The 144179-nt window shown below is 37.1% G+C and overlaps 5 protein-coding genes across 7 annotated transcripts; 2 read left to right on the top strand and 3 right to left on the bottom strand.

Moving 5' to 3' along the window:
- The first annotated feature begins 7427 nt into the window (after positions 1-7427).
- Positions 7428-14788, top strand: LOC132557454 (uncharacterized). Of its 2 annotated transcripts, XM_060221941.1 has the most exons (8): positions 7428-7459; positions 7944-8045; positions 9482-9575; positions 10377-10453; positions 11268-11393; positions 12437-12527; positions 13199-13377; positions 14096-14788. In XM_060221941.1, the coding sequence occupies exons 2-8, from the start codon at positions 7992-7994 to the stop codon at positions 14279-14281; spliced, it is 807 nt and encodes a 268-aa protein (XP_060077924.1). In that variant the 5' UTR covers positions 7428-7459; positions 7944-7991; the 3' UTR covers positions 14282-14788. The 2 variants fall into 2 exon arrangements, with proteins under 2 accessions (XP_060077924.1, XP_060077923.1); XM_060221940.1 differs by lacking the exon at positions 7428-7459 and having other exon boundaries at positions 7909-8045.
- A 40539-nt stretch (positions 14789-55327) lies between these two features.
- LOC132557450 (dolichyl-diphosphooligosaccharide--protein glycosyltransferase 48 kDa subunit-like) lies at positions 55328-62125 on the top strand. Its single transcript, XM_060221935.1, has 11 exons — positions 55328-55469; positions 56554-56664; positions 56816-56902; positions 57340-57443; positions 57731-57825; positions 58464-58557; positions 59320-59465; positions 59738-59885; positions 60343-60463; positions 60910-61016; positions 61677-62125. The coding sequence occupies exons 1-11, from the start codon at positions 55328-55330 to the stop codon at positions 61830-61832; spliced, it is 1311 nt and encodes a 436-aa protein (XP_060077918.1). The 3' UTR covers positions 61833-62125.
- An 817-nt stretch (positions 62126-62942) lies between these two features.
- Positions 62943-77454, bottom strand: LOC132557458 (uncharacterized). Of its 2 annotated transcripts, none has more exons than XM_060221946.1 (5): positions 77273-77454; positions 71487-71573; positions 69680-69933; positions 66572-66773; positions 62943-65256 (listed from the first exon to the last, which is right to left on the bottom strand). In XM_060221946.1, the coding sequence occupies exons 2-5, from the start codon at positions 71542-71544 to the stop codon at positions 65105-65107; spliced, it is 666 nt and encodes a 221-aa protein (XP_060077929.1). In that variant the 5' UTR covers positions 71545-71573; positions 77273-77454; the 3' UTR covers positions 62943-65104. The 2 variants fall into 2 exon arrangements, with proteins under 2 accessions (XP_060077929.1, XP_060077930.1); XM_060221947.1 differs by lacking the exon at positions 77273-77454 and adding an exon at positions 77100-77175.
- A 6152-nt stretch (positions 77455-83606) lies between these two features.
- On the bottom strand, positions 83607-93775 carry LOC132557452 (uncharacterized). The gene is made up of 5 exons (XM_060221939.1): positions 93706-93775; positions 88290-88373; positions 87691-87944; positions 85904-86075; positions 83607-85348 (listed from the first exon to the last, which is right to left on the bottom strand). The coding sequence occupies exons 2-5, from the start codon at positions 88363-88365 to the stop codon at positions 85191-85193; spliced, it is 660 nt and encodes a 219-aa protein (XP_060077922.1). The 5' UTR covers positions 88366-88373; positions 93706-93775; the 3' UTR covers positions 83607-85190.
- A 12031-nt stretch (positions 93776-105806) lies between these two features.
- On the bottom strand, positions 105807-106994 carry LOC132557459 (orexin/Hypocretin receptor type 1-like). Its single transcript, XM_060221948.1, has one exon. The coding sequence runs from the start codon at positions 106992-106994 to the stop codon at positions 105807-105809; it is 1188 nt and encodes a 395-aa protein (XP_060077931.1).
- Between the last annotated feature and the right edge of the window lie 37185 nt (positions 106995-144179).

The following is a 144179-nucleotide window of genomic DNA, read 5'->3' on the forward strand; positions in this document are numbered from 1 at the left end:
ACAGTATCAGAATGAGTGAAACTGCTTGTTGTTTACGAACGCACAATGAGCACATGGTGATAGCATGGTGTACTTCTTAACCTCAGGTTAAAATCCACATCATCACATTGTCCTAATGTAATATTTCATCTAATATCACGAAAATCATAATCTTGCTTTAAGTAGCACTTAAATCTTTTTCCAATTTTTTGTCCAAAAATGTAATAATCAATATATCTTGGATGTACAAGTTTTTTAGTTTTGCAAGGCATTCAATTCCGTACTACATCACTCACAGAGTGTTATTTGTGAACCATTTCCTCACCAAAGTCGTACATTTGTATAGCATTTCTTGTTCCAATGGCAAAAGTATTGTTATCGAATGCTGTGATGGATACGCCTTCACACTTAATCTTACATGTGTACCCTTTTGAGTGAGGGTCTTCTATGTCAACCGCAAATAATTTCTTATTATTGCACAGACAAACAACAAATTTATTCATATAACAAATATCGATCGGATTTTCTTGTTCTCTTAAGGTTACACCGGTAACTGGCTTCAATCTCTCAGTAAAGATGATAATTTCTTTTCTGTCTGCCATTCTTGGCACTTGTTTGATGCGTAGCACTGCAAGATGATTCGAAGAACTCTGTAGGATCTTGATCGGGCTAACCGTGGGCATCGTGGGTAAGAATAATGAATCCTCATTGAATTTGTACATTTGCTTTCCATCAGTAGTATACATGATAATCCCGTAAGCTGTACCAACAACAATGGTTTCTTGTCTGGTGTGGCACAGTGCCATTGGTTTATGTTGTACAAAGAATCGTATGACTACTGTTTGTGGCAGAATCACTTCCCGAATACTTTTGTCTCCACCAGAAATCCAAACATTGTTTGTAACAGGGCAAACACACAATCCTGTTATGTGAACAAAACAATTAAGGCTGTGAATGACCTTTCCGGTTTTATCAAGTCTAAGAATGGACACTTCGTCTTTGCAAATTATCCAGAATGTACCATTTCTACCAGCACATAAGCCTATCGATTCAGCCTCGTGTGGTATATGGGACTTAAATGCGAACATCCTTTTTTCTTTGTTTTTCCGCCTAGGTGGAATTTTCTGGGTAGTTGCCGTGTTTTCAAATGTATCCTCGTTGGTTTCTACAGATAATTCACCACATAATTTTTTAAGCTTGTCTGTTGTATTAGTACATTTTTGAAATGATAGGGAAATCAGTTTGGACGGCGCTGGAATAACAGGCATGTTGATATCATCTTCCATCCAGAATACTCTAATATCAGTTCCATGCGTAATTGTTTGTTTACATTTTGACAGATAATCCTGAAATGTCGCAACTTGAGACTGCAATTTAGACTTGCACTGAAGAAGTGCATCTTTGTTCTGTTTTCCAGCAGAAACACAACGAGCAACTTTCTCCCGGGTGATCTCGTCAATAAGTTTTATGTTGAAACCTGCGTTATGTCGAATTTCCTCCGACATTGACTGCGTTTCTTTTGCATTCTGAAGAAGTTTGCTGTTAATCTCATCATCAGAAGTCAGATCTTCACACATTAGTTCAAGTGATTCTATGTGGTTCAACAGTTTCTGTTTTCTCTCTATGACTCGTGAGGCAAGTAGATCGAGACTGTGCCCTTTGTGGATCGAAGTGACACATTCAGTACATGCGAACGGTCGCTTCTCCGATTTACATTCTTCACATACGTATAAAATAGGTTTCCCGCCATGATGCCTACACCCGGTGGATGTTTTGTCTCCATCAATGTGTCCTGAAGCCTCGGCCATATTACAGAATATGAACTACTGAAACATTCTAATCTGATCGTTAGTCAAATAGATATATTTAACGTGTAGACTTTGATATTTATTTAGCACGAGTATCTTTATCACACCCTACAGGCCATCTACAAATGTATAACTATATACATTTCTTGATAAGAGCGATATTACTACAAACTATTGGAGTAGTTATTTATTCTTAGCTCGTGTAACTTTTTAAGTGAAACACATCGCAACAAAATAGCCTCATTCAACTATCCAACTCGGGAAACGTGTATATCAGCAGTTTAGTTTTTTCTTGTGTGATTTTAAAATTGAGAAAGGAGATTTCTCTTTTATATCCATGACGTCATATCAATAACACCAAGTATTCAGATAACAACATCAGATACATAAAAAGACCAAACAGGTTGCATGTTGCAATATTTAGCATGCTTCGTGTTAAAAACTGCACTTCCATGGGATGGAAGTTATTTTTTTCCCTGTCAGACATGAAAAATGTGTCGGGATTGTGTAGAATTTTACATATGTAATATTAATGGTTGTTGAGACACTAACGTTTTTATGAAATATTGACCTTCATGTCCTCACAGTAACAAAGTTCATGAAAACCAAATCCATGGGTGATATGAACACAAAGAGCCACCTACAAAATGATAGATACTGAAGAAAACAAAAGCAGATTCGATCGCTCAGAAACGGAATTCAATGTTTGTTTGATACATACCCAATATTCCTGACTGCGCACTTTGTAATTGTAATGTAACTATAAACTAGATAACAAACAAATGCATTAGAAAAAAGAAACGTGTAAACAGAAATTCCTAAAAAGTGCTAGAAGACAAAGTGTCCCGGAAGGGTAAACGTTTTATACTTCATTGATGATAATAAAAAAATGTTAATCTTTGTCAATCTAAGTTATGCAAGGTTCTGAATTTTTTTCCTGAAATCATTGGTCATGTTTGAGATCAACAGGTATAGCAGATTGGTTATGAAAAATACATCATTACCCGTATATATATTTATGAACTACATAACAATTACATTAATAGTAGAGAGATGAAATTTGTGTAAATAAAAAATTTCCTCTGATTTCTGACATCTGATTGTCATGGTTACCTACTGAAAAAATGCTAAAAATGCAAAATTACTGCTAATTCCAACCTGACATTATTACTTCCTGCAAAGCTAGTTTTTGGTGCGCTGACACAGATTCGAGACTGCCCAAATAGTAATCTTCAACACAAATCTTAGATATTATTCTGAAAAAAAATGAAACCCCAAAATGTCCACTTTAACATGACAAGACCAATTTTAGCAAGGATTTATTTTTTCAATTTTAATTTAAACCTTTATAATAGGGTAATCTAATGAACAAAAGAAACCAATGACCACACCGAGGAACTGTGAACTGCTTCCTAGGAAGTTAGCTTTAGCATGTGGGAATTCAGGATATATGATGAACCCAACAGCACCGAATACGTTCATCATCATACAAGTTTAAGGAAAGAATAAACTCTAACAAATTCTTTAGATAGATCACTATCAAAGTTGTAGTAACGTTAATTCATGCCAAAATACTCCCTGACGTGTCAATAACGGGCTCTTATTGACAAAAAAAATGTTATGAAAAGCGTTTTAGTTGTATATCAAACTAAGAATATTCAGTGTATTTAAACAACAATTATCCCATTTATCTCATTACAAGAACGACTTCTGCAGGATTTTATACGTCAAGATGATTAAAAACCATACTTATTGATGTTAAAATATAATTTTGCTACGTTATTCAAACTATGGAAGCCCCCTACACTCAGACTGTTTACTTTAAATTGTCGTTTGTGGTTATGGGACCGCGGCACGTTGTCTACACTGTATCATTTAAGGTGATTCTTCTTCAGGTGTCAGGGTTATTGGTTGATTTTCAAACCTGTGTTATTCTATCACACATCTGCAAAAAGACTTATATATCTACATCGTAGTCATGAAAACACCATTTGCCATAATCCACATCAACTGCATCACTCTAATCCATTTGCGGACGATCTAAACTACAGTTTACCACAGCCATAAAAACATTACATATACAGTAAATAACCACTCCAAGAAATTAATATGTGTGTATTTGTTCATGGCTATTGTAAAATCACAAAAGTTCTCCCTACAAACGAAGATATGTTCAATATTTAATACTGAAACCTCCCATGGACAGAATTTATCAATGTAAATACAAACAGCAAACAAAAGTTTTCCTTACATCGTGCAGCAATGTCTTCATCAATCGATAATTTCTTTTAACTGTCTCTCGCAGAACACCCCACCTGGTAACATCATACTGACAACAGGGGACCCAGTCATTACATGACCAAAATGCTGAATGTCAACCAGGTAATAGTAACGACCATCTTTAATGACCCCGGTATGCTTGTCCCGGTCTTGAGTCACGGAACAAAGTTTCATTAACACTTAACTAAAGGTCAAAAGTGTTGCACTTTTAGGAGAGACAGTAGGAAGAGGAAAGGTCTTTACAAAGAGAGAAAAATATAAAGATTCCAAGTTATTTTTTTACAATCATGCATTGGGGACAGTAGGTACTTTTCCTACGTATGCACGTATGTATGTGGATATGAAAACACCTTATCTAACTGTAAAAGGAATTCCTGGATTGAAGCAAATTTAATACTATCTGAACACATGGCTCATATTGTGTAAGCTAAAATAGTTCGAAAAAACAACGTGAAAATGAAGCGGGAGTACAAAACAACAGGAAAAAAAGACTGACTGCAGAATATCAATTGAAATTCAAAACTGTAACTGTGGCAAAACATAAACAGATGAAAAAAGGTCACTCCTGAAAAGGAATAAGAGAAAAAGATCAGGTGTTCTGGATAGGTAAGCATTGACAGAGAACATAGCAACAATTCCGTATAATAAAAAAATAAAAAAAATAAAATGAAATTATATTTAGCCACAGAAATAGTGTCATTTTGCATGTCATTCACAACATCATTCAGGTGGAATCACTTACATATGAATAAAGTTCATCCTCGAATTTAACATCATAACACATAAATGTGAGTCGAAGATAATAAATTACACCCGCTATTTCACTGCGTAAATTTCAAGAACCGGCTCAAGTATAAATGCATTTTTTTTCTCGGTTGGCATCACTTTGCCTCTTTTCTTTAGTGTTCTACAGAATTACCTTCTGATTTCCGTAAATATTTCAATTAAAAATATTTCGCTGAAAATATTTAACTTAAATATCGATAGATCCTTAAAGAAACGGTTTTGTTTCTTGTAATAAACAAGTTTAGTGTATTAATATGCATGCCTTATTTTGACTCAAATACAATGTGAGTTTTCTGAAGTGAAATATACCTATTGATAATCTGATTCAACATACTGTTATAGCTACATCATTCTGATTGCTTTTCGAATTTTGAATTGAGTTATACAGTTACAAATCACGTACAAATGATACCCGGTCGACGCATACATTTTCTGTCCTTTCGATGCAATTAAGATAATTACTTCTCTACTCCGTATTGTATGTGTCAGCATAGTGTTATCAGCAGATAGCATAGTAGGAAACTGTGAGTTACGGAGAGGGACGTTAACTACTTTTCATTTCATAAAGAAATTAATAGCACAAGTCTGGAATCGTTATTAATTTCACATTTCCTCTAGCGTGATTAAAAGAAAAATTGAAGACGGGATTATGTAATGGTTGTCATGCAACTAATAAGGTGTAGTTACGTGATTAAAGAGGAATGATGAAAAAAAGTATTAATCAACAAGGAACCGGAAAGCGTGGGTGGTATGTCTCCTGTTGTTGGTATCAACGTCCAAACACTGTTTTTGTCACGATTAAACCCTAAACTTCTACCTGGTGTTCCCGAGATTGTCTCCTGTTGTAGTGAAATATCTGATGTGACCGTGGCTGCATTTAAGCGGAATATGGTAATACCCATCATACTGAACATTTGAAACAAGATAAACAAATATACTCACAATCGCCATCTTCCTCCAGAGCGAATTCAAAATACCTAGTAGAATTTCTTATACTGCTTCAACTATGATCACTTGATGTATAAGTTTGTTGATTTTTCTTCTGTAAAATCTAAACGGATATTTTCTGATGGTGGAAACTTTGATAAAAGAAGCAGTTCATTTATACAAAATTAATGGAAGAATTGAAATTCTGATATAGCTAATATTTTTTTTTATATATATTTTTTATTTAATCATTTAAAAAATATACCTTTAAGATAAGAAGCATTGGTCAATTATATTTGTTTTTGTTAGTTAGCGTATAAAAGCTATTTCATAAAATGTCGCCAAACTCTTGTTTCTACAACCTGACTGAGTTGAAATGTGCTGTACGAAATCATGTCCCCTAGCTTTCTCGCGACAACCTGAGTTGAAATGTGCTGTACGATAAATGTCCTACCATTGTGTCAACAACCTGAGTTCAAATATGCTGTGCTAAACAATGTCGTCCTAACTTTTTGTTAACAATCAATTTACTGAAGTGTTAGAATCTGTTCTTTATCTGTAGAAACAATACCCGATAGAACATTTTACCTATTCATGTCTTCAATTAACACCCCTTACATATCCTAACCCATTTCATATCATATCATATCATATTCATATATATCAGCTGCTCTTTTAAATAAAGATTTTTCCATCACGTCCATGTGTCGTTGTTTGTGCTGACACATGTCGGTATGTCAAAAAGAATGATCTACAATGAAAATTCCGAATGAAGCGAACACTTGATTTGGTGCATTTTTCATTGTGTACAATTGTCAAGTTGAAGGTAGGCTAATTTTACTGACGAATTGCTCATCCGAGTTAGATTTTGACATTTCTTTCAATCACGTTCGTTTTTCCTCTGTCGTCTCCTAGGTTTAAACATTAAGGCCCTTGGCATCACTGATGAAGCACTCATATGGTGCTGTTTTACTGACTATTTGGTTGTACTTTGTCTTGTATGTGTATTAAAAGGTGTTTAATTCACTTGTGTTATTTAACAAGTACTTGGCACTTTTCTCAAATTATCTTCGCTTTGTAGCCCTCAAAATTTAGGCCCACAACATCACTGATGAGTCCTAGAAGGACAAAACAGCTGCATGATGCATTATAATTATTTGGTTCTGCCTATCTAACTAACCGCTTGTGTATCTTTACATGTACTTGACGCTGTTCTAAAATTATCCGAAATATGAAAATTATGGGTATGCCTTGTAATTTGTTTAATTAATGTCGTGTACATCCGTTATGATAACCATTACCTCTTTTGTCTGATAACAATGTCGGACTCTACAGAAATGTATATGTGATATATATTTCAAAATGATTAAGATATTATTTATGTTATTCATTTATAGATTTATTGGTGAGTTGTCATTTTATCTCTTTGCAAACGTGAACAATTGAAAAATCGCAATGAAAACTGATTAAGTCTGATACAATTACATACTGAATATAGCTAGCTATAGAACACCGTGTATATGGTGTGATTAGCGATTATTTTCATTTGGAACCTCTCTGTCTTATTCACCTGTTGTATTGTAAACATCCTACAACGTTAGCCTGGAGAACATAATATGGCAGCCCCCACTCCCGGACTGTTGACCAAAATTCGCGTCATCTACACAGCATGCTTTAAGGTGACTCTTCGTTGATATTATACTTTAGGTGTTCAGATCATTGTTTGATTTTCGGACCAGTGTTATTCTATCACACATCTGAAAAAGCCATGTTGATATAGCTATATGTATCAATCTAACCAGTCCACTTGCAGCACAGGGAAGCACATACATATTTGAGTCAACATCCCAATGAGAACATATGTGTGTCATATGTACCGGTAGGACTAAAAATCAATAATATGTTAAAGCTATCGTCAGCATTACTTCGAGTTATAGTTCATTTAATGAAACATTCAAGCTAACTAAACTTTCAGAACTACATTATAATAAGTATATGTGTGGCGCATTTCTCTGTATATCTATCAGATGCATTTAACAGCTGACATACAGTGTTAAGTTATGTTGTATACTTAGAAAGCAATCATCAAGGTGACTAAACTTATTAGAAGCTCATTGTTATCAGGTACCTAATATGATGAAATGCGCGTCCTTTATCTCCAAGCCTTACAGCAAGTTGATAAGACGTCTTACATTTCATCAGTCGAGAAACATGGCGGAGAAGAGTAACATGACAAGACAAATCGTGAAGGAAGGATACACTGATGTAAGTACCTGGATACTAATTTGAACACACAGTTAACTGTTGTCTTTAGTCAGTACTTTAATACATCAGAAGTCAAATAGTTTTATAAAATGTGTAGAGTAATATTCTAAGCTGTGTGACTTTATCCTTTGAGGAGATTTTGTTTACTTTCTTTTATTTAATTTATCAGTTTGAGACGTTGAACGATAAATTGTTTCCAGTTGATGTGGAAGCATTGGTGATTACCACAAACGTCTCTTCAGGGTGTCATTGTGGAATGATTCAGATCATGATTCAATTTATGACTGATTTCACTAAACACCAGGCGCAATACCCAAAGTTGATCGTATCAGAATTAATTTCACTAAATGCAAACGTTATACCCAGAGTTGATAATATCAGAATTTATTTCATTAAATACCAAACACTATACCAAGAGTTGATCATACCATAACTGATTTCATTAAATATCAAACGCCAGAGTTGATCATATCGTTATATAGGGAAGAGGATTAAGATTATTGGCAGAGAAACATGCCTATTCTTTGTGTACTTACGATATTTCAGATCATAATGATCATCTATCAGATGAAATTTGCAAAAGTGTCTACATATGAACACATCTCTGTAAGTGTTACTTTACAATAAAATTTAATGAAGATCGCATTAATAGCAATAACACCAAAAAGATGATACCAACATGTCAACATAATTCAAACTCAAAAGGTAATTTAAAACTAGGGCAAAATATGGACAAGATTTGCTAGGAGAATAAGACAAGGTGTTCTGGAGGAGTAAGCGTCTTATGTTTCATCGAGGACATCTAGATACTATTAGTGTTGAGTAAACGGTATTACAATAAGACTAACCCAGATTTGCTAGTTATATGAATGGTAGTAAGTACTTTTGACAAAGGTTTGGTTGAACCGCTAGACGAGCCAGAAATAAAACGTTGTTTATATGGATTCTTGTGAAGTTTAGAATTCCAATATAAACAAGCAGGATTCATTTCCTTATCAATAATAGGCAATCTAAATAATTTATTACTTTTTAGCTTGTACTTCTTCATTGGAAAGTTTGCATGATGTATAAGCGGGGTTTCCTATGTTATTTAGTAAGTTCTTTTTGTATGCAAGAAATGTAATTTGTTTGCAGACAAGAATCCAGCTATTGGACGCCTTACCTGCAGGCACAACAATATATCTATCATGTTAAGTGGATTCAACATCAGGATCGAGGAAAGCTGACCTGTGTTCTTTTTAACTAGCTGTCGGTTTGTTAAGATATGTACATCAATCCATTGTATTTTAATAAAACTTGTACTTTCTTTTTGAAGCGTATGAAGTGCAACATGTGAAGAAACAAAAACTTTTGAAACATAAACCCAAATGAGGAAAAAATGATTCAATATGTCGGCTGGAAAATGGATGTTTTTTTATATACGATTCTGACTACAGGGGGCCCATTACGACAAATTTAGACCTGACTACACACCGGAAACAACGTCAGAAATTGTGCGCATGCTCACTGTTGATTATGAGGCTAATTCAGGTGAGTTTAAACGACATTCAATTTGCTTCAATACTAAATCCATCTATTGTCGAAGGATATGGAAATCAGGTACTAAAAGTTTTTGTTGTATAGGTAAATATGTCAATGATAATCCACCATCAATTTCATGTCAAACTCCATCTGTTCTTTGGAGAAGATTGGTGATTCGCTTCCCAACTAAAGAAGGAATCAGTCACAAATTTCAATAAGGCAAAATAAGAGCAACAGAAAAAATACACTAGCATCTTGAAAAATCGTCAGAATAAGACCAGGCATTCCTGAAGGGTAGGACTGTTCTGCTTCATCGCCGGCATCCGCCACGGAAACATAATGTCAAGTTCTCAAATGAGTAAAGGGTAGACAACAATAAACAACAGCCAGACAAACTATAGTGCATTCAACACGTCCAATGTCACTGATTGTAGAATTTTTTTCTGGTTATCCGTCAGTGGACAGATCCTGTATGGTTATAATAAACCCAGTTTGAAATATATGTATATTGTCAATGCCATTCGGATGTTTTGGTGTTATATTTGATATTTGGTAGCTATGAAACGAAGTACTGTAAGTTGATACATGTAAGTCGTAATTCTTCTTTTGGTTTGTAGTTTGCGGAAACACCGGGCTCAGAAGAAAAGTAGGAACTATATTTATGTTTACAAATATATACATTGATATGAAATAGGAAAAGAACTAAACAATATAGCCATTTAAGATATTTTTGAAATATACAAATATTTCATATTCTTTTTAATAAATCACTCAATGTTTTTTACTTCTTTGTCAAACTTTTAATTTTAGGTGAAAGATGTGATATTCTTGAACTAGGAGCAGGAACGGGGAAGCTTACATCGCACTTGCACAAACAACTGCCATCTGTAAGAATAGCATAAATATATAGTGTTACAATTCGGACGTATCTATTATATTTCTTTTAAGCGAAACAAACGAGATGGAGACCCCTGATACAGAATTGAATTCGAACATAGATGAATAGATATTTATAACACTACATCTGAGGTTTGTTTAAATATTTGATTCAATTTTCGTTGTTTGTAAGCAAAATGCAGCTATCTGATTTGTCGATTTTCCTTTTCATTTTTCAGTGATAAAAGGAAAAAAGCATCAGTTTGAAAAAGGTTTTTCTTTCATACCACCACGATACTAAAACATATCCCGATCAAACCTTAGATATATGCTGATATGATTTTGTATTAAAACAAAATAATACCAACATGTCAACAAAATCATAATCCAAATTAAGATTCAATAAAACTAAGGCAAATCATGAATAAATGGAAGATTAATACGGAGAATTTTGAAAAAACATACAAGGCGAATAAGACCAGGTTTTATCAACGACTCCCGCCATGTTAATTATGGTCAATCAAAGTAAGTGATGCACTTCATTAAATGAGAACTTGGTGTATAACAACTGAATCAACATACAAACTGACAAAATTCCTAGTTTCATATCAAACAAATAAATAAATAGGAAATTTCTCATTCAGATCGCTTTGACGATAGTGAAACGTCCATATATTATCACCAACCTGCATCTTTTGTGACCTGTGTAATGAATTTGTCGGTTGATATCTTGCACCAAAATATATTGGAGCAATCAAATTCATATCTAAAATTCCTCGTATTATAACTTATACCACGACTAATATATAAATTCTTTTGTTAAAGGACTTGAAATTTGTAGCCACTGAACCGATGGAAGGATTTTTGAAAACCCTGAGAGAGCAATGCCCGGATGTGACCTCGACCCAGTGCGCCGCCACATCTTTGCCATTTCCTGATAACTCGATTCAGGTGAGTTAAATACCTATATATATTTTATTATTCCTAGATTAATCAAACAGGCTAGTTAATTAAAGACGGAGTCTACCATTTCCTGATATCTCAATACAGGCCAGTTAATTAAAGACGAAGTCCACCATTTTCTGGTAGCTCAATACAGGCCAGTTAATTAAAGACGAAGTCTACCATTTTCTGGTAGCTCAATACAGGCCAGTTAATTAAAGACGGAGTCTACCATTTCCTGGTAGGTCAATACAAGCCAGTTAATTAAAGACGGGGTCTACCATTTCCTGGTAGGTCAATACAGGCCAGTTAATTAAAGACGAAGTCTACCATTTCCTGGTAGCTCAATACAGGCCAGTTAATTAAAGACGAAGTCTACCATTTCCTGGTAGCTTAATACAGGCCAGTTAATTAAAGACGAAGTCTACCATTTCCTGATAACTCAATAAAGGTCAATGTTTCCGAACAACGTAGCAACTCAGTGTTTTCATGTAATGATATTTCAGAGCGTTGTGGCAGCTCAGTGTTTTCATTGGTTTATATTTCAGAGCATTGTGTCGGCTCAGTGTTTTCATTGGTTTATATTTCAGAGCGTTGTGGCAGCTCAGTGTTTTCATTGGTTTATATTTCAGAGCATTGTGTCGGCTCAGTGTTCTCATTGGTTTATATTTCAGAGCGTTGTGGCAGCTCAGTGTTTTCATTGGTTTATATTTCAGAGCATTGTGGTGGCTCAGTGTTTTCATTGGTTTATATTTCAGAGCATTGTGGTGGCTCAGTGTTCTCATTGGTTTATATTTCAGAGCATTGTGGTGGCTCAGTGTTCTCATTGGTTTATATTTCAGAGCGTTGTGGCAGCTCAGTGTTTTCATTGGTTTATATTTCAGAGCATTGTGGTGGCTCAGTGTTTTCATTGGTTTATATTTCAGAGCGTAGTGGCAGCTCAGTGTTTTCATTGGTTTATATTTCAGAGCATTGTGTCAGCTCGGTGTTTTCATTTGTTTATATTGTAGTGCGTTTAGGCAGCTCACTGTTTTCATTGGTTTATATTTCAGAGCGTTGTGGCAGCTCAGTGTTTTCATTGGTTCGCTAACGAGACTTCAATGAGAGAAATAACCAGGGTCCTGAAGCCCAATGGCAATTTCAGTATGTTAGTAGATATATCTGGAAACCTATGTCAATTAATCAGGAGCTATTGCTTTCGCTAAAGATTTGTTAAGTTACCCATAAAAGGTATATAATGATTTTCGTAAAAGATGTCGACAGCTTTCAGTTGAACAACCCCGCAAAGGGATTAGAGAGGTTCATGAGGAATATGGTAAAATTAGATTATCAACACCATTATCTAATATGAAATTCTTCCGTTCGATTGCGCGCATTTGGGAATGTGATATTTCGTTATTGTATTGACCAAGATTTACTTAACACATCTTCTCGATGAAGTAGAAGACACTTACTCTTCCGGAACACATTGCCTTGTTATGCTTCTACTACTTCAAAACTCTTTGTGTTAAAATTTCTTTTATTCGTGTATTGGCCTTATCGCATCAATTTCAATAATGAATGTACTTTTTTTTGTTGTTAATAAGCCCGTTCATTATTACGACCGCTCGAGACAGAAGAATATAAATAATCGTTTTTACCTCTACTACTATTAAGTTGATAACACTGACATTTAAAAACGCTTCTGCCATGTCTTTGCTACATGTAACTGAGATCTGGTTTATGCAATTGTTAGAACAAATACATCTGAATGCGTAATGTAGGGTCTACCACTGTGTATTACCTAATCAAGCTCAATGTTTCCTTCTTCACAGTTCTAGTGTGGAACATACAAGACGTAAGTGTTGACTGGGTTGACGCAGTCACCAAAAAAGCACTGACCTTCTTCGGTGATGAACCACAGTATCTCAAGTTTTGGTGGAAAGACGCAATAGATGCCTTTCCTGGGCTTAGACTTAAAATCAGGAAGAAGCTGAACTATCCTACTGCGGAGGTATGAACACATTAACTATTACGAGATCAAAAACCAAATAATTTATTGACATTAAGTGATATGGCATATGTGCAATAGGTAAATGAAATATATAGAAACAAAACGGAACGGTACCATTAAATAGCTTCATTAAATATAATTATATCTTATAGAAATAATATTTTAAGTTAGTTCTGTACAATATTTTGCAAAGTGTGACGCTTGCGTGCATTATCCATGCTCTTTAATGTTAGCAAATAAAGCCGACTGAGAGCACTGGAAGTGCCAGAATAAATAAACGTAGATGACTATGCTGGTTTCCAAACATGAAAATATGTAGAGATCTGTATGTTCGCTGTTCCATCTTAGACACAAACACTACAGAAGTGTTAGGGTAATGCTACAGTAACATTATGGAAGTACTAGGAAAATGCTACAGATGACTAGGATTACAATCTTGCGAACCAAACAGTTTATCTATAAACAGACATTATATAACAACCTATGAAACTGGTGTATGTTTATATGGTTATTGTAAAACCATAAAATTTAAAGCAACTCACTTTTCTGTCTACAAACGAAGACCAGTTTGTTATTTGATAATGAAACGTATCATGTACACAGCTTTACCACTGTAAAAACAACCAACAAAATATTTTCCTTACATCGTACAGCAATGTTTCATCAGTTGAAAATTAATCTTAATTTGATATTCACCATAATTAAATTATGTTCGCAGTACACAATAGAGGACTTGAAAACTTTCCATTCTACACTGTCGGCCTTCGCCCGAATGTCACCAGGAGATAAAGAAGAAGCCCTGGGGGAGATAGAGAAGGTGGTGAGGACTCATCCAGCCACAGCCGGCAAAACAGTCCTCCAGTACCCTAGAATCGTTGATTTGTTGCAATATGTTAAACAATGAAGAATTATATACAGTCAAACCTCGTTAACTCGAAGTCGATGGGACCACGAAAATACTTCGAGTTATCCGAGTCTTCGAGATAGCCGAGTTCATGAGTTTGGGTGCAAAGATTTTTAATGTTCCTGACGTTCCTTGTACTTTTTGTCACTTTTTGGCTATATACGAGCTTGATGTAGATTCCGGTAATAAGCAAACATATTTTGTTCTTGATCGTTGAAAAACCAGAATTGATAATTAAATTAGGTGCAGTTTGCTTATTATTTAGAAACCATCAATTTCGTTCTGTCAGTCCTTTTTAATTAACGAGAACTAGATTAGCCTACATGTCAACACGAGTCTAGGCTACATAAATAACGATGATACGGAAATCAACATTCACAATTTAATAATTTGACATTAATTAAACACATAATACAAACAAAATAGAACCAAATCTAACATTTTAAGAAACACATACAATGTGAAAAACTTACGATATCATTCTAAACAGCACTACATATGACCGACTATGAGAACTCTCCTGATTCGATAACATACATAAACTTCCGTTGCGCATGTGCAACAAATGTTACTCAACATCACTGATTTGGCGCGTACACTAGGAAGATTATATTAAAGAGTATGCATGTACACAACATGTTAGTTACAATAGCTATGTGACACTCATGACATCTCCTCACTAATTCTGCCCTAAGTACTTTGACGCTAATTAAATAATTGTTTCACTCATTTGTCGGTTTAATTGAGCACAGGTGACCGTTTCATGCGCACTCCTGTAAAAACATTAAGCCTAGTACCGGGCCGTGTTGTGATTGTTTTCTATAGCTTAGTTCCGCTTCACTGAGTGTATACACAGGTCGGTGTTTGTTATGGCTGACAGACACGGAAATTACGCAATGTGAGTAGAACTTCACTTTTTATCGCCGATATCTATCAATTATAAGATCTAACGGTTACCTTTTATCATTCAATTAAATAACAATAAACACTTTTCTAAAACATGAATATTGTTAATTACAGTATTGTTCATTAATATTCACTTGTAAAGCCTATTGTCAGTAAAATTGCAAAATGGCGTAGCGCATCAGCAATGTAATTGACCGGCACAAAATTTATACTTCGAGTTTTCCGATCATATTCAGTATATGTTTTGTTGTTGGGACCAAATTTTTACTTCGAATTAACAGAGTTTTTCGAGTTTTCCGAATTCGAGTTTTCCGAGTTTTGATTACTAGAATAAAGAGAAGATTTTGCTGGGACCGACAAAGTGCTTCGAGTTAAACGGGGTCTTCGAGTTTTCCGAGTTCGAGTTAACGAAGTTCGACTGTATTTTTCATACTGATTTCAATTCTACAATATCGAGCTTTTCATTGATCATTCATTTATTTAATTGTATTAAAAATATTCATCCTAATTTATTTCTCGTTATTGTGCAAAAATTGAAATGATCTCTCAAAATCTGAATTAAAAGATAGATAAAAGTTGTACCGCAAGGTAATCATAAAAACCGAATCATGTCGGATGTTCATACTGCAGGAATCGGAGGCAGCCGAAAACATAAAAGTATCCACTAAAAATAGTCTTACTCCAACCACAATGATTATATATCTTTTTCATTAAAAACAATCTCCTTGTATATATTAAAACAATGTAATGATACCGTGTTATTAATTTACAATTTCTAATGAAACCGACATTAAAGACGGATATACTTGCTTTCTTTGTCGGTGCCTGTGTAACTTGGAGTAACGGAGTAATGATTATGCTGAATTTAAGACGATAATATCGTGCTATCACAGTGAAGCATACTGCTGAAAGCCCTCCACAAGATACCCCAACCGGTAACATTACACTGACAACAGGTGTCCCAGTCGTTACTCTACCACACTGATGTATACTTCAGAAGGCCTCTAGCAGGACACCCCACCCTGTCACATTACACTGACAACAGGTGTCCCAGTCGTTACTCTACCACACTGATGTATACTTCAGAAGGCCTCTAGCAGGACACCCCACCCTGTCACATTATACTGACATCAGGTGTCCCGGTCATTACACTACCACACTGATGTATACTTCAGAAGACCTCCAGCAGCACGCCCCACCCTGTCACATTATACTGACATCAGGTGTCCCAGTCATTACACTACCACACTGATGTATACTTCAGAAGACCTCCAGCAGCACACCCCACCCTGTCACATTATACTGACATCAGGTGTCCCAGTCATTACACTACCACACTGATGTATACTTCGGAAGGCCAGGACACCCCACCCTGTCACATCATACTGACAACAGGTGTCACAGTTGTTACACACCACCCTGTCACATTATACTGACATCAGGTGTCCCTGTCGTTACACTACCACACTGATGTATACTTCAGAAGACCTCCAGCAGCACACCCCACCCTGTCAAATTATACTGAGAACAGGTGTCCCAGTCGTTACACTACCACACTGATGTATACTTCAGAAGGCCTACATCGGGATACCCCACCCTGTCACATTACACTGATAACAGGTGTCCAAGTCATTACACTACTGCCCTGATGTATACTTCAGAAGACCTCCAACAGCACACCCCACCCTGTCACATTATACTGACAGCAGGTGTCCCAGTCATTACACTACCACACTGATGTATACTTCAGAAGGCCAGGACACCCCACCCTGTCACATTATACTGACAACAGGTGTCCCAGTCATTACACTACCACACTGATGTATACTTCAGAAGGCCAGGACACCCCACCCTGTCATATTATACTGACAACAGGTGTCACAGTTGTTACACCACACCCTGTCACATTATACTGACATCAGGTGTCCCAGTCATTGCACTACCACACTGATGTATACTTCAGAAGACCTCCAGCAGCACACCCCACCCTGTCACATTATACTGACAACAGGTGTCACAGTTGTTACACCACACCCTGTCACATTATACTAACATCAGGTGACCCAGTCATTACACTACCACACTGATGTATACTTCAGAAGGCCAGGACACCCCACCCTGTCACATTATACTGACAACAGGTGTCCCAGTCGTTACACTACCGCACTGATGTATACTTCAGAAGACATCCAACAGCACACCCCACCCTGTCACATTATACTGACAACAGGTGTTCCAATCGTTACACTACCACACTGATGTATACTTCAGAAGACCTCGAGCAGGACACCCCACCCTGTCACATTATACTGACATCAGGTGTCCCTGTCGTTACACTACCACACTGATGTATACTTCAGAAGACCTCCAGCAGGACACCCCACCCTGTCACATTATACTGACAACAGGTGTCCCAGTCGTTACACTACCACACTGATGTATATGTATAAGTACTCCTGACTGCCTAGATTTCATGTTTCAAATTAAATTTTTTTTTCAAAATTCAGGCCCTAAGTATCACTGCGAATCCAAAACGGACGAAACCGCAAGAAAAGTTCTCAGATAGGACTACCATGAAATACGTTTGAAATCTGCGGTAATGAAGTTTCACATTTTGGTTTAGTGTCGGTGTTTAGCAACCCCCACTCATGTTTTTATTCAGTGATACTTATAAGTTTATATAAATCATGTATTTGATTTCCCCATTTTCATATGACTAAAACCATGCTGTGTTTCTCATGTTGATCATCATTATGTCTATGTATTAATGCGTTTGCAAAATGCATTAAATGTCACAATTTGAGTTGGCTTTCTAATCGGAAGTGAAATATACCTGTTATACCATGCTGTTACACTATAAAGCTACATTATTGTGATTGCTTTTTTTTATTGGGTTATCCACTTACAAATTGTGTACAAGAATAAATAGGGCCGGGAGTGTGTAACGGTAACATACAGCATATAACGGTGTTGCTATGTAATGAAAAAGGAAGAATGAAAGAAGTGGTAGTCGACAAGCGTGGGTGGAATGTCTCCTGTTGTTGGTCTACACTTCCAAACAGACTGTTTTTGTCACGATTAAACCCTAAACTTCTACCTGGTGTTCCCGAGATTGTGTCCTGATGTAGTAGTGAGATATCTGATGTGACCGTGGCTGCATTAATGCGGAATATGGTAATACCCATCATACTGAACATTTGAAACAAGATAAACAAGCATCATCATCATCATCATCAGAGAGAGAGAGAGAGAGAGAGAGAACAAAGAAAATTCAAAATATCTAATGAAGAATTCTTATATTATTTGAAATTTGATCAATTGATTTAAGAGTTTGTTGATATGCAAAGATTTTTTCTTGCATATTTCTGTTTTGTTGTTTATTACTATATAAAAGCTATTTCCTAAAATGTCACCAAATTCTTGTCTGAACAGCCTTAGCTGATTTGTGTTGTACGACAAAATGTCGCCCTACCTTTGTCTCGACATCCTGACTTAGCTGAAATATACTCTACGACAGAATGTCATCCTACCTTTCTCTCGACAACCTGACTGAGTTGATAGGTACTGTACGAAACCATGTCGCCCTACCTTTGTTTTCAACAACCAGACTGAGTTGAAATGTCCTGTATGTTAAAATGTTGTTATACTTTTGTCTCAAAACCTGACTGAGTTGAAATATGCTGTACGAAACCATATCAGGATCCAGAATGTATTCATTGTTGTAATTATTCATTGTGAAAAAATGATTAAAAAGACCTAATCAACATGTTGCTGTTGCATTTTGGTAATCAGACTGTGTTTCACGTGCAACTATGTTTTATTTACAAAGGAAGGTCAGAGTACACCATCTATCTCCAAATCAGAATTTGAAGATATTCGAATTCAATATTATACATTCTGTGGTGATAAAGACTACCAGGAACCAGCATAATATCCTGATTTTCAAAGACGTGGTTTAAACCAAGGAAAGCAATTAATGTACAAGACTGCAGACAATAACATGCATGTGGGAAGTAAGCTTGAGGGATAAGCTCCAAGTTTTGAACTACATTGCATGTTGATTATTTCGATATAAAAACAAGCTGACAGGATCATGGGAGATTGTTCTATTACACTGTGTGGCTTCCTGTAACTTTTTGCACATATCAGTAAGTGAAAGTATTCATTAAATACTGTATGGTTTGTAATATTCGCGAGTGAATTTAATTTCGCTGTAATCATGGTCAATAAAGATAGCATGAAATTATATGCCCAGTGAGCATTTAGTGAATGAAATTTGAGTGAGATTTGATAACCGTGAAATAGCCTAAATCGGGACAACCGCGGAATAATAGCCCCGCAGAAAAAGATAGACATACAGCTTCATCCCTATCAAGTCAAGAATCCAGAAAATAAAAGTTTATCGTATTGTATATTCATTTCCTGTTTTCAATTTTAGGTCGTGAATAAATTTTTGATAACAATAAAAGGTAGCAGTAAACAGTTAATATGCATTTTTCCTGAAATTATTTGTCATGTTTGAGATATACAGGTATAGCAGATTGGTTTTGAAAAATACATCATTACATGTATATATATTTATAAACTACATAACAATTACATTAACAGTAGAGAGATGAAATTTGTGTAAAAAAAAATTCCTCTGATTTCTGATTGTCATGGTTACCTACTGAAAAAATGCTAAAACTGCAAAAATACTGCCAATTCCAACCTAACACTACAACTTTCTAGAAGAAATTTAATTCTAAACACCTATATTACAATCAACAACACTGTCATGGTAACAGAGTACTTACTTTTCAGCAAATTCCAACTCGGAAATTCTTCATAACATGACCACATGTAAACACTATGAAAATTTCACTTCCTGTAAAGCTAGTTTTTGGTGCGTAGACACAGATTCGAGACAGCCCAAATAGTAATCTCCAACACAAAGCTAAAATATTATCCTGAAAAAATGAAACCCCACATTGTCCACTTTAACATGACAGGAACAATTTTAGCAAGGATATTTTTTTTCATTTTTAATTAAAACCTTTATAATGGGGTGATCTAATGAACAAAAAAATCACCCATGGCCACACCGAGAAACTGTGTACTGCTACCAAATGCAATAAAAATAATGTGTCTGTCAGGACATTGGTGTTACATGTATTTTGCGGACATTACTGTGAGGATGTTGGGTACTTTTTCCTAGAATGTAAGCTTTATGATAGGGTAAGAATATCATTTTTTCAAAGTATAAACATGTTGAACTTAGATCAAGTGAATTTACATCTATTTTTATTTGGAAATGAAAATCTGTCCCTAACCACCAATACAGAAGTATTCAGACACGTGCAAATTTTTATCAAATCCAGCAACAGATTTTAAGTAAAATGTACTAAATGTTAAATACATTATGTATGCCTTGTTAATGTTATCATGTAAATATTTATCATGTACTGTATTAGAGGAAAAGGCGGTCATAAGTTGAAATAACTTGTGCCTAATCCTCTGCTCAATTTTGGGGCAATAAATATGTTTAAATCAAATTATGTATTTTTGCTTTGTGATAGCCACAATCAACACAATCACATCGTACAAACAATCACTTAAAATTCCGCCGACATAAGCTCATAATCCACATCGCGTGATAACACTTACATTATACGATGTACAGGTGAATATGAACCACTGGCGAGGCATTAATTAGCTGATATCGCACGGTCCAGGTTATCAGGCCGAGGTCTACAAGTTATTACCAGCCGTGCGCCAATATGATCGACCAAGATCTCATAACTTTTATGATAGTAAAGCCACTTTCATTAACCAAAGGTGAATATTTTGACACATAAATATTAACGACAATTAATATATATAAAGTCGTTTTTAATAAGTATTTTCCCCCGACTGAACAACACTACGATCATTACTGTAGTTATGAAGGCAGAGAAGCGCCTATTGCTGGGGGCACAATGTTCTCATCATTCCTATCATTGTTTTGCTGAAGTGTTAGAATTTGTTCTTTATCCGTAGAAATAATACCTGATAGAACATGATACCCGTTTATGTCTTCAATAAACACCCCTTACATATCCTTCCACAGTTTTCTATCAGTTGTTCTTTTAAACAAAAAATCTTCTCTCAAGTCCATGAAGCGAACATTTGATTTGGTGCATTTTTCATTGTGTACAATTGGCGAGTTGAAGGTAGGCTAATTTTACTGACGAATTGCTCATCCGAGATTTTTACATTTCTTTCAATCAATTTAGTTTTTCCTCTGTCGTCTCCTAGGTTTAAACATTAAGGCCCTTGGCATCACTGATGAAGCACTCATATGGTGCTGTTTTACTGACTATTTGGTTGTACTGTACTTGTATTAAAAGGAGTTATTCGCTTGTTTATCTAAACTGTTCTTAAATTATCTGATATATAAAAATAACGAAATGTATTAAATCATTGAGCTAGTGCATCTCCTGTCTAGATTTTGACTTTCCTTTCGGTCACTTTTGATTTTCCTCAGTCGCTTTGTCGCCTTCAAACTTTAGGCCCTTAACATCACTGCTGATTCATAGAAGGACGAAACAGCTGTATGATATAACATCACCGCTGAGTCCTAGAAGGACAAAACAGCTGTATGATGTAACATCACTGATGAATCCTAGAACGACAAAACAGCTGTATGATATAACATCACTGACGAGTCCTAGAAGAACGAGACAGCTGTATGATATAACGTCACTGATGAATCCTAGAAGGACAAAACAGCTGTATGATATAACATCACCGCTGAGTCCTAGAAGGACAAAACAGCTGTATGATGTAACATCACTGATGAATCCTAGAACGACAAAACAGCTGTATGATATAACATCACTGACGAGTCCTAGAAGAACGAGACAGCTGTATGATATAACGTCACTGATGAATCCTAGAACGACAAAACAGCTGTATGATATAACATCACTGACGAGTCCTAGAAGGACAAAGCAGCTGTATGATATAACATCACCGCTGAGTCCTAGAAGGACAAAACAGCTGTATGATGTAACATCACTGATGAATCCTAGAACGACAAAACAGCTGTATGATATAACATCACTGACGAGTCCTAGAAGAACGAGACAGCTGTATGATATAACGTCACTGATGAATCCTAGAACGACAAAACAGCTGTATGATATAACATCACTGACGAGTCCTAGAAGGACAAAGCAGCTGTATGATATAACATCACTGACGAGTCCTAGAAGGACGAGAAAGCTGTATGATATAAGATCACTGATGAGTCCTAGAACGACAAAACAGCTGTATGATATAAGATCACTGATGAGTCCTAGAAGGACAAAACAGCTGTATGATATAACATCACTGATGAGTCCTAGAAGGACAAAACAGCTGTATGATATAACATCGCTGATGAGTCCTAGAGGACAAAACAGCTGTATGATATAAGATCACTGATGAGTCCTAGAAGGACAAAACAGCTGTATGATATAAGATCACTGATGAGTCCTAGAAGGACAAAGCAGCTGTATGATATAACATCACTGACGAGTCCTAGAAGGACGAGACAGCTGTATGATATAAGATCACTGATGAGTCCTAGAACAACAAAACAGCTGTATGATATAACATCACTGACGAGTCCTAGAAGGACAAAACAGCTGTATGATGCAGTGTAATTGTTTGGCACTACCTATATAAAATTAAAGTATTAAAACATGATATTCACTTGTGTCTTTTGTACAATCTTCTAAAGGATAAAAAACGAGCCACGATTCTTTGTAAAGAGTACATCAATGTTATCAGATTGATCTCTAAATCACATTCTTTTAATTATTCTCTTCTGTAAAAACCTTTCCGTAACATGAGTATATACATGTATGTGGTGTCTGATTAGCTTTCTTAATTAAATCCACATGATCTATTTGAGTTTGGATGACTGTTTATAAATGTTGCATTTCATCGTGGATATACCAGCGCAAATATCCGTCTTACTGGCTCCGCATTATCAATTTAAACCATCAAATTATCTCGTTTTTTATAAAAAAAAAATAGTTCAAGGCCTCGTCGATTTTTCATTTATCGGTCTTTGTTTTCTAAGTGTTATAGTATTAGATCGTGTCGAGTTCAGAGTTTCTTAGAAATATGATATTAAAACAAAAGTAAAACAATTATTAGAAAGCATACCGACATATCGAACAAGAGATAGAAAATCCAAGTAAGAATTCTGGTTTCAACACAGATCAAAATGGTTAACAGCATCACCCCTGTAAAGAAGGTACCTTCTCACGGTGACATTCACTGCTTTCATCTTCTTACACATTACTTATAATCATAACAGGGGGCTTGGAACTTGGGAATTAAGTTTTAAAACGACTTGACTGTTAACTAGATAATCATAAAACTACCTTATGTACATATACAAAATATAAACAAAGGAAAAATGTATGTCGATTTTATTGAAAGCAAGTATAAAGCGAGATGTTTGAAAATGACAAGCGTCTTCTTCCCACACACATCCAAATCTTGATCAATATAATGAAGTGATATCAAGTTGAACTGTACAAGAATACTATATATATTTAAGAGCATCGACTAAATACAAACAAATACCAACCACATATCGACAAAAAATAGAATGGTTCCCTATGAGATGTTGGTGGGACAAAAACTTCCCCACAGTTTTCAGCCTACATCACTAGAAACGATATACTGTGTATTGACGGTTTATTTTTCAGTTGCAGTCGTCTTTCCTATCAGTCTAGTACAAGTACCTAGCTAATAAGCCCACGTGTGACACTCTACAAGACTAAGAAAGAATGGACGTCACTATCTAGAAACAGAACATTCACAATATTAAAAAAAATATATCATCGTCCAACTATGTGGTGAGTTGTCCATGCTAGTTTCACTGCAGGTAAGCAGCTGATTTAGAAGTTTGTTGTGTGGTCAATAAATCTCTTTTATCTTAATGAGAAGACGTCATTAATATATCTTACAGGGAAACCGAACGAATTGACAAGGTCTGTGTGACATGTTTTGATACTTCTATTAATACAGATTCATATGAAATAAAAAAAGTCAGCCACATGAGGGGCAGTTGTGCATTTTCCAAATAACGATTTTTATGGAAGATGCCGACATTGACGAGTAAACTTGTAACACAGGGTTTTATGAGGACTTACCGGAGAAGTTGTACTGTCTTCGTGAGGATCTCAGTGAGAAATAGTTTTTTTTCCTTGTGGGATAAGAAGTTGAACATTACTGTGTCTGTTCGTCCGGTTGTTGTTGATATTGTTCTTATATGGGAAAGTAATATTACTGACTTGGAATTCCTAGGATAAAAGACGCTTACTCTTCTGATACACCTGGTCTTATTTTCCTACATTTCATTGGACTTCTTTTAAGTCTTTCTTTTGTTCATATTTTGATTTTTTTCATCGGTGTTCTGTTTGAATTAAGATTTTGTTTACACGTAACTATTTTCTTGTTACTTTCTTATACCATTGTGATAATGTTACACAAGTGAATAATACTTTTTATACAAGTTTAGAATTTGTAAGTAGTATGGAGATTATACCGTATCATACAGCTGTTGCCTCCTTATAGAACCCGCCATTGATGCTAAAGGCCTAAACTCTTCATGCTTCTAAGGCAACTGAGAAAGATTCAAATTCCACGAAATCAAAGTCGGCATCCATTTACCTCAAAATGCATTATAAATCGCGCCGCCAATTCCAATGAATTAAAACGTGGCATGTTATTAAACATTTCGCTGACTAAACATTCACTACCCACATCTGTCACCTGGAATCGCAAGCATTCTGCAAGGATATACAGATAAATACCGCCTTCCAATACTAATTTATAATAAGATATAGCGGAGGAAGTGAGGTAGAACAAAAGGGTTTAATTGAATTCGCCAGAAAATGAAACAATATATAACTGCTGTGATCGTGTCTTTTACTGCTGACATTCTAAAGCTTCACCTTCTTTGTACAGAATTTACAAAAGACATACAAGTGAATAGCACCTTTCAATACAAATTAAAAGGCGAAATCAATAGCGAATCGCGAATGATAATCAGAAATCCATTGCTAGGCGGTGAAATGATTGAAAGCGTGTCGAACTATTGTAATTGTTATGGAAATGCTAAAACAAACGTGTACAGACTGTGTATATAATCTAGTAATGTCGACAGTATGGTCCAGTGTTGATACTGAAGCCTTACAAACAAATAATCATTGGATACATATTGCTGGAATAAATATATGATCGATGAAATAGTAACGACAATATATATATACATATAAATTCAGTTTAATGTCGGCAGTCATCACTTTTCAATACTATTGACCCCTATTGGCCGAAAAAACAATAATTAGTAAAGAACGTTTTATTACCTAGATGTTGGTCGATAAACACTAAAGACAATTATCTTTCTAGAATATATGGCCTCCATATTTTTGTCTAAGCCTGATCAAAAGTCTTTGTTATGTCGTTTGATCGACTTTGAGTTAGATTTATTGATAATTGAGTACATTGGCATAATCCTGTCGTTCTCTTATCAACGATCTATTTGATTTAACCCGTTATGGTTGTTCAAACAGATCCTCTGACAAAGGACTGAATCCTTATCCGAAACCAGTCTATTTACCTGTAGTATGTTGTAAAAATGGTTGTTTTGGTCCCTGTCTGTATATTTACATGGTAAGGGTTGTTTTGGTCCCTGTCTGTATATTTACATGGTAAGGGTTGTTTTGGCCCCTGTCTGTATATTTACATGGTAAGGGTTGTTTTGGTCCCTGTCTGTATATTTACATGGTAAGGGTTGTTTTGGTCCCTGTCTGTATAGCCTACACGGTAAGGGTTGTTTTGGTCCCTGTCTGTATATTTACATGATAAGGGTTGTTTTCGTCCCTGTCTGTATATCCTACACGGTAAGGGTTGTTTTGGTCCCTGTCTGTATATTTACATGATAAGGGTTGTTTTGGTCCCTGTCTGTATATCCTACATGGTAAGGGTTGTTTTGGTCCCTGTCTGTATATTTACACGGTAAGGGTTATTTTGGCCCCTGTCTGTATATCCTACACGGTAAGGGTTGTTTTGGTCCCTGTCTGTATATTTACATGGTAAGGGTTATTTTGGCCCCTGTGTGTATATCCTACACGGTAAGGGTTGTTTTGGCCCCTGTCTGTATATCCTACACGGTAAGGGTTGGTTTGGTTCCTGTCTTTATATCCTACATGGTAAGGGTTGTTTTGGCCCCTTTTTGTATATTTACATGGTAAGCGTCGTTTTGGTCCCTGTCTGTATATTTACATGGTAAGGGTTGTTTTGGTCCCTGTCTGTATATTTACATGGTAAGGGTTGTTTTGTCCCTGTCTGTATATCCTACATGGTAAGCGGCGTTTTGGTCCCTGTCTGTATATTTACACGGTAAGGGTTGTTTTGGTCCCTGTCTGTATATTTTCATGGTAAGGGTTGTTTTGGCCCCTGTCTGTATATCCTACACGGTAAGGGTTGTTTTGGTCCCTGTCTGTATATTTACATGGTAAGGGTTGTTTTGGTCCCTGTCTGTATATTTACATGGTAAGGGTTGTTTTGGCCCCTGTCTGTATATCCTACACGGTAAGGGTTGTTTTGGCCCCTTTTTGTATATTTACATAGAGCTGTGTACATATATGTAGTGGTGGATTATTAAAAATAATGCACGGTTATAAGTTATTATACATATCAGTATCAGCGAAATTTGCAATAAGATCACGTTTTTACTGAATAAACACAAATTTGCGATATAACCGGAGAAAAGCAGCTACCACATAGTACTGTTCATTATTTTGAATACAGATTCCTTTCAACTGTCCAGTTTAATGAACCTGGGAAAATGTTGTGCGGGGACAAGTTTTAGGAGCATGAATGCTGCTCCCAAATTTTGGAACTCTTCAGTGTTTTCATAGAATAAACAACAACAGTAACTAATAAACTACATAGACTGAACACGGCCTTAATCTCTACCAGAGTTGTCACACACTAACAGTGACAATGCTACTGGTTTACTCTGGAAGGGATTAGCACGGCCTAATTAACACCTTTACGTACTGGTAATGGTGATATTGCTAAAACTATATCTCTTATGAATACACTAATGAGCCACGGACTTGGGAGTAGCATTAACTCTCATGGACAGAGATTTCATTGTTATCAAAAGTGTTGACAAGTGCTTTCCAGACAAGTCTATCCGAAACAAATATTTCCGTCTGTTTCTTTTCTACACGTAGTGCGGTGTTATATATCATCTATTTTATTCTAGATAAGTTTATATGTGCGTGATGTTGTGTATCTCAATACCTTTGTAATAATCTTGTCGCAGGTGCTCTTTCTAGTCATAATTGCTGTGTTTCCGCCATTAGACATTGACTACTTACCTTGTGAAACATTATCCGAAACTTGTTACAATTCAGAAACACGCCATAATAATTATTATTATAAAAAACCCTTTTTATCTACAGAGGCAATGTCCTAAAATAACAAGTCGTAAGACTTGCAAATTATCACAGAAAGGGAAATCTCCTTTATTATTTTGTATTAAGCAATAACTTACACTTTTCCATTTCTGAGTAATTCTATCTTAAATATTGTAACACAAAAAGTAATTTGACAACAGTTAGAGCCAATGGAAACTATCTCTCCATATAAAAATTAAACAGAATATACACATCAAGTTGACATTGATATCAATCTAAAAATAACTTTTACGAAATGCACTTTTGAAAATACGACTGTCAGCAAATTACCTGTGACTGTAGTTTTTTGCTTTGTAGCTGAGAACAACATTTACACTGTATCCAAAATGTGGTCCGGGTACGGCAAGGTCTTCACAGGTCTATCAACTCCATTTGTGGGAAACTTGTGACCCTAGATCACTGAGACATAACCCAAATCATAGAGTAACGTTCCAACAGCTAACCTAGAGGTTAAACATTCAAATAACTACAAGGTTAGGCCAACCTTGTGTACCATTAGTCCAACATTAGTGCGACAATTACAAGGTTACAATCAACCTAGATGTTTAATAGTCAAATAACTACAAGGTTAGGCCAACCTTGTGTACCATGAGTCCAACATTTGTGCGACAATTACAAGGTTACAATCAACCTAGATGTTTAATAGTCAAATAACTACAAGGTTAGGCCAACCTTGTGTACCATTAGTCCAACATTTGTGCGACAATTACAAGGTTACAATCAACCTAGATGTTTAATAGTCAAATAACTACAAGGTTAGGCCAACCTTGTGTACCATTAGTCCAACAATAGTGCGACAATTACAAGGTTACAATCAACCTAGATGTTTAATAGTCAAATAACTACAAGGTTAGACCAACAATGTGTACCATTAGTCCAATAGCTACAATATTACGACCAGCCTAATGGACAAACAATTTGATAGCTACAAGGTTCCTATAAGACTGCATTATTTGCTTTCCAAAAGGCATTTTATCTACAAGGTACACTTACGGGAACTGAATGACCAGAATTTACACGTTCAACCTCCGGGAATGATACACAACAAACAGGTACAATATATCACGTGGTACAAAGCAGCAACAAACCATAGGGACTGGTGTCTTGTAAAATCTAGAATCTGGTGATATCTGCTTAAAAGAAATAAGAGCAGAAAAAAACTTGTTTGGGGAAAATGAAATGAGGTCGCTACCGACTCGTGGAGAGAAATTATAAAGAAAAAAAACCATACGGTCTAAATCAGTGGAAATTAACTGATATAGCTGATTGACTTTATTGATGTTGTAATGTTAATTGTCCCATTAGCTACTTACAGTGTTTATATACACGATTCAGTCTGTGTAGAGACCTTGGTTTGTTGTTCTTCTGCAGAATCTCTCTTTTTAATTGTTTGTACTAAAATAATATTTTGCTTTTTGAAGCAGGGCAGGACCTCTCGATATGCATTTTGTATGTTTTTGTTGAGAAGTCCGTAAATCAAACCATTGATACAACTATTTAGATAGCATAGATATATACCAGCAGCGTGTAGAGAGACTGGCACAGAAGTTCGATCAGAGAAGAACACAGCTGTCACACCAAACGGTATATACAAAACCAGGTAGGCGATAAAAATAGCGAATTGTGACCTTGTCACAATCAGTTCCTGTTGAATGCGTCTTTTCTGTAAGCCGTTGTTCCAATACCTTTGCATCACCTGGGTACGTTTCTTCATCACCACGCGACATACACTACAGTAACAAAACGCGATGATCAGAATTGGCAATGCTAAACATAAGGTTTGGTAAACTGTGGTATACTCTCGATTACCGTAACGGTCAAATATACACATCTGTAGAGTTTCATCGTAAACAAGAAGATTGTCATCCATAACAAACAGAGGCAATAGGAATATTGGACCCACACTGTATGTATAAATGATAATTATAATCACGTTCTTCCTGTTGAATACCACATCATATTTACGGGTACAGCATATTTTAACAAACCGATTGAAGGCTATCACCATTATTGTTTGAACACTTGTTGTAAAACACACGTGCGCGATAATTCCGTTAATCAGACACATATTTGTAGAAATTGGGCAGGCTCCTCGAAGTAGGGACACGATATTGTTTGGCAGTAAGTAACCAATGATAACAGTGTCAACAAAGGCAAGAGACACAACGAAAACATTGTGGTTGACGTGAAGGCGTTTAACTTTTAAAAACGTCACAATGACCAAGAAGTTTCCTGGAATCCCGATAATCAACAAGAGGAATGAGACGATGAGAATGATCGTCTTCGTACTGTTCGGTAATATTTGTGGAAACGAGCCATTTGTATCCGCCTCTCTCATTACATCCAAGATTGTTTCATTTAAAAGGAATGTCATTTTCAAGTTTTGTTCAGATCAGATCAAAGGAGTTCCGCCTAAAGGGGACTATTTTAGAGAGGTTATGTCTTTCGCTACCTTCGTGGATGGCAGAAGGTCCCGGATAGATACACTGAAAGAAAAAAAATGATATAAAGACATTAATCCGTTTATTTTTTTTTCAGGGAAAAACTAACTCCGTTTTCATTAAGCTGACAGTGAACCCTGGAAATTTGAACCACTGAAAAATATCTTTACAATATAAAGTATATGGTAAAATTAATGATTTTTGTGGGATTCTATTTTCGTGGTTTAAGAAATCAAGCAATTTCCTAATGAATGTTTCACAGAATGGTTAATTGTACAATGTGCTTTTGTCGAACAAGCACTTTAAACAGTTTAGGAGAAAGTGTTACCATCATCCGATGTAAAAATAGAATTTCTGATCAACTATACATGAGAAAAGCTGTTTAGTATAACAGCGATAACACTTTGTTTTAATTAATACGCTTGCGCTTGACGTTCTTTAAAAACATCCAATTTTGAAATTTATTAAATGTTATTTTTTAATTTATGAATTTTCCCCCATCTTGTTTTGACATTTATTTCGGCCTATTCTAATTCCCTTCAGTTACCTTGTAGGCTTCAAAGATCGCACGCAACTAAGAGTGTAATGTTTTTTTCTAGAATAAGCTGTTTTCAGACAAGAATAACCATAAAAATTCTTGAAGAACTTGCTCAAGCCAATAAATGACAAAGATATTTTGTTTATTTTTTGTTTCCTTGTCTTAACTGTAGGTGACAAGCTTGGTGACGTCATATCATGATGTTGGGACACTAATAATGATTTTATTATCTGTTTGACAATATATGTATTCTGTTATAATTCCGTAGCTTTGTAGATATATCATTATTGCAGTCAATTATTTGACATCAAAATAAAACCAATGTCTCCTGCCGGATATGATTCTTCTAATTTCCCTGAAGGAATGCCATACCTGTGACGTTTGGACACTGTCCGAATATTCAATATTTGATACAACAACTTTTATAAATATCTAATTTTCATTTTTTTTCTAACGTTTTGTAAATATAATCAGAGGCATACTACATCATCTTACACGTTGTATTCTCCTATCGGTCAAAGTCCATTAGTCTGTATAGAAAATTGTTCTGAAAACCCTACAGACTGTTACACTGATACTGAAGTCTGTACATTCAGTTTTTCTATAAATACCCAATCACGTGATACAAACCGCGGTAATTAGTTATATATTGTTTAACATCCAATCAACAGCTATGGTTAATTAAGGATAACCGCCCATGTAAGTGAGGTGAGTGTATCTGTTGAAAGTTTATGTAAATCTACACCAGTGATGTATATTACCGCCCACCATTCGGACGTCCCACTCGGTCACACCGACGAAGGACAAACCAGTTACATTACCCCGATGCTTAACGTTAAGCCGGGTATGGTAGTACAAAACTGTCAGCCATTGTGGCAAGCCTAAGACGGTCACACGAGGTGAACGCTCAAATGAAACCCAAATAAAACGGGGAAAAGGTTTTGTAGAAGAGAAAATATTTATACCGAACCTTGTCGCCTCGAACACATTCTTTAACGAAATTAATAAATATAACACCGGAACGTTGTGTTGTCAATGGGAAGAGAACGATCATGCAATTTCAACGATTCTTCTTTAATTGAAAAACCAGGGAATGGTTAACGAGATTCTGTACAAGTCAATTAAATAGTTTACGAGTGATCAAATTATATTGTATAAATATTGGATATTGTACAAGTCAATCGACAAACTTATTGGTAAGATAGTGTGACCAGTCAAGTTACAAGCTTGTGTCCTAGTTATCAGTCAAGTTACAAGCTTGTGTCCTAATAACAAGTCAAGTTACAAGCGTGTGTCCTAGTAATCAGTCAAGTTACAAGCTTGTCTCCTAGTTATCAGTCAAGTTACAAGCTTGTGTCCTAATAACAAGTCAAGTTACAAGCGTGTGTCCTAGTAATCAGTCAAGTTACAAGCTTGTCTCCTAGTTATCAGTCAAGTTACAAGCTTGTGTCCTAATAACAAGTCAAGTTACAAGCGTGTGTCCTAGTAATCAGTCAAGTTACAAGCTTGTCTCCTAGTTATCAGTCAAGTTACAAGCTTGTGTCCTAATAACAAGTCAAGTTACAAGCGTGTGTCCTAGTAATCAGTCAAGTTACAAGCTTGTCTCCTAGTTATCAGTCAAGTTACAAGCTTGTGTCCTAATAACAAGTCAAGTTACAAGCGTGTGTCCTAGTAATTAGTCAGGTTACAAGCTTGTGTCCTTGTAATTAGTCAACCTTATTGGTAAGAGAGTGTGACCAGTCAAGTTACAAGCTTGTGTCCTAGTAATCAGTCAAGTTACAAGCGTGTGTCCTAGTAACCACCCAAGTTACAAGCGTGTGTCATAGTAACCAGCCAAGTTACAGGCTTGTTTCCTAGTAATCAATCAAGTAACAAGCTTGTGTCCTAGTAAACAGACAAGTTACAAGCTTGTGTTCTAGTAATCAATCAAGTAACAAGCTTGTGTTCTAGTAATCAATCAAGTAACAAGCTTGTGTCCTAGTAAACAGAAAGTTACAAGCTTGTCTCCTAGTACTCAGTTATGTTGCAAGTGTGTGTCCTAGCAATCAGTCAGGTTACAAGCTTGTGTCCTAGTAATCAGTCAAGTTACAAGCTTCAGTCCTAGTAATCAGTCAAGTTACAAGCGTGTGTCCTAGTAACCACCCAAGTTACAAGCGTGTGTCATAGTAACCAGTCAAGTTACAAGCTGGTGTCCTAGTAACCACTCAAGTTATAAGCTTGTGTCCTAGTAATCAGTCAACTGACATGGTTGTGACCGGATCAAAACCTATAACCGAATTGAAGAGCTTTTGTCTATTTTCTTTAAAGATGATCGAGTTCCAAACTAATTGACAAGTTTCGTGGGGACCAGTTAATGATCAACTCGGCAAGGTTGTTGACGTTACCGGGTAATTAACAGACTTTCGTATGACCTCTGTTTCCAGTAACTTAACCAGAAACCGACTTACCGGATGAATGACAAGCAAGCTGATAGATATAGTGTTAGAATTCATAATAATATACCTTCTTAATAACATCTTTTTAAAGACAAAGGTGACGACAGTCCCGTAAATCAATATCCACCCGCGTACGTATTGTCGGTATCACATGTTGATATATGTAATACACACAAAACGAACGGTAAACATCACATATCATAACAGCAATCATTGACAAGGCTGCCATTGACTGAATTTTACCAGTAACTTAACAAGCATTCTGGTGACTGAATTACTGGTTATTGACAAGCTTACCAGTGACCGAGTTGTACCAGTCAATTAACAAACCTTCTGGTGACTGAATTACTGGTTATTGACAAGCTTACCAGTGACCGAGTTGTGCCAGTCAATTAACAAACCTTCTGGTGACTGAATTACTGGTTATTGACAAGCTTACCAGTGACCGAGTTGTGCCAGTCAATTAACAAACCTTCTGGTGACTGAATTACTGGTTATTGACAAGCTTACCAGTGACCGAGTTTTCTGTTAATTGACAAACATACTAGTGATAAAAGTACCAGTTAATTGACAAGACTTTTGGTGATTGAGATTCCTTTCAATGAACCAGACTAGTGGTGACAGATATGGTTATGGTTTCACATCGATAGCCACTGTCATTTTGAGTCAAATTTCATGATTCGGAGAAAAATCTAGGGGCTAAAGAAAATATAAAACGGAAAGAAAAAAATGGGCTCTTGTTCATCACCTGTTACACACTGTAAAAAAATCCTTCATAATGAGAAATTGCGGTTTTACGAAGACTGTAGTTATCAAGTACCGGTTGTTCAACGGCTGGTTAGAGGCAACCAATGTTAAGTCAAAATTTCCAAATATGAAGAAAATATAAACGGAAATATTCCTTATAATTTCATAGCTGTAATTCAATTGAGAAAGGACAGGTTGAAAAAAAATAGCGTTAGTTTTGCCTTTATTTATACATTTTTCAATTTTCATTTTTTACCAGTAACTTTGTTAATGACTTTTGAGCAACTACGACCGAATCGGTTCCCCGTTCTCTTATGGATTGTGCTTTAAACTTAAATTTCTTTCCTAATCTGAAGGTAAATACGGTATACACAGATATACATTAAGTGTACATTATAAAACATTATCTAAACAAATAATTTAAAACGAGCATTTAGGCGTTTCAGATCAACATAAATATAAAAGGAAATTAATTTAACGCGAACCGTTTTATTTTTTTTTTTTCAAACAGAGAATAGCGTTTTTCTCATTTATAGAATTAGACTCGGCTAAAGAGTTGATAGAATAGATAAGATCAGTAGGATTGGATCACTCACCTGAACGTTACAGAATACATTTGTCCGGATACATGTTGCATCCACGACACTATCCGACTGGTTCAGATAGACAAACAGCGTCACACACCTATACGTTGTGCATGTGACTGAAGGATGACGACTGTGTCAAACTGTCGAAAGACACGTTCACTGATTGGCTGGTTGTCAATGACGCCTCCATGTTGAAATCAATGTTGTTATCGATTTTTCAATTGTGGGTGTGTCGAACGTATATCAAGTTCGAGGTTTCACATCTTCATACCGAGATCGTGACGCGAAAAATGTGAAGTCGTCATGAAAATTATCAACTGTTCCAGTCAAATTGCACCGCATTTTCAAATTTAAAACAGAAGTGTTGATATCCATCGGAACCACAGGGAGTGACGTTTTAAATTATTCTATAAAAATGAGTGTCGTATCCCACAGAAGGAAACCATGATAGTGAGTGTTATATTGCCTTATTTTTCATCTAACTACATCTCTTGAAACCATGTGTTTTGATGACCAAGATAAGCTTTCTAGAGAAGGCCAAGGAAATCAATGAAGACAGAAGATGTTTTCCTATCAGCCCCGTCCTGACCATCTCCATATCCAGTAATCTAAATAATTGCTGACACTGCAGTCCCTGTGTTACGCCATTGTCACACCATATTGATGTCGATCTATTTATTATTACCATTAATTCTATTGTTTCTCACATGAGTGCAGATATTAGTTACCGATATAACAACACTATCTGTTTAGCTATCTATCGATTAGACTGTGACAAGAAATCTCCGGCCCTGTCAGGACAAGGAGAGCGATAAACTAAACACATCTGGTAGGACAGCGAATGTCTAGACTAAGGAATATAGTTATACATAAACCAATCAGAGGAAGGATGATTGAGAATGTCTGTAAGACAATAATACAATAATAGTTATAAATCAACCAATCAGATTTCGTAGAATTAAGAATGTCTATGGTTTAGCCAATATTAGTTAAAAATCAACCAATCAGAATTAGCGGAATTGGGCTTTCTATTATTATAAATAAGTCAAACTTATCTCACGAGCTTCCCTCAGGTGATGTAACAAGCTCCGAATATCAAACAGCATTTTGATCTGTTCTTAATATGTTTTTATCAATCATTACGCTTAGATTCGGATGCAGATAATTGGTCTTATTCACCGTGTACATCATGAGACAGAGGACGAGGCCCTAAGTCAGAGGACGGCGACTCAAACTATTAAACGGTGCCTAAACTCTGAGGGCTATACCAAAAGTCAGAAGACGGTAGTAAATCCAGCAGATGGTGAATAAATTCAGAGGATGATGATAAAATCCAGGGAACGCTGACTTAAATCAGAGAACGCTGACATAAGTAACACAAGTAAGAGGACGGAAGCTAAAGCAATAGGGTGTTTATTTATACCAGGAGACGATGACTTAATCCAGAGGATAGTGATATAAATCTGGAGACGGTGACCGCAGCCAGTGGTCAGTAACTGTAAGTCAGAGGAAGGTGACTAAATCCAGAGGACGGTGACTGACGTTAGAGGATGATGAATAACCTCAGAGGACAGTGACTAAATTCTAAGAATGGCGACATATATGAGAGGACAGTGACTAAAGCGTGAGGACGGTGACTAAGGCGTGAGGAAGGTGACTAAAGTGTGAAGACGGTGACTAAAGCGTGAAGACGGTGACAAAAGCGTGAAGGCGGTGACTAAAGCGTGAAGACGGTGACTAAAGCGTGAAGACGGTGACTAAAGCGTGAGGACGGTGACTAAAGCGTGAGGACGGTGACTAAAGCGTGAGGACGGCGACATGTTTCAGGTATACATGTTAAAACGTTACCCCAAACTTCTCTCCTAGCCGTTTATTTGATGATGGTATTCATTAGCAAGCAAACTTCTCTATACAATATGTTACACATTTTATTACATTATAACGAGCGGACAAGCTTCATTCCAACACTTATCATTTCCTCTTACAGTTTTTTAGGTCACTTGAGACCTCCCCCCCCCCCCATCCCGGGCCTCTGGGCGGGACTAGAAGTGGACACATTGACTCAATTTTTTATAATCATCTTCTCAACATTAAGAAATCTTAGACGCCAATGTTCATCATGGATGGAACCATCTTATGGTGCTTTACCAAAATTGTGAATTGCATGGCCCTAGGATATCACATTTCCCAACAGAGAGGGAGTCAAGTTTACTATAGTTTATATAAGTACAGTTTTGAACATAATATGTTTAATTTCTTTTGGAAATATTTCAAACTTGGTTAGAACTAACCCCCACTGGATGTCAATAGCCGAGGAAATTTTGCAGGAATATACCATTATACTTAAATGACATATAATTATGGAAGACCTGTTTCCAAGGTTTTATAATCACTTGTATGTTTGTATTGATCCAATTTATACTGCCGCTGTCTGTACCTCAATATGTTCAAACCGTAAGAGTCGAAAAAACATATGTTTATAAATAAACCTGATCTGACAGGGTCATATGGGGACAAGTTTTATGAGTGAAAGGATGAGTTGACAACAAAATACAGAGATAAAGAGCAGTGAAGAACGAAAATTCAAGACCCAAGTGTTTTAATGGAGACAATAGATGTCTCTGGTCTCTGCTTGGTCTCAGAAGAAAAAAAACCGATTTGGATCCAACATAAGTAGTCTTCTACAATCATGTCTTGGAATACATCAGACCTAGTTCCTGCGTTCTCGGATGTTCCTTTAACAGGAGAAACAAGAAAAACCATCCCGACCTGCTGGGGGCCTGTAGGGTTTTTTTCAATATCATCTTAACAGGAGAAACAAGAAAAACTACCCCGACCTACCGGGGGCCTGTAGGGTTTTCCAATATACCCTTGACAGGAGAAACAAGAAAAACTATCCCCGACCTACCGGGGGCCTGTAGAGCTTTCCAATATCCCCTTAACACAAGACATAGAAGACACCATCTCGGCCTTTTTGGGGTCTCTTGTGCTCTACAGTGTGTTCTGTTAAGGGAACATCGGAGAAATCACCGACATGCAGTGAGATATTTTTTTCATTTCTCTGCCATAATCCAACAGTAATATGAGATATAGCCTATTGGAACATCAAAACAAACGCTTGTGACGTAAAGCACTGTTGTTAAGTACAATGCTTACAGTAGCGTCTACCGCCTCCGCCCTTCCCGCTGAGTCTTATATTTCATGCCAGACATTCTTTGAACGCTTGTGATTATTTATTCAGAAAAACATATTACATTTCTTATTATTTTTTACTCCAGCTGTGACTTGAGGAAAATACGTTATATTTAGGATGTTGTAGGAGTTTCCATTCGCATGCGATTTATGAAACGATAAAATGGAATATTTGTGACGAGTTTTCTTAGCCGCATATGATATCTGAATTAATGTCACATAACTCACATCGTAATATTTCAAACATTCGTGGAAATAGCATTTTAATAGACCGAAACAATGTCTAATTATTTTGCTATATTATCCCACTGTGTAATCTGTCTGTGGTGACATCACGAAATGATGACGTCACAATGAACCAAAAGCAATCATTAGTGATCACAGCTCCCCAATGCCTACAAATGTATTGGCCATATGTAAAAACTATGTTGATGCAATGGGTGGTATAACGCTGTTTAAAACCGTTTGTTTGTGTGATTACATATTGCACATAAAAGATAACTTTACACATAGGTTTGGTTTATTGGTCAGATCTGACCGTAGTAATACAAACCCTGCCCACGACCCTCGGCGAGGCTATAATATCAATGGTCTCGTGCATCCCACCCCACCGCCTGGTCGTGGGGTTGGTGTTGGTAAGGTACACCGATAGGTTTTGTGATCAGAACATCCAAATAACTTCTACCAACTGGAACATATAAAATTTGATCTGAAGTTTTAATTAATATCTTTCTTCCGTCTGATGAAATGTCTCCACCAGAGATCAGAGGTAGAAATTGGAAGTGTTATCGTGCTCGTAATATGTATTGTAGTATGTTGGTCGGACCAGGATTAAGGGGATATAACTCCAACTTTTCCGTGTCTGTTCGGCGCTTTTGTAATGACGTAGAGAGTTACTAGATGATCAAACATTAACGTTACAGCATCCAGACCTACTGGGTTCTATCTGAATGTAACGGTTAATATTTATCAGTACGTTAGGGAGTCCAGTTAGAGTTCGGAGGTTCCGTAGTTAGAGTGTCAAGTAAGAGTTCGGAGTCTCATAGTTAGAATGTCCAGTTAGAGTTCGGAGGTCCCGTAATTAGAATGTCCAGTAAGAGTTCGGTGGTCTCGTAGTTAGAATGTCCAGTTAGAGTTCGGGGGTCTCGTAGTTAGAATGTCCAGTTAGAGTTCGAAGGACTCGTAGTTAGAATGTCCAGTTAGAGTTTGGAGGTCTCGTAGTTAGAATGCCCAGTTAGAGTTCGATGGTCTCATAGTTAGAATGTCCAGTTAGAGTTCGGAGTCTCGTAGTTAGATTGTCCAGTTAGAATTCGGAGTCTCGTAGTTAGAATGTCCAGTTAGAGTTCGGGGGTCTCGTAGTTACAATGTCCCGTTAGAGTTCGGAGTCTCATAGTTACAATGTCCAGTTAGAATTCGGAGTTCTCGTACTTAGAATGTCCAGTTAGAGTTCGGAGGTCTCGTAGTTAGAATGTCCAGTAAGAGTTCGGAGTCTCGTAGTTAGAATGTCCAGTTAGAGTTCGGAGTCTCGTAGTTAGAATGTCCAGTTAGAGTTCGGAGTCTCGTAGTTAGAATGTCCAGTTAGAGTTCGGAGTCTCGTAGTTAGAATGTCCAGTTAGAGTTCGGAGTTCTCGTAGTTAGAATGTCCAGTTAGAGTTCGGAGTCTCGTAGTTAGAATGTCCAGTTAGAGGTCGGAGTTCTCGTAGTTAGAATGTCCAGTAAGAGTTCGGGGGTCTCATAGTTGGAATGTCCAGTTAGAGTTCGGAGTCTCGTAGTTAGATTGTCAAGTTAGAGTTCGGAGTCTCGTAGTTAGAATGTCCAGTTAGAGTTCGGGGGTCTCGTAGTTACAATGTCCAGTTAGAGTTCGGAGTTCTCGTACTTAGAATGTCCAGTTAGAGTTCGGGGGTCTCGTAGTTAGAATGTCCAGTAAGAGTTCGGAGGTCTCGTAGTTAAAATGTCCAGTTAGAGTTCGGAGTCTCGTAGTTGGAATGTCCAGTTAGAGTTCGGAGTCTCGTAGTTAGAATGTCCAGTTAGAGTTCGGAGTCTCGTAGTTAGAATGTCCAGTTAGAGTTCGGAGTCTCGTAGTTAGAATGTCCAGTTAGAGTTCGGAGTCTCGTAGTTACAATGTCCAGTAAGAGTTCAGGGGTCTCGTAGTTAGAATGTCCAGTTAGAGGTCGGAGTTCTCGTAGTTAGAATGTCCAGTTAGAGTTCGGAGTCTCGTAGTTAGATTGTCCAGTTAGAGTTCGGAGTCTCGTAGTTACAATGTCCAGTTAGAGTTCGGAGTTCTCGTACTTAGAATGTCCAGTTAGAGTTCGGGGGTCTCGTAGTTAGAATGTCCAGTTAGAGTTCGGAGTCTCATAGTTACAATGTCCAGTTAGAGTTCGGAGTCTCGTAGTTAGATTGTCCAGTTAGAGTTCGGAGTCTCATAGTTACAATGTCCAGTTAGAGTTCGGAGTCTCGTAGTTAGATTGTCCAGTTAGAGTTCGGAGTCACATAGTTACAATGTCCAGTTAGAATTCGGAGTTCTCGTACTTAGAATGTCCAGTTAGAGTTCGGAGGTCTCGTAGTGAGAATGTCCAGTTAGAGGTCGGAGTTCTCGTACTTAGAATGTCCAGTAAGAGTTCGGAGTCTCGTAGTTAGAATGTCCAGTTAGAGTTCGGAGTCTCGTAGTTAGAATGTCCAGTTAGAGTTCGGAGTCTCGTAGTTAGAATGTCCAGTTAGAGTTCGGAGTCTCGTAGTTAGAATGTCCAGTTAGAGTTCGGAGTCTCGTAGTTAGAATGTCCAGTTAGAGTTCGGAGTTCTCGTAGTTAGAATGTCCAGTTAGAGTTCGGAGTCTCGTAGTTAGAATGTCCAGTTAGAGGTCGGAGTTCTCGTAGTTAGAATGTCCAGTAAGAGTTCGGGGGTCTCATAGTTGGAATGTCCAGTTAGAGTTCGGAGTCTCGTAGTTAGATTGTCAAGTTAGAGTTCGGAGTCTCGTAGTTAGAATGTCCAGTTAGAGTTCGGGGGTCTCGTAGTTACAATGTCCAGTTAGAGTTCGGAGTTCTCGTACTTAGAATGTCCAGTTAGAGTTCGGGGGTCTCGTAGTTAGAATGTCCAGTAAGAGTTCGGAGGTCTCGTAGTTAAAATGTCCAGTTAGAGTTCGGAGTCTCGTAGTTGGAATGTCCAGTTAGAGTTCGGAGTCTCGTAGTTAGAATGTCCAGTTAGAGTTCGGAGTCTCGTAGTTAGAATGTCCAGTTAGAGTTCGGAGTCTCGTAGTTAGAATGTCCAGTTAGAGTTCGGAGTCTCGTAGTTACAATGTCCAGTAAGAGTTCAGGGGTCTCGTAGTTAGAATGTCCAGTTAGAGGTCGGAGTTCTCGTAGTTAGAATGTCCAGTTAGAGTTCGGGGGTCTCATAGTTAGATTGTCCAGTTAGAGGTCGGAGTCTCGTAGTTAGAATGTCCAGTTAGAGTTCGGAGTTCTCGTAGTTAGAATGTCCAGTTAGAGTTCGGGGGTCTCATAGTTAGAATGTCCAGTTAGAGGTCGGAGTTCTCGTAGTTAGAATGTCCAGTTAGAGTTCGGGGATCTCGTAGTTAGAATGTCCAGTTAGAGTTCGGAGTTCTCGTAGTTAGAATGTCCAGTTAGAGTTCGGAGTTCTCATAGTTAGAATGTCCAGTTAGAGTTCGGAGTTCTCGTACTTAGAATGTCCAGTTAGAGTTCGGGGATCTCGTAGTTACAATTTCTAGTTAGAGTTCGGAGGTCTCGTAGTTAGAATGTCCAGTCAGAGTTCAGGGGGTCTCGTAGTTAGATTGTCAAGTTAGAGTTCGGAGTCTCGTAGTTAGAATGTCCAGTTAGAGTTAGGATGTTCCGTAGTTAGAGTATCCAGATAATGTTAAGAATTTCGCAGTTAAAGCATCTCGTAGTTAGTGTTCATTTAGAGTTTGGACGTCGTCTCCTAGTTAAAGCGTCCGGCTAGAATTCCTAGTGAGAATGTTCTGGTCAGAGTTTCCACGTCTCGTAGTGAGAATGTCTGGTGAGAGTTCAGACCTCCCGTAGTGAGAATGTCAGGTCAGAGTTCAGATTTCTAGTTGTGTTGTTAAAGAGTTAAGTTAGAGTTCGGACGTCTCGTAGTTAGGGTGTCCGGGTAGAGTTCAGAGGTCCCCTAGTTAAAGAATCCAGTTCAGAGTTCAGGATGTCTTGTAGCTAAGGAGTTTGGTTCAAAGGTCGGACAAGTTCTTTTTTTTGGTACGTATTACCAAGCGTTACCAGTGAACTCGTAAAATATGTTTATACTTCTGATGTGCATGCATATCTTTTTCTAGTAACCATTAAAACAGAAAAATACCAATGTGCCAAAAGGATCCTAATCTATATTTAATGAAACCACGGCAATCTATTAATAAAAGTAAGATTTACGTGGACACTCCGGAAAGTACAAGCGGCATAAGATCAGGTGTTCCGGAAGAGTTACGTCTTCTGCTTGGTCCATCCTAGAAAAGTGTCACGTTCTCAAATGAGGAAAATAACAACATCAGCGACAGTTTTACTAACGAACATCAAACACATCCCACAGGAATCCCGGCTACGACCGTTTTCAATAAATATCTGAATCTTGCAAGTAATTAGGCTTTTCACAGAATGACTGCATAATGGCAAAATCCTGTGCCATCCTCTGACAAATTAGCTACATACATAAGGTATATATATATATATATATATATATATATATATATATATATATATTGATGTATCTTAGCTTCATAGTTTTACGGTCGTCATAGTGATCTCATTGAGAAATATTCTGTTTCCTTGAGCGATATTAGGCTGGACGTTTTTGATGCTTCTTAGTTTGTCTGTTGGGTCCGTTGTGGTATATCTTGTTCTCCTCTGAGAACGTAACATTACCAACATTTATATGGCGGATGACGTTGATGAAGCAGAAGACGCTTACTCTTCCAGAACACCTGGTCTTATTCATCGTGTGTTTTTTCACTTTGATAGTAGCCACAAACTGACCCGTCAAGCCATTAAGGGCATACACGTGAGCTTTATCATCACGGTCGTTATGGACATCAATCACATCCGGGTGAATTCGACTCGCACAGAGCCCAGATGTTCCTGTTATGCTCGTGTCGCTGACCACACCCATTAGATGAGCGTCCGCATAATGATCTGGTGGTGTAGGTGGCACTGCGAAGGAAAGGAAAGAGATGTGGACATCAGACAGACGACAGTTTACCACCTGCCCTTCTACACCTCACTCCGACAACTTGAACAAAATGAACCTGTAAAGGGTAGTTAAGATGATACAGGGAATTCTATAAATTACAGTAACTGTAGGTGTCCAACACAAAATTGTAAAAAGCCATTTTTTATTAATATCACCTTTAAGTCTCCATATGAGAATGTATACACCGTCTTTGTATTGACCACGCGATTGGTACTTCAAGATCTGTTAAGTAATGTTAGAGGCCATAATGTGAGGAAATCCGAGAGGATTACGTTATGACTTTGGGATGTTCCCAATTGGTTCACTTTTTGTAAGACAAAGAGAGAAGCTGTTTTATGAAGACAATGCAAACCGATTAAAGCCAGTTCCGTACTAAATCTGTTTTTACCTGTGATCTGTAACTTTTATTCAAACGTGGTAGTTATATATGTGAACAATGATTGAGACAATCTACCAGCTGGCAGTCCTCTATAATACACTACAATAGAGTTCATTATATCGCTAATCAACCAAACATGTTTATCATCGTTTATATCGCAATTGTGCGAACGATAAAACATTATGAATATGTCCCTCATAATCATTTTTTAAACAGCAGTGTGGAAAACCCTGAAGATAGATCGCTGTAATAAGTAAATATTGTTGTTCCATCATCATTTATCTATTTTGTTTCTTTATTCATTAATTCTATTTTATCTATTTATTTTATTTTCAGTAATAAAACATAAAACGTGGACCACAAGGTTTTACTTTCCTACTGGTCATGGTGACAGTAGGAGTCGTGTCGCTAGTATTTAAACGTCTTATCGTATACCACACAAAACAGGTCAACACCAGATACACATATGTAACATTCATATCAGAAAGGTATTTTGTACTTGTGACGGTTGCATATTAAGAACGAAACTTTATTTATTGTTGTCTGAAAATCAGTGAAAACGAGCTCTTGGAAGTTCATACTACAACGCTGGTCAGGGATAAAATCTTGTTAGGTCACCTACTCGAAGCTACTGCTGTGGTGTGGCATCCTCCGTCCGTCAGTCAGTCAGTCCGGCGTCCGTGCGGTGTCAACTATTGCATTTAAACGCCTTCTTCTCTATAACTTACTAATTAAATGTCATGTAATTTGGCTGTTGGGTTGCCAGTTTGAAGCTCGACAAAGTTTACAAAACGAATTCCCTTGACCTTAGTCAAGGTCAACTTATGTTGACTAACCAAAATGCGTAGAAGCATGATATTTGGTTGAAAGGTTCCTATGATGTAGCCCCACAAAGATTGCGAAAGAAATTACTTTGAAATATATTCAAGGTCAGAGAGGTCGAATTTGTGAAGTCTGTGTCAATGGTGTACGTATTAATGTAGTTTTGATAGACACTGATTCTAGTTTTGATGAACATTGAATACCAGTTGTTTGATGCAGGTCCATCGGGCATCTTATTTCAGATGTTACTGAGAAAAACCTGTTTGACATCGGTGGGGAACCATTTTGGGGTTAATACGCCGCCCTGACTTTTGACACTTTATCAAATTGTCGGTATCGGGTGTTAAATGTATGATGTTGATATCTATTACGAGCTGGCCAGTGTCGTATATATTTAACGGGCTACGTTATTTGATTATTGTTCACCTACTATTTATGTTTCCATGAAAACCATATGTAATCCTTGCTCCTTGTGAAAAAATACATTCTATCAATATTTCGCACGCCATAATATCTCATTAATACTTGCATGTACTTAGCTATAGGGGGTAAGAAACGGACCGATCTAGGTTAAACTTGTTGTGTCCATGGGCTAGACAGTCTACCCGAATTGTACAGGATGTCATGCGACGTGCCTTCCATATCATGTTCATTGAAGTGTGCGGCAATCTCCTAATGCAGGGGGACTTCACTTCAAAATAGCCCTAAATTTCGCAGGGGCGATAACCCAGTGTCGGTTTGTACGAGAAAAATATGACAGTTATCTTCTAGACTTTTCGAAAGTTGACAGAGGAAGTTTATGGTCGTTGCCGTGAGCTCATTACAAAATATTTATACGATGAGGTTAAATGTGACCGGCGCAGGTTAGCACACCTGTAAGATGACGTCATTTTGTTAACCTTTATCTCTTTGGGAACCTGACATTATTTACTTTAGCGCTTGGATTGATGAACAATGACATGACTGGTTTCCTGCATGGAGCAGCTCTTACCAATGCGGTACACATGGGGTATTTATGTAATCTATTTCACATTTTGTTAAATTTGAATTATGATTCTTTCCACATAGAAATGTCAGTATTTTTTTATCTTTCAAAGGAACGAAATACTTCAGCAGTACACGGAAGTGCTTCTGCGAGAAGATGGTCGTCAAATGCAGATGTTTTCCATTCAGCAGACGATAAGCATGTTCTAACTTGAGGCGATATTTTTCTGAAAAGCTATGCAGTCCTCTATTAGCCTCATTAAACGTGTTTTAAATTGCAAAACACATCATCCAACTTCCGGAAGAGACGTTACTTAATGGTCTACCTAAATAACAAGAGGGATCTTAGTACATCAAAGAGAGCGCACCTATAACAATCACTGGTACATCACCTCTTAGTACTGGACTGGAATATTGTCTCTATAGATTATCCATGGACGTAAAACACGGAATATGTAACGAACTAATGTGTTACCTAAACAACATCAAAAATTGTAACAAAACGTTTACACAACCTCATCCTATGTGATCATAGAGGTACAAGATGTTACATAGTAACGTGATTTATGTCTTATCCAGGTATCTGGGGACACTAGGACTAATGTAACCAACTGATGCCTTATTAGTGTAGGTATCTGGGGACACTAGGACTAATGTAACCTTGTCGTCTGATGCCTTATTAGTGTAGGTATCTGGCGACACAAGGACTAATGTAACCAACTGATGCCTTATTAGTGTAGGTATCTTGGGACACTAGGACTAATGTAACCTTGTCACCTGATGCCTTATTAGTATAGGTATCTGGGGACACTAGGACTAATGTAACCAACTGATGACTTATTAGTGTAGGTATCTGGGGACACTAGGACAAATGTAACCTTGTCACCTGATGCCTTATTAGTGTAGGTATCTGGGGGACACTAGGACTAATGTAACCAACTGATGACTTATTAGTGTAGGTATCTGGGGACACTAGGACTAATGTAACATTGTCGTCTGATGCCTTATTAGTGTAGGTATCTGGCGATACTAGGACTAATGTAACCAACTGATGCCTTATTAGTGTAGGTATCTGGGGACACTAGGACTAATGTAACCTTGTCACCTGATGCCTTATTAGTGTAGGTATCTGGGGACACTAGGACTAATGTAACCAACTGATGACTTATTAGTGTAGGTATCTGGGGACACTAGGACTAATGTAACCTTGTCACCTGATGCCTTATTAGTGTAGGTATCTGGGGGACACTAGGACTAATGTAACCAACTGATGCCTTATTAGTGTAGGTATCTGGGGACACTAGGACTAATGTAACCAACTGATGACTTATTAGTGTAGGTATCTGGGGACACTAGGACTAATGTAACCTTGTCTAATGTCTGATGCCTTATTAGTGTAGGTATCTGGGGACACTAGGACTAATGTAACCAACTGATGCCTTATTAGTGTAGGTATCTGGGGACACTAGGACTAATGTAACCTTGTCAACTGATGCCTTATTAGTGTAGGTATCTGGGGACACTAGGACTAATGTAACCAACTGATGACTTATTAGTGTAGGTATCTGGGGACACTAGGACTAATGTAACCCAACTGATGCCTTATTAGTGTAGGTATCTGACAACTGATGCCTTATTAGTGTAGGTATCTGGGGGACACTAGGACTAATGCCTTATTAGTGTAGGTATCTGGGGGACACTAGGACTAATGTAACCAACTGATGCCTTATTAGTGTAGGTGTCTGGGGACACTAGGACTAATGTAACCAACTGATGACTTATTAGTGTAGGTATCTGGGGACACTAGGACTAATGTAACCAACTGATGCCTTATTAGTGTAGGTATCTGGCTATACTAGGACTAATGTAACCAACTGATGACTTATTAGTGTAGGTATCTGGGGACACTAGGACTAATGTAACCTTGTCGTCTGATGCCTTATTAGTGTAGGTATCTGGCGATACTAGGACTAATGTAACCAACTGATGCCTTATTAGTGTAGGTATCTGGGGACACTAGGACTAATGTAACCTTGTCGTCTGATGCCTTATTAGTGTAGGTATCTGGGGACACTAGGACTAATGTAACCTTGTCGTCTGATGCCTTATTAGTGTAGGTATCTGGGGACACTAGGACTAATGTAACCTTGTCATCTGATGCCTTATTAGTGTAGGTATCTGGGGACACTAGGACTAATGTAACCTTGTCACCTGATGCCTTATTAGTGTAGGTATCTGGGGACACTAGGACTAATGTAACCAACTGATGACTTATTAGTGTAGGTATCTGGGGACACTAGGACTAACGTAACCTTGTCGTCTGATGCCTTATTAGTGTAGGTATCTGGGGGACACTAGGACTAATGTAACCAACTGATGCCTTATTAGTGTAGGTATCTGGGGACACTAGGACTAATGTAACCTTGTCGTCTGATGCCTTATTAGTGTAGGTATCTGGGGACACTAGGACTAATGTAACCAACTGATGACTTATTAGTGTAGGTATCTGGGGACACTAGGACAAATGTAACCTTGTCACCTGATGCCTTATTAGTGTAGGTATCTGGGGACACTAGGACTAATGTAACCTTGTCATCTGATGTCTTATTAGTGTAGGTATCTGGGGGACACTAGGACTAATGTAACCAACTGATGCCTTATTAGTGTAGGTATCTGGGGACACTAGCACTAATGTAACCTTGTCGTCTGATGCCTTATTAGTGTAGGTATCTGGGGGACACTAGGACTAATGTAACCAACTGATGCCTTATTAGTGTAGGTATCTGGGGACACTAGGACTAATGTAACCAACTGATGCCTTATTAGGGTAGGTATCTGGGGACTCTAGGACTAATGTAACCAACTGATGCCTTATTAGTGTAGGTATCTGGGGGACACTAGGACTAATGTAACCAACTGATGACTTATTAGTGTAGGTATCTGGGGACACTAGGACTAATGTAACCAACTGATGCCTTATTAGTGTAGGTATCTGGGGACACTAGGACTAATGTAACCAACTGATGACTTATTAGTGTAGGTATCTGGGGACACTAGGACTAATGTAACCTTGTCGTCTGATGCCTTATTAGTGTAGGTATCTGGCGATACTAGGACTAATGTAACCAACTGATGCCTTATTAGTGTAGGTATCTGGGGGACACTAGGACTAATGTAACCAACTGATGACTTATTAGTGTAGGTATCTGGCGACACTAGGACTAATGTAACCAACTGATGCCTTATTAGTGTAGGTATCTGGGGACACTAGGACTAATGTAACCAACTGATGACTTATTAGTGTAGGTATCTGGGGGACACTAGGACTAATGTAACCAACTGATGCCTTATTAGTGTAGGTATCTGGGGACACTAGGACTAATGTAACCTTGTCACCTGATGCCTTATTAGTGTAGGTATCTGGGGACACTAGGACTAATGTAACCTTGTCGTCTGATGCCTTATTAGTGTAGGTATCTGGGGACACTAGGACTAATGTAACCTTGTCATCTGATGTCTTATTTGTGTAGGTATCTGGGGACACTAGGACTAATGTAACCTTGTCATCTGATGTCTTATTAGTGTAGGTATCTGGGGACACTAGGACTAATGTAACCAACTGATGCCTTATTAGTGTAGGTATCTGGTTACACTAGGACTAATGTAACCGACTGATGACTTATTAGTGTAGGTATCTGGGGGACACTAGGACTAATGTAACCAACTGATGCCTTATTAGTGTAGGTATCTGGGGACACTAGGACTAATGTAACCTTGTCACCTGATGCCTTATTAGTGTAGGTAACTGGGGACACTAGGACTAATGTAACCTTGTCACCTGATGCCTTATTAGTGTAGGTAACTGGGGACACTAGGACTAATGTAACCTTGTCACCTGATGACTTATTAGTGTAGGTATCTGGGGACACTAGGAATAATGTAACCTTGTCATCTGATTTCTTATTAGTGTAGGTATCTGGGGGACACTAGGACTAATGTAACCAACTGATGCCTTATTAGTGTAGGTATCTGGGGACACTAGGACTAATGTAACCTTGTCATCTGATGCCTTATTAGTGTAGGTATCTGGGGACACTAGGACTAATGTAACCAACTGATGCCTTATTAGGGTAGGTATCTGGGGACACTAGGACTAATGTAACCAACTGATGCCTTATTAGTGTAGGTATCTGGGGGACACTAGGACTAATGTAACCAACTGATGACTTATTAGTGTAGGTATCTGGGGACACTAGGACTAATGTAACCTTGTCGTCTGATGCCTTATTAGTATAGGTATCTGGGGACACTAGGACTAATGTTACCTTGTCACCTGATGAACGAGGAAAAGCATTGACTTAACATATATATACTCGGCGCCAATGAAAACGCAACACTAAAATTTTGGACATAATATATTCTTCACAACAAGGATTAGATTCTTATTCTGCTGTATTTAGCCACAACACAATGCACTACAAAACTAACGAAATAATGGTCGAGTAATATCAACTCCTTGTCGTACCACAGGGCATTGTCGTAAAAGCATGAGTGTGCACGTCGGCGCTCTAAAGTGCGTTATATCAATGCTCAGTCACTACTAGTGAACACTGTAGTTACAGGCAGACATTTTTCCGTCATCAAATCGAGGTGAAAGGTTTTTGGACTGCTGTGTAACGGAAACGGATAGGTGGGGCGGGGGCAGTGTGATGGTGAGGGGGGTATCTCTTTTGCATACCGTACCCCTCTAGTAATTATTGACGCCAATCTAACAGCACAGCGCTATATCAACGAGGTCTTAACTCCTGCTGTTGTTCCATTCTTTGCTGGACACCCAAACGTAGCGTTATTACAAAAGGACAATGCAGGACCACATACCGCTCGTAACACTACAGACTGCATTCAACATCAGAACCTCGCAACCCTTCCGTGGCCCGCGTTTTCCCCGGATCTTAGTCCGATCGAACATCTTTGGGACCAATTCGGTAGGGCTGTGAGAGAGCGACCACAACAGTCCCAGACGCGTCGGCAGCTTGAAATCGCTCTTCAGGAAGAGTGGAGGAACATTCCTCAAATCAAAATTCAACGCCTTCAATGCCTCGAAGATGCCGCGCTTGTGTCGCTGCAAATGGTGGCCACATTAGATATTGAACGTGGTAATTTTGATTTTGGGGGTATGGACATTAGTCACCGGAAATCAAAGTATTCCCATGATGTAGTGCTGATTGCATTGAGTGATTTTGTTATGGACATAATCAACTTTTAGGTATTTTATCAAATATTGTATTCAAAACTATAACTAGTAAATTTTGACAGTAATTTAAAGGTGTTGCGTTTTCATTGACGCCGAGTATATATAATAACTCCCTGTTAAAAAAACCTCTAGGAGGTCCGACTCGCTATTCACAGCAAGATTGATGTTCTCCACCCCCACCCCCAACCCCACCCCCACCCCACCCCCACCCCACCCCCACCCCCACCCCCTAGGAGTACCGACTCGCTATTCACAGAACGATTGATGTTCTCCATCCCTCATCCCCTCCCCCTAGAGGTACCGACTCGCTATTCACAGCAAGAATGATGTTCTCCACCCCCACCCCCATCCCCACCCTCACCCCACCCCCAACCCCACCCCCTAGGAGTACCGACTCGCTATTCACAGCAAGATTGATGTTCTCCACCCCTCATCCCCCATCCCCCTAGAAGTACCGACTAGCTAACAGCAAGATTGATGTTCTTCACCCCAAACCCCCTCCCCTCCCTCCCCCACCCCCCTGTCCGGATGTCATTGTAAATTAATATGTATGTCCGGATGTCATTGTTTATGAATATGTCTGTCCGGATGTCATTGTTTATGAAGGTGTCTGTCCGGATGTCATTGTTTATGAAGGTGTCTGTCCGGATCACATTTTTAATGAGGATGTTTGTCCGGATGTCATTGTTTATGAAGGTGTCTCTCCGGATGTCATTGTTTATGAAGGTGTCTGTCCGGATGTCATTGTTTATGAAGGTGTCTGTCCGGATGGCATTGTTAATGAAGGTGTCTGTCCGAATGTCTTTGTTTATGAAGGTGTCTGTCCGGATCACATTGTTAATGAGGATATTTGTCCGGATGTCATTGTTTATGAAGGTGTCTGTCCGGATGGCATTGTTTATGAAGGTGTCTGTCCGGATGGCATTGTTAATAAGAGATGAAGCTACCGTTACAAGAACCCCGTGTACATTTTTATTCTATAATCAAAATTCCTAGTCTGATATCAAATTATATCTAACTTGAAATAATATGATTAAAAAGGTACGAAATCTTGCCTTATCGTTACCTAGGAATGGTGTATTTATCTATCTATACATTCACATATCAATCTAAATTACTTTATAAAGGTACTTTTCAAACATAACATATAATGGTTCATTTGATGTACCGTAGAACATAAGTAATTGTTATTGTAGATCTTGACGTAAACTATAGAGCTTGTACTTCTAATTGGGGCAGAAAAACTTGTGATTCAGCATTATAAAAGTGTGGACACTGGAAGTAAATGAAACACTGAACACAAAATGTCGAATTTAATTCATATGTACCACAATATGTGCTAAATTCTCAATTAAATGTGAAAAAAACGACGGGGATATGGAAAAGTCGAAATGAACAGTTGATCTTGCTATCAATGGCGTATATTGGTTCCATGTCTGTCCTAACCAAAGCATGGCCATATTTGGTACATTGGTTCCATGTCTGTCCTAACCAAAGCATGGCCATATTTGGTATATTGGTTCCATGTCTGTCCTAACCAAAGCATGGCCATATTTGGTACATTGGTTCCATGTCTGTCCTAACCAAAGCATGGCCATATTTGGTATATTGGTTCCATGTCTGTCCTAAGCAAAACATGGCTATATTTGAGCATTTTTACCTTACCTACAAGGTTCACATTCACAAAACAATGAAACAGATTCCGTTCTCCAATCCAAATTCTCAATCACTAAGTTACGGATGTTGATACATATGTAGATGTTATGTAAACGTTACGTAGTGACTGTTTTTCTGCCATTTCGCCTATTCGCGCTATGGGTAACGCTAAAACACGCCAAAAGGTGGAGTTTCGCCTGAAATTCCTTAAGCGAAAACGCGAAAAGGTGACATGTTGAACAAAGACGAAAACGCGACAAAAGTTACGCGAAAAGGCGAGATTTTTACACGTTTAAAACGGCGCTTTTTCATGTTCACTTTTTCGTCTGGTAGGATTTAGAACAGAAACCCGATTTTGTTTTGTGTGTTTTCGCGTTAGAAACAACGTGAAATGCATTAATCAGTCACCATGTTATGGTTACATTAACAAGCCTATTGTGTTACATTTCTTCCTTGACCGGGGATTCATCAGGACATTTACCCATATCAAATGTACTGCCACAGCAGGCTTCCAATTAAGTTTAACACCATTCATACATCACAGTCTAGACAGGTCAGAAATAGAGTCTTTCCCGCGTCTGGTCCCTCGCTGAATGTCTCGACATCAGACATACAGTCTTTCACTTGTCTGGTCCCTCGCTGAATGTCTCGACAGCACACATAGAGTCGTTCACTTGTCTGATCCTTCTCTGAATGTCTCGACATCAGACATACGGCCTTTCACTTGTCTGGTCCCTCGCTGAATGTCTCGACATCAGACATAGAGTCTTTCACTTGTCTGGTCCCTCGCTGAATGTCTCGACATCAGACATAGAGTCGTTCACTTGTCTGATCCTTCTCTGAATGTCTCGACATCAGACATACAGTCTTTCACTTGTCTGGTCCCTCGCTGAATGTCTCGACAGCACACATAGAGTCGTTCACTTGTCTGATCCTTCTCTGAATGTCTCGACATCAGACATACAGTCTTTCACTTGTCTGATCCTTCTCTGAATGTCTCGACATCAGACATAGAGTCTTTCACTTGTCTGGTCCCTCTCTGAATGTCTCGACATCAGACATAGAGTCTTTCACTTGTCTGATCCTTCTCTGAATGTCTCGACATCAGACATACAGTCTTTCACTTGTCTGGTCCCTCGCTGAATGTCTCGACAGCACACATAGAGTCGTTCACTTGTTTGATCCTTCTCTGAATGTCTCGACATCAGACATACGGCCTTTCACTTGTCTGGTCCCTCGCTGAATGTCTCGACATCAGACATACAGTCTTTCACTTGTCTGGTCCCTCGCTGAATGTCTCGACATCAGACATAGAGTCTTTCACTTGTCTGATCCTTCTCTGAATGTCTCGACATCAGACATACAGTCTTTCACTTGTCTGGTCCCTCGCTGAATGTCTCGACAGCACACATAGAGTCGTTCACTTGTCTGATCCTTCTCTGAATGTCTCGACATCAGACATACGGCCTTTCACTAGTCTGGTCCCTCTCTGAATGTCTCGACATCAGACATAGAGTCTTTCACTTGTCCGATCCCTCTCTGAATGACACGACATCAGACATACAGTCTTCCACTTGTCTGGTCCCTCTCTGAATGTCACGACATCACACATACAGCCTTTCACTAGTCTGGTCCCTCGCTGAATGTCTCGACATCAGACATACAGTCTTTCACTTATCCGGTCCCTCGCTGAATGTCTCGACATCAGACATACTGTCTTTCACTCGTCTGATCCCTCGCTGAATGTCTCGACATCAGACATACAGTCTTTCACTAGTCTGGTCCCTCTCTGAATGTCTCGACATCAGACATAGAGTCTTTCACTTGTCTGATCCTTCTCTGAATGTCTCGACATCAGACATACAGTCTTTCACTTGTCTGGTCCCTCGCTGAATGTCTCGACAGCACACATAGAGTCGTTCACTTGTTTGATCCTTCTCTGAATGTCTCGACATCAGACATACGGCCTTTCACTTGTCTGGTCCCTCGCTGAATGTCTCGACATCAGACATAGAGTCTTTCACTTGTCTGGTCCCTCGCTGAATGTCTCGACATCAGACATAGAGTCTTTCACTTGTCTGATCCTTCTCTGAATGTCTCGACATCAGACATACAGTCTTTCACTTGTCTGGTCCCTCGCTGAATGTCTCGACATCAGACATACAGTCTTTCATTTATCCGGTCCCTCGCTGAATGTCTCGACATCAGACATACTGTCTTTCACTCGTCTGATCCCTCGCTGAATGTCTCGACATCAGACATACAGTCTTTCACTAGTCTGGTCCCTCTCTGAATGTCTAAGTATTACTGACCCTAATGTTTGTCCTTACAAAAAAGTGGTCAGATTGTTGTCATCCCCGAGACAATACACAAATGTATGAGTAATTGTCAGAGTGTCTTATTGGATCTGTCCACCTCTAACTTACTACGTCTACAGATATAACCAGTTGTATATATAGAGAATAAATGTCCTGAGTCTTGAAATGTAAGCTGTTGTCTGACGAGAGTGAAGAAAGACAATACTACACCATGAAAAGACAACAACTCGGGTTCTATACCTCCAGAATTACATCTCATCTCCTATAGATTCTACGTTCGAGTGGTCAACGGCACCAAATCTATAATAGGAAGGAGAAGTGAAAATAACCTGCCACCATTGTGATTCAAAGTAGTTACCCTTCGGTATATAGCCGAACACTCTACCGCACGTCTTACGGGAAATTCCTATCAGCCAAGACTAGAAAGGCGACCTGTACAACTTGATAATTTGTCCTGCAACTGGCGCTGCCATAGTTGGAATACAATGTACATATAAATTTGCCACATAACGGCTTTATTCGGCAGAGGTAGCAATCCTCTCAGCATCTGCATTAATTAGACAGAATCACTTTCAGAATTTATCTTACGTTTAAAAACAGAAATATCTGTAGAAATAAGCTATTTTACAAAATATAGATATTATGTAATGAGTAAGTTCATTTACGGAAATTCGTAAAATCACTGTTTTATCATTAAAGTTATCCTATACATAACATTTTCTTGTGTTTGTATGCATAACATGTTTTTTCATTTTTATATGGGGAAAAAATATAATCAAAATTAATATGTGTGTCCTTGCTGAGCGTCGAATCGTTTTTGCCTTACATGATGCTGGCAGTATTCTATTGGTTAATAAGACTGGATCTACTCATTCCTCCGCAAGTAAAATAGGTCTATTTACTCTTTCCTTTTTTCAATAGCTTTTCAAGATATTTGACATAATTATGCAAATGATCAAATATATGCACCAATATTCTTGACATTGATCTAAAATACTTTTATGAACTACAAAATTTTCGGAATTCTTATACCTCGCACTATTTTTATCATATCCCTACATTATAACAAAATGGCCGCCTCCATGATGAAACTGGCCGGGTTGGTGTTGCTTGCCGCTATCTGCAGCGTGAATGCAAATAAGAGGACGTTGGTATTGGTAGACAATTGGTCCATCAGAGAAACACATTCAGTCTTCTTCAAGTCGTTAAGAGGTAAACTTTGGTTTTGTTTGATTATATGTTGATATGGTCGCCGAGCACCTTGCCGGTGTTTTCGACCGCCACGTCAACACACTCAAACATGGTTAGTTCGGTAGTAGTACTTGTAAATGACATGTCAGCTCACTGCTTGTGTCATATCAGGAAAATACGTTGGCATACTGTCTCATCAGAAGGTCGATAACATTTTGCGAAGATCATATTTATTGTGTATGCAGTGTATTGCGCAAAAGTCGCACAGAGGGATGTCTACAGACCGGGACATGCTAGCTCGGTCCTCGCCGACCCATTTCATGTTTGTCTGGTATATTAATAGTTTATTTGATATCTGTTGGCAATAATTGTGGGATCAGAATGTTCTCATCATATTTAGCATGTTGGACATCATGATGTAGGAAATGCACTTGTGTAGTAAATGCGTTACTTAATTGGGGAACAGGTCCCTATTTGAAATAGAAACACAAAGTTCTTTGGTTCATGTCAAAAAAGTGATGCTATTTTTTATTGCAAATGTTTAAAAGTACTATGAGTTTGTTTCAAATTGTTACCCATTTGAGCCCAAAGCTCCATCTGTTACTCGACTGCAGGACTAACTTGTTCATCTGTATTCTGACCAATTAATTAATTAGATTAATCAGATTGATATTGAATTCCATTGATGCAACAGTTGTTTCCAACTGTTGTGAATTTGTCAGACATGTCAGGTAAAAATGTCTTTTCTGGTAAAATTTGATTGACAGTTTACAGGAAAGGACAATGTTTATTCATTTTTTTTTCATTTTGTGTATTGCTGGTAAATGGTGCCAGACATTGAAAAAAGAACTCAAATTTAAGTTGTGATATATTTGTGGACCTATATCAATAGCATAGCTAATAAAATGAACATTAACACTACATGAACGTTTTTTTTAGCCATTTTTGCTTCTGTACTGGTCTGCAATAAAAAGCGATTCCGACAGATTATGAAGTTGTTTAACTGGTTAAAGTAACTGAAAGGTAGACATGAGTTATGATAAATTTATGCTATGATGGAAGTGTTTTCTATGTAATTGATTTTTATACATGCAATCCTTTACAGATCAAGGATTTGAACTGACTTTCAAGACAGCTGACGATGGAGGTTTGGCATTGGTGAAGTTTGGCGAGTTTCTATATGATAATCTTATCATCTTTTCCCCATCAGTTGAAGGTATGTATATAAATATAAAATACATATATATTTATTTTCATTTATCATGCATAAATAATTTTACTGATTGTGACCCAGATGTTCTGCTGTTTGATGTTTTTATCGCATCACAAGTTGATCACTATATATAAGTAACACTTTATTGACACAGAATTTGGAGGAACTGTAGATGTGGCAGCTCTAACTAACTTTATTGATGGCGGAGGAAATGTTCTGGTGGCTGGAAGCTCCAACATTGGTAAGTTGTCGTGGAAACATTACAGAATGGTAATAAATGCCAGTGATACCCTGAAGTAAACAAACACTATGTCAAGTGTGCTATGTAGCTATCTGTTAGAATTTTGGTTGGCATTTGTAAATGTTTTGATTAATCAATGTTGTTGACGTCAGTTGGAAAGTTGAGATATCAGTTGGAAATTATCATGGTTAATTACAATGTGACTGATACAATGTTGTACATTCTGAAACTTGGTAATCTACTTGACTTGTCTTTGACATTTCCCAAATACTTGATGTAATTTGTGGTATAAAAACAATAGTGATTTGCCTGTGAACCAAGCTGATCTACCAGTCGTATATTTTGTAACTCAAGCATTCTCATGTCTAAGCAGAATTTTAAATGAATGTAATTTTAATAGAAAATAAAATAAATTTTTGTGTCCCTTTGTGTTGTAGGCGATCCGCTAAGAGAACTGGCTACAGAATGTGGTTTGGAGTTTGATGAAGAAAAATCTTCTGTCATTGATCATTTGAATTATGATGCTCAAGATCAGGGAAAGGTATTTAAAGCATGCATCGCCAACTTGTCACTGAGAAATACTTTATAGCTTAAAAGCTTATAAGATAGGAATATTGTGAATTTTGATTAAAGAAAATCTTGAAAAATTACGGAAGACACAAATGTGCAGCAACTGATTAAGTCTGATTTTGGGCCTACGACGTGTACATTATTAATTTTTTTTAGAAAACAAAAAGAGAGTGTAAAATTTTTTTTTTATTCTGAAGAATTACTTTATTCAATATTTTGATAAAGGTTTAGATGAAGATGTGACGTCTTTTGTTGTAGCATACCTTGATTGTGGCAGATCCTAAAAACCTGTTAGATGCTCCTATGATTGTGGGAACTCAGGCCACATCTCCTCTCCTCTTCAGAGGTGTAGGGTAAGTGAGTAATGTAATATTTGATATGTACAGCTACCTGAAACTGGGTTAGACATAGTGCACAATAAACATACCTATTATGATATGTATCATACAAATATATACAAATGCAAAAAATTCACCTTTTTAAGACTGAGTGCATCAGGTTGTTTATTGACGCCATAAATTACAAAAGTAAATACTATTGAATTATCTTTTTGGATAATTTCTAGTACTTTAGGGATGTGATTGCACAGTTAACCATGTCTTTGCTGAAGGATTTAAACAATATTTTTTAGAGCTTTGTTAAAATTGACTGAATATTTGAAGAACTTTTTAAGTATCCTTATACAGGAAAACAAAACAAATTGGTACATTACAAAACGGTATATATCATTGGAACTAAAGTTAGCCATTATACTCATTCTCAAAAACATCATTTTGTTTTGAAATTTTCATTTTTTTTTTCAGTTGATCTTAGACTTTTCACATTTTAATAGTGTTCCATTTCAGAGACTGATCAGATTTCTATGTAATTATCTAACATCCCTAGACACAGGACATTTGATTAACATGTACTTTTGTTAAAATCAGCAAAATAACTTTAGCAGGTAAAAAAATATCAATTATTTCACATGACAAACCTGCCCTATTTTTAGAATGATTGCTGACCCGGAGAACCCCCTGGTGTTAAATGTCTTGCATGCATCTTCCACTGCCTACTCCTTCAACCCTGACAACAAGATCGAAGATGTAAGTATTTTACAAACATCATCTGACAAAACTTGTTGAATCAGTCTATAATTATTCTAATTCGAGAAATATATAAGAAAACAGATACCTAACAATTGGGTACACAACAGAACGATTCTCTTAAGTGCCTAGTTTTAAAGGTGACTCCTTGAATATGTATAAAATGACATGACATTTGAAGAATAATTAGAAGAAAAGGCTATGGACTATTATTGATTGTTTTGAATTCTTTCTGAGTTATTGTTTGTGATTGTTTTGCGAAAAAATTGTTGGGAAATCATGTTGATCATGTTACGGTATCACTAGATCTGGTTAAAACTTTATTTGTTGCAAATTGTGTCAGTTTATTTAATGAAATATATTCTATTAATGCTTTTGAAAAGCAATTTCCACAAAATATACTGTCACATTTGTCTATACCACCCACTTAGGTTAGGGGGTATATTTTTATCACATTGTTTGTCTGTTGATGGTTATATTGTGTACAGAGATAGCTCATGAACCATTGAAAAAATTTAATTCATATTCTCAACATAGCATCACCCCACCAACATCAACACTTAGTTTGATTTTAATGATCATCTGTCAATGCTAAAGTCATCCTCGACCATTGTCCAAAAAGAAAAGTGTGTACAAGATAGCTCATGAACTCCTTGAGAGTATTATTTCAATTTTGCACTTTAGTTTCACCTAAAATATCTCCCTTTATAGATCAATTCCTCAATAGATTTTGTTTAAGTCCCTACTTATCTTCATGTGTAGTACCCTCATGCGGTGGGAAGTAGCACATTGCTGGTGGCTGGTCTACAGGCTAGGAATAATGCTCGTGTTATGTTTGTTGGATCTCTGGACTTCTTCAGTGATGAATTCTTCACTTCTCCAGTACATCATGCAATTACCAACAAAAGGTAAGATCCACATCAAGGGAGATAATCAGGACTTAATTTAGCAGCTTTGAAATTTTCTGCCAGTGAAAAGGTTAGGGAATTTAAACTGGTAATGTTCCTTGTTGTTTCACTCTGTTGATTTTGTTTATTTTTTGTTATGGCAGCAATATTTATCAATACACCACAACAGGTCCTGACTAAAAATACATCTTGTGGTTGATATCAATTCTATGTGAAAGGGGTGAAAAACATGTGACATAACTGACAAAGAAAAAATACCTTTACTTTGATAGATATGAGAAGTCAGGCAATGAACAGCTATCCATGAACCTTGCCCAGTGGGTGTTCAAAGAGAAGGGTGTCCTTCGTGTGGGAACTGTCAAACACAACAAAAAGGGAGAGTCCGCACCACCAGTGGCCTACACAGTTTACGAGGAAGTGGTGAGAGAAATCATTTTATTGTAATGTAACTTTTGTGACGTTTCCAGGTTTAGTTGTCTTAGTATTGTAACAACTATTGGCTATGTTAAATACTTGAATGAAAGCTTTCAAAATGTTCAAATGGCCAGTTGATCAGTTGATCTTGCCCATTTTCAAGGTCACAAGAATCAAATAGGGCTTAATCTTAAACATCTTCATCTAAATAGCCATTGGTCACTTGATCTAAATGTTTATATACTTACATGAAATCATATGGAGTTTCTCATTCAAACTAGTTGTTTTTTGAAGTTTGAATTAACAAGTCTTTAATTTTCCAACAAAATAATGTTTGCATGGTTGTACAAATCCTGTGATAAATGATTCTGTTTAAATTTTGACCATACTTTTAGATACAGGATAAAAACCAGCAAGTTTTTAGACCTCCATAATTATATACCTGATGTGTTTTCTGTTAAAGGAGTACTCCATTGGTATTGAAGAGCTGAAGGGAGGACAATGGAAACCATTTGATCGTAAGGATGTCCAGCTGGAGTTTGTACGCATTGACCCTTTTGTGAGGACCTTGTTAACAGGAAAGAGTAAGTAACATGAGTAACGGGGGAATATTTTGCTATCCATTTCATAACCATATTTCAATATGTTACTTTGAAATTTTAAGAAATATGTGCTATGGTTCATTCTAAATTGAAAAATGAATCAACCTTTTATATACTATTAAAACCTAGGTGTAAAACAGCCAACCAAACCCCAAATTAAAATTGAGATGAAAGTACTCTTAAGTCAGTCAGAGTGCTTCATTAAAATCCACAAAAATCTAGATGGAAGCATTTTACGATAACTACTCATTTTTTTCCACATTTAAGTCAATTAGATTTAGGCTGTTTCAAAGTGCTAAAACTTTTGTTTTATCAATAGCAACCTTACTTGATGTTGCACTTTGGAATTTACTTTTTCAGAATCTGTCTATTGGGTAGAGTATTTGATGTACTATAGTGTCACTATATAAATGTCTTTTTGTTTTAAGATGGTGTGTTTGGTGTAACCTTCAAACTGCCAGATGTTTATGGTGTTTACCAGTTCCGTGTCGATTACAACAGAATAGGATACACTCACCTGTACAGTACCACACAAGTAAGTAGTACAAGTGTGTAAATACAGTGCCACACAGGTAAATAGTACAAGTGTGTAGATACAGTGCCACACAGGTAAGTAGTACAAGTGTGTAGATACAGTACCACACAGGTAAGTAGTACAAGTGTGTAGATACAGTGCCACACAGGTAAGTAGTACAAGTGTGTAGATACAGTGCCACACAGGTAAGTAGTACAAGTGTGTAGATACAGTGCCACACAGGTAAGTAGTACAAGTGTGTAGATACAGTGCCACACAGGTAAGTAGTACAAGTGTGTAGATACAGTGCCACACAGGTAAGTAGTACAAGTGTGTAGATACAGTGCCACACAGGTAAGTAGTACAAGTGTGTAGATACAGTACCACACAGATATGTGGTAATATTAAATGTTCTTATTTAATGGATACGATTCTTTTCAAACCGTGAATTAGGAATTTATCTTGTGTTGTTGGAAATGGATCAAAATGATAATTTGGACCATTCACTGTAAACAGCAGGTATATGTATCAGCAAAGGTGAATTTCCAGATATCAATTTAGCATAGCCATTGTTTTGTAAGTTTTTCTACAGCCTCTGAAACAAACCAGGTATATGTACATATGTTAAGCAAAGTTGATTTTGCAGATATCAGTTAAGAGCCATCATTGTTTGTGTTGTAGGTTTCTGTGCGGCCACTGGAACACACCCAATATGAGAGGTTTATCCCTTCAGCATTCCCTTACTATGCCAGTGCATTCTCTATGATGGCAGGAGTGGTTATATTCAGTTTGGTATTCCTACATTTCAATGATGCACCAAAGGAAAAAAGAGAATAACCAACTATCTCTGTTTTAATTGGGAAATAATGCATCCATTTGAATCATATGTACCAGGAGAAAAACACTGTGCTAAATTGAGCTTGAAAATATGTTTCGAGTGTCTAGATTAAATTAACTTCTTTCATTATTGTTGGATATGCAACCAGAAACAGGAAATCATTTTTCTGTAGTGATCTCATCAAAGATTTTGTCGTAAACAAGTTTAAATTTATTCCATCTCTTCATATGTTGTATTTTTTATATAGAAAGAAGAAATCCTTGAATTACAAAAAATGATTAAAAAAAACCAAAAGAGGTGTTTGTTTTTATGTGTGATTTATCAGTAATTAGTGTGTTGTTGCCAATGGCAAATAACAATATAGTTTTGTTCATCTACAATCATCAGATGGCTGGCTGTTCAAATTGACCTTTGCCCTCGTTCTGTGGTCTGCCCTAAAGAATCCTTTGTTATCACTATTTCCTGAAAAGTTCTTGAGGGATATTTTTCAGACTTTATTTATAGGTTTCGCCTCATGTCTCAAGTTGTAGGGATTCGAAAACGGCAGACAGGCACCATCACTGACAAGCACCATCTTTTTTTGACAGCTGAATTTTATTATTGATCTTTCATGAAGTACTCGCAGGATATTTCTGAAACTTGTATAAGCTCCCATAGGTTCCTAGTTATTCCAGTTGGATTTGGAGGCTGATATAAAAAAAATAACAAAAATTAAAATGGCCTACATACACCTGTCTTGGATTTTGTCACTTTTGGTTTGTTTTCCTTTCTCTTGGTGTTGTCAACATTATTAATACATTGCCCATAACTATAACACTGTTATAGGCAGACTTTAATATTAGAGTTAAGCCCCTTGAAGAAAATTTCCAATATTTCATAGTTTCTGTTCATTACCTCTGCAACAGATGCACATATTGAACAGTTTGCAGTTTCATTCTTTATCTTGGTACACAAGCACATTTTGGTGCATAAGTGTGAGTTAAGATCAGAATAGAATATATATTCATGATCTATATTCGCCTCTTTACAGGAAAAAAATATAGGGCTTCGTGGGAGTTAGTTAAATGATTGCTAATCATGTTCTCTAAATAATAACACAAGACAATATATAAAATTTAAAAATATTTTTTTATTTCCAATTCAACTAAGAAAGGTCTAATCAATGAAGATTCTTATATCAATGTGTCAACACAACATCACGAGCTCCCGAATGTGCTAATAAAATTTAGGGGTCAAATGTCAACACAACATCACGAGGTCCCGAATGTGCTAATAAAATTTAGGGGTCAAATGTCAACACAACATTGTACTGAAAACATGTGGCAAACTGCTGCGCTACCATAACAGGAAATGTCTGAAACCCATTCATGAATATGTTCCCATAGCAACGGTCAAGAATGGCAAACAACGACAGTCGAATTGGGTTATCCCCCCTTAAACAATGATTGGCGACATTACAAGAAGGTTCCTTCAATGTAGTTAAAGTACTTGAAGCCTGTTCTCGTGTGCTTCTATGAATTGGGTTGGTCAATTTTAACCCCTGACCTCTGTTATTGTTGCAAGGACAGTAGTCGATTGTTAAATATATGACGATGTCTTTAAGCTGGGTATGACCATTTTATGATTTTCATAATCTACAGTAAGTTTAGATATTTTAATTAAAAGAAAAAAAAAAGAAATTATTTATGATTATGGGTCATAAAAATAAAAGTAAATGAATCCATTTTAATATACTTCAATGCGAATACAAATGCTTCTTGCGCCCATGTTATAACATACGTGCATATCTTTTCATGTCAAACACACTAAAAATGAGTTCTTCAATAGATATCTTACATCACTAAATACGACACATTACCATATATAATATTATAAATGCCGGTATGCTCCGAGATTGAACTTTTCATTATACATAATAAACATAAAATACGGTGTCCTATACGTACATATGTGTTTTTGATTTGAATATTTACATTGGTCCAGCAACTATAGCATGGTTCCCACGGTGGAGTATTATCACTTCTATCTAAGTATGTCAAAATTTACCTTATAATTTATATGTCACAGAAACGATATTTGACTTATTCTTCAAAATAGTTTTGTGACTTTGAAAATTTTTTGATAAAATTATGCTTTTGTCATTCACTTATTTTAATGATGTAGAAATTAAGTATGTTATATTTTGTGATTAGTATAATTATCTTTGATTTAGACACCCAAAAATATTTGCAAGATTTCCAAATATATTAATGACACTTTAAAATGTATAATTTTTTAAACTGAAAAAATTAATCATAATTGTAAACAATTAAGACATAGTCAAAATATATGTATGACAAATGCCAAAGATATTCTGGGCAATGTCATATGTGTTAGTGACAATGTCAAATATAGGTATGACAAATGTTGTAGATATTCTGGGCAATGTCAAACATATTAGTGACACTGTCAAATATATATAAGGCAAGTGTCAAAAGACCTTCTGGACATTGTCAAATATATGTATACATGGCAATGTCAAAGGTCTTCTAGTCAATATCAAATGCCCTTGAAACTGTCAGTTGTATTTATGACACCATATGTTTCTGTTGACACTGTCAAACTCAATTGTACATATACAAGACACATATTTACAGAAGACAAGTGCAAGTGAAATAAAAAAAAAAAAACATCAACGTTTCTTTATCTTTGATGCTATAACTTCAAAATCTATACAGATCCAGGTACCAATCTAAAACATTAAATCGTTCATCCTGAGCTCACAGAGAATCAACATATCAAAAACACATACTATACATTACATAAATTTTGCAATAAGTAAACAAAATATTGCGGTTGGTTTTTAACCATTCTGTAAAGGACACACAACATAAGGGTGGATATTTTTCGGTTGCATGTATCTGTAGGACGAATTGGCATAGATTTAAATGCATAAATTTTCTCTCTCTTAACACATAAATTGGTAGACAAGCACACTGCCTGTCGGCATCACCGACAACCTTGACACTTTCACATGTACTAACATGCATTCCAGGACCATATTTTTTTTTTTTTTTTTTTTAAACATGGATATTTATTCATTTTTTGTTTTGTTTTTCTCATTGTTTACTCATTTTTTCCGGTGCAGTCACGTCTTTCAAATGATGCGTATGTTACATATATTCTAGACACGTGCAAAATCTGGAAATCATGTGGTGACAAATCTCACCATTCATATAGCAAACTGCATCTAAGTGATACACACGACAATGAATGATGGTAACCGGGAGACTTAATCCTGTGGTACACCGGTGTAGGCCTTGTTTTTGTAGTAGAAGTAGGTGATGAGAAGAGCTACCAGGAACATGCAGGCCAAACACACCCCAACAACGATTCCAATAACTCGAGTGTTGTGGACAGCCTCCTCCACATCGATAAAGGTGACTGAAAACAGAAAGTCAACAATCTGAGTATGTGACATTATAGATAGATAGAAATGACAGGCTGCTGAAAAATTAAAGAAATGTCATTATGTCTTAAGAACAGTACAGTTGTATAACAACTGGTCTTAAAAGTTCATCCCAATAACAAATGTCGTTTGAAATTGCCAAATATCACAAGTCTGGTCAATTCCACCCACAAATTCCACCCAAAATCAGACGATGTTGTGCTTTATTGATCTGTTAATGTATAAGTACAACTTAACTCACTTTTGGTTTTATTATATTTTTTCAATTTGTAATATGGATGATATTAAATTCCATCCGTCCGTGCGTCGGTTACAATTACAACATAGTTCAACTGATCTCGATGAAAATTTGAGGTTGGTTTGAAATTCTCTATCTTTTCTCTTACTCTTACAGTAATAAAGTTATCCATCGGTAAAAATTGTATCATATTTTACAGGCTTCAACTTCCATAATAACTCATAGCGTTTAACATCAATATAATGGCTTATTATCTGGTAGATCGAGGTACATGTCTGTTTGGATGCTCAAACTTTTTTACACGTATAAGATTAACTCCCGTTATATCTGTATGTAGCTAAATCCCAGCTCTGGGGATAATACCACTCTTCGTTTCCTGTTCATTTTGTGATTCTACTCGCTCAACCCAATAAAACACCAATCAGGAGCAGGGCAATACAACATTGTAGAGTATTGAAAATGTGTAGTTTTGTTTCATAGCAACAAGCACTGACTAATGTAATATTTTTTTTTCATTCGTTCATTAATGATATCCTTTGCCACATTAAAGGCTTTGTGTTTGTCACATAGACACAATTCAACATTACGAACAAGTCAATTGTTTACAAACTTGACAAAGTAAGGTAAATTGTCGGTCAATGCGTTCAGAAATCAATTACTCAATTACAAATATATCTTAACCAACGTCTGGAAATTTAGTTCCAAAATTATTTGTAAAACATCAAAGACTAACCAAAAGATAAAGATATTACTATTTGTCATCGGTTTTCATTAAAACTGTTTTTTGTAATAGCAATTACCAATGCCCATTCGTACCAACTTTTCCCGAAGGCAATGCATTTTCTTGCTTTGCAGCTCATACGAAAACAGTGACACCTGGTATATTACTTGTTGACACCTGGTATATTACTTGTTGACATCTGGTATATTACTTGTTGACACCTGGTATATTACTTGTTGACACCTGGTATATTTCTTGTAACAGTACAAGAATAAAAAAACAAAACTCATCTGCATTAAGATAACAGTAAATGAAGTGTAACAATACTCACTTTCCTCCTCTCCTTTTCCATAGAAGGCCGGACGCGTTGTGTCTGGTTTGTAGGATATACAATCTGTTGTTACCGAGGCAACAAGTTCATAATTGCTGTATGGCTTTCCCTGGTTATTTTTGGACAGGCGAAGGGTCAGTGGGTCAGAGCCATTCACACACCAATGACCCATTGGCTTTTTAAGTCTAGTACAGTCCAGTTTCTGTAAACAAGATTAAAACAATCATACCGATGATGTAAACTTCCTTTCTATCATACTGAGAAGAATTTAAGCGTAAGATTATTAGTAATCTTTTGTAGGATTATTAAGGCCAAAACATCAACTCCAAAATTTTGATGAGTCCCAATACCAAGAGATATAACAATAGTGGGTTCTTGAAATTTGAGCGAGTCCCACAGGAAAAAACAAGAGACAATATTCTATCTTTATTTGCTCTTTGAAAGTTTAATCTTTTCCCTCATTTCCCTTCTCTGTTTTTGCTCTTAATGATAAGACATTTGAGCATTCCTTTGCAGAAATAGTGATGACTATCTTTATTTGCCAAATCCAAGATGGTTGCCTTGAAGCCTTTTTGTTTTTTCTGATCAGCCCCAAAATCAAACAGGCACAAGTAGAGACCAAAGGGAACATACATATGAAATGTGAGTTAGATCCATTCAGCAGAAATAGGGATACCATTCTTTAACAGGTGAAATCCAAGATGGCTGCCTGTCGGCCATTATGATTTTATGATCAGTCCCAAACTCAAACAGGGACAACATGGGGCAAAGATGAACCTATACATGAAATCTGAGAAACATCTATGCATTATTTCTCAACAAGAAGCGATAACAAATTTTCTAAATCAAAATCCAAGATGGCCGCCTGTTGGCAATTTTTTTTCTAATCAGCCCCAGAATCAAACAGGCAAAGTTAGGGATCAAGGGAAGCATACAAATGCAATGTTTAGAAAAATCTATGCTGTGGTTCTCAAGAAATAGCGATAAACTTTCGGAGTCTGAATCCAAAATGGCCGTCTGTTAGCCATCTTATTTTTCTGGTCAGTCCAAAAATCAAACAGGCACAAACAAGGACCACCAGAAAGCTACATATGAAATTTTAGAAAGATCCATCTAGAAATAGCGATAACGAAAATTGTTTATGGACGGAAGGACGGACCACAGACGTAGGCGACTTCAATATCCCATCAATCACATGATGGGCTAAGGTAGAAAATGTAGAAAATTCAATTCTTTCACAAAGATTTCTAAGCTACTAATTGTTCTTGCATGCCTTTATGACCGATGCGAAGTATCACAATTCTGGTTTATAATGTAGACTTGTCTGGTAACTACAATATCAAAGTATCTATAAAGCAATTATTATCATGACATTCTTCAGGCCCGTCAACACATAAAATGTCATTAGGGCCATCAAACGGTAAAACATACAGCGATCCCAAAGGAAAAAACATCAAACCGAAAGGTAAAAGATAAATGTTAAAAATATTAAATGGATATGTTAACCCAAAAGATTAAAATGCCATGTCATAGTCTATTATATAGACCAACATCTTTCAGGTAATGTAGGATTTTACAAATCTCAACAGTTTCAAAAAGAGATTTTAGACATGTAATGTTATGATAAAAACATTCTCAGGTAGACAGAAGGTCAATGCAGTCTAATAAAACATGTTTAACGGTGAATGGCTCATCACATCCTATGCACCAAGGATTATCTTCGCATTTCAACATATATGATGTGTAAGGTATGTATGACCCATCCGAAGACGGTCAAGGACAACTTCGTCTCGGTGGCTGTCTCTATAGCCTGGAGACTATTCACTGATAACAGGTTTAACGGAGTGCAATTTGTTTTTGGTATAGGTATTCCATTCCTCCTGCCACTGAGCTATTAAAATTTGTTTAATTAATGGTTTAAAATCGGTAAAATGAATTTTAAAAACAACAGGTGGTAGTGATAAAGCTTCCTTTGCGGCACGATCTGCCTTTTACATTGCTTGGTATTCCCATGTGACCAGGAACCCAGGAAAAGGCAATATGAAAGTTAAAGGCAAGTTCATGATATAGTATTAAGGTATTACAAATGAAGACATTTTCGATATTTCTATTGCTAAGACTTTGTAGAACAGAAAGAGAGTCTGAATGGATAACAGCTCTCATTACTTTGTTTCTTTGAATATATCGAAGGGTGAGGTAGATAGCTTGCACTTCTGCCAATAATATTGAGGCGTTCGGTAACTATAAAGCAATTAGAAAAAAGACTGTTCAAAGACAGGCAAGTACATAACAGTACAGAGTTAAATACAGAGGAGTCAAATAATGAATTTAATCATACAGCTGTTTCATCCTTCTAGGACTTGACAGTGATGCTACATTATACAGCTGTTTCAACCTTCTAGGACTTGACAGTGATGCTACATCATACAGCTGTTTCATCCTTCTAGGACATGTCAGTGATGCTACATCATACAGCTGTTTCAACCTTCTAGGACTTGACAGTGATGCTACATCATACAGCTGTTTCGTCCTTCTAGGACTTGACAGTGATGCTACATCATACAGCTGTTTCAACCTTCTAGGACTTGACAGTGATGCTACATCAGACAGCTGTTTCAACCTTCTAGGACTTGACAGTGATGCTACATCATACAGCTGTTTCGTCCTTCTAGGACTTGACAGTGATGTTACATCATACAGCTGTTTCACCCTTCTAGGACTTGACAGTGATACTACATCATACAGCTGTTTCGTCCTTCTAGGACTTGACAGTGATGCTACATCATACAGCTGTTTCATCCTTCTAGGATTGACAGTTATACTAAGAGCCTAAATTTTGAAGCCTAGGAGGATGGACCGAGGAAAATCAAAATTCATAGATAGACTGTCAAAATCAAGATGGGGGATGGGGGGGTTGGGGTTGCACTTGCCTCATCCCTCAATACATGTAATAGTTTTCAGATGTCAAAGAACATCAATAACATAAGTATATAAACATCGCTTCCAGCACTATGCACAGACAGAGGTCAAGTCAATATGACATCTGGGGTACATAATGTTAAGATTTTCATCAACCTGCAATTTAAAGCGTTATCACACCAAACTTACCAAGCTGCGGTTACCGTGACTAGAATAAAATTCAGCCTCGACGTAACACATGGATTTAAGCGACTCCACATTCACACATGTCACAAGATCCATGTCACATACATTGTTGGTGCTGCTGGATTTAAAGGTAACGACACACCCCTCTCCCAGAGGGACTGAACCCTGGGTCGAGACATTGACCTTTCCGGCTCCTTCTATTGTGTGCGAAGTACCACAGCCCTGTTCGTCTAGATTCACTTGAGTAACTTGAGCGCCTAAGGGAAAAAGAGAGGAGTCATAATGAAAATATAACTTTAAAGTGTGGTTGAAAAGTTGGATGATTCTCTCCAGACACACAAACTGGGTGTAAGAGGAAGTCAACCAACAGATAGGATACTGAATGGTAGAAATAAGGACTACATGGATATCATGTCTATCCTGTCTACAACTTCCCATCTATCAGGTACAGTTACTGATTGTAAGATAATGTTCCAGTTATATCAAATGTTTCCCTTTATCTGGATTGAGCTAAACAACAGCAGGTTCAAATTTCCATGAACTTCTGAAGTTTGAACATTTTTTTCCCACACAAGCTTTAGTAAAAGGTCTGATTTAGTGCTGGAATACAGGAACTTTAGTAGTAAATTCTGATTACAGCTAGGTTACAGGAACTTAAGTAGTAAATTCTGATTACAGCTAGGATACAGGAACTTTGTAGTGATGTCTAATTACAGCTAGGATACAGGAACTTTAGTAGTAAATTCTGATTACAACTAGGATATAGGAACTTTAGTAGTAAATTCTGATTACAACTAGGATATAGGAACTTTAGTAGTAAATTCTGATTACAACTAGGATACAGGAACTTTAGTAGTAAATTCTTATTACAACTAGGATATAGGAACTTTAGTAGTAAATTATGATTACAGCTAGGATACAGGAACTTTAGTTGTAAATTCTGATTACAACTAGGATACAGGAAGTTTGTAGTGATGTCTGATTTACAGCTAGGATACAGGAACTTTAGTAGTAAATTCTGATTACAACTAGGATACAGGAACTTTAGTTGTAAATTCTGGTTACAACTAGGATACAGGAACTTAAGTAGTAAATTCTGATTACAGCTAGGATACAGGAACTTTAGTAGTAAATTCTGATTACAACTAGGATACAGTAACTTTAGTAGTAAATTCTGATTACAACTAGGATACAGGAACTTAAGTAGTAAATTCTGATTACAACTAGGATACAGGAACTTTAGTAGTAAATTCTGATTACAGCTAGGATACAGGAACTTTAGTAGTAAATTCTGATTACAACTAGGATACAGTAACTTTAGTAGTAAATTCTGATTACAACTAGGATACAGGAACTTAAGTAGTAAATTCTGATTACAACTAGGATACAGGAACTTTAGTAGTAAATTCTGATTACAGCTAGGATACAGGAACTTTAGTAGTAAATTCTGATTACAACTAGGATACAGGAACTTTAGTAGTAAATTCTGATTACAACTAGGATATAGGAACTTTAGTAGTAAATTCTGATTACAGCTAGGATACAGGAATTTTAGTAGTAAATTCTGATTACAACTAGGATATAGGAACTTTAGTAGTAAATTCTGATTACAACTAGGATATAGGAACTTTAGTAGTAAATTCTGATTACAACTAGGATACAGTAACTTTAGTTGTAAATTCTGATTACAACTAGGATACAGGAACTTTAGTAGTAAATTCTGATTACAGCTAGGATACAGGAACTTTGTAGATGTCTGATTTACAGATGGGATGTAGGGACTTTTATACAGTAAAGTCATGCTACTTACCTTGTGATGTGGCGGCTAAGGCCACTACGACCAGTAGTGCTAGTGGCATCATCTCCATGTTATCGATGGCACTGTTCCGTCAAGAGTCTGTGGAGGTAAAATCAAACTCTTCAGAAAGCAGCATTCTTATAGTAAGTATTGATAGTCATTGACCAAAGTCCCGTCTCCGCCCGGCCGCCCCTCCCCCCTCCCCCTTCATCTCATCCGACAATACAAATCTTTGTTTACGTGTTCTTTACCCCCATACAGTGGTGGAAATAAACCACACTTCTCAAAAGTCGACCACACTTTTCAGTGTTGACAACTTTTCTAAAAAATATCGACCACACTTTTCAACGGTTGTCGCCGGTAACCATCGCTAATACCATAGGTTGCCGACAACGTTCAAACATTGAACATAATTTTCACACAAAGTCATTTCGTATCTATAAAAATTCGGGCTGGCGTTTCAAAATAACGTCCTGCTGCTCGGACTTAATTCTTGTGTCGCTTTTCCTTCCGTTTCGTCAATATCGTCTGTGGCTTTATCTTCCTGTCACAAAACTATCGTCTGTGGCTTTATCTTCTTGTCACAAAACTATCGTCTGTGGCTTTACCCACTTGCCACAAAACTATCGTCTGTGGCTTTACCCACTTGCCACAAAACTATCGTCTGTGGCTTTACCCACTCGCCACAAAACTATCATCTGTGGCTTTATCCACTTGCCGCAAAACTATCGTCTGTGGCTTTACCCACTCGCCACAAAACTATCACCTGTGGCTTTATCCACTTGCCGCAAAACTATCGTCTGTGGCTTTATCTTCATCTAACAAAATTACCGTCTGTGTCTTTACCCTCCTCTTCGAATGTCTCGTAAATCGCCGAATTTTCCCTGTTTCCATCCGAATCCAGTCCAGCTATTTATACTAAATTCTCCCCTAAAATCCCAATACATCCATGTAATAGATGATATAGATTTTCTGTAGGGGCCTATATCTAAAGGTCGGGACGTCGGACGATTCACGTCTAGCGTCCATGCTGTTACAGTATTAATCAATCTGGACCGAGGAAAACGCCGCTAAAGAAATATACCCGTCAGCAATTGGTTTCAGTAAATTTAAACAGTTTAAAGACTTCCAAGACAAAATTGAACAATGGTTAAAACATTTTATACAGAAATAAGTACACACGATGGACGTGGTTTATGTCATAAGTCGGTATTGTAGATTGGACGGTGTCCGTCGTTCAAGTGAATCTACATAAAATATCGGACACAGTCGAGATTCACTCCGAGTCAACCTCTCTACAGGGGTCTATTGCATGACGTCACAAAATATGAAAATAAAATATGTCTCGTGTTACAAACACCATAAAGACTAGTGTGTCCACACGTGTAATAACACTGTAGTGTAGTGGAACTTAATTGGTAGAGGTTCTCAGTCGGGATGTGTTTCTAATGTGACGTAAATGTGATGATTCTTTATTGGATATACCAATGTGTGACGTCACCAGTGGGAAAAAAACCCAGGATATTTGATGGTTTCATGAGTAAGAGAGCATATCTATATACAGATATATTCTGTCACACAAGCGTAATACGAAATCTCTCCATTTCAGTACATTTTTAAGGATAAAGAAATAAAGGCGACAATTAAAGCATACTATAAACTAGCGTCCAAACCAGTTTTGAAACAGTAGCACGTTCTGTGACGTCAGAGAACGAGTACTATAATCAGCTAACCTTTGTTATATGACTATATTATACTGTGTTGTTTCTGATGGGACAACAGCACGAGTGACGATACCGCAGTCTATCATTATTTCAATAAGTATGCATTGTCAGCCGCGTTTTAATGCGTTCGAACGCTCAGGAATTAATTAGTCCCCTCCAAGTGTAGACAGCCGCCAGTGACTGCCGCGCCACTTTGTAAGAAGTTTTCGTAGTAGAAAAGTTGTCCAGGTAACAAGTGGTTGGAGTAACAGTATCAAGTAAAGGCATACATTGTAAAACATCAAATCTCTTGACAGAAATTTAATATAATAACCGAGGGAAAGGTTACTTTTCACATTATTAACAAATATGTTGATGCAGTCTGAGTACAGCAGAAAGACTATTACTAGCCCGACATACAATATGATACAACTATGAATGGTTATCTACATATGTGTGTGCGCGCGCTATCTCTCACGTCGTCAAGGAGACAAGATAACGACCGGATGTAGTCCTTCAACTTTGACGTTACATAAAATTGCTGGATTGCTGGATGTATCACCATGACAATAACCGAGATCGGGATCAGGCGGGGTCTGCTTGTAGTAACTTATGGTTAACTCGATGAACAACATACTGAAGACCCGTCGCATGCGGCCTAAAGCGATAGGGGTGAATTATCTTGCCAATGGACACAATCAACATGTTTTTGCCACCATGACGATGTTCTATGATTTATATCAACAGGTCGGTCCATTTCTCAGCGATCTCGGAAACACAACAGCTTCAGTAGTATGGCTGGGCTTTCATACTTATGTTACGTCCGATTGGTATATGGATAAACATGGCAACACATGTCCGAGATGTATTAAAACATATTTTACTTATGCTATAAAAGAAGCTGATATAGAGGAGTAATCATATATTGTCGTTATGATTATAAACAGCCCAGATTTTCTCGCCCATAACTTAAACTTCTACAATTACAAAAATATAAGGACGAGGCAAAGCGTAGCACTATGTACATTGTAATTGGAAAACTAACTTATCAAAATCACTATTAATATCAAACCGTTTTTTAATCTGATTGCAATTAATACATAACACAAAGGATTAATTAAATATTATATCAGTGTTCCACTGACACCAATATTCTCTGACCAGCCGTACACAAAAGTTGACAACCCAGAACAATAGACCAGTACTACGTTAGGATCAATGTGGCCGTCTTTGATCTTGTAGTGTATTTACCCCTGGGCCAACACGGTACATTCTTAAACAATTCGGTGTAGTTCTGTGGATTAAGTCCGTGTTAAGACCCCAGGGTAAAAAAATCTTGACGTATTGTTAGATAATCCCTGAACCATTCATAGATAAGATCGCGTGTCCATTTGTAATGATAATTTGTTTGCCACAGGACATGTAGTAGACTCAAGTGAGCGCTAGGTACATTTAACGAGAGGTCTGACTACAAGCATTGGGATAGTTAAAAGTAACAGTCGAATTAAACAGTACCCTTAGCCGACAACCTTTCAACCTCAAAGAAATACAACCACTTCAAGGCAACTATTTTGGATTGATTCAATCCATAAAATATGATCACCGGGTTAAAAAATACGGCACTGTGTTTTTAATCTCTAACAGAAGAGAGTTCCATTTTCTGTGTCAGCAGCAGATAGTGTAGATATATACATACTGAATGTGTACTAGTATACAATATACCCTTCCACCAGTACCAGTTTCTAACAAGAAACCTTTCTATTGAGGATAATGGTAGGTCAGACTCGGGTGTAATGTTCAGGTCTATATTTTTGTGGAGGGAGGAGGGGAGGTTTGTTGCAGTAGGGTGAAACATTTTCTAGGAAGTCAATTCATGTGTTCTCACCGCTTATGACATACCTTCTGCATTAGGTTCGATAATGTAGCCATTGACTACTTCAAAGATACCCCATATATCTTGGCGGTTAACGGAATTACACACTCAGTAATCAACCACGTGCGATACAAAATATATAATCGTAGTTTTTTTTAACGAAGTCAAATGTTTGAATCGGAAGCAAACTTTTAACTCCGCCAATATTGAATTGAGTAAACAGTATGCCTGTAATACATCGAAGTCTCCGTGGCGACACTGGTACAATGAAGTATCCTGCCGCCTCAGAAGTGATGATAACTGCTAGGTGGTACCGCTGATGTTGCTATCACAGACGGTAATCATCATCAGACAGCAGCCATCTTATGGCTATATATTATTTATTTGTCACATGGCACGTGCCGCGTTCTGCATTTCTGACTAAGCCGTGTCGTATACACATCACCTACACGAATAGGTCCCAGGGAAGATGTTGATGTCACTGATTAATGCTGGAACACGAATATTACACGAGAGAAAATCAATGTCTGTAGCGATAAATCTGATCTGGGGATTGCCAGCACTGTAATACTTTAATTAAACCCAAGACGAATAATCCCATTAATGTGTAGAAATCAACACAATAAATATAAAACAATCAACTAGAGTTTATTTATCTAAAAAAAACCAAAGTGATCTCAGGAAGGCTGAATAGTATCAAGCGTTAAAAATATGGCGTCATAAAATCATTACGTTTGTTATTTGGCCATGACATTCATTGAATTATGAATGTCATCTGGTTTTTATAACTATTGCCCTACAGTAGTAAGTATTGAATAATGTATGCGAAATAATTCATATAACTTATTTATGTTTAATAGGTGCCAGCTTGCAATTTTTATAATCGTCGGGGAAGCGGGAGACAGAGAAACAGAATCTATGATAGCAAGGAATGACAACTCTGGTAGCGATTGTGTAGGACTTTTTTGTCTGGTGGTTGTATATCGCTAGGGACAAACAATACATACGTGTATTAAAGTTAGTTTGGTACTTGACGGATTACGTCACTGTGTTAACTCATGTACTCAAAATATGACATATTTATGCCAAAGGCCAGACGCCTGCATAAGTGTCAGCGCTTTTATTCCTGCCGATAAACCGTGCTGTGTTTGCACTCAAATGCTCACAAACAGGTAATGTGTAAAACCTCTGTGAAAACGTTCTTTTGTTCCTGTTTGACACTAAAGTGTCATCGAATTACAGTGTCGATCACTTCTTCACTAACTTCTAGGTGTTTTCATTGTTGGTCTGTACTGCCACCATTTTATATCTTTTCAGGAGAAACGTACATACGTATGGTTAACTTAATTCTATATAAAAGCTTGGAATGTTGGTCTCCTATATAGGGGTTAACCAATGTCGATGTTCTGACACTAGCTCGCTCTCTAATTCAAACAATACAGTTGTTGACAGGTGTATAAAATATAATCTCCCCCCCCCCCCCCCAACCACACCACCAACACTTTCGCTGGTCCCTGCTCACTACTATTCCTACAGGGAAACAATGATGTGTAATTGGTTTTACTCTAGCAGTGAGGTTTCCTGCTTTATACAGACCGAGATGTATATAACACATCTCTGATATAGGTATAATATATTCTTACTATTCCTGCCCGTGTACCTTCATGTGACCTTAATTGAATGCACGTGCGTTTCACATCTGTCTATGTATGTGTAGGTGTAATGTACAGCTGTCTAAAACACAAACACAATGGTAGACACACACGGCGGACTTGGACAGATAAGACTTTCGGCCGTACATGTATATGCTACTGGAATAAAAGCGTTCGAGTATCGACCCCATCTAGTCCCATCATCCTAGCCCTGGTACCAAGGTTATCGCGATAATGTATGGGAAAACATACAAAAAACAATTTAATACTAATTACACAACTATTACAAATTATAATGATGTTCTGTCTATCAGTAATCTTACACAACAACACCCCGAGCTCCCTGAGCTGACCATGCCGGCCAGGTATTGAGCAATCGCCGTTGATCCTCACTCACCTTGAAATTTCCAGGTGACTAAATCGATCGTTTTAACATTTTCACGACTGCTTCAACCATTTTTGTTTCATAGATAAAATAACACGTTCTCACGTGGATCTACACTCAAGCTCTAAATCATCAAAATACGATAGAGCGATTCTTGTCATATTTTCAAGCTAATATCGACTTACCTCGGGGTTCCTTGCTGCCTTGGCGTGGGTACGACTGATGACCTTGACCTCAGCGACTCCGGAGACGTGTCGGCATATATATACATGTACGTTTTACTATACACCTGTGTGACGAACTGACATCGGTCACAATTTTAACCAATCAAACAGCAGTGTTATTGTAAGCCCTTAAAGTCATTGAGAAAACTCAGGTAAGTCGTCGGCTGTGTACAGGTGCAATAAATTACTGTGTATGTAGGAGAGTGGAGATGTGGGATGACATCTATGTGTACTGAGTCGTGGAGAAAACATCCCGACACGGTATATATACTATATACACAGGAGAGAAACCAGAAGTTTTATTAAACTTATCATTGTATGTACCACACTCTATAACCCAGGATGTGTTACGTCACAATCAAAGATTCGATAATGAATTACTACCAGATTATTTTTGATCGTGTTTTGTTTTAATTTGTAATTATAAAGGGGAGAGGGCGAAAAACAAATACCGGCACATATCTTATCTCTTTATCGTCGATAATACTGGTGTACGGTGTTACTGATATGAGAAAGAAATTTCATCAAAAGTAGGCACAATTAGGGAAGTATAACACAATATTATAAGTCCCACTCAAAACGTTGTGATATGTACGGAGCCCGTTAACTGACATGCTCCATACTTATTTAATTTCGTTTTTTCGAAACATTATTTCGTTTTTTTCGAAATAATAATTCGTTTAAACGAAATATTATTTCGTTTTTTCGAAATATAATTCGTTTTTTCGAAATATGATTCGTTTTTTCGAAATATTATTTCGTTTCTTCGAAATAATAATTCGTTTTATCGAAATAATATTTTATTTCGTTTAACGAAATAAAATAAGTATGGAGCATGTCAGTTAACGGGCTCCGTAGATATGTATATGTTTCATTTATAAATCTTATAATGTGGAAAATCAAGATTAGTACTTAATGAAGTAGGAATTTGCCCTGGACAAGTAGTACAGTATATATACCGTATTTATCCCTGGACAAGTAGTACAGTATATATACCGTATTTATCCCTGGACAAGTAGTACAGTATATATACCGTATTTATCCCTGGACAAGTAGTACAGTATATATACCGTATTTATCCCTGGACAAGTAGTACAGTATATATACCGTATTTATCCCTGGACAAGTAGTACAGTATATATACCGTATTTATCCCTGGACAAGTAGTACAGTATATATACCGTATTTATCCCTGGACAAGTAGTACAGTATATATACCGTATTTATCCCTGGACAAGTAGTACAGTATATATACCGTATTTATCCCTGGACAAGTAGTACAGTATATATACCGTATTTATCCCTGGACAAGTCGCACAGTATATATACCGTATTTGTCCCTGGACAAGTAGCACAGTATATATACCGTATTTGTCCCTGGACAAGTAGCACAGTATATATACCGTATTTGTCCCTGGACAAGTAGCACAGTATATATACCGTATTTGTCCCTGGACAAGTAGCACAGTATATATACCGTATTTGTCCCTGGACAAGTAGCACAGTATATATACCGTATTTGTCCCTGGACAAGTAGCACAGTATATATACCGTATTTGTCCCTGGACAAGTCGCACAGTATATATACCGTATTTGTCCCTGGACAAGTCGCACAGTATATATACCGTATTTGTCCCTGGACAAGTCGCACAGTATATATACCGTATTTGTCCCTGGACAAGTAGCACAGTATATATACCGTATTTGTCCCTGGACAAGTCGCACAGTATATATACCGTATTTGTCCCTGGACAAGTAGCACAGTATATATACCGTATTTGTCCCTGGACAAGTCGCACAGTATATATACCGTATTTGTCCCTGGACAAGTCGCACAGTATATATACCGTATTTGTCCCTGGACAAGTCGCACAGTATATATACCGTATTTGTCCCTGGACAAGTCGCACAGTATATATACCGTATTTGTCCCTGGACAAGTCGCACAGTATATATACCGTATTTGTCCCTGGACAAGTCGCACAGTATATATACCGTATTTGTCCCTGGACAAGTAGCACAGTATATATACCGTATTTGTCCCTGGACAAGTAGCACAGTATATATACCGTATTTGTCCCTGGACAAGTAGCACAGTATATATACCGTATTTGTCCCTGGACAAGTAGCACAGTATATATACCGTATTTGTCCCTGGACAAGTCGCACAGTATATATACCGTATTTATCCCTGGACAAGTAGCACAGTATATATACCGTATTTATCCCTGGACAAGTATCACAGTATATATACCGTATTTGTCCCTGGACAAGTAGCACAGTATATATACCGTATTTGTCCCTGGACAAGTAGCACAGTATATATACCGTATTTGTCCCTGGACAAGTAGCACAGTATATATACCGTATTTGTCCCTGGACAAGTAGCACAGTATATATACCGTATTTGTCCCTGGACAAGTAGCACAGTATATATACCGTATTTGTCCCTGGACAAGTAGCACAGTATATATACCGTATTTGTCCCTGGACAAGTAGCACAGTATATATACCGTATTTGTCCCTGGACAAGTAGCACAGTATATATACCGTATTTATCCCTGGACAAGTAGCACAGTATATATACCGTATTTATCCCTGGACAAGTAGGACAGTATATATACCGTATTTATCCCTGGACAAGTAGCACAGTATATATACCGTATTTATCCCTGGACAAGTAGGACAGTATATATACCGTATTTATCCCTGGACAAGTAGTACAGTATATATACCGTATTTATCCCTGGACAAGTCGCACAGTATATATACCGTATTTATCCCTGGACAAGTAGTACAGTATATATACCGTATTTATCCCTGGACAAGTAGCACAGTATATATACCGTATTTATCCCTGGACAAGTAGCACAGTATATATACCGTATTTATCCTAATAAACGTCCCATCACTCAATACACTCATGATTCATTTCTAGATAATGTTTTCATGTGAAAAATAACTGGATTAAATAGATAACTCACTTCTCAAGTACCGGTAACTGGGGGGAGGGGGAGGGGGGCGTTTATTAGAGGAGGCGTTAAGTAGGATAGATACGGTATATATCATTCGAAATATATTGCTAATGGAGGTATTTAGGAATAAATTGCACATGTTTTTAAGTTTGATCAATAACATATAGAGTCATGGAATAGCATTAACACATACACAGCAGTTGTTAAAATATTTAGAATTTTACCTACGACTATAATTCAGCTTACTCAACGCAAGGTGTTCACTTTGGTTTGAAATCGAAGGAATCGAGGCCTATGTCTGTGGGAACAAATCTAAAGTCCTATTTTCCATTATCCATTTGTATCGTTAGACGGAAAATTAAATCAACAAAGCGAACTCTCTTATGTGAACCTTCGGAGCTAAATAATAGGAAATGGGTGTAAATCATTCAAAGGACATATAATCTGTGTCATTACGGATCTGTTGTAAAATCTGCTACCCGTGTATAGAGGCTAAGAGTCCTAACAATTTTATCATTTTGAGAAGTAAAACCATCTCCATGTTTTCGTTGAAGATTTCTTCATTAATTTTCTGTTCTAAAATTTTAAAAAAATCTGTCTTTTCCAGTTATCTCAGTTACGTTTTGTGATACACACCAACCTTAAATAACATTTATCTTACAAACTTCCTTCCCAGGAAAGAATTCGTCCTCGATTTTCCATGTGTTACAACGATGCTTGTAATTGTAACATGAAGTCGTTTCATAACCAGGACAGATCTTACTACACGTACAGTGTTTGTGTTCTGCCACTTCATGACCAGGGCAGATCTAACTACACGTACAGTGTTTCTGTTCTGCCAGTTCATGACCAGGATATATCTAACTACACGTACAGTGTTTGTGTTCTGCCAGTTCATGACCAGGACAGATCTAAGTTCACGTACAGTTTATGTGTTCTGTCAGTTAATGACCAGGACAGATCTTACTACACGTACAGTGTTTGTGTTCTGTCAGTTAATGACCAGGATATATATCTAAGCACACGTACAGTGTTTGTGTTCTGTCAGTTCATGACCAGGGCAGATCTAAGCACACGTACAGTGTTTGTGTTCTGCCAGTTCATGACCAGGGCAGATCTAAGTACACGTACAGTGTTTGTGTTCTGTCAGTTCATGACCAGGGCAGATCTAAGTACACGTACAGTGTTTGTGTTCTGCCAGTTCATGACCAGGACAGATCTTACTACACGTACAGTGTTTGTGTTCTGTCAGTTAATGACCAGCGGATATATATCTAAGCACACGTACAGTGTTTGTGTTCTGTCAGTTAATGACCAGGATATATATCTAAGTACACGTACAGTGTTTGTGTTCTGCCAGTTCATGACCAGGACAGATCTAAGTACACGTACAGTGTTTGTGTTCTGCCAGTTCATGACCAGGGCAGATCTAAGTACACGTACAGTGTTTGTGTTCTGTCAGTTAATGACCAGGATATATATCTAACTACACGTACAGTGTTTGTGTTCTGTCAGTTAATGACCAGGACAGATCTTACTACACGTACAGTGTTTGTATTCTGCCAGTTCATGACCAGGATATATATCTAAGCACACGTACAGTGTTTGTGTTCTGTCAGTTCATGACCAGGATATATAACTAAGTACACGCACAGTGTTTGTGTGCTGTCAGTTAATGACCAGGATATATATCTAAGCACACGTACAGTGTTTGTGTTCTGTCAGTTAATGACCAGCGGATATATATCTAAGCACACGTACAGTGTTTGTGTTCTGTCAGTTAATGACCAGGATATATATCTAAGTACACGTACAGTGTTTGTGTTCTGTCAGTTCATGACCAGGACAGATCTTACTACACGTACAGTGTTTGTATTCTGCCAGTTCATGACCAGGATATATATCTAAGTACACGTACAGTGTTTGTGTTCTGTCAGTTAATGACCAGGATATATATCTAAGCACACGTACAGTGTTTGTGTTCTGTCAGTTCATGACCAGGATATATATCTAACTACATGTACAGTGTTTGTGTTCTGTCAGTTAATGACCAGCGGATATATATCTAAGCACACGTACAGTGTTTGTGTTCTGTCAGTTAATGACCAGGATATATATCTAAGCACACGTACAGTGTTTGTGTTCTGTCAGTTCATGACCAGGATATATATCTAACTACATGTACAGTGTTTGTATTCTGTCAGTTAATGACCAGCGGATATATATCTAAGCACACGTACAGTGTTTGTGTTCTGTCAGTTAATGACCAGGATATATATTTAAGCACACGTACAGTGTTTGTGTTCTGTCAGTTAATGACCAGGATATATATCTAAGCACACGTACAGTGTTTGTGTTCTGTCAGTTTATGACCAGGATATATATCTAAGCACACGTACTGTGTTTGTGTCCTGTCAGTTAATGACCAGGATATATATCTAAGCACACGTACAGTGTTTGTGTTCTGTCAGTTAATGACCAGGATATATATCTAAGCACACGTACAGTGTTTGTGTTCTGCCAGTTCATGACCAGGACACATCTAACTACACGTACAGTGTTTGTGTTCTGTCAGTTAATGACCAGGATATATATCTAAGCACACGTACAGTGTTTGTGTTCTGCCAGTTCATGACCAGGACAGATCTTACTACACGTACAGTGTTTGTGTTCTGCCAGTTCATGACCAGGACAGATCTTACTACACGTACAGTGTTTGTGTTCTGCCAGTTCATGACCAGGACACATCTAACTACACGTACAGTGTTTGTGTTCTGTCAGTTAATGACCAGGATATATATCTAAGCACACGTACAGTGTTTGTGTTCTGCCAGTTCGTGACCAGGACAGATCTAACTACACGTACAGGGTTTGTGTTCTGCCAGTTCATGACCAGGACATATCTAACTACACGTACAGTGTTTGTGTTCGGCCAGTTCATGACCAGGACATATCTAACTACACGTACAGTGTTTGTGTTCTGCCAGTTCATGACCAGGACAGATCTTACTACACGTACAGTGTTTGTGTTCGGCCAGTTCATGACCAGGACATATCTAACTACACGTACAGTGTTTGTGTTCGGCTGATTGACTGTGTTTGTTGTGAATGTTTGTATTTTTATCATGTGTATATTGAAAAAGAGATATATATGATATATATTTACTTTTCACACCTTGTTAAGATTTAGGATTAAATTGGATTGTAGAAAAAAGCTTTCCTAATGTTTAAAGTAGAAGCAGGACAATTTAAAACAAGGACACGCAAATCTTATTAATATCATTTATTCATAGAATTGATAATAAAAATATTTGCGTCAACAATGATTTATAAACAAAACACATTCCAGTTGCTAATAGTTTCTGATCTCTTCTAGGTTAATTTCAGTCAGGCTGTATATATCTAATTCACTTTTTCACAACCCGGACCTAATGAATTTCTGTTTTACAGATAGACATGGACAGGAATTACTTCTTGTCTAACTCGATGTTATTCTATCTGCTTTTACACTAAAGTATTTCTACTAAAACAACTCGACCGTAAACTGAATCTACCTTAGTAACCCGACCCTAAAGTGTATCTACTTCAGCAATTCGACCTTAAACTATTTTTTTACCTTAAACTATTTCTCGTTGAATAGGTCGACCTAAACTATTTCGTATTGAACAACTCGACTAAAGCCATTTCTTGTTAACAACCTAACTCTAGACTATTTCTAATTTAACTTCTCGATCCAAATTATTGAACAATATCTAACAATGAGAACCTTAACTATTACTCTTTAAACAACTTGACCCTAAACTACAAGTACATGTATCTACATTGAAACAATGAAATTAAGTAAGCATGTCTACTGACTACCAGGTCATTACAACCGTCTCAAATAGCTGTTTATAAATGAGTATAAACATCGGTAATTTTGAGGCAATTGAGTAAACACTATATACTTAAGACCCTTATGACACGTGCTATTTCTTGTAGACAAGTGATTCACATATGACATATACAATTGGTGAATCACATATGACATCTACACGTGCAGACACACGTGTAGCCCTGAGGTCTTGTTGTAATATCAAGTAAGTAGAATCACCGCGGCATTCAAGTCAGTAAATTTTATCCAAGTTTGTGTCCTTTGTAACTCCGAGATTCAAACGTAAATTCTTTAGTGACATAAAAAGTATGTTCTCTTCACTTAAAAACACATTTCCTTCCTCAAATGTACAAACTAACAATGATACAATATTGAAGTTTTTCAGAAACAGCAGGATTATTGTGTATCTAACTTTTCAAAATTGGGAATGCTGTGAATATATATAAAGTATGAGCTAACACACACACATTCTCACACACACGTACTAAAGTTGGCCATCAGTTGGAGATGCTTCATGTCCTTTAGGCGTGGTCCTATTGATTACGCTTGCTGTGCACCAGGTTTTAATTAACATCGACCCAGGGCGGTTTTCATCACATGAATCATCTCTCCACCCTCGGGACCTCATACACAATTACTCTGACGGGCACGCAACCTTACACAACGAAGCTTAACAGAGTTATATCCCTTGCTTTCAAACACAGGAGTTGCCTCCCTTAGATTGAGTTTACAGTGAAAATAAAGCCTTCCAAATTGGTGTTTTCTTGGATACATTGTTTCCATGGTAACTGGTGCCTAACGTATGGCTGTTGAAGTAATCGCTTCATGATGAAGGCACTCCCGCATGCTGCGCCTGTTGTGTAACTACAAATCCGGAAAATATAAGTGAATTCCAAACAACCTTTATAGCTGTTGTTTTTCCTGGTTACATCTCCTGTTTGATGTCAATTTTTAAGCCTCCTGTCCATTTTACTCCTGGTTATTTCCCCTGTCTGATGCCATAGTTATCCTCCTTGTCTATTATCCCTGTTTACGAGTCCTGTCTCAGGCCGGGGTCTCTTTTGTTTTTGTACCAGAAGTAAGTGAGAGCGAGGGTGACGAGGAAGACACTCGCTAGACAACAAGCCACGATCACGCCAATAATACGTGTCTGATTGATAGCCTCTTCTAGATCAATTGGTACAAAATCTGAAAAAGACAGATGAAAATCGTGAGTCTTAATTTGATTTGTCCTTAACCATCTCTGTTAGCAAACGTTATATCTGTTACTATAATAACCCTTTCCACCTCTGACCCCAGACTACACAAGTGTTACTATAACAACCCTTTCCACCCCTGACCCCAGACTACACATGTGTTACTATAACAACCTTTTTAACCTCTGACCCCAGACTACACATGTGTTGCTATAACAACTCTTACCATCCCTAACCCCAGACTACATATTTTTTACTATGGCAACCCTCACCGTCCCTACCCCAGACTACACATGTGTTACTATAACAACCTTTTCCACCTCTGACCCCAGACTACTCATGTGTTGCTATAACAACCCTTACCATCCCTAACCCAAGACTACATAATTGTTACTATAACAACCTTTATCATCCCTTACGCCAGACTACATATCTGTTACTATAACAACCCTTACCGGACCTAACTCCAGACTACATAACTCTTACTATGGCAACCCTGACCACCCCTTACCCCAAACTAAACATTTGTTACTACGGCAACCCTTACCGTCGACGACCTCCTCATGGTCAGCATCGTTGTTCTTGCACTTTGAGGAAACTGTTATGTTGAAGGAGTAACCTGAAGTTTCGGCGTAACTTGGTTTCTCCAAAACGGTTACCTCTAGAAATTGGGCATTGGTACACCATCCTTCTGGAACCTTCTTACCACATCCTAGTTCCTGTCGGATCAATTAAACGTTAGAGTTATATACACCAAAGTGTCTCCGGCATAAATTGTGTCTACAAACTCGTGTACTGTACCAAAAACTGTTATTACATACAATGTACAAGGTTTGTATAGATTGATAAAATAAAATTTCCAATTTGTTGACAAATGATGTATGGACTATAAGAACAGCTGATACATTGGACACATTAACTGGTAAGTAAAACGCTGTAACAGTTGTCAAGTATGACTATTATTTTGTCCTTGGAACCTATATATGTTGTATCGTCCAGTGGGTTATGCTATAGTCGATGGCATTAAAATAGAGAATTCAGTAGGACGACGAGTTTCTGCTGTCAATCTTAACTTTCTACAAGGAGGGTGCATTACGTAATGGTGACAAAGGATCCAATTCAAACGAGCTCCGGATTTTTCTCCGTTTATTCATTTTATAGAATATCAATAGTGAGCGTTACGAGCGCTTTTGGCGTCGTGTATGGAAATTGGTTGAAAAAAAAGATCAGTCTTAGTCATTGGACTTTCTTGTAGAACGAGATTTTTAAGCTTCTAAGCTATCAACTCGTTAAAAACTCATTCCGACCTACCAAAATATGTCATCAAGTATTCTTGTGGAAGAACAGCAAAGGAAATATCTACATGTCGACAGATAATCCAAACTCAAATTCAACAGAAATTTTATACCGGATATCTACATGTCGACAGATAATCCAAACTCAATTTCAACAGAAATTTTATACCGGATATCTACATGTCGACAGATAATCCAAACTCAAATTCAACAGAAATTTTATACCGGATGGAAGTGACAAGTATCTCTATTTTATACTCGATAGAAGTGACAAGTATCTCTATTTTATACTCGATAGAAGTTACAAGTATCTCTATTTTATACTCGATAGAAGTTACAATTATCTCTATCTTATACTCGATAAAAGTGACAAGTATCTCCTTTTTATACCTGATAGATGTGACAAGTATCTCTATTTCATACCAGACAGAAGAGACAGGTATCTCTATTTTATACCAGAGAGAAGAGACAGGTATCTCTATTTTATACCGGATAGAAGGGACAAGTATCTCTATTTTATACCTGACAGAAGAGACAGGTATCTCTATTTTATACCGGATAGAAGGGACAAGTATCTCTATTTTATACCTGATAGAAGTGACAAGTATCTCTATTTTATACCTGATAGAAGTGACAAATATCTCTATTTTATTCCTAATAGAAGTGACAAGTATCTCTATTTTATACCTGATAGAAGTGACAAGTATCTCTATTTTATACCTGATAGAAGTGACAAATATCTCTATTTTATACCTGATAGAAGTGACAAGTATCTCTATTTTATACCTGATAGAAGTGACAAATATCTCTATTTTATACCTGATAGAAGTGACAATTATCTCTATTTTATACCGGATGGACGGGAAAGATTTTGATTCCGTATGAATGATTAAGGTATCTTTTTTTCATTTCCGGAGGAAAGTATCGCTATGCATTCCGAATGGCAGAGGAATTTATTCAACTTTTTATTCCAGGTTGTCGAGGAAGATATCCAGACGGCCTTCATGTCGAGAATAAACGTAGTTGCTTTACTACTTACAGCTACTGAGTCTGTCTTCTCGAAATGCTTTCCAGAAATGTGAACTTTGGCAAAACAGAATTCCATGTGACTATGGACAACGTCTACACAAAGATGGCGGTAGGAACAGTTAGCTGGCGCGTCACCCACGGCGGATATTAACACGCTGTAGTATCCTTCTGGTGCCTTCCCACTGGACGAGAGACGGGCCTCCTGGCTGAATCCGAGCTCTACGGCACCACATTGAGTGGAAGCGGCTCCTGTGTCCATCAGCACTGAGAAGGAACATTTTATAGTTTAATAATTCATGACATCTTTACCAATACTATAACAACACATACCATCCCTTGTTCCAAGCTAATCACAACTTCCGCCATATTGAAAAGTCAAAGTTTGTAAAAAAAAAAAAAAAAAAAAACCGAAAATCCACCATTAAACACATGCTTTATCAGATACAACACTATGAAATGAAGATTTTATGCAAGTTGATGAAATTGAAATCCATTTTTTATTTACCTTCAAAATGTTGTTTAAAACCACTATAAATGCTAAAACTTCTTGAAATTTACATTGTCCAGTGTTGGTTAGGAAATATTTGATAATAACGTTTGGATGCTTACCGTTTATAACAGCCTGTTCACATCTGACTACGGACAGTAGCACACTGACCAGAGACAAAACCAGCACGGAATTCATAGTGGATTCTGTAACATTCAACATGGAGAAAAAAACTGTTTGTAAATCTATGTCGTATATTAAAAGGAGTCACAATATATCTCCTATACATATATACACAATGATTCATAGTAACCTGAATAAAGTCGCTATCATACATAATGTATATCAATACAGATCTACATCTTGAGTAAAGGTCGTACACGTATGACAAATTACTACAATTAGTTTCAGTTGTCTTTTAAACATACGGAAAACGTGACAGGAAACAAACAATCCTAAAATAGACTGTGATTGATGCGAATTAATTCTGCACGAGTTAAAATGTTGCATTTGTATGTATAAAGATCCATAGTTTTCCGTTTATATATCATTTTTTGTTCGTTTTTAAACAACTAAAAATACAAGATTTAATTTACACCATAAACCTGGTAACCGACGTTTAAACAACTACAAGCTGACCTCTCTAGAATACACGTGCTGTACATAATTATAGAAAAGTGACATCATTGAAGCGTGACCAGAAAGTGGCGTAATTATGAAGTAATTATGTATGCAGATAAATGAATATTACCATAATTAATGGGCGTGGAAGAATAACATACTGCGCCTTATTCTAAACTCGAATTAATATGACACTTTAAACATCATGGTTCCGACAATAGCCATTTTTTACACACTGTTGTTAAATCATTATCAATTGATACATTCTTGTGACAATGAAGAATACACTACATAAATGCATAAAGTGCTTTTATTGTCAATACTGATTTGACGAGAAACACCACTCATTTTGAAATATATACAGTACATGAGGCATGTGTCAACAAGGGTCACTGAGAACGGTAAACGTGATATCTGAAAGCTTTCTGTTATTCTCTTTTTAAACTTTGTGTCAAATTGTCTGTGTGTGTACTACTGTAACATGTATGATATATAGCTATAAATTGCAGTCACAATGACAGAAAAGTTGGTGGAAAAGTGGGGAGGGGGTACTTTACTGAAAAATGACGTATGAGGTCAGGTGACCCTCGCCGGTCACGTACCTGTCCCTTTAACCCCAACAAATCTTTTTCAAAATGGACACCATCATTCATCTTTCTTGTACATCACGTGACACGTATAGTGTGGTACATAAACTGTAGCCAGTGTCAAATATGGAGGTGACACGACAGCATGATCAGAACACGTGTTCCACGAAAGTTTCGAGAGAGAAAAGCTAAAGATTGCATCAAAGACACTGCACACGCATTGCATCACATTAGGCTTACGTCTGTGTGAAAATAATATCTATATACTTTAAACAGAACAAAATGAGTATAGAAATTGGAAGATTATGAATAAAGGAATCTTACGTGATTATTTGTGAGATCGGTTCTGATTGGTGATCATGTTACCAGATGTAATCCACTTAAGTATGGCGTCGTTAAAGGGTCCTACAAGGATTATTGCTGAATTCCTTTCGGTTATATAAAGATGAACCGGGAAATCTCGGTTTATAAAATACATGATACAGTTTATGTAACGGAACTCAGAGGTTGGAGATCTCATAAAACATATCTTAAAATACATAGTGCCAACCACTGGCCTAGCCGGAATGTTTAAGAACCAAACCCCCACACATGAAAATTGTAATGTTTAAGGACACGAGTCGGGGACACTCTCACCGTATCAGGAGGGCTTCCTGTTGAAGAGTAGATATTCATTTTAATAATGATATACTAACGACAAGGTTTACATATTAAGTGCATGATATTTTTGTACATTTCCCGGGCGAATATTTCATACTGAGTGGAGCATGGTTTCAAGAAGGGGTCAACGTAATAGGCAGATTTCTACAGGAGAATTGGTTTTAGTAATAAAACGGGAACGGAAACCCAACATATTACTTAAAATCATATATTTCTGTTGATCGCAAATTTCGTGGTTTTAAAAAATCAGCATTCTTGTTTGCATTTAACTTGTTCGGTAAATCTTGCCGTTGAAATCTACCAATACCTAATACTATTATCCTTACCAATGTTGATCCGTACACCAGTTTGAGGATTAAAATTAACCTTGGTTTCAACAAAAATACAACTCTAATGAAATGACTTAACGGTATTTTGTTAGAGGAAAAATCAACATATTACAGGAGGTGACCATAATGTATATTGTGTTGTTACAGGAGAGGTTAACATAATATATTGTTGTTATTGGAGAGGTCAACATACTCAACATAATATATTGTTGTTAAAGGAGAGGTCAACATAATATATTGTTATTACTGGAGAGGTCAACATAATATATTGTTATAACAGGAGAGGTCAACATAATATAGTGTTATTACAGGAGAGGTCAACATAATATATTGTTGTTACAGGAGAGGTCAACATAATATATTGTTATTACTGGAGAGGTCAACATAATATATTGTTGTTACAGGAGAGGTCAACATAATATATTGTTATTACAGGGGAGGTCAACATAATTTATTGTTGTTACTGGAGAGGTCAACATAATATATTGTTATGACAGGAGAGGTCAACATAATATAGTGTTTATACTGGAGAGGTCAACATAATATAGTGTTATTACTGGAGAAGTCAACATAATATATTGTTATAACAGGAGAGGTCAACATAATATAGTGTTGTTACTGGAGAGGTCAACATAATATAGTGTTATTACTGGAGAGGTCAACATAATATATTGTTATAACAGGAGAGGTCAACATAATATAGTGTTATTACTGGAGAAGTCAACATAATATATTGTTATAACAGGACAGGTCAACATAATATAGTGTTGTTACTGGAGAGGTCAACATAATATAGTGTTATTACTGGAGAGGTCAACATAATATATTGTTATAACAGGAGAGGTCAACATAATATAGTGTTGTTACTGGAGATGTCAACATAATATAGTCTTATTACAGGAGAGGTCAACATAATATATTGTTATTACAAGAGAGGTCAACATAACATAATATAGTGTTGTTACAGGAGAGGTCAACATAATATATTGTTATTACTAGAGAGGTCAACATAATATATTGTTATTACAGGAGAGGTCAACATAATATAGTGTTGTTACAGGAGAGGTCAACATAATATATTGTTATTACTAGAGAGGTCAACATAATATAGTGTTATTACAGGAGAGGTCAACATGATATATTGTTGTTAATGGTGAGGTCAACATAATATATTGTTGTTACTGGGGAGGTCAACATAATACAGTGTTATTACAGGAGAGGTCAACATAATATATTGTTATTACAGGAGATGTCATCATAATATATTGTTATTACTGGAGAGGTCAACATAATATATTGTTATAACAGGAGAGGTCAACATAATATAGCGTTGTTACTGCAGATGTCAACATAATATAGTGTTATTACAGGAGAGGTCAACATAATATATTGTTATTACAGGAGAGGTCAACATAATATAGTGTTGTTACAGGAGAGGTCAACATAATATATTGTTATTACTAGAGAGGTCAACATAATATAGTGTTATTACAGGAGAGGTCAACATGATATATTGTTGTTAATGGAGAGGTCAGCATAATATATTGTTGTTACTGGAGAGGTCAACATAATATATTGTTGTTACTGGAGAGGTCAACATAATACAGTGTTATTACAGGAGAGGTCAAATATATATAAATTTGTAGTGTTAGAGGAAATGTCAACATTATATTGCTTTGTATGTGTATTTGTCGTCAAGACTTTTGTGTCCTAGGTACAGCACGGATTTCCCAGAGGGTTGAGGTTTAATGTAGATTGAATGGTGATAATTCAGACACCAGTGATCATGTCATGTCCAGGAGAAAATTCAGCAGCCAAACGTTATTCAAATAAATATTTATATAATGGAAATCAGTAACAGGAAAGCAGTATGGCTATTAAAAAGTCCATCAGAAAGGACTTCACTGTTGTGGGCCAAATGATCCTGGGGGCTGTTTCTAGTAGTGACTTTTATGTGTCTGAGTGACCGTTACATTGACAGGCTAACGAGGGTTGGACAAGGACATGTCCTGGCACCAATAGTGCCACTGACATGACGGTGTGACGTCTCGGCCAAACCCAGTGACATCAGAACTGATTTATGTAGCTTTGCTGTGAGATATTCATAAATACATAATTTATATATAAATTTGTTGACAAAGATACTTTTCCGAAATAGAAATCGTTATAAGGTCTATCACTATTGATAAAGAAACATTTATATGAAGTAGAGATAGATAAATATTATTTACCTGAAATATTTTTTTAAACATACAAGTGCTTGATAAACTTTTTCTTTCATTTATCTGAAATACTTTTCCAAACATACAAGTGCGCGTGGAACAGTCATACTATCTATAAACAATCATACGTTTGTAAATCTAAAAAGGTAATTTACAGAAAAACATACTGAATTTATTAATCTATTACAGCGAAACATTGTGTGTGGAACATTTATATTGTTTATATAAAATTTCTATCTTAAGGTATTTGGGTCAGCAATATTTTGCTTTATTTATACAGAAAGTATTAGAACTATTTATTCAGTTACTATCCTATAACGTCTTCGATAGGAAAATGGTGATAATTTGATCTTAAGCCACCTAGAATGTTTGTAATGACTTCATTCATTTCTCTGAAAGTGTTCTACGTCATCATATAAAGCACAAATGTATTTTCCGATAAACCATCAGATATATACAGATTACACAGTAGAAGTTTAACTTTAGAACAATTTCCGGTTCCGGCCTGCCCGGATGTTTAATCTTATCTACATTACTATGATACAGACTGTATACACATTGTCGTTAATGAACTCCATTCCTCGTAACACAATGGCCACTCCTGTTTCTTAAAGCTATTTAAGGAATAATATAATATTTAATTACGTGTACAAATAAATAATGACAGTAATAATAAGAACAATTTCAATAAGAAATATTCCCGTGGCGATAGGTTTGCTTTCAAACATCATATAGTTTTGCAATCCACATGTATCATAAAGATATTTGCATACAAAAAGACGGACGAGAAAGTTGTATAAGCTGATTTACATAATTCCATTAGTTTCTTCAGTATCGGTTTAATTAAACCTGCCTCGTGGTGCTGACTGTTAAACATGCATTTCCTCGTTTCAACATGTGCTAATTATAGTAATCGCAGATAACTGATGGTAGGAGTCACCTTTACGTCGTTTTCAAGGTTGATTCCAAAGTATTGTGAGTTTCACATGATTTTCTATCTAATCCTAAGCAAGCTGTGGTTGATTGACATAGGACGTCTTGTGTTCGAAACGTAGACGACAGTGGAAGCGAGAGAGACAGAAACGGGGGGAAAGAGAAAGAAAAGAGAGAGTGACTTACCTGTAGAGACGGTCTGTTGATGACTTTGGCGCGACCTACACCTGTATCTGATGGGAGGGGAGTTAGTGTACCTGGTCGCTCGCACTTCGTTAACTGAAACAATATGAGGCCCTACAGTGGGAATGACGTAGTGGTACTGGAGAGGGGCCTCCGGGGATAATACTGTATCACTACTCAGGCCAGTGTGTCCACGATTACTCACAACAATAACGTACATGTCAAACACGTATAGTACAATGCTTTACACTATCCATCAGCGTCATCCAATCAGGGAGCAGCAATTCTCGTAAATGGAATACAAGTGTTTTTCAAGCAAAAGTTTTAGATAAAAACACTTTACCGATTAAGTATAGGTAATCATCATATATGACAAAAGTAACAAGAAAATGTTCAAGTTTGAAAGCACTAGTTCTCATCCGCTGTGTTTTATTTTCGGGTTTTATTATTCGGTTTTAAGTGAGGCTGGTATATAGAATGTTCGTTTGTTTGTTGGTTTACCGGTTACTGTTGGATGGAAGGTGTATAGTTCGATCCCCTGGAAAGGAATTGTGTTTATCAGTAAGATCAAAGTAAGGCTGGTGTTGTTGTTGTGGCTTCTGGCATGTTATCTTAATTGCTTTGTATAACACGCGGCGGAATTCCTGTATGTTGTTCAGTGAGATTGTCACCAACAACTAGACCCGTCTGAAAAGGACCCTGGTGGATGACAATGTGAAGGTTTCTGATATTGATTTTCTTGCTTGACAGATACTTGTTTGATCTCTCCATGAATGCTACCTATTGATAGGGTATTTGCTTGAAAGGTATTTGTTTGTAGGGTATTTGTTTGTAGGGTATTTGTTTGAAGGGTATTTGTTTGTAGGGTATTTGTTTGTAGGATATTTTAGGTATTTGTTTGTAGGGTATTTGTTTGTAGGGTATTTGTTTATAGGGTATTTGTTTGTAGGGTATTTGTTTGAAGGGTATTTGTTTGTAGGGTATTTGTTTGAAGGGTATTTGTTTGTAGGGTATTTGTTTGTAGGGTATTTGTTTGAAGGGTATTTGTTTGTAGGGTATTTGTTTGAATGGTATTTGTTTGTAGGGTATTTGTTTGTAGGGTAGTTGTATGCTATTTGTTTGTAGGGTAATTGTATGATATTTGTTTGTAGGGTAGTTGTTAAGAAAATGTGTTGTTTAAAGTATTTGTTTGAATGTTATTGACTGTAGGATACCAGCTCGTCGTTTCAGAATACCCTGGTATGGAAATCGGCGATTGACAATTGAATACAAAATCAACTTATTTGTATTTTTCTCCTATCAGGTTACCGTACATCATTTATTCGTAAATTAGCTTGTAATGTCAGAAAAAGTTTTGTTGTTGTTGTTAAATTAGGACGATACAAAATATCCCTCATCCTGGCCCCAACTCACAGGCTGTTTGGAATCTACATGTAAACTGTATGTGTGTATACATTTCTATTAAATAGTGACAGTTGCATATTGTAAAAAAACACATTTCTGTAAATAAGACCTTCTCTGTTATTGGTTAGAATTGTCTTATTGACCAATGAGAATCGTCCGTACAACTGCCCGCTGGTGACCGTGATGTCCTTCCCCTAGGCTGTCCCGTTGATGATAAATGTCGAGATGACAGGACCGACCTGTTAGCTGTCGCGCAGGTCATTTGTCTCGTCTGCCCTCATCTATCTTGTACAGACCTGGTAAAAATTACACAATATTACACGATTTTATTGTTTTGATTCTTCGCTAATGTATCTTGTTCTTGATTTGACTGAGATGCATTCTCTCTTACTAATTGTACAACGTTATTGTATAAGAAACAAAATGTCGGCCAAATAGACGTACACATTTGTTATTCCTCACGTAACTACGTTCACAAATACTAACAACCCGGCACAGGGACAGAATAAATAGTAATAACCCTCACCTGTAACATGAATATCTTTCTGACAAAGGCCATGTCAGTGATATCTTATACCGGGTTAACTACGGTAGTTACAATAATCACGATAATGATTCAAGGGAACTTTTTACGTAGAGAATGTGCGTTGATTTCGTGTTATCTCGAAACACAATTTAATGAGGAAAATATGGTAAGGGGACAATTCATTACGAACTATTTCGGTACATCGGATTAATGCAGCGACAAAAAAAAAAACCCCGAAAAAACCCACGTTAAGGAAACTATTGCGTTAATTTCAAAAATAGCGAGGTCGTTCCGAAGGGTTATTTCAACTGGAATTCTCTCGAAAATTTCTCAGAATAAATTTGCCTATAAAACGGTAAATTCAGATGTACTTCACTAAAACTGATTGTTACTGTATCACATTAATGGTGAATGTTACTGTATCACATTAATAGAGAATGTTTCACTAGAACTGAATGTTACTGTATCACATTAATGGTGATTGTTACTGTATCACATTAATGGTGAATGTTACTGTATCACATTAATGATGAATGTTACTGTATCACATTAATAGAGAATGTTTCACTAGAACTGAATGTTACTATATCACATTAATGGTAAATGTTACTATATCACATTAATGGTGAATGTTACTGTATCACATTAATGGTGATTGTTACTGTATCACATTAATGGTGATTGTTACCGTATCACATTAATGGTGACAGTTTCATTAGAACTGAATGTTACTGTATCACATTAATGGTGAATGTTACTGTATCACATTAATGGTGATTGTTACTTTATCACATTAATGGTGAATGTTTCATTAGAACTGAATGTTACTGTATCACATTAATGGTGGCAGTTTCATTAGAACTGAATGTTACTGTATCACATTAATGGTGGCAGTTTCATTAGAACTGAATGTTACTGTATCACATTAATGGTGATTGTTACCGTATCACATTAATGGTGGCAGTTTCACTAGAACTGAATGTTACTATATCACATTAATGATGAATGTTACTGTATCACATTAATGGTGATTGTTACCGTATCACATTAATGGTGATTGTTATTGTATCACATTAATGGTGAATGTTACTGTATCACATTAATGGTGAATGTTACTGTATCACATTAATGATGAATGTTACTGTATCACATAAATGGTGAATGTTACTGTATCACATTAATGGTGAATGTTACTGTATCACATTAATGATGAATGTTACTGTATCACATAAATGGTGAATGTTACTATATCACATTAATGGTGATTGTTACTTTATCACATTAATGGTGAGAGTTTCATTAGAACTGAATGTTACTGTATCACATTAATGGTGGCAGTTTCATTAGAACTGAATGTTACTGTATCACATTAATGGTGGCAGTTTCATTAGAACTGAATGTTACTGTATCACATTAATGGTGGCAGTTTCATTAGAACTGAATGTTACTGTATCACATTAATGGTGAATGTTACTGTATCACATTAATGGTGAATGTTACTGTATCACATTATTGGTGAATGTTACTGTATCACATTAATGGTGATTGTTACTTTATCACATTAATGGTGAATGTTACTTTATCACATTAATGGTGAATGTTACTGTATCACATAAATGGTGAATGTTACTGTATCACATAAATGGTGATTGTTACTGTATCACATTAATGGTGATTGTTACCGTATCACATTAATGGTGACAGTTTCATTAGAACTGAATGTTACTGTATCACATTAATGGTGAATGTTACTGTATCACATTAATGGTGATTGTTACTTTATCACATTAATGGTGAATGTTACTGTATCACATTAATGGTGAATGTTACTATATCACATTAATGATGAATGTTACTGTATCACATAAATGGTGAATGTTACTGTATCACATTAATGGTGATTGTTACTTTATCACATTAATGGTGAGAGTTTCATTAGAACTGAATGTTACTGTATCACATTAATGGTGGCAGTTTCATTAGAACTGAATGTTACTGTATCACATTAATGGTGGCAGTTTCATTAGAACTGAATGTTACTGTATCACATTAATGGTGAATGTTACTGTATCACATTAATGGTGAATGTTACTGTATCACATTAATGGTGAATGTTACTGTATCACATTAATGGTGAATGTTACTGTATCACATTAATGGTGATTGTTACTTTATCACATTAATGGTGAATGTTACTGTATCACATTAATGGTGAATGCTACTTTATCACATTAATGGTGAATGTTACTGTATCACATTAATGGTGAATGTTACTGTATCACATTAATGGTGAATGTTACTGTATCACATTAATGGTGAATGTTACTTTATCACATTAATGGTGAATGTTACTATATCACATTAATGATGAATGTTACCGTATCACATTAATGGTGAATGTTACCGTATCACATTAATGGTGATTGTTACTGTATCACATTAATGGTGAATGTTACTGTATCACATTAATGGTGAATGTTACTGTATCACATTAATGGTGATTGTTACTTTATCACATTAATGGTGAATGTTACTGTATCACATTAATGGTGAATGCTACTTTATCACATTAATGGTGAATGTTACTGTATCACATTAATGGTGAATGTTACTGTATCACATTAATGATGGCAGTTTCATTAGAACTGAATGTTACTGTATCACATTAATGGTGGCAGTTTCATTAGAACTGAATGTTACTGTATCACATTAATGGTGGCAGTTTCATTAGAACTGAATGCTACTGTATCACATTAATGGTGATTGTTACCGTATCACATTAATGGTGGCAGTTTCACTAGAACTGAATGTTACTATATCACATTAATGATGAATGTTACTGTATCACATTAATGGTGATTGTTACCGTATCACATTAATGATGGCAGTTTCACTAGAACTGAATGTTACTATATCACATTAATGATGAATGCTACTGTATCACATTAATGGTGATTGTTACCGTATCACATTAATGATGGCAGTTTCACTAGAACTGAATGTTACTATATCACATTAATGATGAATGTTACTGTATCACATTAATGGTGGCAGTTTCATTAGAACTGAATGTTACTGTATCACATTAATGGTGGCAGTTTCATTAGAACTGAATGCTACTGTATCACATTAATGGTGATTGTTACCGTATCACATTAATGGTGGCAGTTTCACTAGAACTGAATGTTACTATATCACATTAATGATGAATGTTACTGTATCACATTAATGGTGATTGTTACTGTATCACATTAATGGTGAATGCTACTTTATCACATTAATGGTGAATGTTACTGTATCACATTAATGGTGAATGTTACTGTATCACATTAATGGTGAATGTTACTGTATCACATTAATGGTGAATGTTACTGTATCACATTAATGGTGAATGTTACTTTATCACATTAATGGTGAATGTTACTATATCACATTAATGATGAATGTTACTGTATCACATTAATGGTGATTGTTACCGTATCACATTAATGGTGAATGTTACTTTATCACATTAATGGTGAATGTTACTATATCACATTAATGATGAATGTTACTGTATCACATTAATGGTGATTGTTACCGTATCACATTAATGGTGATTGTTACTGTATCACATTAATGGTGAATGTTACTGTATCACATTAATGGTGAATGTTACTGTATCACATTAATGGTGATTGTTACTTTATCACATTAATGGTGAATGTTACTGTATCACATTAATGGTGAATGCTACTTTATCACATTAATGGTGAATGTTACTGTATCACATTAATGGTGAATGTTACTGTATCACATTAATGGTGAATGTTACTGTATCACATTAATGGTGAATGTTACTGTATCACATTAATGGTGAATATTACTGTATCACATTAATGGTGAATGTTACTGTATCACATTAATGGTGAATGTTACTGTATCACATTAATGGTGAATGTTACTGTATCACATTAATGGTGATTGTTACTTTATCACATTAAATGAAATAGTTAATTGTATCTATACTGAAAGGAATAAGAAACGCAATTAGGAATTTCCAGCTCAACTATGGGACATAGAAAAGGGGTTTAGAATGTAATTATGGTGTAACTGGAAGATAGTTGACCATTCTGTCATCTGCGAGAATTTCATTCGTGAACGTTAAGTAAACCTTTTAAAATTTGACGTTGATTACGAGTGAGTACCCCACTCAAAATGACGTGCGTCCTGGACCCAACGATATCGTGTGTGCCCCCCGCGAGCTGCAGTAATTGCACAAACTCTTTTGTGCATTGAATTGTTCATGGTTTTAACCCTCCTCATTGGTATTCGATTCCATTCCTCATCCAGCGCCAACGCCAACTGAACGACGTTGATTGGAGGATTCGGCCTACGTCTTATCCTTCTATCCAACTCGTCCCATAAATGTTCTATTGGGGAGAGGTCAGGGCTGTATGGGGGTCAGTCTAGGGTGGGAACATTGTTTGCTGCGAGATAACCACGACAAACCCTCGCTACATGCGGCCGGGCGTTGTCCTGCTGAAACGTCAGTTGACGCTGCTGTACTAGAGGAACAACATGCATAGCGCTCGTGGGTACGTCTATAGACACGACATCGGCCGTCTGCCCGGTAAAGCGAAAACCTGAACTCATCTGAGAACAGGACCCTTCTCCAACGTTGCATTGGGAAGCGTCTTACGGAATGTGCGTTCAGCCATTGCATTCGTCTGGCACATCGCCGCGCATTAAGCTGTGGTCCAACATATGGCCGCCGCGGTCTTAGACCGAAGGCACACAGTCGAGTACGCACTGTCTTTGTATCAACTGGAACATCGTGTTCCTTGCTGTTTCCGTGGCCGTCAGAAAGCGATTGTGTAAGTGCGAAAGTCGCATTGCCCTATCCTGCCGACGCGTCGTCACACGACAGCGACCGCTTCGAGGACGGTCTGCAACCCTGCCGGTGGCATGTAGTCTTTGGATGAGACGGCAAATGTTCGATGGATGGATTCCAAATTGATTAGCGACCTGATTTTGCGGGGTAACTTGCGTAAGAAGTACAATGGAACGACTCCTGTCAACTTCGGACTGTCGTGGCATTTTTCACGGTTTATGCTTGAAATGTGGGAAATCAAGACGGATATGTCTGAAGATTCGCACACACAGATTTTGAACCAATTCTTTATACTGGGTTCGAGATATCGTGCTTTTGTCTCTTATTCTTTTGTACAAGCGGCGTGCGCAGTTTAGTTATGCATTAGTGATTTTAATACGGCACCATAGGGACCTAACTCAAATGTCAAGTCTCAAGGGTGTACGTCAAGGATTTAATTTACAATATTAACTTTCTGCTTATTGCATTTCTTTTTCCTCTCAGTATAATTATAGAGTAATATTTTTACTCGAATTTGACATATTTGTATTGAGGTTTTTGTCTGCTTGATGAGGGTAGGTTAACACGAACTCATTGGTTTGGTATGGGCGATTTATTCGGAGAGTTGAAATCGAAGAAATGTTTGTTTGTGTTCATGCTAAAGATGCTCTTTTTTCGGGTTGATGACGTCTGATCACTGCCACTTCAAGTCATTGTCTTTTAATAATGGGAATGAACTTTCCTACAATGTTAACACTTCAGCTATTACACGTAGTAAGATCAAAGTCGTTCGCTTCATTTACACAATAAAATTACTCGTTGTTTCTAGTATCTGTTGTTATTTACAACTTTACCAGCTAAGATCACGCTTGCGTATTAACTTATCAAGGGAGGCAACTCGATAACGTCACTAGGTTACAAATGTATAAACCGTTAAGGGGGCCCGTGCGGTCCATCTGACACATACTGATAAGGCTGCATCATACAAAAAGAAAACAGAGAGATCAATTGATATGTTTTATTTTAATTCTCCAAATACATAATGAGTAATATTTTAATCTTGTCAAGTGCTTTTATAGATCATTATATTTACTATTGTGTTATATGACGAGACATTTCCATTCCTTAGCAAAATACAATAAAAGGACTTGTCCAAGTCTAACAAACATATAAATATCAGCTGGTGATGTCATACGGCACATAATGAAAGACCTCGCGCAAATGGCGAGAGATGGCGAGATGTCGACAATATCAAATATGTGGAAATTACAAACAGATATCCGAATCACTGCTGGCTCGAAAGCATGCAGATCCAAATAGAAATGTTTTAAAATTTGTACTAAAAAGATCTCTGATGAAGGTTAGTGGTTGTACTAACATTAATCAGATGCCATCACTTCCTCTGTTTATTTTGTAAGGCGATTATTGTAACTAGGAGTAACAACGAAAACGTGGACATTTGGAATTACACAAAAAACACGATATAACTTTTCTTTTTTTAATGTACGGAAATAAATTCTCGGACATTTTCCGGCTGTTGTGATATTCAGATACACATTGAACATTATGTAACAATATAGTACGATATTTCCACAAACGGAAACTGCCAATCCCGCAGATCTTAATAACGCATTTGAATTAGGAGTAGTGAATCGACATCACTGGTATCGTTTGTATCTAGAATGGAATATGAACATTAACAATGAAACATACCAGTCCATATCCACATATGTGTCTACATCTTAAATGTATTTTCGTGGCATATGAGATTTAATGGAGCGATACTTGGATGTTTTTATTTTTGCGAGCCTTTGTGAGCATTGGCGAGTAAAAATTAAAACTTCGGGATGAGTTTCATAAAATTTTATATGACCTGGATAACAACAAGTTTAAGATACTTTTTATCATAAACTCAGAAAAAGTGACATTTTACAGATTCTAAAGTCTTAATGTGGATAACAATAAAACATAGGCAGCCATTTTGTTGTGCCATTTTAAGATTATGTCATTGTCCATAGTATGAAATTAAAATTGTTTTTTTACTTGATCAGCAAATGAAAAAACAGTTCATGTACATGTATATTTACACTAAGCGACAAACGCGTGAATATTTAATGGATGAATTCACGGGATAACATGTTAATCACGTGATAAATTTGTGTATACAACTTGCTTTTTACAGGCTATTTTCATCATTACACTTTGAATATAAATTAATATTAACATAATAACAGTGTTTATGTACAAATGTATTCATGTACATAACTCGATATTTACAAGTTCAGTTCATACAGGTAGCGCTATACATATCATTCTGTCATGATATGATCTACATACACGGTGTTATTATATATACAACGTCAACATCCAAAGTAAGACAACTATTTGAGCAGTAATGAGCGAGAAACCAGAGTCTATTGATTGCCGATATAACAATTCACCACTCGAGCCGAAAAGACGCTGCGGTCAGATGGCGAATCAATCGACTTGGACGGCAAAATACTCCATTTGTATTAAAAAACACAGTAGCTTGCATCACATACAGCACGATAGCCTATTGGGATTATTTCTAAAAACAAGACAAAATTATTTTTTGGTTGATACGCAATAACTAACTTGTTAACAGGTGATAACAACATAATAAAATCGCGTTAGTAATCTCGTTAAACGTGAAAATTATCTAGTTAAAAAGTTTAGTTATCTCGTTAACCATGATAATTATCTAGTTTAAACGCGTTAGTTATCTCGTTAACCATGATAACTATCTAGTTAAAACGCGTTAGTTATCTCGTTAACCATGATAACTATCTAGTTAAAACGCGTTAGTTATCTCGTTAACCATGATAATTATCTAGTTTAAACGCGTTAGTTATCTCGTTATCCATGATAACTATCTAGTTAAAACGCGTTAGTTATCTCGTTAACCATGATAACTATCTAGTTAAAACGCGTTAGTTATCTCGTTAACCATGATAATTATCTAGTTTAAACGCGTTAGTTATCTCGTTAACCATGATAACTATCTAGTTAAAACGCGTTAGTTATCTCGTTAACCATGATAACTATCTAGTTAAAACGCGTTAGTTATCTCGTTAACCATGATAATTATCTAGTTTAAACGCGTTAGTTATCTCGTTAACCATGATAACTATCTAGTTAAAACGCGTTAGTTATCTCGTTAACCATGATAATTATCTAGTTTAAACGCGTTAGTTATCTCGTTAACCATGATAATTATCTAGTTTAAACGCGTTAGTTATCTCGTTAACCATGATAATTATCTAGTTAAAACGCGTTAGTTATCTCGTTATCCATGATAATTATCTAGTTAAAACGCGTTAGCTAAATCGTTAAATGTGTTATCTCTTTTTATTTCATTTTAACTGTACACATCACTGTTAAGGTTATCATTATGAGGAAGCTTACCACACATACACATGAACATACAGGTTACTATGGAGACTATAAATACAGGTCATCTAATGTGAAGGTCGTTTTATAACGTAATAAAATAAGATCCTTGTCAACATCAGAACAAAGGATGAGGTACACAGGATTACATCTTATATATACCTTCTACCGGTATACATGACAACATTGGTTGTCATGGAAACATGTATCTACAATTAAAATTCACAATACAGATACATAGCTAATTATTAAAAATGAAACAGATTTTCAACCTAAAAGAGTTTGGAATTGTGTTAAAAAATAGAGAAATAAGGAACACAAAGTGACACTGGCGGTACATTCCACAGTTGTTGAGTTTCCGTGTTTTATCGTGTGATTGTTATCTGATGTTCGATATATTTTCAATAAAATGAGAGACTGTATTGAGATTTTGACGATAGCGTGAAATAGACATGCCTAAGACCGTGGAGAATAGTCATGTAACGGTTAGGTCTTTAACTCAGTGTTTTTGGTTTTTTTCTCACACTAGCGCCATCTGTCTCGACTTACTTCAGTCCACAGGTTACAGATAATAACGGATAATATATATCTACATGTATATAGCTTCATAAATCACACCTGCGAGTTACCACTTAAGTTTTTTTGTGATGAATCCTCTGTCATTGTGGATGCTCTAATGTTGGACTTTAATCCGTACCTAGTTATCTTGTATATCCTAATTTTATATCACTCTGTTGTATATGACGTGGCACTGCCTTCCTGTTTCACATTCAGCACCAGTGTTTTATCTCGAGGTCGTACCAGAAAATCTCAGAATGGTTGGTGGTGTTCCGTCTACAGGATCATAGCATACCTCTGGTGGTCAAAAGTCTACCATTTTTATGTCGGACATGACCACTGAATCATTCAATTGTTCTTCTACGTAATGAACCTTCGCTTGTTCCTTAACCACTTTATTCAGATATGTCCCTTTAAAGTTAATCAAATGGATTGATTTTGTAACCCTACTCTCCCCCTCTCCATATTATGATATGAATTAAAGAAATAATTCTATGCTAAGAAAGCGAGCGCAGTGAGAACAATAAAACATGTTTGACATCGTAAACGGTTGTCAATTACATAGATTTCATAAAGGTTTGTGTGTGTGTGTGTGTGTGTGTGTGTGTGTGTGTGTGTGTGTGTGTGTGTGTGTGTGTGTGTGTGTGTGTGTGTGTGTGTGAGTGTTTGTGTGTGTGTGTGTGTTTGTATGTGGGAGGGTGTATTTGTGTGTGTGTCTCTCTCTCCGTCTGCCTGTATGTCTGTCCCTCCCTCTTCTCTCTCTTCCTGTGTCTGTCTGTCTGTGTGTCTCTTTCTCTATGTCTCTCTCTCTATGTCTCTGTCTGTCTGTCTGTCTCCGTCTCTGTCTCTCTTTCTGTGTCTGTCCGTCTGTCTGCCAAACACAGACACCAATACACAAGGTGGAGAGGGGGGGGGCGACTACATATAATTTACTATAACTTTTATACCAGAAACACAGTAGATATATAGACCATTAGATTAACACACAATCATGTTTCCATATAGTCAACTGTCACTAAACCAACATTCAGTAATGCTATATTTAAAGTTATCTTATATATATAAGCACAGATGTAATTTAGTTCAATATTTTCAATTTTCGCTTCGTTTAATGCGAAACTAAAATTTAGCAAAATTATATACATAGTACATTATTAAAAAAAGTATTCGTAACAGAGAGCTCAATACAGTGTATCATACGTTATATACCATCCCGAGGGGTGGAAATGTAGGGTCATAAATAGCAACTGTAATTCAACAGTATACACCAGGCCATGCTGATCATAACTTCCAAGTGTTTATCTTGTATATTTCTCGTTCTAATACAAAGATAAAAATACAAAGGAGCCAGTTCTACCGACACAGATTAAGGAAAACCTCCTTTAACTGCATCTGAAAGTCTGGGTTCATAAAAGCGTAGATGAAAGGGTTGACGACGTTGTAAATGAAATACATATTGAATACCACTACGTTTATTTTTATAAGCCTCAGCTTCATCAGCCAGGCCGGTAGAAAGGCCACAATAAATACGAAAGCCACAAGAGACAGCATAATGGCCGTCTTTATATTATTCCTACGAATGCGTTCCTGTTTCTCGTGTCCTAGACTAAACTTGTCCCTGTTTCGCTCGCTACTCTCACTACGAACGAGTTGTCGCTGATTTTCAGCGTTGTGATTTTTATCTCGATCCTCTACCACCACTGAGGCGTCCTGGCTGAGGTACATCACCTCTGTGTTTTCACTCTCGTGGCCATTATGTGGCACCCGAAAAGTGCAACACGGAAACGATTCCATGCGCAGGCGTCGTTGTCGTCGCTTTAAAATGAATCTGTAGATGACAGAGTAAATTATGATCACAAGTATACACGATAATCCATAGAAACACGAGTAAATCTTCTGAAAAATCGAAAAAAATTCATCTCCCAATAACATGGCTGACTCCTGGCATTTAAAAGTATTGAACGGCTCCGACAACAGATCGTTTTTGTCATGGGCACTGAGTTCTCGGAGAAGTTCTAGCAGTTTAGCCTCCATATCTTTGTTCAGACCGGCGGCTGAGGACAAATTCCGATCTAACAGATTGTCATAAGTATTATCCGGATTCTGGTAGACACCATAATTTAGACACGACAGCATACCTAAACAGATGGACGTTATGCACAGGCTAGCCACAATAATCCACACTCTGTAATGCGTCATCACTTTAGCGAATGGTTTACAAATACAGAAATATCTGTCCACTGCGATAGCGACCATGACGAAAGCTGAGAATGGGATGGTTGTAGATACAAGGAAGTGATATATCTTACACACTATATCGAAACTGACAACGAAATCTAACACTTCCATAGCAATGGTAGACGGAATGGTTATGACACAGGTGATGAGATCGATTCCGGCCAAAGTCAGGATAAACAGGGAGGAAGTAAACTTCTGGCGACACCTGGTGAAGCCGTACAGAACTAAAATGTTTCCCACAGTTCCCACCAGGGCGAAGGCGGAGAGGAATACGATGGTGATGTAGCGCTCGTATTCCATCATGTTGAGGAGTGACGAACACCTGCATACAATTTAAAAAAATGTTAGCGTCAAGTTACATAACCAACATATATAGCTACTCAATATTTATCTAACTTCTAGTAATTCACATGTACGTTAAATTTAGATACATACACAAATTTAGATAAGACTTAAATAATCTATTAGATTTTTGACAACTTGACAAAAACAGTTGGTTTCTTTCGTAAACAATGAAGTCTAATTTGTAGCTTTTGGAATTTATAATATAATAATATAAAAATCATCTCAATTCAATAACAAAGGCTTTACCTTATATACAGAACTTGTATGGATCACGTGACCAGCTCCTGCGTACCTATGTTGTATAACACCTGTAAACAGGAAGACACAGAAGTAAATATCACATAAACAAGATACCTGTATAAGGGAAACAACTCGTACATGTAACAAATTTAACGCTCGTGGTGGTCACACCTGTGATGCTAACGATATGCATGTGTTTCATTCAGTTACATTTTCATCGTCAACTAGAAGATAACCTGATATCTTATCATTCGGGTATTTTTTTCATAAGGAAACTCATATTGAAAAAGATACGCGCATATAATTGCTCCAACTGGACTGATAGTATTTACCTGTCGTTAACGGTACTGATAGTATTTACCTGTCGTTCACGATACTGATATTATTTACCTGTCGTTCACGGTACTGATAGAATTTACCTGTCGTTCACGGTACTGATAGTTTACACCTGTCGTTCACGTTACTGATAGTTTACACCTGTCGTTCACGTTACTGATAGTTTTTACCTGTCGTTCACGGTACTGATAGTTTACACCTGTCGTTCACGGTACTGATAGTATTTACCTGTCGTTCACGGTACAGATAGTATTTACCTGTCGTTCACGGTACTGATAGTTTACACCTGTCGTTCACGTTACTGATAGTTTACACCTGTCGTTCACGTTACTGATAGTTTTTACCTGTCGTTCACGGTACTGATAGTTTACACCTGTCGTTCACGGTACTGATAGTATTTACCTGTCGTTCACGGTACAGATAGTATTTACCTGTCGTTCACGGTACTGATAGTTTACACCTGTCGTTCACGTTACTGATAGTTTACACCTGTCGTTCACGTTACTGATAGTATTTACCTGTCGTTCACGGTACAGATAGTATTTACCTGTCGTTCACGGTACTGATAGTATTTACCTGTCGTTAACGGTACTGATAGTTTACACCTGTCGTTCACGGTACAGATAGTTTACACCTGTCGTTAACGGTACTGATAGTATTTACCTGTCGTTCACGATACTGATATTATTTACCTGTCGTTCACGGTACTGATAGAATTTACCTGTCGTTCGCGGTACTGATAGTTTACACCTGTCGTTCACGGTACTGATAGTATTTACCTGTCGTTCACGTTACTGATAGTATTTACCTGTCGTTCACGTTACTGATAGTTTACACCTGTCGTTCACGTTACAGATAGTTTACACTTGTCGTTCACGTTACTGATAGTATTTATCTGTCGTTCACGGTACTGATAGTATTTACCTGTCGTTCACGGTACTGATAGTATTTACCTGTCGTTCACGGTACTGATAGTATTTACCTGTCGTTCACGATACTGATATTATTTACCTGTCGTTCACGGTACTGATAGAATTTACCTGTCGTTCGCGGTACTGATAGTTTACACCTGTCGTTCACGGTACTGATAGTATTTACCTGTCGTTCACGTTACTGATAGTATTTACCTGTCGTTCACGTTACTGATAGTTTACACCTGTCGTTCACGTTACAGATAGTTTACACTTGTCGTTCACGTTACTGATAGTATTTACCTGTCGTTCACGGTACTGATAGTATTTACCTGTCGTTCACGGTACTGATAGTATTTACCTGTCGTTCACGGTACTGATAGTATTTACCTGTCGTTCACGGTACTGATAGTATTTACCTGTCATTAACGGTACTGATAGTTTACACCTGTCGTTCACGGTACAGATAGTTTACACCTGTCGTTCACGGTACAGATAGTTTACACTTGTCGTTCACGGTACTGATAGTATTTACCTGTCGTTAACGGTACTGATAGTTTACACCTGTCGTTCACGGTACAGATAGTTTACACCTGTCGTTCACGGTACTGATAGTATTTACCTGTCGTTCACGGTACTGATATTATTTACCTGTCGTTCACGGTACTGATAGTTTACACCTGTCGTTCACGTTACTGATATTATTTACCTGTCGTTCAAGTTACTGATAGTTTACACCTGTCGTTCACGTTACTGATATTATTTACCTGTCGTTCACGTTACTGATAGTTTACACCTGTCGTTCACGTTACTGATAGTTTACACCTGTCGTTCACGGTACTGATAGTTTACACCTGTCGTTCACGGTACTGATAGTATTTACCTGTCGTTAACGGTACTGATAGTATTTACCTGTCGTTCACGATACTGATATTATTTACCTGTCGTTCACGGTACTGATAGAATTTACCTGTCGTTCACGGTACTGATAGTTTACACCTGTCGTTCACGTTACTGATAGTTTACACCTGTCGTTCACGTTACTGATATTATTTACCTGTCGTTCACGTTACTGATAGTTTACACCTGTCGTTCACGTTACTGATAGTTTACACCTGTCGTTCACGTTACTGATAGTTTACACCTGTCGTTCACGGTACTGATAGTTTACACCTGTCGTTCACGGTACTGATAGTTTACACCTGTCGTTCACGTTACTGATATTTTACACCTGTCGTTCACGTTACTGATAGTTTACACCTGTCGTTCACGGTACTGATAGTATTTACCTGTCGTTCACGTTACTGATAGTATTTACCTGTCGTTCACGTTACTGATAGTATTTACCTGTCGTTCACGGTACTCATAGTTTACACCTGTCGTTCACGGTACTGATAGTATTGACAAATTGACGACATCCCAATTTTGTTATTTCATGTTGAGTTATGGCTTGTTTTCGTAACATGGCTGCGAAATGACTAAGTAGCGGGGGCGAAACGACAAAGATTATCAGTCTGTCCGTGTGAGAAAACAAAGCAACAAAATGGCAGAAATCACCCACTATATGTAGAAATTGCCAATGTTTTTTGTAGTATCAACCTTTCTCACGGCACTTAACCCTAGTGTCAATCGAGTTACACTGGAATAGTCACTGCCGAGTAGATTGCATACACGTCATCGTTACTATAGTAACCACCCATGTTACAATTTACCAATTCTCAGGGTTTTTATTTCTACAATAAAACGAATTATCCTGAAATATTTCAACTCCAACGATCGCTTGATTAAAAGGACATAGCTACAGAAGTTACCGAAAGGTTAGATAGGATTGTAGTAATACGAAAATGCGGAAGATAAGGTAAAACGAAACGAAAGGTTGGAAGAAACACTTCACAACAGACAAGCTTGCTAGGGGATGCATCTTAATTCAACTCCGGAAAGAAATGATAATGATAAATCACACAAAATACCAAATGTGTCATAAATTTTAACTATTTCACCTCTTTGAATAATTAAAAATGTTTTCTGTCGAGTTTATGCAAATAACTATTTTCAAAACGAGCAAGGTATTCACTTTTTCGCAAGTTTCAATTTTTATCTTTCCGCAATCTTTTGGGAGTTATTTCCCTTGGTACACGTGGCGTACCGATTGATTCCCCGTTTTCCGTATTCAGGAAATCGTCATGTAAATGGTTCATTCGTTCGTATTTTGCTCTGGCAAATTGGAGTTTGAATTAAAGATCTCTTGAAGTGTTGGTATTTTCTTTATTTATCATCAGATGGTGGGCTATTCAGATCGCTCTGCGGCTCTAGTCTGTAGTCCATCCGTCCGTCCGTCCGTAAATAATTTTTGTTATTGCTATTTCTTGAGAAGTCCTTCATAGATCTTTCTCAAATTGCATATGTAGCTTCCCCTTGGTCCCTATTTGTGTCCGTTTGATTTTGGGACTGATCAAAAGAACAAACTGAACTACAGGCAGCCATCTAGGATATTTTTGATGAAGTTTGTTATCGCTATTTTTCAAAAAGTAAAAAATGGATCTTTCTCAAATTTCATATGTAGGTTTCCCCTGGTCTCTTATTGTGCACATGTAATTTTGGAACTGATCGGGAAAACACAATGGCCGAAAGGCGGCCATCTTTGATGTTGACTTTAAAAGTCTGTTATCGTTATTTCTTGCGAAATACTTGATGGATCTTTCTAAGATTTCATATGTAGGTTCCCCTTGGGTCCTAGCTGTGCCAGTTTGATTTTGATCAGAAAAAACAAAATAGCCGACAAACGGCCATCTTTGATTTTGTTATCGCTATTTCTCAAGAAGTACAGGATGAATCTCTCTCAATTTTCATATGTATGTTCCCCTTTGTCCTTCGTTGTGCCCATTTAACTTTTGGTCTGATTAGAGAAACAGAATATTTATCCATTTTTCTTGAGAATAACTGTATAGATCTTTCTCAAATTTCATGTATAGAGTTATTTAGGTCCCTAGGTGTGACTTTCTGAGTTTGGGACTGATCAGAAAAAAATGGCCGACAGGCAGCCATCTTGGATTTCGCTCAGTAAAGATTGATATCTCCATTTCTTAAGTACTGAATGGATATCTCTCAAATTTCATACGTATGTTCCCTTTGATTTCTCCTTGTGCTCGTTTGCTTTTAGGACTGATCAGAAGAAACAAAATGACTTCCAAGTGGCCATTTTTTTATTTGGCAGGTAAAGATTATCATTTATTTCTGCAAAGGAATGTTCAAATATCTTATCATTAAGAGCAAAAACAGAGAAGGGAAATGAGGAAAAAGATCCAACTTTCACAGAGCATATAAAGATCAAACAATGGTGGGCGCCAACCTCCATCTGGAACCTCTTATAAACATCCCTCTGGGATCTCTTATAAAGGTCAAACAATGGTGGGCGCCAACATCCCTCTAGGATCTCTTTTAAAAATCAAACAATGGTAGGCGCCAACATCCCTCTGGGATCTCTTTTAAAAATCAAACAATGGTAGGCGCCAACATCCCTCTGGGATCTCTTATAAAGATCAAACAATAGTAGGCGCCAACATCCCTCTGGGATCTCTTTTAAAAATCAAACAATGGTAGGCGCCAACATCCCTCTGGGATCTCTTATAAAGATCAAACAATGGAGGGCGCCAACATCCCTCTGGGATCTCTTTTAAAAATCAAACAATGGTAGGCGCCAACATCCCTCTGGGATCTCTTTTAAAAATCAAACAATGGTAGGCGCCAACATCCCTCTGGGATCTCTTATAAAGATCAAACAATGGAGGGCGCCAACATCCCTCTGGGATCTCTTATAAAGATCAAACAATGGTAGGCGCCAACATCCCTCTGGGATCTCTTATAAAGGTCAAACAATGGTAGGCGCCAACATCCCTCTGGGATCTCTTTTAAAAATCAAACAATGGTAGGCGCCAACATCCCTCTGGGATCTCTTATAAAGATCAAACAATGGAGGGCGCCAACCTCCATCTGGGATCTCTTATAAAGGTCAAACAATGGTGGGCGCCAACATCCCTCTGGGATCTCTTATAAAGATCAAACAATGGTGGGCGCCAACCTCCATCTGGGACCTCTTATAAACATCCCTCTGGGATCTCTTATAAAGATCAAACAATGGTAGGCGCCAACCTCCATCTGGGATCTCTTATAAAGATCAAACAATGGTAGGCGCCAACCTCCATCTGGGATATCTTATAAAGGTCAAACAATGGTAGGCGCCAACATCCCTCTAGGATCTCTTATAAAGGTCAAACAATGGTGGGCGCCAACATCCCTATGGGATCTCTTATAAAGATCAAACAATGGAGGGCGCCAACATCCCTCTAGGATCTCTTTTAAAAATCAAACAATGGTAGGCGCCAACATCCCTCTGGGATCTCTTTTAAAAATCAAACAATGGTAGGCGCCAACATCCCTCTGGGATCTCTTATAAAGATCAAACAATGGAGGGCGCCAACCTCCATCTGGGATCTCTTATAAAGGTCAAACAATGGTGGGCGCCAACATCCCTCTGGGATCTCTTATAAAGATCAAACAATGGTGGGCGCCAACCTCCATCTGGGACCTCTTATAAACATCCCTCTGGGATCTCTTATAAAGATCAAACAATGGTAGGCGCCAACCTCCATCTGGGATCTCTTATAAAGATCAAACAATGGTAGGCGCCAACCTCCATCTGGGATATCTTATAAAGGTCAAACAATGGTAGGCGCCAACATCCCTCTAGGATCTCTTATAAAGGTCAAACAATGGTGGGCGCCAACATCCCTATGGGATCTCTTATAAAGATCAAACAATGGAGGGCGCCAACATCCCTCTAGGATCTCTTTTAAAAATCAAACAATGGTAGGCGCCAACATCCCTCTGGGATCTCTTTTAAAAATCAAACAATGGTAGGCGCCAACATCCCTCTGGGATCTCTTATAAAGATCAAACAATGGAGGGCGCCAACCTCCATCTGGGATCTCTTATAAAGGTCAAACAATGGTGGGCGCCAACATCCTTCTGGGATCTCTTATAAAGATCAAACAATGGTGGGCGCCAACCTCCATCTGGGACCTCTTATAAACATCCCTCTGGGATCTCTTATAAAGATCAAACAATGGTAGGCGCCAACCTCCATCTGGGATCTCTTATAAAGATCAAACAATGGTAGGCGCCAACCTCCATCTGGGATATCTTATAAAGGTCAAACAATGGTAGGCGCCAACATCCCTCTAGGATCTCTTATAAAGGTCAAACAATGGTGGGCGCCAACATCCCTATGGGATCTCTTATAAAGATCAAACAATGGAGGGCGCCAACATCCCTCTAGGATCTCTTTTAAAAATCAAACAATGGTAGGCGCCAACATCCCTCTGGGATCTCTTTTAAAAATCAAACAATGGTAGGCGCCAACATCCCTCTGGGATCTCTTATAAAGATCAAACAATGGAGGGCGCCAACATCCCTCTAGGATCTCTTTTAAAAATCAAACAATGGTAGGCGCCAACATCCCTCTGGGATCTCTTATAAAGATCAAACAATGGAGGGCGCCAACATCCCTCTGGGATCTCTTATAAAGATCAAACAATGGTAGGCGCAAACATCCCTCTGGGATCTCTTATAAAGGTCAAACAATGGTAGGCGCCAACATCCCTCTGGGATCTCTTTTAAAAATCAAACAATGGTAGGCGCCAACATCCCTCTGGGATCTCTTATAAAGATCAAACAATGGAGGGCGCCAACCTCCATCTGGGATCTCTTATAAAGGTCAAACAATGGTGGGCGCCAACATCCCTCTGGGATCTCTTATAAAGATCAAACAATGGTGGGCGCCAACCTCCATCTGGGACCTCTTATAAACATCCCTCTGGGATCTCTTATAAAGATCAAACAATGGTAGGCGCCAACCTCCATCTGGGATCTCTTATAAAGATCAAACAATGGTAGGCGCCAACCTCCATCTGGGATATCTTATAAAGGTCAAACAATGGTAGGCGCCAACATCCCTCTAGGATCTCTTATAAAGGTCAAACAATGGTGGGCGCCAACATCCCTATGGGATCTCTTATAAAGATCAAACAATGGTGGGCGCCAACCTCCATCTGGGACCTCTTATAAACATCCTTCTGGGATCTCTTATAAAGATCAAACAATGGAGGGCGCCAACATCCCTCTTGGATCTCTTTTAAAAATCAAACAATGGTAGGCGCCAACATCCCTCTGGGATCTCTTATAAAGATCAAACAATGGTGGGCGCGAACATCCCTCTGGGATCTCTTATAAAGATCAAACAATAGTAGGCGCCAACCTCCATCTGGGACCTCTTATAAAGATCAAACAATGGTAGGCGCCAACATCCCTCTGGGATCTCTTAAAAGATCAAACAATGGTGGGCGCCAACATCCCTCTGGGATCTCTTATAAAGATCAAACAATAGTAGGCGCCAACATCCATCTGGGATCTCTTATAAAGATCAAACAATGGAGGGCGCCAACCTCCATCTGGGATCTCTTATAAAGGTCAAACAATGGTGGGCGCCAACATCCCTCTGGGATCTCTTATAAAGATCAAACAATGGTGGGCGCCAACCTCCATCTGGGACCTCTTATAAACATCCCTCTGGGATCTCTTATAAAGATCAAACAATGGTAGGCGCCAACCTCCATCTGGGATCTCTTATAAAGATCAAACAATGGTAGGCGCCAACCTCCATCTGGGATATCTTATAAAGGTCAAACAATGGTAGGCGCCAACATCCCTCTAGGATCTCTTATAAAGGTCAAACAATGGTGGGCGCCAACATCCCTATGGGATCTCTTATAAAGATCAAACAATGGAGGGCGCCAACATCCCTCTAGGATCTCTTTTAAAAATCAAACAATGGTAGGCGCCAACATCCCTCTGGGATCTCTTTTAAAAATCAAACAATGGTAGGCGCCAACATCCCTCTGGGATCTCTTATAAAGATCAAACAATGGAGTGCGCCAACCTCCATCTGGGATCTCTTATAAAGGTCAAACAATGGTGGGCGCCAACATCCCTCTGGGATCTCTTATAAAGATCAAACAATGGTGGGCGCCAACCTCCATCTGGGACCTCTTATAAACATCCCTCTGGGATCTCTTATAAAGATCAAACAATGGTAGGCGCCAACCTCCATCTGGGATCTCTTATAAAGATCAAACAATGGTAGGCGCCAACCTCCATCTGGGATATCTTATAAAGGTCAAACAATGGTAGGCGCGAACATCCCTCTAGGATCTCTTATAAAGGTCAAACAATGGTGGGCGCCAACATCCCTATGGGATCTCTTATAAAGATCAAACAATGGAGGGCGCCAACATCCCTCTAGGATCTCTTTTAAAAATCAAACAATGGTAGGCGCCAACATCCCTCTGGGATCTCTTTTAAAAATCAAACAATGGTAGGCGCCAACATCCCTCTGGGATCTCTTATAAAGATCAAACAATGGAGGGCGCCAACATCCCTCTAGGATCTCTTTTAAAAATCAAACAATGGTAGGCGCCAACATCCCTCTGGGATCTCTTATAAAGATCAAACAATGGAGGGCGCCAACATCCCTCTGGGATCTCTTATAAAGATCAAACAATGGTAGGCGCCAACATCCCTCTGGGATCTCTTATAAAGGTCAAACAATGGTAGGCGCCAACATCCCTCTGGGATCTCTTTTAAAAATCAAACAATGGTAGGCGCCAACATCCCTCTGGGATCTCTTTTAAAAATCAAACAATGGTGGGCGCCAACCTCCATCTGGGACCTCTTATAAACATCCCTCTGGGATCTCTTATAAAGATCAAACAATGGTAGGCGCCAACCTCCATCTGGGATCTCTTATAAAGATCAAACAATGGTAGGCGCCAACCTCCATCTGGGATATCTTATAAAGGTCAAACAATGGTAGGCGCCAACATCCCTCTAGGATCTCTTATAAAGGTCAAACAATGGTGGGCGCCAACATCCCTATGGGATCTCTTATAAAGATCAAACAATGGTGGGCGCCAACCTCCATCTGGGACCTCTTATAAACATCCTTCTGGGATCTCTTATAAAGATCAAACAATGGAGGGCGCCAACATCCCTCTTGGATCTCTTTTAAAAATCAAACAATGGTAGGCGCCAACATCCCTCTGGGATCTCTTATAAAGATCAAGCAATGGTGGGCGCCAACATCCCTCTGGGATCTCTTTTAAAAATCAAACAATAGTAGGCGCCAACATCCCTCTGGGATCTCTTATAAAGATCAAACAATGGTGGGCGCGAACATCCCTCTGGGATCTCTTATAAAGATCAAACAATAGTAGGCGCCAACCTCCATCTGGGACCTCTTATAAAGATCAAACAATGGTAGGCGCCAACATCCCTCTGGGATCTCTTATAAAGATCAAACAATAGTGGGCGCCAACATCCCTCTGGGATCTCTTATAAAGATCAAACAATAGTAGGCGCCAACATCCATCTGGGATCTCTTATAAAGTTCAAACAATGGTAGGAGCCAACATCCCTCTGGGATCTCTTATAAAGATCAAACAATGGTAGGCGCCAACATCCCTCTGGGATCTCTTATAAAGGTCAAACAATGGTGGGCGCCAACATCCCTCTAGGATCTCTTGTTTTGTTTCTGAACCACTCGTCACCAAATAAACATAATAAAGAATGTTAGATACGCATGCGCGATCCAGAACACCGAAGTGAAATGCTATGAAGAGTTCATGAAAAGTTAGAATCTCTGAGGGCGCCTAAACATTAATGCACGTGTTATGTTATCTCCCTATAACCGGTGAGAGGAGTTGGTGATGTTTCCACGATATTGTTTGTTTGTGCATTACGTACGTTTGTATTTAAGTGATTAAATTCGTGAGTTAAGGGGTCTTGTTACATAACAGATGGTATCACGGATTGTACACAGTATAGATACAAAAGTACTCAACCTTTACTGTGCTACACGTGTATTTCTGATCCTATCGTTTATATACAAGGATTTCTTACAGTAAAAGTAAAGTTGTTGTGATACTGACTGGAACATAAGTGAAAAACAAAACACATCCTTCACAACAAAGTGATCAACAAAACACATCCTTCAGAACAAAGTGATCAACAAAACACATCCTTCACAACAAAGTGATCAACAAAACACATCCTTCAGAACAAAGTGATCAACAAAACACATCCTTCACAACAAAGTGATCAACAAAACACATCCTTCACAACAAAGTGATCAATAAAACACATCCTTCACAACAAAGTGATCAACAAAACACATCCTTCAGAACAACAAAACACATCCTTCACAACAAAGTGATCAACAAAACACATCCTTCACAACAAAGTGATCAACAAAACACATCCTTCACAACAAAGTGATCAACAAAACACATCCTTCACAACAAAGTGATCAACAAAACACATCCTTCACAACAAAGTGATCAACAAAACACATCCTTCACAACAAAGTGATCAACAAAACACATCCTTCACAACAAAGTGATCAACAAAACACATCCTTCAGAACAACAAAACACATCCTTCACAACAAAGTGATCAACAAAACACATCCTTCAGAACAACAAAACACATCCTTCACAACAAAGTGATCAACAAAACACATCCTTCACAACAAAATGATCAACAAAACACATCCTTCACAACAAAGTGATCAACAAAACACATCCTTCACAACAAAGTGATCAACAAAACACGTCCTTCACAACAAAGTGATCAACAAAACACATCCTTCACAATAAAGTGATCAACAAAACACATCCTTCAGAACAACAAAACACATCCTTCACAACAAAGTGATCAACAAAACACATCCTTCAGAACAACAAAACACATCCTTCAGAACAAAGTGATCAACAAAACACATCCTTCAGAACAAAGTGATCAACAAAACACATCCTTCACAACAAAGTGATCAACAAAACACATCCTTCAGAACAACAAAACACATCCTTCAGAACAAAGTGATCAACAAAACACATCCTTCAGAACAAAGTGATCAACAAAACACTTCTTTCACAACAAAGTGAACAACAAAACACATCCTTCAGAAGAAAGTGAACAACATAACATATCCTTTAGAATAATGTGTTCTTGGTTGATATCTTACGTACAGAAATAAACATGAAAACACATTTTCTAGCCGGACAGAGTGGGACCAAGTTTTTACGGAGAAGCATATTGAAGCACTTTTACTAAAGTCTTCAAAACATGTTGTTTCCATTCTTTGCCAATTTTAGCAAACTCAACGAAACGAATGCTGTAGAGATCTCCAAGCCTAGTTATTAATAAAGAAATGATAAAACTATTTTTCAAAGAATGGACCCAAAATGTTATTTAACTTGCATAGAGAAATGTTCCAACGCAGGAAAAGAGCTATTTTTGTGTCGGCTAAAACATAACATAAAAAATCTCTTTTGTTTTGAAACAAAAAAAAAAAAAAAAAAAAATAAAATACAAGTAGAGTTTTTCAAAAACGTAACATTTTTATAGAAAAGATTCTATGATCTTTTATCTACTAATGTTTTGTTCATTGAGAAATTTACCAAGAGAAAGTCTTCACGCTGAAAGTCAAAATATGTCATTTATACAAAAAATTTACAAAGAAATATCATTTGCATGGGAAACAGATCGCACACTTAGGTTGATCGATAAAAAACGCTATACCAGACGGACATTTGACATTTCAGCTGATTCCCATAGGTATTTAGCTAAAGTAATACAAAACGAGTCTATGGTCAGTGGCTGAAGGGACGAATTATCAGCTAATGTATAACTTGTAGTACACGTATCACTCCGGTCAGAAGTTTACTGACACATTCAGCACAAATTATTTCTGTTGCACTATAGAACTCTGCAAAACTCTCAGCTAATTATATCTACATATTCAGTGACTTGTCCTGTGTACATATTCAGTGACGTGTCGTAATTGTGTACATATTCAGTGACGTGTCGTAATTGTGTACATATTCAGTGACTTGTCCTAACTGTGTACATATTCAGTGACGTGTCGTAACTGTGTACATATTCAGTGACGTGTCGTAATTGTGTACATATTCAGTGACGTGTCGTAACTGTGTACATCTTCAGTGACGTGTCGTAACTGTGTACATATTCAGTGACGTGTCGTAACTGTGTACATATTCAGTGACGTGTCGTAATTGTGTACATATTCAGTGACGTGTCGTAACTGTGTACATATTCAGTGACGTGTCGTAACTGTGTACATATTCAGTGACTTGTACGATGTCCGAAGGGCATATTTAAAAGATGGCGGTGACACCGTACCATTACCATAGTACCGACATTCTGGCCTCGATCCTTACACAATGTACTTACTCCCACTGAGATACTGTGTTATTTTCTGTAGCGGAGATCGCATTGCATAATATTGAACATCGTCATCTATGAAAAAGATACAAACAATCTTCTAGATTAATGTAATATTGATTTGTAGTTGATATTGATGGTATGAGAAAGTAATAAATAACAGGAAAAAGGCACTGCCTAAAAGCGGAGCTCAAGGTGGTCAACAAGATGCACATTTTGAACAGCCTGATCCATGTCTGCACTGAAGCGTGTTTTCAAAATTGTATATTTCTCAAGATATTAACAAAACATCTGCGCATACAAATGTACCAATATATCATCATCATCATCATCATCATCATCATCGTCATCAACACATCTTCTTCTAGATCTTCTAGAAGACAACGTATTAACATGATCAGTCGATGATTTGGTGGCACAGTTGTAACACACTTGTCTTTCACCTAGCCGTTCGAGGTTCGATACAAATCATTCCATACAAAGTATTGAAATTGAGAACTTCTGCTAGGGTACTAGCTTGATGCCTGTACAAAGTTTTGAGTAACGGGTAATTACCTTGAATGGTTTAAGAGAACTGATCTAAAAAAAAACTGAACTTTGTGATTTGGCCTATCTGTTTCCATGGTAGCAGAGAAAGTATTTGAATGGTGAACTTCCCCAACAGCAAAAGATACTACAAGCCTAATAAGTGTAAAAAGTTTTGAGCAATTATCTTGAATGGATTCAGAGCATTGGCCCAGAAAAACTGAAATTTGTGATGAGGGTCATCGGTTTCAAATGTAACAGTAGATGTATTTGTCTTTGGCAACATATCTATAAAAAAAGTCTTCAAAATAAATGTACAAGAGTTTCCCTTTCAGAAGTACAGAGATCACAGAGAGGACTATATATCGACTTTGCTTTAAAAAGAGTTGTAGTCCAAATATTGTGAAAGACAATATAGTTTTAGTCGGATTTGTAACGGCGGTGGTTATATGTTTAACAAAGTTTCATTTATTAACATCAGAATGTTCTCTACCACCGTTTTCTTTTCTCTTTTCTATTGAAGTTTTCGTTCTGTTAATTAACAAATCATAAAATGCTTTCGAACCTTCAGTTTTTTAGCAATGTTGACTTGTCTTGATAGTAAAAGGAGGGTAAAGTTATAAACACTGTTGAGACTATTGTGCTATACATTGTAATTCAGAAAATCGATATAAATATATATGTTTAAATGAAATGAAAAATTCTCAATGTATTTCATTAAATGCATTTTTCTGAAAAAAAAAAACCAACAAAAAAAAATCACCACTAATAGTTATCTTATCATCGCGCCTTATAAGTGTCTGCTGGAAAATTTCTAAACCTTCATATACTTTATCATAATTAGTTTCAAACAGTTATCGAAAGAATATCCACATATTGCAGAATTAATATAGTTAGCAGACAGGACAGGTTTTTCGCCAAATCGGTACCTTTCGGCTGCTTTCGTGTAAGAGACGATGACTTACGGAAAGTGACGAAAGTTCCCGAAGGTTAAACCGGAAATCAGGAACTTCGGTGCACAATCGTGCTCATATCTTGAATGGTTAAAATTGTAATTTTTCAACGAGATATTCGTTATATGCGTTGAAAACCATTAAAGTATACATTTGTTAAATCCATTTGAATTATCTAAGACTTTTAGTATGATTTTATATCCACATGAGAGCTTGAAACGATATTTTGTCGGTCAAAACCATTTTAATCCATTCAACAGGTCGACAGTTTTCATTGCGTGCTGCGGTAAGTGTATTGTGGGTAATGAAGTTCCAGCCACACTTCCGTTTAAAGTTGGTCGTATGGGCAGTTCGTTGGAGTTGAATAACCACACACACAATACCTTAAAGCGTTCGCTGCGCTCACTATAACAAAAATTAAAGCGGATAGGAATATCAATCTTGCTCACATGCTAAACAGATCACATTGACATCTTAACATTGATGAATAATTGTGTCGTTGATACATTATTTCATCATAGTGTTAATCATCATTTAACTATTAACTAGACATGGTTTAAATCGATACTACGACATACTATTTTATTTTTTATTTTTCAGGAAAGTCACCACTACATTGTTGGATTTCTGTGAAGTTCAATTTCAAAAACATAACAATTTGTTTTTCAGTTTAAATACTTGGCTTTATTTATATGCTGATGTCGGTCGAAGGTTTTGCTAATATACTTGTAAAGGTCCGGTATATACCGTCTTATGATACCAGATAACTGCAAAGAGATCTAGTATATCGTTCGTCGGATGTTTACATGCCACCATCTTAAAATGTCCCCTCCAGACCAACAAGACAGGAGGTATGTTATTAATAAAGCTACTTGTAGGATACATTTACAAACAATTCATTTTAATGTAAATTCCGTCGCCCTTTCACCGTCCGTGCATGTGCTTCATTGTCTATAGACACGTGCTCCCTTCTAAAGACTCCGATATCCTCCACGGGCCATCCGACTATTTACTCGACCGTCAGTTGAACCACAAAAGGGAAATTGGAAACGGCCTTGCTATCTCGCTTGTAAAAATTGGCATCGGATGTCGTCTACAGTGTAACAAATGAAATCCATTCGGGCCCGGCATTCACAACTCATTACAAAGACATTAGTCGGACGGATATAGATGTCGGGGTCGTATTTTATAACGGAAAGGATCGCCTAATGAGAAGGGTTAAAATGATGCTGACTTCATTTAGCACACAGTTAGCTAGCTGTTAAGTTTCTAATACTCAGCGTATCACAAAGTGTAGATCCCTCATGACTTCTCCGATAAATAAGATAACGGAACGTTTTTTTTCAGCTGGATATTAATATTAAAACTGATTTTACTGAAGTAAACATTCTGATCTAACGCTGATACCTAAGGACACTTAAACACCACAACATCTACATCATTTTGTACAGTCATTACACGTGTAACAGTCTCGTGAACCATAAAGTCACCAGGCTGTATTACAAGTAATTATATATATAATACGTCCCACCATAACTCCCTCGGAAAAAGTAGTGTGACGTCACTCTGTACATTTCTAGTAGATTGAATGGAACAAAGGTCATCTTGATACTATATCCATGACCACGTGTTTAAATAATATAGGTCATCTGACGTCATTAGTAGAAAAACAGGTGAACTACTGTAGGGATAGGAGAACAAATACGTCACTGATAGAAAAACAGATAAGTTGTTTTCGTGATAAAGGAGAAATAGGTCAACAATATAAAGATTAGATAAATAGGTCAACTGTCGTCATGGAAGGGAGATGAATTAGGTTACACGTAGTCATAGAATTAGAAAAAGTCATCACTCGCAATGTCTAGAGAAGAAGGTCATCAGAAGACCCGGTTAGAGATGTAGGTCACCACTTGTAGTGTTTAGAGAAGTAGGTCATCAGAAGACCCGGTTAGAGATGTAGGTCACCACTTGTAGTGTTTAGAGAAGTAGGTCATCAGAAGACCCGGTTAGAGATGTAGGTCACCACTTGTAGTGTTTAGAGAAGTATGTCATCAGAAGACCCGGTTAGAGATGTAGGTCACCACTTGTAGTGTTTAGAGAAGTAGGTCATCAGAAGACCCGGTTAGAGATGTAGGTCACCACTTGTAGTGTTTAGAGAAGTAGGTCATCAGAAGACCCGGTTAGAGATGTAGGTCACCACTTGTAGTGTTTAGAGAAGTAGGTCATCAGAAGACCCGGTTAGAGATGTAGGTCACCACTTGTAGTGTTTAGAGAAGTAGGTCATCAGAAGACCCGGTTAGAGATGTAGGTCACCACTTGTAGTGTTTAGAGAAGTAGGTCATCAGAAGACCCGGTTAGAGATGTAGGTCACCACTTGTAGTGTTTAGAGAAGTAGGTCATCAGAAGACCCGGTTAGAGATGTAGGTCACCACTTGTAGTGTTTAGAGAAGTAGGTCATCAGAAGACCCGGTTAGAGATGTAGGTCACCACTTGTAGTGTTTAGAGAAGTAGGTCATCAGAAGACCCGGTTAGAGATGTAGGTCACCACTTGTAGTGTTTAGAGAAGTATGTCATCAGAAGACCCGGTTAGAGATGTAGGTCACCACTTGTAGTGTTTAGAGAAGTAGGTCATCAAAAGACCTGGTTAGAGATGTAGGTCACCACTTGTAGTGTTTAGAGATGTATGTCATCAGAAGACCTGGTTAGAGATGTAGGTCACCACTTGTAGTGTTTAGAGAAGTAGGTCATCAGAAGACCCGGTTAGAGATGTAGGTCACCACTTGTAGTGTTTAGAGAATGTTTAGAGAAGTGTGTCATCAGAAGACCTGGTTAGAGATGTAGGTCACCACTTGTAGTGTTTAGAGAAGTATGTCATCCACAATCTGTCATTGTTAGGTACGATTAACTTATCAATTAGATTTGTTTAGCTCTTGTTTACGTCCAATATCATCGACAGGAATCGAAGTGCCACACCCCAGAGACCGGGGATCACGTGATGAACGAGAGGATAAGATAGATGACATTGGCCGATTGACTAAGTGACAGGTTAGTTTGGTATTCACTGATCAACATCAATAATAAATTCTGGTCATAACAGAGGAGATACAGACTGTCCGATAAATGTTGGTCAGTAACGTCGTGATCTCAATGGAGTGTATGTTATAGAACTGGTTATTTATAGTAGTTTACGATGTAGTATTACTGACAAGTCATTCAAGATAATTTTTCCGTCTGTGTGTAGCGCAAGAAATGTAAGACTAATATCTTAACTACTTATTGTAAATCAGTCCATGTTTAATTGAGATTTGAATGTAAATTCTGTATCACTATGAATGATGTCACACAAAGATTAATTATCTTATCCTCTGAGACTATTGTGTTATACGTTCGTTTTACGATAGGATCTCCAAACCAAGCATTGACTGACGAATCTAAATGGTTATTATGTTCCTTTGTCTGTCAGACTGAATTTGTAAGACAGCAGTTAAAAGAATTTACGAAATAACTCTCATGGGCCATTTTCTTAGATCTTTTCCGCAATAGGAACCAGCATGGACAATTATTCACAGTAAGCACCGAGATGTCCTTATCATCAATGCTCCTCCTAGGATAGCAGTGTCCCCGACACATGTTGTTTACATGTCACAGTGAATTCGATATTCGATGGCCTGTTTCCATTATCGTAATTTTCCCGCAATGTGTCACCAACTGACAGACAGACCCATAACACATGTTTTCAGATGCAGGTTGATGAACATTACTTAAAAAGTTCTACAGTCGTCCTAATGACCTCATTGAGAACTATTTTATTTCTGCGGTATGAAGCTGGACTTGTTTGAGGCTCGTTAGAATAGTTCCATTGTTGTGTATTGTGCTCTCACTTCGGAAAGCCCACTACTTACTTCGATTGACCAAGGTTTACATAGCGGATGTCGCCAATGAAGCAGAAGGAGCTTACTCTTCTCCAACACCTGGTCTTTTTTCACGAATATCCATGTAAATCTTTCATTCGATTCTAAATGCCCAACATTATTCGAAGTCACGTTTGAACTATGATCTCGTTTACATTTCGATATTTGTATTGTGTGTCTGTGTGTGTTTTCCCCCCATTTTCTGAATTTCGAAAGATAATAAAATCTTGGAGGACGTTTTTCGGAAAAGAAGTAGACAATTTACGGACCATTTCACCTCTAACAGCTGGTTATAATTATACGAAACTATCGTCCTCTGTATTAAAATGTGCCATTTCCGTTCTAGTATTGGACTAACGGTTGCACGCCGTTCCAGTCCTGACACTAGCGCTGCGGTAATACATTAACACAAGAATATTGATTCGGTCCGATAACAGTGAAGTTCGATAAATCGACTTCTCAAATGATTCATACGAATCAGGTAGTTACTTTGAGAAAAATATAGTCCAGATACGTATGTCTAGGTTGACAAACGACTTCTCGCGCAAAATAGCCATCATGTAATAAAAGTTTACTGCTTTTCTTGTGCTGCGATGGGGAAAACTGTCGAAATTGTTTAATACCTATTTATATAGAAAGCCAAGTAATAAAATGACTGATTCAGCATTCCTTATTCTGGTTGGTCAGGAATAAAACAGAAATAAAATGTGATGCAGCTTACGTTATCCAGAGTCTGTCACGTAAATCATGTTGTCTTTACCAAATGTGATTTTGTTTCCGTTGCCCAGTAAACGGTGTGTTTCCAGTCACGTGACAAACATCAGCACTTCCCGCGCTGACACATCTCCGTTTGGTGAAAGTTGTCGTCACAGACCTAACATATATCGTGATTTAGGGTATTTTATGGTTACGGTATAAAACATGGCGCTGTACTGACTATTTACATGGAGCGTTTCTTACTCGGAACAAGTCTGGTATCACTATTGGTCGATTTATATCCTAATAACTCTTACTGTCCTCACTCAACAAATAGACTACACAAGAGAACGTGACCAGACCACGAAGTCATCAACAGCAAAATTCCTCCAAAACAAACATCCTTTATAATTTTCGTTATTAGGTAGCCTTGACTTTAATTTTACAAACTAGATACCCCTGAAATTGTACAAGGAGAGTAAAATCTGATGACAACCGGCTTCTGATTCATCGACGACACCCGCCATGTAAATCTCGGTCAATCTTAATAAGTCATGTAACGTTTCCAAATGAGAAAAGAACACGTTTTGGTTCCATTGTTGTTTATCGTCCGAGTTCAGATCTGGAAATATGACATTACATACTTTGATTGACCAAGATTTACATGGTGGGTGTCGTCGATGAAGTAGAGGACGTTTAATCTTTCGAAACACATGGACTGATTTTCCTAGTACTTGTTCAGGAGTCTCGGTGTAAATCTTTCTTCTGTTCATAATTTGCCCCAGTGTTATAGTTTTATTAAATACGAGTTTGTACTATGATTCTGGTGACCTATTGATATTTCCGCTGTTGGTTTTGTATTTTTACAATATATACGTAACGGACTACCTGTTGAATCTTAAAAAATCAATTTAAAATCCCCAAAGTTTCTTCAGCAATAGCGGTCTGCGAGCTCTGCCATTCAATCAAACTCTCATATGCCTAAAAGTGTCAGTCAGCACTTTAGTGAAGCCATACTGTTCGACTGAATACAGCTTTAACTCAATTTAAGATTTTTTTAATATCAACCGAAGAGTTTTCATTGATTTGATCACGAAATTATACATCGTTTATAGGCTTTCTGAACTTTGAGCTGTAACTGTGCTCTTTTCCTTGTCAATTAAGTGAATGAACTTTATCCATGTCTAAACTGGAATGTCATCTGTAAACGGTACAAAAAATGAGTCATCAGGTGCACCCTTCCAACATCGGGGTCTCCAAAATGTTTAAAAATAGTGTACAGATTGAAGCGTGTAAAAGACGAGATCAGGTAAGACATTTTGTACTTATAGGGCACGGGCCACCGACATATTTCGGGTGTCCTTTAAGCCCATAATTGAGGTTGAATTCCGTATTGTTAATCCAGAATGCTCGACAAAGATTGGCCAGTCAGAACAAATTTTCATATCTCACTTTTGAAACTCGCTTTCCACTCATGTCTAAGAAATGCATCATTACAAACCAATGTTGGGTATGGCGTCTTAAGCATATAAAACACACCTCAATATGGATTTCCATTACTTCCGAACAATGATTATTAATCTTCGATATTTCATGTGGACACCGGGGTTTTTAAAAGAGCGAACCACGACGTTTCTAAACACAATCGACATTTTACATTTTCTGACCAATATTGCCAATTAGAGCCAATAAAACCAAGAATTTATGTATAAAGAGGAAGGTTGACTTATCCAAGTTTATCTGTACTAATCCAATTAGGAAAACTCGGACAGAACTTGATCAAAATAATTAACATCACTTACGTAAGCTTTCGCAAATAAAAACGAACATAAATACATACTATGTCTATGTTTGTAAGTAAGGCAACCCTTCCTTGTATCTCTAGAAGTAATTATAATAATTCATGGGTTTTATACATGTACGTGTATGGTTTTGTGGACTTTGCTCTCACACCATTCATAGCTGTACGTTATCAATTACATAGAATGACATACTGACGTTGGAACAATAACACACGCCATTGCTGTTCACTCATTTGATTAGAAACTTGGTAAACTTAATAATCGTGATACCAGATTGTGTTTGATGAAGGACATTTGGAATCAAAACATGTACAGTAGCGGCGTCAATACAAAATAATCAATACGAATATCTAGAAATGAGAATTGGTACAGATGATGAATATCAAGCCTGTATTACAGGGATAAAAGTTTGATATTTATTTTTGATTTTTAATCATATATTTACAACAAATTACAACATAAAGTCAATCGTTCATTTAGTCCTCGATATAGACGCCATATTGACTCCTATCACGACTAGATAGGATTAAACATGGCTATCACACAGAAAACGACAGAGGTTTTTACTAAATTGTCTTGAATTAAATATATCCTTACTGTTATGCGATCTACTGTTGAAGCCTTGCCAACCATTCATCTCTATCATGGCACGGTCCTGAATATTTATATGTAGCTTGCGTCATTGTTAAATCATCCGGAATATAGCAAATGGTGAAATTTATTAAAGAATGGGGTTAGTGCATTTTCTAACTATTCGGCAAATTCCTTTATCGTCTCCTATCTCTTCAGAGTCGCCGGCGAGTCCTTAGTGACAAAACATGTTCGCTAATAGAGAGCTTTTAATTTCCGACATAATTAGATTTAAAATGAAGAAATTTGATTTCAGCAGCTGGTTCCTATTAAGATCTATTTTGAAATGTTGTGACCATACCTACATAGACTGTACTATGTGACTTGGGGTTCGGGCACCTGTTGATCCGAAAACCAAACCAATATTTTTTATATTTTGTAGCATTTTGATATGAGAATTCAAATTAAAACTACACTCTCATTACATCATTACAAATCTTTCCTTGTAATACACACTGCACACTTAAACACATTAGAAATTCTTATTTTCTTTTATAAAGGATGACATAAATCATAATTTATATATAACACGTATGTCCAAGCTTCCTACAGACGATAACAGTGTCAGATGGAGTGTCCAGGGAGTCGGCTCCAAGCAGACCGCTAGCCTCACGTATTGGAGGCCACATTTCTTGCGACAGTTGTACGGATCCGTTTTCCAACTCGGGTTACCTGACAGTTGTGAGTTTTCCCAAGAGGAGCTACTAACGATGGAGTTAATTTGTTGTTGATTTACTGGCCATTATGTGAACAGGGACCAGTGTCAAGGCTTGTATTCAAGGTCTCAAGCTCTACATACTGAGGTCCGTCTATACCAAAAATTTGGTTACGGATTCTGTGGAGAAAACGAACCAGATAAATTATATTGTGAATGTAAGTGACGAGCTGACATGGCTTAGTTAGGATGTTGACGTCATGTCTCCCCAAGGTGATCAGCGATAGTAAGCAATGTGACCGCGGCTTCTGATTATACAGTCTTAAATTGTGACCTCCACTACAGGTTCTTTAGGAAGGCATTGTGACTGCGTCCCACAGCTCTTCATTCAAGTAATGTGACCGCCATTCGTGGCTTTTCAATCAAGCATTGTAACCGCCGCGACTGCCGCTCTTCAGTCAGGCATTGTGCCCAACCCTCCTGGTTTTTCAGTCAAGCATGATAACCGCCGCTCTCAGCTCACCAGTCTACCATTGTGACTGCCGCTCAAGACTTTTCAACATAAATTTGTGCTTGCCGCTCCAGGATCTTCAGTAAGGCATTGTGATCGCCTTTCTAGGCCATTCAGTCAATCATTGTGACTATGGTTTCCTGTTCTTCAAGCATTGAAGCCTTTTGGCCGCTGCTTCCAGCTCTTCAGTCCTCACCACAGGTTTGCCGTTGAAAGAACATCAAACCCCGTAAAACCTGCAGCATGAAAGTCGTTTCCGATCTTAAGCCAAGCGTTGTCATCCTCCTTCCGTGATCTCTTTTCCAGCATTTTGACTGTCGTTTCGGCTTCTTCATCACGTGACCACTATTTCAAGTTATTCCTGAACCGATTAAACGCTAGTTTCCCTTTCCGCTTTCAAGGCCAATGACAGGATCTTTGTCCCCAAGACACCCCTGGTGAGGCCTTCCATGTAACTTTTTCGTCCCTCCAGGTGTCTCCCTTTCAGACGCCTACCCATGGTTCCAGGTACGCTAGCGTACATTTTCATGACATCTATAAAATGTCAATGGTGATGCTGATTTCGTGTCTAGACTAGATATCTCCTCCGCCATCAGACTCTACCCCTTCACAAGGAATATTTTACTGTTCCGGATTTCATGTCACTGATGCCACAGATGTATTAGAACGGACAAGACATTTACGATGTCGCTTGAGTTAGCAGCAGAACGCAACAGGAAATACGTCTTCTGTTTTACGTAGCGATGAAATGGTTTACCAATCACACCGGATATAGCAAAGCTAAAAATAATCCGTTTTTTCCAAAAACTTTTTCAATGTGTTCTGTTTCCCCACAATTACTGGTTTGTAAACTAGTGTTTATGTCTGGAATGCACTTCACCACCAGATCTGTCTAATATGACCTTATCTCGTCTGACAAGCAAGCTTGATGTCACCGTGACCTGGAATATCCCTCGGACATTCGCTCAAGAGTTGCCAGTATGATGAGGCCATTTCCTACAGAATCTACCGTGGTCATATGTAATCATTAAACGAACCGTTTACATTAATGTGTACAGCCGATGGTGGAACAATTACCATAGAGAAACTGTAAGCTATTGATCACGGCACATTGAAGCAAGACAATAGTTTCAATTATCACAAGACAATTATCTAACTTCTCTGTGTTGAATAGGTTCAACCCTCCGTATCACCTGCATCATCGTTTTTGTTTTCATTCTTATCTACTTTTTCAGCTTTCTGTTGCTGCCATTATGTCTCTGCACTAATGTGACCAGATTCAGGTTACATATTGAGGCCAATTAAGAATGATGTGATGAGAGTGATACGTAATTTTCAATTGTATACATACTGACATGCCAACAGAATCTTAATTAGACGAAACTATGGCAAAACAACGGCAAAAGAATAAAGTCAGGTATTTAATAAAAGTAAGCATCTTCCACTTCATCGACGATGCCAACCATGTTGGTCAATCCAAGGGAACCACCATGTATACTGACTACAATCAATATATAATGTCACGTTCTCTAATTGGTACCAAGTAAATTACAAGGGAACCACCTTGTATACTGACTACAATCAATATATAATGTCACGTTCTCTAATTGGTACCAAGTAAATTACAAGGGAACCACCTTGTATACTGACTACAATCAATATATAATGTCACGTTCTCTAATTGGTACCAAGTAAATTACAAGGGAACCACCATGTGTACTGACTACAATCAATATATAATGTCACGTTCTCTAATTGGTACCAAGTAAATTACAAGGGAACCACCATGTGTACTGACTACAATCAATATATAATGTCACGTTCTCTAATTGGTACCAAGTAAATTACAAGGAAAGCGCCATATATACTGGGTATAAAAAGAACCATTTACACGATCTCGAAAACGTTTACAATTAATGCAAAGTTGTTAGAAACATCCAAGTGAATTACACGTTTGATACAGATTTAGAAATAGATATAGTACATTAAAGTACAAGATACGACTTTAGGGACTCGTTAGTACTGACAAAGATCTAAACTGTTGAAGCATACGAGCGACTGAAGAAGCTCAGGATTTTACAACTTTACAACAATATACGTTGCGAGTAGATCGCAGAAAATTACATGTATAAAGATTTTTACGTTTACTATTGATTTCCGAAGCAGTTTACAAAGAATAAAACAAAACGAAAAAATCATATCGTGACGCGAACAAAACGAAAAAATCATATCGTGACGCGAAGAAATCTAGAGAGAAATCAAAATCTGAACTGCACAAGTTTTTAAAATCTGTCGTGTCATGTAAAAATAATAAAAAATAAAAGTTTTTAAAATCTGTCGTGTCATGTAAAAATAATAAAAAATAAAAGTTTTTAAAATCTGTCGTGTCATGTAAAAATAATAAAAAATAAAAGTTTTTAAAATCTGTCGTGTCATGTAAAAATAATAAAAAATAAAAGTTTTTAAAATCTGTCGTGTCATGTAAAAATAATAAAAAATAAAAGTTTTTAAAATCTGTCGTGTCATGTAAAAATAATAAAAAATAAAAGTTTTTAAAATCTGTCGTGTCATGTAAAAATAATAAAAAATAAAAGTTTTTAAAATCTGTCGTGTCATGTAAAAATAATAAAAAATAAAAGTTTTTAAAATCTGTCGTGTCATGTAAAAATAATAAAAAATAAAAGTTTTTAAAATCTGTCGTGTCATGTAAAAATAATAAAAAATAAAAGTTTTTAAAATCTGTCGTGTCATGTAAAAGTAATAAAAAATAAAAGTTTTTAAAATCTGTCGTGTCATGTAAAAATAATAAAAAATAAAAGTTTTTAAAATCTGTCGTGTCATGTAAAAATAATAAAAAATAAAAGTTTTTAAAATCTGTCGTGTCATGTAAAAATAATAAAAAATAAAAGTTTTTAAAATCTGTCGTGTCATGTAAAAATAATAAAAAATAAAAGTTTTTAAAATCTGTCGTGTCATGTAAAAATAATAAAAAATAAAAGTTTTTAAAATCTGTCGTGTCATGTAAAAATAATAAAAAATAAAAGTTTTTAAAATCTGTCGTGTCATGTAAAAATAATAAAAAATAAAAGTTTTTAAAATCTGTCGTGTCATGTAAAAATAATAAAAAATAAAAGTTTTTAAAATCTGTCGTGTCATGTAAAAATAATAAAAAATAAAAGTTTTTAAAATCTGTCGTGTCATGTAAAAATAATAAAAAATAAAAGTTTTTAAAATCTGTCGTGTCATGTAAAAATAATAAAAAATAAAAGTTTTTAAAATCTGTCGTGTCATGTAAAAATAATAAAAAATAAAAGTTTTTAAAAGATTTTCGTGTCATAAAAATAATAAGATATAAAAGTTTTTTATAAATCTATCGTGTTATAAAATAAATAACCTAATATGTTGTAACAACAACGGATGGTAAACTTGTTTTCTTCGTTGTTAAATATTCCAACGCAACAGGGCCATAACAGGGAATGCCATAAAAATGAAAAATGTCTGAAATTTGATAATGTATGATTTTAATATCTTTTTAATTGATGTGTACTTTCTAGATGCATTTCAGGAAAAACGCTAATATCATCATTTAATTCATTCTAATTGTTTAACGTGGACTTTTTTCAGCGTATAACTATAATTGACAACTACCTGGTGCTATATGTAGACATCAGGCTTGTTTGATTCTCGTTTGTATGTGTAGTTTCCCCTTGTCATTATATTCTCGTTTGTATGTCTAGTTTCCCCTTGTCATTATATTCTCGTTTGTATGTCTAGTTTCCCCTTGTCATTATATACTCGTTTGTATGTCTAGTTTCCCCTTGTCATTATATTCTCGTTTGTATGTCTAGTTTCCCCTTGTCATTATATTCTCGTTTGTATGTCTAGTTTCCCCTTGTCATTATATTCTCGTTTGTATGTCTAGTTTCCCCTTGTCATTATATTCTCGTTGTCTAGTTTCCCCTTGTCATTATATTCTCGTTGCCTAGTTTCCCCTTGTCATTATATTCTCGTTTGTATGTCTAGTTTCCCCTTGTCATTATATTCTCGTTTGTATGTCTAGTTTCCTCTTGTCATTATATTCTCACTTGTATGTCTAGTTTCCCCTTGTCATTATATTCTCGTTGTCTAGTTTCCCCTTGTCATTATATTCTCGTTGTCTAGTTTCCCCTTGTCATTATATACTCGTTGTCTAGTTTCCCCTTGTCATTATATTCTCGTTGCCTAGTTTCCCCTTGTCATTATATTCTCGTTGCCTAGTTTCCCCTTGTCATTATATTCTCGTTTGTATGTCTAGTTTCCCCTTGTCATTATATTCTCGTTGTCTAGTTTCCCGTTGTCATTATATTCTCACTTGTATGTCTAGTTTCCCCTTGTCATTATATTCTCGTTTGTATGTCTAGTTTCCCCTTGTCATTATATTCTCGTTTGTATGTCTAGTTTCCCCTTGTATGTCTAGTTTCCCCTTGTCATTATATTCTCGTTGTCTAGTTTCCCCTTGTCATTATATTCTCGTTGTCTAGTTTCCCCTTGTCATTATATTCTCGTTGTCTAGTTTCCCCTTGTCATTATATTCTCGTTTGTATGTCTAGTTTCCCCTTGTCATTATATTCTCGTTGTCTAGTTTCCCCTTGTCATTATATTCTCGTTTGTATGTCTAGTTTCCCCTTGTCATTATATTCTCGTTTGTATGTCTAGTTTCCCCTTGTCATTATATTCTCGTTTGTATGTCTAGTTTCCCCTTGTCATTATATTCTCGTTTGTATGTCTAGTTTCCCCTTGTCATCTAGTTATCCCCTTGTCATTATATTCTCGTTTGTATGTCTAGTTTCCCCTTGTCATTATATTCTCGTTTGTATGTCTAGTTTCCCCTTGTCATTATATTCTCGTTTGTATGTCTAGTTTCCCCTTGTCATTATATTCTCGTTTGTATGTCTAGTTTCCCCTTGTCATTATATTCTCGTTTGTATGTCTAGTTTCCCCTTGTCATTATATTCTCGTTGTCTACTTTCCCCTTGTCATTATATTCTCGTTGTCTAGTTTCCCGTTGTCATTATATTCTCGTTTGTATGTCTAGTTTCCCCTTGTCATTATATTCTCGTTTGTATGTCTAGTTTCCCCTTGTCATTATATTCTCGTTTGTATGTCTAGTTTCCCCTTGTCATTATATTCTAGTTTCGTTTGTATGTCTAGTTTCCCCTTGTCATTATATTCTCGTTTGTATGTCTAGTTTCCCCTTGTCATTATATTCTCGTTTGTATGTCTAGTTTCCCCTTGTCATTATATTCTCGTTTGTATGTCTAGTTTCCCCTTGTCATTATATTCTCGTTTGTATGTCTAGTTTCCCCTTGTCATTATATTCTCGTTTGTATGTCTAGTTTCCCCTTGTCATTATATTCTAGTTTCCCTTGTATGTCTAGTTTCCCCTTGTTTCCCCTTGTCATTATATTCTCGTTTGTATGTCTAGTTTCCCCTTGTCATTATATTCTCGTTTGTATGTCTAGTTTCCCCTTGTCATTATATTCTCGTTTGTATGTCTAGTTTCCCCTTGTCATTATATTCTCGTTTGTATGTCTAGTTTCCCCTTGTCATTATATTCTCGTTTGTATGTCTAGTTTCCCCTTGTCATTATATTCTCGTTTGTATGTCTAGTTTCCCCTTGTCATTATATTCTCGTTTGTATGTCTAGTTTCCCCTTGTCATTATATTCTCTTTTGTATGTCTAGTTTCCCCTTGTCATTATATTCTCTCTTGTATGTCTAGTTTCCCCTTGTCATTATATTCTCGTTTGTATGTCTAGTTTCCCCTTGTCATTATATTCTCGTTTGTATGTCTAGTTTCCCCTTGTCATTATATTCTCGTTGTCTAGTTTCCCCTTGTCATTATATTCTCGTTTGTATGTCTAGTTTCCCCTTGTCATTATATTCTCGTTTGTATGTCTAGTTTCCCCTTGTCATTATATTCTCGTTTGTATGTCTAGTTTCCCCTTGTCATTATATTCTCGTTTGTATGTCTAGTTTCCCCTTGTCATTATATTCTGTCCCCTTGTCTAGTTTCCCCTTGTCATTATATTCTCGTTTGTATGTCTAGTTTCCCCTTGTCATTATATCTTTGTATGTCTAGTTTCTTGTCATTATATTCTTTGTATGTCTAGTTTCCCCTTGTCATTATATTCTCGTTTGTATGTCTAGTTTCCCCTTGTCATTATATTCTCGTTTGTATGTCTAGTTTCCCCTTGTCATTATATTCTCGTTTGTATGTCTAGTTTCCCCTTGTCATTATATTCTCGTTTGTATGTCTAGTTTCCCCTTGTCATTATATTCTCGTTTGTATGTCTAGTTTCCCCTTGTCATTATATTCTCGTTTGTATGTCTAGTTTCCCCTTGTCATTATATTCTCGTTTGTATGTCTAGTTTCCCCTTGTCATTATATTCTTGTCGTTTGTATGTCTAGTTTCCCCTTGTCATTATATTCTCGTTTGTATGTCTAGTTTCCCTTGTCATTATATTCTCTAGTTTCCCCTTGTCATTATATTCTCGTTTGTATGTCATTATAGTTTCCCCTTGTCATTATATTCTCGTTTGTATGTCTAGTTTCCCCTTGTCATTATATTCTCGTTTGTATGTCTAGTTTCCCCTTGTCATTATATTCTCACTTGTATGTCTAGTTTCCCCTTGTCATTATATTCTCGTTTGTATGTCTAGTTTCCCCTTGTCATTATATTCTCGTTTGTATGTCTAGTTTCCCCTTGTCATTATATTCTCGTTTGTATGTCTAGTTTCCCCTTGTCATTATATTCTCGTTTGTATGTCTAGTTTCCCCTTGTCATTATATTCTCGTTTGTATGTCTAGTTTCCCCTTGTCATTATATTCTCGTTTGTATGTCTAGTTTCCCCTTGTCATTATATTCTCGTTTGTATTTGTCTGTATAGTTTCCCCTTGTCATTATATTCTCGTTTGTATGTCTAGTTTCCCCTTGTCATTATATATGTCTAGTTTCTTGTTTGTATGTCTAGTTTCCCCTTGTCATTATATTCTCGTTTGTATGTCTAGTTTCCCCTTGTCATTATATTCTCGTTTGTATGTCTAGTTTCCCCTTGTCATTATATTCTCGTTTGTATGTCTAGTTTCCCCTTGTCATTATATTCTCGTTTGTATGTCTAGTTTCCCCTTGTCATTATATTCTCGTTTGTATGTCTAGTTTCCCCTTGTCATTATATTCTCGTTTGTATGTCTAGTTTCCCCTTGTCATTATATTCTCGTTTGTATGTCTAGTTTCCCCTTGTCATTATATTCTCGTTTGTATGTCTAGTTTCCCCTTGTCATTATATTCTCACTTGTATGTCTAGTTTCCCCTTGTCATTATATTCTCGTTTGTATGTCTAGTTTCCCCTTGTCATTATATTCTCGTTTGTATGTCTAGTTTGCCCTTGTCATTATATTCTCGTTTGTATGTCTAGTTTGCCCTTGTCATTATATTCTCGTTTGTATGTCTAGTTTGCCCTTGTCATTATATTCTCGTTTGTATGTCTAGTTTGCCCTTGTCATTATATTCTCGTTTGTATGTCTAGTTTGCCCTTGTCATTATATTCTCGTTTGTATGTCTAGTTTGCCCTTGTCATTATATTCTCACTTGGGATCGGTGTATCATTTGCTTGAACTGCTCAAGATTTACAAAGACAGGCGTCATCGATGAAGCAGAAGACGCTTACCATTCCGGAAACCCTGGTTTTATAATTTGTACTTTTTCAGTAATCTCCGTGTAAATCGTTTATTAATACTTTGCCCTAATTTCATTTGATTTGAATTAAAAGTATGTTGACATGTTGGTAGTTTCTTTGTTTTTTATGTATATGACTACACATTTAATTTATTTTATGATTTATCTTGGATAAATGTTGAACCGATTCTATTTCACTGGTGTCTGATAGGTTTCATTATCGTTTAGATAACGACATCTCCCATTGATCGATCTTAAGAAGTTGGTATATCGAAGTTTAAAATCAGTTTTGAAATAAAATCTCTGTAGCTGTAAAATATCTTTATTATCAATAACTGATAATTCTCATCCTGGATTTCACACTGATAAATGCTGCTTGAAGTTAAATGGCAATACCATTCCTGACATTTCTTTGAGTCAGTGACCTGTACTACTCGTCAGGAACGCTGACAAGCACAACATACAGATAATCAGAATGACGGAGACATTGACAAGACAAAGGCATATCTCTGTTCCAGATCACCTGTCGTAATTTCCGTAATTGGACGATGACCTTGATCCTTCATGCGGATGAATTTTCATGCTTGATATCATACGTATTAGAATGCTACTTCCGGAAGCGCCACGTATGTCATGCCGCCATGAAGCTGACAATGGAGGGTAGGCGATGACTCGCAAATGTCAGCGAAATTGTGACAATGGAGGTGCATCTTTGATAGGATGGAGGGAAATCAGGGTCCATATCGAGACTACGGAATCTTTTGTGATTACACCGTCTGATGCCTTTAATTCTGAGAGGCAAGGGGCATATTTATTGATCAAACACGGAAACAAAATTGTTTGGTGCTTCAAAACAATATATCAGGCAGTAATGCTTGATATTGCAAAATTGTGACAGAACTTTGTTCAAGCCTATGTTAGGCTTTCACCGATTTGATAAACAGTTTCGGATAGGATCGAAGATCTCAAAAATCGTGCATGACTGTTGGGGAAGAAGTAGGGTATTATGACATTATGATAGATATGCAACATTTCGCAAACTCCATTAAACACGATTTTAGTTATAATTCTGTCTATGTCTTTAAAATCACAATTTTTTGTTTGGTTTTTGTTGTGTTTGTTTTTATAAAAATCGGTTTGTTATCCAGTAATATTACTTCATGTGTCAATGACTTTCAATTGTGAATTGAAAATCTCGCAAGAAGATGGCTGCCCCATTTGATTTTGCAGACACTGCATAGTACAGCTGTTTCTGTTTTCTAGGACTTGTCAGTGAGGCTAATGCCTTAGGTTTGAACCAAAGGGACAACTTGGGAAAATCCAAAGGCATAAAATGAAACGTCAAAATTCAGGTGGGGGAGGTACAATAGTCCTATGATTCAATATATTTTGTAATTTTGATATATTCTAAACTATGCCTTTGTTCGAGTGAACTAGAAACGTGATATTCAGGTTACGACAAACCATTGGGACTTAAAGTCCACCTGTAGTATCTACCACCGGCTATCTCGAAGAATGTACCAAACATACGTGTGAAAAGTACCATTCCAGACAAATTCATAATCAACATATGTTATCCAACAGTCGAGTGCGCGGACAAGTTGGACGCGAATGCGCAAATTTGAAGTGTGAAAGTTCACTCCAGGTTTTTGACTAAATACGACTTAAATGTGCAACAATTTATCTCTAACGTAGTAAAGCATCCACTTAACAATCTTCATAAGTGACGTTAAGTCCCAACTTCGGGGTTTTCATACCAAACACCTCGCCCTCATTTGCACGGTCGCATCATACTTTCGTTTCCGCGAACATATCTCTGTATAAATATCTTAAACAAAGGGGTTTAATACTCCCAGTCTTTTGCGGAAGGATGAGCATGCAGTCGAGTACAGTTGAAGGACTACATACTGATCTGGATGAATGCATGGAAATGAAATATTGGCTACAAAATGAGAAACGCTATGATGGTTTGAAAACATGATGATTTGTTTGTAAAAGTTGTTCAAGTCATTGCTTGTCTATACAGTACTTAATCATCAATTAGTATTACAAGGTGCTTGCTTTAAATGTAATGTTAAATGGTTTTATTTATACCGATACTTTGTATAACGAATCAAACAATATCATACCTCTTAGTTAACAAATGGTCATTATGTTTGTGTTGGGTGATATTAATGGTTAACACACGAATCATCTGCAATGAATAAAGGCGGGATTATAATAGATGGACTGTTCCTTACATTTGTCGCGTCATTTCGATATACGTTCAATCTCTGGCGACAGTGACCCTAGAATACTCCAGGGGTCATGCTTAGTTCACAAATAGCGCTCCTCGTGGACTACTTCGAGTGATTAAATGTGAAGCGATATTTGACAACTTATGATGAAGTTAGACGGGAGATTGCTACGGCCGCGACAAACATACAAAACCGAATACAGATGTAACAAGGTATAAAAAAACAGGTGAACTTTCGGGAACAGATTATCAATATTAATTGTAATGGTAGCGATATTTCACAGGAGAGGTATAATCTAGATGTGGCCTAGAGGACAGGTTATCGAAATCAATTGTGATGTGACACTGTTACTCTCGGGGATATTGAAACAAATGTGATTAGAAAATTGACACCTGGTAAATCTTAACGACACATTCGCCTCTCCAGCACTTCCCACTCCAATCACTTACTTAGAATGATTAAGGATCCTTGTCAATCGATCTCCCTAGAGGGCGCTACGGGGTATGATACAGTCCACCAAATCATGGCCTGAAAGTACAATGAAATCTAATATAAGAAAACGAATTACGGCAATTTACCCTTGATGAAGGTATAAATACGAACACAATAAATGTTGAATAGGTTTGCGCTCATCGTGTAAATGGCACAAATCTAGGGATTTGAAAAATCTAAGCTGTTTTGGGCCTATTCTAGATACTATACAGAAAACGCGAAATGTTTTAGAACAAATAATCTCACAACAGGTTGTTTAAATGACACGCTAGCGAAAAACGTATGATATTATAATATATATTAATATGACTTAAGATATTTATGAACTGCTTCATACAGCTGTTTCGTCCTCCTAGAACCCGCCAGTGATTCCAAGCGCCTAAATTTTGAAGCTTCGATTTCGACAGAGGAAAGTCCAAAGTAATTAAAAGAAAAAATCAAAACTTAGACAGAGAGGTGAACTAACTGAATAATTCGATAAATACCCCCTTTTTGTATTTGATAATTTAAGGACAACGTCGGAAGCATGTGTATATTCTGAACGGTGCCATTATTTGAATACATGACATCTCATAATGACGTACATATGTACAGTGAAATAACAATAAGTGGATATACAATACTATACAAGACATAGATTAAATCTTACTTTTAGAACAGTGATTGTTTAGATAAAAATAGGTACAGAATAGTAGAACAAAGATTTGAAGACTGTTATACCCAGAAATAACAGCCAGAATTATCAATGCTGCTAGAGATGACCTTTCCAAACATCTGATTGACCATGTTTGTCTGTTACTTACTCTGGTCTAATGATGACGTATATATAATGTCTATAGCTAGCACTAGATTGTCTTCACACCAGTTCAATATTTAAAATGGGCACTATCACAACATTGAGAGGAGAATATGTGAATGCTGTCCACATAATGAAATTGAAGACGAGTTTCATTTTATCCTACAAATTTTATACTGAAATTAGACGAAAGTATGTTAAAATATATTATTATAACCCACCTAATTTTTTAAACTTGTGCAGCTACTAAATATAAATAATTTGACGGAACTTTTGCTTTAAAGAAAAGAAAATCATATCTTGAATCAATGTATGTATGTATGTGTGTGTGTGTGCGTGTGTGTATGTATGTGTGCGTGTGTGTATGTATGTGTGTGTGTGTGTTTGTGTGTGTGTGTGTGTGTGTGTGTGTGTGTGTGTGTGTGTGTGTGTGTGTGTGTGTGTGTGTGTGTGTGTGTGTGTGTGTGTGTGAGGGTGAGTGTGTGTGTGTGTGTGTGCGTGTGTGTATGTATGTGTGCGTGTGTGTATGTATGTGTGTGTGTGTGTTTGTGTGTGTGTGTGTGTGTGTGTGTGTGTGTGTGTGTGTGTGTGTGTGTGTGTGTGTGTGTGTGTGTGTGTGTGTGTGTGTGTGTGTGTGTGTGTGTGTGTGTGTGTGTGAGTGTGTGTGTGTGTGTGTGTGTGTGTGTGTGTGTGTGTGTGTGTGTGTGTGTGTGTGTGTGTGTGTGTGTATGTTTGTATGTATGTAGTGTGTATGTATATATGTAGGTATGTATTTTGTAATTATCGCACGGCCCTTGGAATAAAATTGAATTGAATCTCATGTGAGGTGCAGTTGCGCGCATAATTACATAAAACTCTCAGCTTACACCTATAAAACATACACCAGGCCTGTAAATGTGAACTCGGTGACCTTGTGGGCGTTTTAGAAAATTTCTGATTATACTCTTTGATATTAACTTCGTTTTAACTACTGAAGTTAACCATAGTATCACAGACATATACATGACTTTTATCCTGAATAACTGAACAGTTTTACGGAAGTTTCTATAAGATAGGTAAATAATTGTGATTATACGATGTCGGAAAACATATATATTAAGTAATAGTCATTTTTCAATATATGTACAATATGTACAAATGCTGGTTAGCGTAATATCGGATACTTCTCCACGTGATCAGTGTATCAAAGGGAGAATAGACAGTAGATATTTGTGTAGATTTCTTTTCCTAACCTTAGTTTAGAACCTTGTAAATCTAAGTCTGACACGTTTGATGGGGGTGTTTCTCTTCCCTGGAGCGTTTTATTGGCTGACCTTGAAACTATTCCCCTTGAGGATAGGACTTACAAGCTTGCCTAATTGAAAGAATTAATATTTGGACATTACAGCGAGTACTTATCTATTCTTGATGAACGTTTTTTTATTTTCTGGCAAACGTACAGTAGGAATGTAAGTAATGCACCTGAATATCACTTCTGTTTTACATAACACTTAAATCAAAATTAGCATTCAAGGCGGTACCTGACTGGTTCAGCAGAAATTCCGAAAACGTGGTACAGGTGGCGCCACATAGAGACAGACTGCACAAACACCGCTGGTGTTAATTATGATAAATATAAGATTAGAAAGATGTATTAAAAATCATACTTTATCTCGTCATTACGAACAAAATGTTGTGATCGCCATCTGAATTAATTAATATTAAGATGTCGAAGTTCTGAGGATTTTATTTTTAAATAGTAAGGAATCATTTACACTTAATGATAAGATAACTTAATTGATTCACGATTGCACTTATATCTGTTTGAACTCGCGGATTCCCATGTTGATCGCCTAAAAAAATGAACAGAAATTAATTAATGTGTATTTTTTAATATGTACAAAACACATAATCCCTAATGGCATTAATGTTTATTTCATACTCAACATTTAGTTCGCAAGTAATTGCGTTTCACAATCTATCATTTGTTAACTAGGTTTTTGTCTTTGGTTCGAATTCGTCAGGAGTTAGCCAATCGGCATGGTGATTGTATTTCCTGTTTAAAGAAAACATGTCATCAATACATATTTGACAGAAATTGGACATTACTTTATAAACTACCTTTTATTAGTTCAATTAATTGGCTTTATGAATACAGTTTATACTGGTACATTAACAGTTTGTTGGAGGATTTTCGACCCATGACAATCAACCAGAATTCAGCTATTATCACAATTATATCATCGTATTTTCTTGTAGTGTTCTATCACGAAATTCGCCCTGATGTGTTCACATTCATATAACACAGTTCCCCTGTACTGAGCTACCAGCTGACTGTAATATTCAATATTGAAATAACATCCAAAAGAATTTTTGTCCTGGATGTTACAGCTGCCACACTGCGAGTCGACACGGTACAGTCTTGTTTATATGTAAATACAAATGTGAACCAATCAAACATTCATGGAAAGAATTCACATCATCAAGACAATCTACTTGTTATAAAACACGTAAATTCGTCGGCTGTGTTTTTTTTTTATTAGATAACACAGACAAAGTTCCCTGTATACAGACATTCATTTGATAAAACAGACAAAGTTCCCTGTATACAGACATTCATTTGATAACACAGACAAAGTTCCCTGTATACAGACATTCATTAGATAACACAAAGTTCCCTGTATACAGACATTCATTAGATAACACAAAGTTCCCTGTATACAGACATTCATTAGATAACACAAAGTTCCCTGTATACAGACATTCATTTGATAACACAAAGTTCTCTGTATACAGACATTCATTTGATAACACAGACAAAGTTCCCTGTATACAGACATTCATTTGATAACACAGACAAAGTTCCCTGTATACAGACATTCATTTGATAACACAAAGTTCCCTGTATACAAACATTCATTTGATAACACAGACAACGTTCCCTGTATACAGACATTCATTTGATAACACAGACAACGTTCCCTGTATACAGACATTCATTTGATAACACAAAGTTCCCTGTATACAGGCATTCATTTGATAACACAGACAACGTTCCCTGTATACAGACATTCATTTGATAACACAAAGTTCCCTGTATACAGGCATTCATTTGATAACACAGACAACGTTCCCTGTATACAGACATTCATTTGATAACACAGACAACGTTCCCTGTATACAGACATTCATTTGATAACACAAAGTTCCCTGTATACAGGCATTCATTTGATAACACAGACAACGTTCCCTGTATACAGACATTCATTTGATAACACAGACAACGTTCCCTGTATACAGACATTCATTTGATAACACTGACAACGTTCCCTGTATACAGACATTCATTTGATAACACAAAGTTCCCTGTATACAGACATTCATTTGATAACACAGA

Source organism: Ylistrum balloti, unplaced genomic scaffold, assembly GCF_031769215.1.
Source record: "Ylistrum balloti isolate Yb309-2 unplaced genomic scaffold, AGI_CSIRO_Ybal_v1 Utg370672, whole genome shotgun sequence".
Classification (NCBI taxonomy): domain Eukaryota; kingdom Metazoa; phylum Mollusca; class Bivalvia; order Pectinida; family Pectinidae; genus Ylistrum; species Ylistrum balloti.

Excerpts from the sequence above, each read along its gene's own strand:
- LOC132557454 (XM_060221940.1), top strand. The coding sequence starts at position 7,914 with ATGATGAAATGCGCGTCCTTTATCTCCAAGCCTTACAGCAAGTTGATA. Across the intron at positions 8,046-9,481 it reads TGAAGGAAGGATACACTGAT|GGGGCCCATTACGACAAATT; the intron begins GTAAGTACCTGG and ends TTCTGACTACAG. Across the intron at positions 11,394-12,436 it reads TTCCTGATAACTCGATTCAG|AGCGTTGTGGCAGCTCAGTG; the intron begins GTGAGTTAAATA and ends TTTATATTTCAG.
- LOC132557450 (XM_060221935.1), top strand. The coding sequence starts at position 55,328 with ATGGCCGCCTCCATGATGAAACTGGCCGGGTTGGTGTTGCTTGCCGCT. Across the intron at positions 55,470-56,553 it reads CTTCTTCAAGTCGTTAAGAG|ATCAAGGATTTGAACTGACT; the intron begins GTAAACTTTGGT and ends AATCCTTTACAG. Across the intron at positions 58,558-59,319 it reads CTGACAACAAGATCGAAGAT|TACCCTCATGCGGTGGGAAG; the intron begins GTAAGTATTTTA and ends CTTCATGTGTAG.
- LOC132557458 (XM_060221946.1), bottom strand. The coding sequence starts at position 71,544 with ATGGAGATGATGCCACTAGCACTACTGGTCGTAGTGGCCTTAGCCGCC. Across the intron at positions 69,934-71,486 it reads CTTAGCCGCCACATCACAAG|GCGCTCAAGTTACTCAAGTG; the intron begins GTAAGTAGCATG and ends TTTTTCCCTTAG. Across the intron at positions 65,257-66,571 it reads TGGAAAAGGAGAGGAGGAAA|TCACCTTTATCGATGTGGAG; the intron begins GTGAGTATTGTT and ends TTCTGTTTTCAG.
- LOC132557452 (XM_060221939.1), bottom strand. The coding sequence starts at position 88,365 with ATGAATTCCGTGCTGGTTTTGTCTCTGGTCAGTGTGCTACTGTCCGTA. Across the intron at positions 86,076-87,690 it reads AGAAGACAGACTCAGTAGCT|GAACTAGGATGTGGTAAGAA; the intron begins GTAAGTAGTAAA and ends TTGATCCGACAG. Across the intron at positions 85,349-85,903 it reads CCATGAGGAGGTCGTCGACG|ATTTTGTACCAATTGATCTA; the intron begins GTAAGGGTTGCC and ends TGTCTTTTTCAG.
- LOC132557459 (XM_060221948.1), bottom strand. The coding sequence starts at position 106,994 with ATGATGGAATACGAGCGCTACATCACCATCGTATTCCTCTCCGCCTTC.